General features: G+C 34.4%; 2 protein-coding genes across 2 annotated transcripts; both read right to left on the bottom strand.

The window, feature by feature from the left end:
• Positions 1–39,355: 39,355 nt before the first annotated feature.
• Positions 39,356–53,806, bottom strand: LOC134724847 (jmjC domain-containing protein 8-like). The gene is made up of 8 exons (XM_063588140.1): positions 53,672–53,806; positions 49,760–49,855; positions 47,229–47,374; positions 46,180–46,248; positions 44,457–44,576; positions 42,341–42,408; positions 41,421–41,555; positions 39,356–40,242 (listed from the first exon to the last, which is right to left on the bottom strand). Exons 1-8 carry the CDS (start codon positions 53,758–53,760, stop codon positions 40,162–40,164), a joined length of 804 nt encoding a protein of 267 aa, XP_063444210.1. The 5' UTR covers positions 53,761–53,806; the 3' UTR covers positions 39,356–40,161.
• A 6,235-nt stretch (positions 53,807–60,041) lies between these two features.
• On the bottom strand, positions 60,042–117,115 carry LOC134724845 (polycystin-1-like protein 2). The gene is made up of 22 exons (XM_063588139.1): positions 117,052–117,115; positions 110,395–110,595; positions 102,936–103,166; positions 97,818–97,964; positions 95,506–95,745; positions 88,974–89,120; positions 88,374–88,511; positions 84,605–84,745; positions 83,788–83,903; positions 81,262–81,390; positions 80,584–80,681; positions 78,664–78,967; positions 77,143–77,418; positions 74,984–75,137; positions 73,476–73,891; positions 70,457–70,687; positions 68,695–68,981; positions 67,602–68,165; positions 66,131–66,396; positions 64,109–64,371; positions 63,270–63,423; positions 60,042–62,584 (listed from the first exon to the last, which is right to left on the bottom strand). Exons 1-22 carry the CDS (start codon positions 117,107–117,109, stop codon positions 61,395–61,397), a joined length of 5,751 nt encoding a protein of 1,916 aa, XP_063444209.1. The 5' UTR covers positions 117,110–117,115; the 3' UTR covers positions 60,042–61,394.
• Positions 117,116–123,798: the final 6,683 nt, after the last annotated feature.

Raw genomic sequence — 123,798 nt, 5'->3', positions numbered from 1 at the left:
AAATCATTGACTTTGTATATATAAAGGTTGTATTAGATGGATTTACCAGAATAACGTCATCTTCCATATCTACGGAGGGCTAGGATTGTCACTTTTCATTCGAAAAATGTCAAAATTTTAGGACAAAGGGCACAGGGTCATGGTGAGAGCCCCCTGATTTCTCAATCTTTCTAATATTTGACAGACATTTAGTCAATAGGTAGATACAAACGTGACTAAAAGGAATTTGGGTACACTTCCTGTCTTCTATGTTTACGGAGCGCCCAAAGTGCCAGTTGGATATTCAAAATATATAGCGAAAACCTACCCGAGACCGCTTAAATGAGGTTTAGACCCCCCGGGTATTTCAATGTCCATACAATTCAATCAAATCATTGACTTTGTATATATAAAGGTTGTATTAGATGGATTTACCAGAATAACGTCATCTTCCATATCTACGGAGGGCTAGGATTGTCACTTTTCATTCGAAAAATGTCAAAATTTTAGGACAAAGGGCACAGGGTAATGGTGAGAGCCCCCTGATTTCTCAATCTTTCTAATATTTGACAGACATTTAGTCAATAGGTAGATACAAACGTGACTAAAAGGAATTTGGGTACACTTCCTGTCTTCTATGTTTACGGAGCGCCCAAAGTGCCAGTTGGATATTCAAAATATATAGCGAAAACCTACCCGAGACCGCTTAAATGAGGTTTAGACCCCCCGGGTATTTCAATGTCCATACAATTCAATCAAATCATTGACTTTGTATATATAAAGGTTGTATTAGATGGATTTACCAGAATAACGTCATCTTCCATATCTACGGAGGGCTAGGATTGTCACTTTTCATTCGAAAAATGTCAAAATTTTAGGACAAAGGGCACAGGGTCATGGTGAGAGCCCCCTGATTTCTCAATCTTTCTAATATTTGACAGACATTTAGTCAATAGGTAGATACAAACGTGACTAAAAGGAATTTGGGTACACTTCCTGTCTTCTATGTTTACGGAGCGCCCAAAGTGCCAGTTGGATATTCAAAATATATAGCGAAAACCTACCCGAGACCGCTTAAATGAGGTTTAGACCCCCCGGGTATTTCAATGTCCATACAATTCAATCAAATCATTGACTTTGTATATATAAAGGTTGTATTAGATGGATTTACCAGAATAACGTCATCTTCCATATCTACGGAGGGCTAGGATTGTCACTTTTCATTCGAAAAATGTCAAAATTTTAGGACAAAGGGCACAGGGTAATGGTGAGAGCCCCCTGATTTCTCAATCTTTCTAATATTTGACAGACATTTAGTCAATAGGTAGATACAAACGTGACTAAAAGGAATTTGGGTACACTTCCTGTCTTCTATGTTTACGGAGCGCCCAAAGTGCCAGTTGGATATTCAAAATATATAGCGAAAACCTACCCGAGACCGCTTAAATGAGGTTTAGACCCCCCGGGTATTTCAATGTCCATACAATTCAATCAAATCATTGACTTTGTATATATAAAGGTTGTATTAGATGGATTTACCAGAATAACGTCATCTTCCATATCTACGGAGGGCTAGGATTGTCACTTTTCATTCGAAAAATGTCAAAATTTTAGGACAAAGGGCACAGGGTCATGGTGAGAGCCCCCTGATTTCTCAATCTTTCTAATATTTGACAGACATTTAGTCAATAGGTAGATACAAACGTGACTAAAAGGAATTTGGGTACACTTCCTGTCTTCTATGTTTACGGAGCGCCCAAAGTGCCAGTTGGATATTCAAAATATATAGCGAAAACCTACCCGAGACCGCTTAAATGAGGTTTAGACCCCCCGGGTATTTCAATGTCCATACAATTCAATCAAATCATTGACTTTGTATATATAAAGGTTGTATTAGATGGATTTACCAGAATAACGTCATCTTCCATATCTACGGAGGGCTAGGATTGTCACTTTTCATTCGAAAAATGTCAAAATTTTAGGACAAAGGGCACAGGGTAATGGTGAGAGCCCCCTGATTTCTCAATCTTTCTAATATTTGACAGACATTTAGTCAATAGGTAGATACAAACGTGACTAAAAGGAATTTGGGTACACTTCCTGTCTTCTATGTTTACGGAGCGCCCAAAGTGCCAGTTGGATATTCAAAATATATAGCGAAAACCTACCCGAGACCGCTTAAATGAGGTTTAGACCCCCCGGGTATTTCAATGTCCATACAATTCAATCAAATCATTGACTTTGTATATATAAAGGTTGTATTAGATGGATTTACCAGAATAACGTCATCTTCCATATCTACGGAGGGCTAGGATTGTCACTTTTCATTCGAAAAATGTCAAAATTTTAGGACAAAGGGCACAGGGTCATGGTGAGAGCCCCCTGATTTCTCAATCTTTCTAATATTTGACAGACATTTAGTCAATAGGTAGATACAAACGTGACTAAAAGGAATTTGGGTACACTTCCTGTCTTCTATGTTTACGGAGCGCCCAAAGTGCCAGTTGGATATTCAAAATATATAGCGAAAACCTACCCGAGACCGCTTAAATGAGGTTTAGACCCCCCGGGTATTTCAATGTCCATACAATTCAATCAAATCATTGACTTTGTATATATAAAGGTTGTATTAGATGGATTTACCAGAATAACGTCATCTTCCATATCTACGGAGGGCTAGGATTGTCACTTTTCATTCGAAAAATGTCAAAATTTTAGGACAAAGGGCACAGGGTAATGGTGAGAGCCCCCTGATTTCTCAATCTTTCTAATATTTGACAGACATTTAGTCAATAGGTAGATACAAACGTGACTAAAAGGAATTTGGGTACACTTCCTGTCTTCTATGTTTACGGAGCGCCCAAAGTGCCAGTTGGATATTCAAAATATATAGCGAAAACCTACCCGAGACCGCTTAAATGAGGTTTAGACCCCCCGGGTATTTCAATGTCCATACAATTCAATCAAATCATTGACTTTGTATATATAAAGGTTGTATTAGATGGATTTACCAGAATAACGTCATCTTCCATATCTACGGAGGGCTAGGATTGTCACTTTTCATTCGAAAAATGTCAAAATTTTAGGACAAAGGGCACAGGGTCATGGTGAGAGCCCCCTGATTTCTCAATCTTTCTAATATTTGACAGACATTTAGTCAATAGGTAGATACAAACGTGACTAAAAGGAATTTGGGTACACTTCCTGTCTTCTATGTTTACGGAGCGCCCAAAGTGCCAGTTGGATATTCAAAATATATAGCGAAAACCTACCCGAGACCGCTTAAATGAGGTTTAGACCCCCCGGGTATTTCAATGTCCATACAATTCAATCAAATCATTGACTTTGTATATATAAAGGTTGTATTAGATGGATTTACCAGAATAACGTCATCTTCCATATCTACGGAGGGCTAGGATTGTCACTTTTCATTCGAAAAATGTCAAAATTTTAGGACAAAGGGCACAGGGTAATGGTGAGAGCCCCCTGATTTCTCAATCTTTCTAATATTTGACAGACATTTAGTCAATAGGTAGATACAAACGTGACTAAAAGGAATTTGGGTACACTTCCTGTCTTCTATGTTTACGGAGCGCCCAAAGTGCCAGTTGGATATTCAAAATATATAGCGAAAACCTACCCGAGACCGCTTAAATGAGGTTTAGACCCCCCGGGTATTTCAATGTCCATACAATTCAATCAAATCATTGACTTTGTATATATAAAGGTTGTATTAGATGGATTTACCAGAATAACGTCATCTTCCATATCTACGGAGGGCTAGGATTGTCACTTTTCATTCGAAAAATGTCAAAATTTTAGGACAAAGGGCACAGGGTCATGGTGAGAGCCCCCTGATTTCTCAATCTTTCTAATATTTGACAGACATTTAGTCAATAGGTAGATACAAACGTGACTAAAAGGAATTTGGGTACACTTCCTGTCTTCTATGTTTACGGAGCGCCCAAAGTGCCAGTTGGATATTCAAAATATATAGCGAAAACCTACCCGAGACCGCTTAAATGAGGTTTAGACCCCCCGGGTATTTCAATGTCCATACAATTCAATCAAATCATTGACTTTGTATATATAAAGGTTGTATTAGATGGATTTACCAGAATAACGTCATCTTCCATATCTACGGAGGGCTAGGATTGTCACTTTTCATTCGAAAAATGTCAAAATTTTAGGACAAAGGGCACAGGGTAATGGTGAGAGCCCCCTGATTTCTCAATCTTTCTAATATTTGACAGACATTTAGTCAATAGGTAGATACAAACGTGACTAAAAGGAATTTGGGTACACTTCCTGTCTTCTATGTTTACGGAGCGCCCAAAGTGCCAGTTGGATATTCAAAATATATAGCGAAAACCTACCCGAGACCGCTTAAATGAGGTTTAGACCCCCCGGGTATTTCAATGTCCATACAATTCAATCAAATCATTGACTTTGTATATATAAAGGTTGTATTAGATGGATTTACCAGAATAACGTCATCTTCCATATCTACGGAGGGCTAGGATTGTCACTTTTCATTCGAAAAATGTCAAAATTTTAGGACAAAGGGCACAGGGTCATGGTGAGAGCCCCCTGATTTCTCAATCTTTCTAATATTTGACAGACATTTAGTCAATAGGTAGATACAAACGTGACTAAAAGGAATTTGGGTACACTTCCTGTCTTCTATGTTTACGGAGCGCCCAAAGTGCCAGTTGGATATTCAAAATATATAGCGAAAACCTACCCGAGACCGCTTAAATGAGGTTTAGACCCCCCGGGTATTTCAATGTCCATACAATTCAATCAAATCATTGACTTTGTATATATAAAGGTTGTATTAGATGGATTTACCAGAATAACGTCATCTTCCATATCTACGGAGGGCTAGGATTGTCACTTTTCATTCGAAAAATGTCAAAATTTTAGGACAAAGGGCACAGGGTAATGGTGAGAGCCCCCTGATTTCTCAATCTTTCTAATATTTGACAGACATTTAGTCAATAGGTAGATACAAACGTGACTAAAAGGAATTTGGGTACACTTCCTGTCTTCTATGTTTACGGAGCGCCCAAAGTGCCAGTTGGATATTCAAAATATATAGCGAAAACCTACCCGAGACCGCTTAAATGAGGTTTAGACCCCCCGGGTATTTCAATGTCCATACAATTCAATCAAATCATTGACTTTGTATATATAAAGGTTGTATTAGATGGATTTACCAGAATAACGTCATCTTCCATATCTACGGAGGGCTAGGATTGTCACTTTTCATTCGAAAAATGTCAAAATTTTAGGACAAAGGGCACAGGGTCATGGTGAGAGCCCCCTGATTTCTCAATCTTTCTAATATTTGACAGACATTTAGTCAATAGGTAGATACAAACGTGACTAAAAGGAATTTGGGTACACTTCCTGTCTTCTATGTTTACGGAGCGCCCAAAGTGCCAGTTGGATATTCAAAATATATAGCGAAAACCTACCCGAGACCGCTTAAATGAGGTTTAGACCCCCCGGGTATTTCAATGTCCATACAATTCAATCAAATCATTGACTTTGTATATATAAAGGTTGTATTAGATGGATTTACCAGAATAACGTCATCTTCCATATCTACGGAGGGCTAGGATTGTCACTTTTCATTCGAAAAATGTCAAAATTTTAGGACAAAGGGCACAGGGTAATGGTGAGAGCCCCCTGATTTCTCAATCTTTCTAATATTTGACAGACATTTAGTCAATAGGTAGATACAAACGTGACTAAAAGGAATTTGGGTACACTTCCTGTCTTCTATGTTTACGGAGCGCCCAAAGTGCCAGTTGGATATTCAAAATATATAGCGAAAACCTACCCGAGACCGCTTAAATGAGGTTTAGACCCCCCGGGTATTTCAATGTCCATACAATTCAATCAAATCATTGACTTTGTATATATAAAGGTTGTATTAGATGGATTTACCAGAATAACGTCATCTTCCATATCTACGGAGGGCTAGGATTGTCACTTTTCATTCGAAAAATGTCAAAATTTTAGGACAAAGGGCACAGGGTCATGGTGAGAGCCCCCTGATTTCTCAATCTTTCTAATATTTGACAGACATTTAGTCAATAGGTAGATACAAACGTGACTAAAAGGAATTTGGGTACACTTCCTGTCTTCTATGTTTACGGAGCGCCCAAAGTGCCAGTTGGATATTCAAAATATATAGCGAAAACCTACCCGAGACCGCTTAAATGAGGTTTAGACCCCCCGGGTATTTCAATGTCCATACAATTCAATCAAATCATTGACTTTGTATATATAAAGGTTGTATTAGATGGATTTACCAGAATAACGTCATCTTCCATATCTACGGAGGGCTAGGATTGTCACTTTTCATTCGAAAAATGTCAAAATTTTAGGACAAAGGGCACAGGGTAATGGTGAGAGCCCCCTGATTTCTCAATCTTTCTAATATTTGACAGACATTTAGTCAATAGGTAGATACAAACGTGACTAAAAGGAATTTGGGTACACTTCCTGTCTTCTATGTTTACGGAGCGCCCAAAGTGCCAGTTGGATATTCAAAATATATAGCGAAAACCTACCCGAGACCGCTTAAATGAGGTTTAGACCCCCCGGGTATTTCAATGTCCATACAATTCAATCAAATCATTGACTTTGTATATATAAAGGTTGTATTAGATGGATTTACCAGAATAACGTCATCTTCCATATCTACGGAGGGCTAGGATTGTCACTTTTCATTCGAAAAATGTCAAAATTTTAGGACAAAGGGCACAGGGTCATGGTGAGAGCCCCCTGATTTCTCAATCTTTCTAATATTTGACAGACATTTAGTCAATAGGTAGATACAAACGTGACTAAAAGGAATTTGGGTACACTTCCTGTCTTCTATGTTTACGGAGCGCCCAAAGTGCCAGTTGGATATTCAAAATATATAGCGAAAACCTACCCGAGACCGCTTAAATGAGGTTTAGACCCCCCGGGTATTTCAATGTCCATACAATTCAATCAAATCATTGACTTTGTATATATAAAGGTTGTATTAGATGGATTTACCAGAATAACGTCATCTTCCATATCTACGGAGGGCTAGGATTGTCACTTTTCATTCGAAAAATGTCAAAATTTTAGGACAAAGGGCACAGGGTAATGGTGAGAGCCCCCTGATTTCTCAATCTTTCTAATATTTGACAGACATTTAGTCAATAGGTAGATACAAACGTGACTAAAAGGAATTTGGGTACACTTCCTGTCTTCTATGTTTACGGAGCGCCCAAAGTGCCAGTTGGATATTCAAAATATATAGCGAAAACCTACCCGAGACCGCTTAAATGAGGTTTAGACCCCCCGGGTATTTCAATGTCCATACAATTCAATCAAATCATTGACTTTGTATATATAAAGGTTGTATTAGATGGATTTACCAGAATAACGTCATCTTCCATATCTACGGAGGGCTAGGATTGTCACTTTTCATTCGAAAAATGTCAAAATTTTAGGACAAAGGGCACAGGGTAATGGTGAGAGCCCCCTGATTTCTCAATCTTTCTAATATTTGACAGACATTTAGTCAATAGGTAGATACAAACGTGACTAAAAGGAATTTGGGTACACTTCCTGTCTTCTATGTTTACGGAGCGCCCAAAGTGCCAGTTGGATATTCAAAATATATAGCGAAAACCTACCCGAGACCGCTTAAATGAGGTTTAGACCCCCCGGGTATTTCAATGTCCATACAATTCAATCAAATCATTGACTTTGTATATATAAAGGTTGTATTAGATGGATTTACCAGAATAACGTCATCTTCCATATCTACGGAGGGCTAGGATTGTCACTTTTCATTCGAAAAATGTCAAAATTTTAGGACAAAGGGCACAGGGTAATGGTGAGAGCCCCCTGATTTCTCAATCTTTCTAATATTTGACAGACATTTAGTCAATAGGTAGATACAAACGTGACTAAAAGGAATTTGGGTACACTTCCTGTCTTCTATGTTTACGGAGCGCCCAAAGTGCCAGTTGGATATTCAAAATATATAGCGAAAACCTACCCGAGACCGCTTAAATGAGGTTTAGACCCCCCGGGTATTTCAATGTCCATACAATTCAATCAAATCATTGACTTTGTATATATAAAGGTTGTATTAGATGGATTTACCAGAATAACGTCATCTTCCATATCTACGGAGGGCTAGGATTGTCACTTTTCATTCGAAAAATGTCAAAATTTTAGGACAAAGGGCACAGGGTCATGGTGAGAGCCCCCTGATTTCTCAATCTTTCTAATATTTGACAGACATTTAGTCAATAGGTAGATACAAACGTGACTAAAAGGAATTTGGGTACACTTCCTGTCTTCTATGTTTACGGAGCGCCCAAAGTGCCAGTTGGATATTCAAAATATATAGCGAAAACCTACCCGAGACCGCTTAAATGAGGTTTAGACCCCCCGGGTATTTCAATGTCCATACAATTCAATCAAATCATTGACTTTGTATATATAAAGGTTGTATTAGATGGATTTACCAGAATAACGTCATCTTCCATATCTACGGAGGGCTAGGATTGTCACTTTTCATTCGAAAAATGTCAAAATTTTAGGACAAAGGGCACAGGGTAATGGTGAGAGCCCCCTGATTTCTCAATCTTTCTAATATTTGACAGACATTTAGTCAATAGGTAGATACAAACGTGACTAAAAGGAATTTGGGTACACTTCCTGTCTTCTATGTTTACGGAGCGCCCAAAGTGCCAGTTGGATATTCAAAATATATAGCGAAAACCTACCCGAGACCGCTTAAATGAGGTTTAGACCCCCCGGGTATTTCAATGTCCATACAATTCAATCAAATCATTGACTTTGTATATATAAAGGTTGTATTAGATGGATTTACCAGAATAACGTCATCTTCCATATCTACGGAGGGCTAGGATTGTCACTTTTCATTCGAAAAATGTCAAAATTTTAGGACAAAGGGCACAGGGTCATGGTGAGAGCCCCCTGATTTCTCAATCTTTCTAATATTTGACAGACATTTAGTCAATAGGTAGATACAAACGTGACTAAAAGGAATTTGGGTACACTTCCTGTCTTCTATGTTTACGGAGCGCCCAAAGTGCCAGTTGGATATTCAAAATATATAGCGAAAACCTACCCGAGACCGCTTAAATGAGGTTTAGACCCCCCGGGTATTTCAATGTCCATACAATTCAATCAAATCATTGACTTTGTATATATAAAGGTTGTATTAGATGGATTTACCAGAATAACGTCATCTTCCATATCTACGGAGGGCTAGGATTGTCACTTTTCATTCGAAAAATGTCAAAATTTTAGGACAAAGGGCACAGGGTAATGGTGAGAGCCCCCTGATTTCTCAATCTTTCTAATATTTGACAGACATTTAGTCAATAGGTAGATACAAACGTGACTAAAAGGAATTTGGGTACACTTCCTGTCTTCTATGTTTACGGAGCGCCCAAAGTGCCAGTTGGATATTCAAAATATATAGCGAAAACCTACCCGAGACCGCTTAAATGAGGTTTAGACCCCCCGGGTATTTCAATGTCCATACAATTCAATCAAATCATTGACTTTGTATATATAAAGGTTGTATTAGATGGATTTACCAGAATAACGTCATCTTCCATATCTACGGAGGGCTAGGATTGTCACTTTTCATTCGAAAAATGTCAAAATTTTAGGACAAAGGGCACAGGGTCATGGTGAGAGCCCCCTGATTTCTCAATCTTTCTAATATTTGACAGACATTTAGTCAATAGGTAGATACAAACGTGACTAAAAGGAATTTGGGTACACTTCCTGTCTTCTATGTTTACGGAGCGCCCAAAGTGCCAGTTGGATATTCAAAATATATAGCGAAAACCTACCCGAGACCGCTTAAATGAGGTTTAGACCCCCCGGGTATTTCAATGTCCATACAATTCAATCAAATCATTGACTTTGTATATATAAAGGTTGTATTAGATGGATTTACCAGAATAACGTCATCTTCCATATCTACGGAGGGCTAGGATTGTCACTTTTCATTCGAAAAATGTCAAAATTTTAGGACAAAGGGCACAGGGTAATGGTGAGAGCCCCCTGATTTCTCAATCTTTCTAATATTTGACAGACATTTAGTCAATAGGTAGATACAAACGTGACTAAAAGGAATTTGGGTACACTTCCTGTCTTCTATGTTTACGGAGCGCCCAAAGTGCCAGTTGGATATTCAAAATATATAGCGAAAACCTACCCGAGACCGCTTAAATGAGGTTTAGACCCCCCGGGTATTTCAATGTCCATACAATTCAATCAAATCATTGACTTTGTATATATAAAGGTTGTATTAGATGGATTTACCAGAATAACGTCATCTTCCATATCTACGGAGGGCTAGGATTGTCACTTTTCATTCGAAAAATGTCAAAATTTTAGGACAAAGGGCACAGGGTAATGGTGAGAGCCCCCTGATTTCTCAATCTTTCTAATATTTGACAGACATTTAGTCAATAGGTAGATACAAACGTGACTAAAAGGAATTTGGGTACACTTCCTGTCTTCTATGTTTACGGAGCGCCCAAAGTGCCAGTTGGATATTCAAAATATATAGCGAAAACCTACCCGAGACCGCTTAAATGAGGTTTAGACCCCCCGGGTATTTCAATGTCCATACAATTCAATCAAATCATTGACTTTGTATATATAAAGGTTGTATTAGATGGATTTACCAGAATAACGTCATCTTCCATATCTACGGAGGGCTAGGATTGTCACTTTTCATTCGAAAAATGTCAAAATTTTAGGACAAAGGGCACAGGGTAATGGTGAGAGCCCCCTGATTTCTCAATCTTTCTAATATTTGACAGACATTTAGTCAATAGGTAGATACAAACGTGACTAAAAGGAATTTGGGTACACTTCCTGTCTTCTATGTTTACGGAGCGCCCAAAGTGCCAGTTGGATATTCAAAATATATAGCGAAAACCTACCCGAGACCGCTTAAATGAGGTTTAGACCCCCCGGGTATTTCAATGTCCATACAATTCAATCAAATCATTGACTTTGTATATATAAAGGTTGTATTAGATGGATTTACCAGAATAACGTCATCTTCCATATCTACGGAGGGCTAGGATTGTCACTTTTCATTCGAAAAATGTCAAAATTTTAGGACAAAGGGCACAGGGTAATGGTGAGAGCCCCCTGATTTCTCAATCTTTCTAATATTTGACAGACATTTAGTCAATAGATAGATACAAACGTGACTAAAAGGAATTTGGGTACACTTCCTGTCTTCTATGTTTACGGAGCGCCCAAAGTGCCAGTTGGATATTCAAAATATATAGCGAAAACCTACCCGAGACCGCTTAAATGAGGTTTAGACCCCCCGGGTATTTCAATGTCCATACAATTCAATCAAATCATTGACTTTGTATATATAAAGGTTGTATTAGATGGATTTACCAGAATAACGTCATCTTCCATATCTACGGAGGGCTAGGATTGTCACTTTTCATTCGAAAAATGTCAAAATTTTAGGACAAAGGGCACAGGGTAATGGTGAGAGCCCCCTGATTTCTCAATCTTTCTAATATTTGACAGACATTTAGTCAATAGGTAGATACAAACGTGACTAAAAGGAATTTGGGTACACTTCCTGTCTTCTATGTTTACGGAGCGCCCAAAGTGCCAGTTGGATATTCAAAATATATAGCGAAAACCTACCCGAGACCGCTTAAATGAGGTTTAGACCCCCCGGGTATTTCAATGTCCATACAATTCAATCAAATCATTGACTTTGTATATATAAAGGTTGTATTAGATGGATTTACCAGAATAACGTCATCTTCCATATCTACGGAGGGCTAGGATTGTCACTTTTCATTCGAAAAATGTCAAAATTTTAGGACAAAGGGCACAGGGTAATGGTGAGAGCCCCCTGATTTCTCAATCTTTCTAATATTTGACAGACATTTAGTCAATAGGTAGATACAAACGTGACTAAAAGGAATTTGGGTACACTTCCTGTCTTCTATGTTTACGGAGCGCCCAAAGTGCCAGTTGGATATTCAAAATATATAGCGAAAACCTACCCGAGACCGCTTAAATGAGGTTTAGACCCCCCGGGTATTTCAATGTCCATACAATTCAATCAAATCATTGACTTTGTATATATAAAGGTTGTATTAGATGGATTTACCAGAATAACGTCATCTTCCATATCTACGGAGGGCTAGGATTGTCACTTTTCATTCGAAAAATGTCAAAATTTTAGGACAAAGGGCACAGGGTAATGGTGAGAGCCCCCTGATTTCTCAATCTTTCTAATATTTGACAGACATTTAGTCAATAGGTAGATACAAACGTGACTAAAAGGAATTTGGGTACACTTCCTGTCTTCTATGTTTACGGAGCGCCCAAAGTGCCAGTTGGATATTCAAAATATATAGCGAAAACCTACCCGAGACCGCTTAAATGAGGTTTAGACCCCCCGGGTATTTCAATGTCCATACAATTCAATCAAATCATTGACTTTGTATATATAAAGGTTGTATTAGATGGATTTACCAGAATAACGTCATCTTCCATATCTACGGAGGGCTAGGATTGTCACTTTTCATTCGAAAAATGTCAAAATTTTAGGACAAAGGGCACAGGGTAATGGTGAGAGCCCCCTGATTTCTCAATCTTTCTAATATTTGACAGACATTTAGTCAATAGGTAGATACAAACGTGACTAAAAGGAATTTGGGTACACTTCCTGTCTTCTATGTTTACGGAGCGCCCAAAGTGCCAGTTGGATATTCAAAATATATAGCGAAAACCTACCCGAGACCGCTTAAATGAGGTTTAGACCCCCCGGGTATTTCAATGTCCATACAATTCAATCAAATCATTGACTTTGTATATATAAAGGTTGTATTAGATGGATTTACCAGAATAACGTCATCTTCCATATCTACGGAGGGCTAGGATTGTCACTTTTCATTCGAAAAATGTCAAAATTTTAGGACAAAGGGCACAGGGTAATGGTGAGAGCCCCCTGATTTCTCAATCTTTCTAATATTTGACAGACATTTAGTCAATAGGTAGATACAAACGTGACTAAAAGGAATTTGGGTACACTTCCTGTCTTCTATGTTTACGGAGCGCCCAAAGTGCCAGTTGGATATTCAAAATATATAGCGAAAACCTACCCGAGACCGCTTAAATGAGGTTTAGACCCCCCGGGTATTTCAATGTCCATACAATTCAATCAAATCATTGACTTTGTATATATAAAGGTTGTATTAGATGGATTTACCAGAATAACGTCATCTTCCATATCTACGGAGGGCTAGGATTGTCACTTTTCATTCGAAAAATGTCAAAATTTTAGGACAAAGGGCACAGGGTAATGGTGAGAGCCCCCTGATTTCTCAATCTTTCTAATATTTGACAGACATTTAGTCAATAGGTAGATACAAACGTGACTAAAAGGAATTTGGGTACACTTCCTGTCTTCTATGTTTACGGAGCGCCCAAAGTGCCAGTTGGATATTCAAAATATATAGCGAAAACCTACCCGAGACCGCTTAAATGAGGTTTAGACCCCCCGGGTATTTCAATGTCCATACAATTCAATCAAATCATAGATTCTATATATATAAAGGTTGTATTAGATGGATTTACCAGAATAACGTCATCTTCCATATCTACGGAGGGCTAGGATTGTCACTTTTCATTCGAAAAATGTCAAAATTTTAGGACAAAGGGCACAGGGTAATGGTGAGAGCCCCCTGATTTCTCAATCTTTCTAATATTTGACAGACATTTAGTCAATAGGTAGATACAAACGTGACTAAAAGGAATTTGGGTACACTTCCTGTCTTCTATGTTTACGGAGCGCCCAAAGTGCCAGTTGGATATTCAAAATATATAGCGAAAACCTACCCGAGACCGCTTAAATGAGGTTTAGACCCCCCGGGTATTTCAATGTCCATACAATTCAATCAAATCATTGACTTTGTATATATAAAGGTTGTATTAGATGGATTTACCAGAATAACGTCATCTTCCATATCTACGGAGGGCTAGGATTGTCACTTTTCATTCGAAAAATGTCAAAATTTTAGGACAAAGGGCACAGGGTAATGGTGAGAGCCCCCTGATTTCTCAATCTTTCTAATATTTGACAGACATTTAGTCAATAGGTAGATACAAACGTGACTAAAAGGAATTTGGGTACACTTCCTGTCTTCTATGTTTACGGAGCGCCCAAAGTGCCAGTTGGATATTCAAAATATATAGCGAAAACCTACCCGAGACCGCTTAAATGAGGTTTAGACCCCCCGGGTATTTCAATGTCCATACAATTCAATCAAATCATTGACTTTGTATATATAAAGGTTGTATTAGATGGATTTACCAGAATAACGTCATCTTCCATATCTACGGAGGGCTAGGATTGTCACTTTTCATTCGAAAAATGTCAAAATTTTAGGACAAAGGGCACAGGGTAATGGTGAGAGCCCCCTGATTTCTCAATCTTTCTAATATTTGACAGACATTTAGTCAATAGGTAGATACAAACGTGACTAAAAGGAATTTGGGTACACTTCCTGTCTTCTATGTTTACGGAGCGCCCAAAGTGCCAGTTGGATATTCAAAATATATAGCGAAAACCTACCCGAGACCGCTTAAATGAGGTTTAGACCCCCCGGGTATTTCAATGTCCATACAATTCAATCAAATCATTGACTTTGTATATATAAAGGTTGTATTAGATGGATTTACCAGAATAACGTCATCTTCCATATCTACGGAGGGCTAGGATTGTCACTTTTCATTCGAAAAATGTCAAAATTTTAGGACAAAGGGCACAGGGTAATGGTGAGAGCCCCCTGATTTCTCAATCTTTCTAATATTTGACAGACATTTAGTCAATAGGTAGATACAAACGTGACTAAAAGGAATTTGGGTACACTTCCTGTCTTCTATGTTTACGGAGCGCCCAAAGTGCCAGTTGGATATTCAAAATATATAGCGAAAACCTACCCGAGACCGCTTAAATGAGGTTTAGACCCCCCGGGTATTTCAATGTCCATACAATTCAATCAAATCATAGATTCTATATATATAAAGATTGTATTAAAAGGGGGATGTTCTTGAACGGACTGTTTGATCCAGCTCAGATCAAACCAGAACCCTAGTAGAATCGAGTTGTTTCAAGTACAAACCGTCACCATAGGTTGAAGTTACCTTGGCGGGGGAAGATATACAGACCTATACCACGCACCTTCACACAGCTTACACAATCACCCCGTTTGATGTAAAATGCAGGTCCAAATGCGTTATTGACGGCTATATTTCACACAGGCAACTTATAAGGTCTCCAACACTTCATGCTGGCAGAATTGTGTTCTCCAACATAGGAAGGGCTCGCATAGCCATTTCCGCTAACTTGGGTAGGAATCCCCTTTCTTTTTGAATGTTTTTCTTCAATTGGGTAGTGCTTATTTTCAGAGTCATACCACTAGAACCTTTTCTAGGAGCTTTTTCAATCTGTCGCAGGGTAAGCAACATTTTGTGTGCACCTTGCAGGTTTTTGTGGGATAAACGAATGGTGACCGGGCAACCTTTTTTGGCTGCTTTCTGTAATTTATTAGCTTGACCTCTTATCAAGTTCAAACCGCATTTTGATAGACTATTTATGCATACTTCGCGAAAATGGAAGCGGATGGTGAGATGTTCACTATGGAGATTGATATGATCGCCGTTTTGATCGGTGATGTATGTCTGCATGCGATTGATGGTTCTCAAGGTCACGGGTAAGTACACCATGCTTTTCGGCTTTTGAAGGATCTTTATCCCGGGGTCGATTGCGGGGGAAAAGCTGTAGATAGTGGACTGTTGGGTGACGTGTACGTAGCTTCCATTGATGATGCTACTGTTCACCAGGATGCTGTTGATGCTTCTGATGCTAACAATGTATTCACCCTCTTTGTAACCGTTTGTTGCCCGATCAAATGTGTAGAGATGTCGCTTAAATCCCAATATGGTGTTCGATTCCTTAAATTGTAGTTAGGTAAGGGGGTCAAACCAGGTAAGTATGCAACTATCGTTTCCAGAGACAAGAATGGAAAACCCTTGTTTTGGGTCTGTGCTGTTGACGATTTGTTGCAACAGTATGGTGTCCATTTATTTATTAAAACATGACGTTCAACTTCTGACCGTTCGATTGGAACTGAAGGACATTGTAAGTGCAAATTCTTCGGTGTTGGCGGGAACATAACGCTCGAATTCCGCTCGAATCTGGATGTCCACTCGGACTGATGACTTACATCGATGACAAACAGCGGCTATAAGTCAATGAAACCAGAGGGGTTGACGCCACCATTACTGAGGAGGGTGTCAATGTTATATAATTTCTTTCTGAAGTCTACAGCCTTCTTTAACACTATGGCAACCTTGTTTTGTGAGAAACCGGCATTAAAGTGGACGACTGAGCAGTGATCGAACACGGAAGCATTATGGATTTTGTCATTATCTCTGTCGGTTTGGAAGGCAATGGTGATATATCTAGGCTTTTGGCGACCACTATTGGCAGCTAGGCAGCACTTAAACTGTGAGGCTTGGGGAACGGCTATGAAATCGCAATGTCTCATGCAAAATCCACAGTGGATCTTTGATTTATTCTGGATGGTTTTGTACAGTTGCATCTTGTTTTCGTCTGCAGGAGTGACGTGAGGGAGGAACCAAGAGATTTAAATCAGGATTATTTTTGCCACGTTATTGACGGCGGCTGCCCTAAGAATGACATTTGCATCTGAATTGCGAACGAGTGGGAGTTTGTGCCTGTACAATATTTTGTTGTAATCATCCCAAAATATGTTTCAGGGGGATGGCAAACGAGTATGATCCTTTGTTGGTGGTCTTGGTGATAATGAATCCATGGCAGGCTGCAAATCCAGTGTTCTCAGCCTCGGCATCGGTGGAAGAATCCTTATGCCACAGTTGGGACCCTGCGATTTTGAGAAGTCGTCGGGGTAGGTTAACATTCCCAGCATAGTGGTGGCGATGCCGGGGTCGTTAATGTGTTCAATTTGCTGGCTGATACCATTGTGAATGAGATCAACGTCTGCATATGGAGTGCCGTCGTGCTTTTGAAGTCGCCCTCCTACCAAGAGATAACGCTCGGTTTGGTGGAGGAACAGGTCCTACGTTTCAATGTTGATTCGGGTCTCCGCTCCAGAGTTGGTTAGTTGGGCGCCGGCTAAAGGTTCGAATACGTGAACATGGTATTTATTTTTTTGAAGACTTTCATCGAAGGTCAACACTTCTGTGATTGTAAGGATGTCAGACATTATGTATTTATTTATAGCGTTGGAGGAAGTTGTGGATGATAGCGATGCCACGACAAGAGATGAGATTGCTTTACTGGGTTTGGTTGTGGGGCTTACTGCGTTTAACAATTAGCTGTTGATTGGGTTTGCTGCGTTGGACACTGGGTTTTCGAGGGCTGGTCACTTTGTCAACGACATGGTTGACGACTTTGGCTACTACCTTTTTAACTCCTATCATTGCTGCATTGGTGACAGCGCTCATAGCCTTACTTTCCAAGGTCTTGGCAGCAAAGGAGGTGAACATGCGACCAGCGATAGATAACGCAGATAGTGTCAAACAAACTTCTACCACCGTATGCATAATTTCGAGCAAAACCTTTCTTAACTCATGATATTACGATGGAGTTGCTTATATTCCTTGATACTGATGTGTTCACCTTTCTTCATGGCATCGAGAATCGGTACAATTGCGTTGCGCACACCATTGTTTTCAGCACTGTTGGCAGCGTTGCACAGATCCAAGCGATAGAGGAGCTGGTCAAAGTCGGAGGGTAGACATAAGGTTTGAAGTCTGCTACATTGCTCATCTTGCTTTAGACACAATCTTCTTTATTGCCTTTGAGTTCTCGAGAGGTTAAACTGCCTTGATACATGGCACCGGAACTGTTCAGGGTCTCTGCATAGTCGACAAGGTCTTAAAAACTTCGGGCTCGAACGATTCTGGTTTCTTTTTCACCATGAGTTCCCAGAGGTCAAGGGTTCCTTTGTACCTTACACCATCCACGAAAATATCATCGCCGTCAGAAGTAACTGCATGCTGGTTAGCTTCCGATGAAGATACCATCGGTTTCAGGTGTGGTCGGCGGAAGGATTGTTACTGATCTGCAAATACTGCTGTGCTCGAGGTCCGAGGATGATGTCTGTAGGTGGTGCTATGGGTAGTGGGTAGTCAAACTTGGGCGGTGTAGGAGGGATGGCTGTCACTGCTGCAGGAAGGTATACGATCGTTTTGGTGATCGGTGAAGCTGCCTCTCGCAGAGCCTCAACCACATGCTTAACACCTTGGAAAGGTCCCGGTTGAGTTCAATCTTCTCGAGGCGATGCTGCATGTTACTGGCTTAAATCTTTCGCTTGATCTCTTGCAACTCCCTGGCGAGCGCCTCACACTGTTTAGGGTCTGTAATCTTTATAAACGTTATTTATTTACAGCGTTGACGTGAACTCCCCTAGGCGATGGTTTGAACACCTCTAAGCGTTTGTTTTTAACGTCCCAAAGCGTTGGTTTGAATAGTGATACCTGTCCTGAAACCATAGGCAAAAATCTATCGGAAGGTAAAAAAAATATAAAAAAACATGCATTTCTGCTCGTTTTTTCATAAAATTGAATTGAAAAGATCGAGCGATAAATCTTTGTTGATAAACACTACAATAATTTATGGAACTATGGGTGGTAGGAATAGGAAAATACGGACTGTCAAACAGGTAAATGCCATATAAAACATGCTAAAAACAATCTAAATGTTCATATAACCCCACTATGAAGGCTATATTATTCTTCAATTATCTAAAAATCTATTTTATTGTACAAAAACTTTCATATTAAAAAATTCACCATGTCCATAATGCGTAACTAAACTTCTAACTGTGTATTGCTACCTTATCGTTTTTGGTTTCAACCTTAGCGGTAAATTAAAGCACTCAAAGCCCGCGTACACCACGAAAGAGACTCTCATCGAATGGGTGGTGTTGACAAAGGTCAGCTGGTATTTCCCTTTTTAGGCAGCTCGATCTTGACTGCCTTACGGTTGACGCAACACTCTTTGTTGGTCTCCAGGACTTTCTTGCTATAAAAGTGTTTCGATCACCTGTAGCCTTCGATCAGCAATAAGTTAAGTTCTCTCTCCCGCTGTTTACCAACGTTTGAAATGTGCAGCGGGTATACTTCACTATCATCTATTCTAGATACAGTAACCGCAAGGGTGGAATTGGCCTTCTCAAATTCATTAATATCCTTAAGGCTAACAAGATTGAGCTCTGTGTTACCTTGTCCGTTTGTTTTGGGTCTACCTTTTTTTCTGCCTATTTTTCACATTGATTACAGTCTTTTTGGCTTTGATCCACACCGGCTAATCAATGTACTAGGACTCACCCAGCGGTCGGTGTTTGTTAATATTGACTTGAAGTTTTACAATTGCCTTCGATGTCAAGCCCTTTTTTCAGAGGTCCACTGTGCAATCTTTTCTCCGATCTTTTCATCCATCTCCTCAAGGCCTAGGTTTCAAGCAAGTCCGTGGTTAAGGTGAAAATCTGGTTTCCCGAGTGAAAGTATCCCTCGTTCTCATCATCCATCTTACCTGTTTTGTTAATTTTCACTGTCCAGCATTACATTGACTTTTTGATCCTTTTTATCCTTTCAATGCACAATCGTCTATAAGTTCCAACCTTGACATCCGAGAGACCTCAAGGTAGGTCGTCACATCCATGTCAATAATGGGGTCATTTTTCAAGTAGTTTTAAAAATACCTTCTTCAGTGGACAAATGGTGGATGTACCTCAATTTTATCCCCAATGGCTTTCCTATCTTCCTGTAACTTCTCCAGTAGTTGATCTTTTGACATCCTGCTTACCCCTATCAACTCATCCTTTTTGGCCTGGGTGATAATATCCTTCCTCGTAAAGGGTTGGGACAAAGCTCAAATATTGTTGATCTTCGTTTCGATCAACTGAACCAATTGATCCTTCCTCATCCTGGAGTACCATCGGAGGTGGTTCATTTTGGCAATACCTCTCAGGGCATTAACGTTTTCAACAACTAATTCCAGCTATTTTAAGCTATTGGATCCATGTCTTTATCCTAACAATCCAAAATGAAATCATTTTAGGTCACCCAAAACAACTACTAGTATCCCCAATTCAATGGGTTCTCAAAAAGTATAAAATTCGTGGTAATCATAGCCGGTGCACCTGGTTTTTTCATCCCAAAGCTCACAATTTGCAGAGCTCAATTGGTCTCTCTCTTTGCCAAGACGGTGGTCAGCTGCTTGTTTAATCTCTCACAATCCCAATTGGGGACAGTTGCCCCCTTCCAACATAAGGTTATAATTGTTGCCTACCTATTAACTATATGTCTGCTTAATATTAGGCAGATTGAGAGATCAGGGGGCTATCGCCATAGCCCTATGCCCTTTGTCCTAAAATTTTGAGAATTTTTAGCTGAAAAGTGACAACATAAGCCCTCCATAGATTTCAAATATGACAATATTCGGGGAAATCCTTCTAATACAACCTTTATATATACAGAGTCTATGATTTTATTCACTTTTATGGACATTGAAAGACCAGGGGAGTTTTACCCTCATTTAAACGGTCTTAGGTAGGTTTTCACTATATATTTTGAATATCCAACTGGCACTTTGGGCGCTCCGTAAACATAGAAGATAGGAAGTGTACCCAAATCCCTTTAGTCACGTTTGTATCTACCTATTGACTAAATGTCTGTCAAATAATAGAAAGATTGAGGGATCAGGGGGCTCTCACCATTACCCTGTGCCCTTTATCCTAAAATTTTGACATTTTTCGACTGAAAAGTGACAATCTTAGCCCTCCGTAGATATGGAAGATGACGTTATTCTGGTAAATCCATCTAATACACACCTTTATATATACAGAGTCTATGTGATTTTATTCAATTTTATGGACATTGAAAGACCAGGGGAGTCTCACCCTCATTTAAACGGTCTTAGATAGGTTTTCACTATATATTTTGAATATAAAACTGGCACTTTGGGCGCTCCGTAAACATGAAAGACAGGAAGTGTACCGAAATTCCTTTTAGTCACGTTTGTATCTACCTATTGACTAGATGTTTGCCTAATATAAGGCAGATTGAAAGATCAGGGGGCTATCACCATTGCCCTGTGCCCTTGTCCTAAAATTTTGATAATTTTTAACTGAAAAGTGACAATATAAGCCCTCCATAGATATCGAATATAACAATATGCTGGGAAATCCTTCGAATACAATCTTAATATATACAGAGTCTATAATTTAGTTAAATTTGATGGACATTGAATGACCAGGGGGTCTCACACTCATTTAAGCGGTCTCAGGTAGGTTTTCACTGTATCTTTTGAATATCCAACTGGCACTTTGGGCGCTCCGTAAACATGAAAGACATGAAGTGTACCCAAATTCCTTTTAGTCACGTTTGTATCTACCTATTGACTAGATGTCTGCTTAATATTAGGCAGATTAAAAGATCTGGGGGCTATTATCATTGCCCTGTGCCCTTTGTCCTAAAATTTTGATAATTTTTAACTGAAAAGTGACAATATAAGCCCTCCATAGATATCGAATATAACAAATTCTGGGAAATCCTTCTAATACAACATTTATATATACAGAGTCTATAATTTAAATAAATTTTATGGACATTGAATGACCAGGGGGGTCTCACACTCATTTAAGCGGTCTCAGGTAGGTTTTCACTGTATATTTTGAATATCCAACTGGCACTTTGGGCGCTCCGTAAACATGAAAGACAGGAAGTGTACCAAAATTCCTTTTAGTCACGTTTGTATCTACCTATTGACTAGATGTCTGCTTAATATTAGGCAGATTAAAAGATCAGGGGCTATCATCATTGCCCTGTGCCCTTTGTCCTAAAATTTTGATAATTTTTAACTGAAAAGTGACAATATAAGCCCTCCATAGATATCGAATATAACAATATTCTGGAAAATCCTTCTAATACAACAATTATATATACAGTGTCTATAATTTGATTAAATTTTATGGACATTGAATGACCAGGGGGGGTCTCACACTCATTTAAGCGGTCTCAGGTAGGTTTTCACTGTATATTTTGAATATCCAACTGGCACTTTGGGCGCTCCGTAAACATGAAAGACAGGAAGTGTACCCAAATTCCTTTTAGTCACGTTTGTATCTACCTATTGACTAGATGTCTGCTTAATATTAGGCAGATTGAAAGATCAGGGGGCTATCACCATTGCCCTGTGCCCTTTGTCCTAAAATTTTGATAATTTTTAACTGAAAAGTGACAATATAAGCCCTCCATAGATATCGAATATAACAATATGCTGGGAAATCCTTCAAATACAATCTTTATATATACAGAGTCTATAATTTAGTTAAATTTGATGGACATTGAATGATCAGGGGGGTCTCACACTCATTTAAGCAGTCTCAGGTAGGTTTTCACTGTATATTTTGAATATCCAACTGGCACTTTGGGCGCTCCGTAAACAAGAAAGACATGAAGTGTACCCAAATTCCGTTTAGTCACGTTTGTATCTACCTATTGACTAGATGTCTGCTAAATATTAGGCAGATTGAACGATCAGGGGGCTATCACTATTGCCCTGTGCACTTTGTCCTAAAACTTTGATAATTTTTAACTGAAAAGTGACAATATAAGCCCTCCATTGATATCGAATATAACAATATTCTGGGAAATCCTTCTAATACAACCTTTAGATACACAGAGTCTATAATTTAAATAAATTTTATGGACATTGAATGACCAGGGGGTCTCACACTCATTTAAGCGGTCTCAGGTAGGTTTTCACTGTATATTTTGAATATCCAACTGTCACTTTGGGCGCTCCGTAAACATGAACGACATGAAGTGTACCCAAATTCCTTTAAGTCACGTTTGTATCTACCAATTGACTAGATGTCTGCTTAATATTAGGCAGATTAAAAGATCAGGGGGCTATCATCATTGCCCTGTGCCCTTTGTCCTAAAATTTTGATAATTTTTAACTGAAAAGTGACAATATAAGCCCTCCATTTATATCGAATATAACAATATTCTGGGAATTCCTTCTAATACAACCTTTTTATATACAGAGTCTATAATTTAATTAAATTTTATGGACATTGAATGACCAGGGGGGTCTCACACTCATTTAAGCGGTCTCAGGTAGGTTTTCACTGTATATTTTGAATATCCAACTGGCACTTTGGGCGCTCCGTAAACATGAAAGACAGGAAGTGTACCAAAATTCCTTTTAGTCACGTTTGTATCTACCTATTGACTAGATGTCTGCCTAATATTAGGCAGATTGAAAGATCAGGGGGCTATCACCATTGCCCTGTGCCCTTTGTCCTAAAATTTTGATAATTTTTAACTGAAAAGTGACAATATAAGCCCTCCATAGATATCGAATATAACAATATTCTGTGAAATCCTTCTAATACAACCTTTATATATACAGAGTCTATAATGTAATTAAATTTTATGGACATTGAATGACCAGGGGGGTCTCACACTCATTTAAGCGGTCTCAGGTAGGTTTTCACTGTATATTTTGAATATCCAACTGGCACTTTGGGCGCTCCGTAAACATGAAAGACAGGAAGTGTACCCAAATTCCTTTTAGTCACGTTTGTATCTACCTATTGACTAGATGTCTACTTAATATTAGGCAGATTGAACGATCAGGGAGCTATCATCATTGCCCTGTGCCCTTTGTCCTAAAATTTTGATAATTTTTAACTGAAAAGTGACAATATAAGCCCTCCATATATATCGAATATAACAATATTCTGGGAAATCCTTCTAATACAACCTTTATATATACAGAGTCTATAATTTAAATAAATTTTATGGACATTGAATGACCAGGGGGGTCTCACACTCATTTAAGCGGTCTCAGGTAGGTTTTCACTGTATATTTTGAATATCCAAATGACACTTTGGGCGCTCCGTAAACATGAAAGACAGGAAGTGTACCAAAATTCCTTTTAGTCACGTTTGTATCTACCTATTGACTAGATGTCTGCCTAATATAAGGCAGATTGAAAGATCAGGGGGCTATCACCATTGCCCTGTTCCCTTTGTCCTAAAATTTTGATAATTTTTAACTGAAAAATGACAATATAAGCCCTCCATAGATATCTAATATAACAATATTCTGTGAAATCCTTCTAATACAACCTTTATATATACAGAGTCTATAATGTAATTAAATTTTATGGACATTTAATGACCAGGGGGGTCTCACACTCATTTAAGCGGTCTCAGGTAGGTTTTCACTGTATATTTTGAATATCCAACTGGCACTTTGGGCGCTCCGTAAACATGAAAGACAGGAAGTGTACCCAAATTCCTTTTAGTCACGTTTGTATCTACCTATTGACTAGATGTCTGCTTAATATTAGGCAGATTGAACGATCAGGGAGCTATCATCATTGCCCTGTGCCCTTTGTCCTAAAATTTTGATAATTTTTAACTGAAAAGTGACAATATAAGCCCTCCATATATATCGAATATAACAATATTCTGGGAAATCCTTCTAATACAACCTTTATATATACAGAGTCTATAATTTAAATAAATTTTAAGGACATTGAATGACCAGGGGGGTCTCCCACTCATTTAAGCGGTCTCAGGTAGGTTTTCACTGTATATTTTGAATATCCAACTGGCACTTTGGGCGCTCCGTAAACATGAAAGACAGGAAGTGTACCAAAATTCCTTTTAGTCACTTTTGTATCTACCTATTGACTAGATGTCTGCCTAATATAAGGCAGATTGAAAGATCAGGGGGCTATCACCATTGCCCTGTGCCCTTTGTCCTAAAATTTTGATAATTTTTAACTGAAAAGTGACAATATAAGCCCTCCATAGATATCTAATATAACACTATTCTGTGAAATCCTTCTAATACAACCTTTATATATACAGAGTCTATAATTTAATTAAATTTTATGGACATTGAATGACCAGGGGGGTCTCACACTCATTTAAGCGGTCTCAGGTAGGTTTTCACTGTATATTTTGAATATCCAACTGGCACTTTGGGCGCTCCGTAAACATGAAAGACAGGAAGTGTACCCAAATTCCTTTTAGTCACGTTTGTATCTACCTATTGACTAGATGTCTGCTTAATATTAGGCAGATTGAACGATCAGGGAGCTATCATCATTGCCCTGTGCCCTTTGTCCTAAAATTTTGATAATTTTTAACTGAAAAGTGACAATATAAGCCCTCCATAGATATCTAATATAACAATATTCTGTGAAATCCTTCTAATACAACCTTTATATATACAGAGTCTATAATGTAATTAAATTTTATGGACATTTAATGACCAGGGGGGTCTCACACTCATTTAAGCGGTCTCAGGTAGGTTTTCACTGTATATTTTGAATATCCAACTGGCACTTTGGGCGCTCCGTAAACATGAAAGACAGGAAGTGTACCCAAATTCCTTTTAGTCACGTTTGTATCTACCTATTGACTAGATGTCTGCTTAATATTAGGCAGATTGAACGATCAGGGAGCTATCATCATTGCCCTGTGCCCTTTGTCCTAAAATTTTGATAATTTTTAACTGAAAAGTGACAATATAAGCCCTCCATATATATCGAATATAACAATATTCTGGGAAATCCTTCTAATACAACCTTTATATATACAGAGTCTATAATTTAAATAAATTTTATGGACATTGAATGACCAGGGGGGTCTCACACTCATTTAAGCGGTCTCAGGTAGGTTTTCACTGTATATTTTGAATATCCAACTGGCACTTTGGGCGCTCCGTAAACATGAAAGACAGGAAGTGTACCAAAATTCCTTTTAGTCACGTTTGTATCTACCTATTGACTAGATGTCTGCCTAATATAAGGCAGATTGAAAGATCAGGGGGCTATCACCATTGCCCTGTTCCCTTTGTCCTAAAATTTTGATAATTTTTAACTGAAAAGTGACAATATAAGCCCTCCATAGATATCTAATATAACAATATTCTGTGAAATCCTTCTAATACAACCTTTATATATACAGAGTCTATAATGTAATTAAATTTTATGGACATTTAATGACCAGGGGGGTCTCACACTCATTTAAGCGGTCTCAGATAGGTTTTCACTGTATATTTTGAATATCCAACTGGCACTTTGGGCGCTCCGTAAACATGAAAGACAGGAAGTGTACCCAAATTCCGTTTAGTCACGTTTGTATCTACCTATTGACTAGATGTCTGCTAAATATTAGGCAGATTGAACGATCAGGGGGCTATCACTATTGCCCTGTGCACTTTGTCCTAAAACTTTGATAATTTTTAACTGAAAAGTGACAATATAAGCCCTCCATTGATATCGAATATAACAATATTCTGGGAAATCCTTCTAATACAACCTTTATATACACAGAGTCTATAATTTAAATAAATTTTATGGACATTGAATGACCAGGGGGTCTCACACTCATTTAAGCGGTCTCAGGTAGGTTTTCACTGTATATTTTTGAATATCCAACTGGCACTTTGGGCGCTCCGTAAACATGAAAGACATGAAGTGTACCCAAATTCCTTTAAGTCACGTTTGTATCTACCTATTGACTAGATGTCTGCTTAATATTAGGCAGATTAAAAGATCAGGGGGCTATCATCATTGCCCTGTGCCCTTTGTCCTAAAATTTTGATAATTTTTAACTGAAAAGTGACAATATAAGCCCTCCATTTATATCGAATATAACAATATTCTGGGAAATCCTTCTAATAAAACCTTTATATATACAGAGTCTATAATTTAAATAAATTTTATGGACATTGAATGACCAGGGGGGTCTCACACTCATTTAAGCGGTCTCAGGTAGGTTTTCACTGTATATTTTGAATATCCAACTGGCACTTTGGGCGCTCCGTAAACATGAAAGACAGGAAGTGTACCCAAATTCCTTTTAGTCACGTTTGTATCTACCTATTGACTAGATGTCTGCTTAATATTAGGCAGATTGAACGATCAGGGAGCTATCATCATTGCCCTGTGCCCTTTGTCCTAAAATTTTGATAATTTTTAACTGAAAAGTGACAATATAAGCCCTCCATATATATCGAATATAACAATATTCTGGGAAATCCTTCTAATACAACCTTTATATATACAGAGTCTATAATTTTAAATAAATTTTATGGACATTGAATGACCAGGGGGGTCTCACACTCATTTAAGCGGTCTCAGGTAGGTTTTCACTGTATATTTTGAATATCCAACTGGCACTTTGGGCGCTCCGTAAACATGAAAGACAGGAAGTATACCCAAATTCCTTTTAATCACGTTTGTATCTACCTATTGACTAGATGTCTGCTTAATATTAGGCAGATTGAACGATCAGGGAGCTATCATCATTGCCCTGTGCCCTTTGTCCTAAAATTTTGATAATTTTTAACTGAAAAGTGACAATATAAGCCCTCCATATATATCGAATATAACAATATTCTGGGAAATCCTTCTAATACAACCTTTATATATACAGAGTCTATAATTTAAATAAATTTTATGGACATTGAATGACCAGGGGGGTCTCCCACTCATTTAAGCGGTCTCAGGTAGGTTTTCACTGTATATTTTGAATATCCAACTGGCACTTTGGGCGCTCCGTAAACATGAAAGACAGGAAGTGTACCAAAATTCCTTTTAGTCACGTTTGTATCTACCTATTGACTAGATGTCTGCCTAATATAAGGCAGATTGAAAGATCAGGGGGCTATCACCATTGCCCTGTGCCCTTTGTCCTAAAATTTTGATAATTTTTAACTGAAAAGTGACAATATAAGCCCTCCATAGATATCGAATATAACAATATTCTATGAAATCCTTCTAATACAACCTTTATATATACAGAGTCTATAATTTAATTAAATTTTATGGACATTGAATGACCAGGGGGTCTCACACTCATTTAAGCGGTCTCAGGTAGGTTTTCACTGTATATTTTGAATATCCAACTGGCACTTTGGGCGCTCCGTAAACATGAAAGACAGGAAGTGTACCCAAATTCCTTTTAGTCACGTTTGTATCTACCTATTGACTAGATGTCTGCTTAATATTAGGCAGATTGAAAGATCAGGGGGCTATCACCATTGCCCTGTGCCCTTTGTCCTAAAATTTTGATAATTTTTAACTGAAAAGTGACAATATAAGCCCTCCATAGATATCGAATATAACAATATGCTGGGAAATCCTTCAAATACAATCTTTATATATACAGAGTCTATAATTTAGTTAAATTTGATGGACATTGAATGATCAGGGGGTCTCACACTCATTTAAGCAGTCTCAGGTAGGTTTTCACTGTATATTTTGAATATCCAACTGGCACTTTGGGCGCTCCGTAAACAAGAAAGACATGAAGTGTATCCAAATTCCGTTTAGTCACGTTTGTATCTACCTATTGACTAGATGTCTGCTAAATATTAGGCAGATTGAACGATCAGGGGGCTATCACTATTGCCCTGTGCACTTTGTCCTAAAACTTTGATAATTTTTAACTGAAAAGTGACAATATAAGCCCTCCATTGATATCGAATATAACAATATTCTGGGAAATCCTTCTAATACAACCTTTATATACACAGAGTCTAAATTTAAATAAATTTTATGGACATTGAATGACCAGGGGGTCTCACACTCATTTAAGCGGTCTCAGGTAGGTTTTCACTGTATATTTTGAATATCCAACTGGCACTTTGGGCGCTCCGTAAACATGAAAGACAGGAAGTGTACCCAAATTCCTTTTAGTCACGTTTGTATCTACCTATTGACTAGATGTCTGCTTAATATTAGGCAGATTGAACGATCAGGGAGCTATCATCATTGCCCTGTGCCCTTTGTCCTAAAATTTTGATAATTTTTAACTGAAAAGTGACAATATAAGCCCTCCATATATATCGAATATAACAATATTCTGGGAAATCCTTCTAATACAACCTTTATATATACAGAGTCTATAATTTAAATAAATTTTATGGACATTGAATGACCAGGGGGGGTCTCACACTCATTTAAGCGGTCTCAGGTAGGTTTTCACTGTATATTTTGAATATCCAACTGGCACTTTGGGCGCTCCGTAAACATGAAAGACAGGAAGTGTACCAAAATTCCTTTTAATCACGTTTGTATCTACCTATTGACTAGATGTCTGCCTAATATAAGGCAGATTGAAAGATCAGGGGGCTATCACCATTGCCCTGTGCCCTTTGTCCTAAAATTTTGATAATTTTTAACTGAAAAGTGACAATATAAGCCCTCCATAGATATCGAATATAACAATATTCTGTGAAATCCTTCTAATACAACCTTTATATATACAGAGTCTATAATTTAATTAAATTTTATGGACATTGAATGACCAGGGGGGTCTCACACGCATTTAAGCGGTCTTAGGTAGGTTTTCACTGTATATTTTGAATATCCAACTGGCACTTTGGGCGCTCCGTAAACATGAAAGACAGGAAGTGTACCCAAATTCCTTTTAGTCACGTTTGTGTACCTATTGACTAGATGTCTGCTTAATATTAGGCAGATTGAACGATCAGGGAGCTATCACCATTGCCCTGTGCACTTTGTCCTAAAATTTTGATAATTTTTAACTGAAAAGTGACAATATAAGCCCTCCATAGATATCGAATATAACAATATTCTGGTAAATGTTTCTAATACAACCTTTATATATACAGAGTCTATAATTGAATTAAATGTTATGAACATTGAATGACCAGGGGGGTCTCACACTCATTTAAGCGGTCTCAGATAGGTTTTCACTTGTCTATATATTTCTTTTTTGGGCATTCCATAAATATTTCTATTTATAATTCATAATGTTTTCTAGAGTTAGTGGTTTTTCTTTTTGTTTAAAGAAATATCATGTATAAAAGTAAATCTTTGAAGTTGTTTTATTGACAACAATCTATATTATACAAAGACAAATATGCAACATAGAAAAGGGTTTATATTCGAGGACAACGAGAACTTACAACAGCTTGGAGAGGTCGTTTTACGATTTCCTACGTATCTTATCAGTCATTATAACTATGAAAATCATGTTTTTAATGTTATCAAGTATTTCTTTTTTTTCAGGATTTTCAACAAATTTTTGAATATCCAACCGACTGCTAGCAGCCGGTTGGATATTGAATATCGAATATCGAATAACGAACCGGCTGCTAACTTCACATACATATTTAAATTATACATGTATGTTTAAACCGTATACTAGTAATGAATACGGAACGCGGGTATCGCACAAAGTCATCCAGACTAGCCGAATTATAAATACTAGCATCCGTACTTCGATGATCACTTGATCCAAAATTAAGCCTGTCAGATGGAGAAGAAAACGCTTTTGGTTAAGGACTACAGTTGAAAAGGTAACATTTAATACCAATCCATGCAAAATAGTAAGATGTATGTTCGGAACTTCCTGAGTGTATAATGAACAAAGAAAGGGTTGTTATCTACTGTTGAACTAAGTAAGGTAGTATAGTTACCATACGCCTTCATGTTACAGATACGATCGACGTGCACTACAGCAGAATTACGGTTTCAGTTTCACACATATTAATTGGGCTAATTTGAAATCTCCTGCATGATTTTTTTATATTCGTATTTTCGACGAAGCAAAGCAAGTTCGATCTATAGGTCATATACATGTATGCATTTAACAATATTCAATCGTTGTACCAAATTGTAGAACATGTAGAAAAATCCGTCCGTTCCGATCAAATCTTAACTGAAGTACCATTGTGCACATATATACGGGCGCTGGATTTAAATCAGATCGTATACTGATCTGGCAGTTTTTGTCTTTTTTTTTGTGCAAAATAAATACTTTAAATGTGACTATCTTTAGTTCCGAATCTTTCTATCTTTCCATACCAACGATCGACAAGTGCGTTCATTTTTGTGAATCAATATTTAAATGTTTTGAAATATCCATTATTATTGACAAGTAGTTTTAAAAAAAAAAATACACAGTTACATTTTTCAAATTTTACCGATGGAAAAATATATCTCAATAAATTGCTTATTCCTCAAATCTTTGGTTGGAATTAAATATCATTCTTTGCACGAAAAATATATTTCATAAACAATTGGTAGTATATAAAATTGACTAAACGTATGAGTTTAGTAATTAAATATAGTATATCAATGTACACATGATGTATATTATAAACGATATTTTTTTTAAAAATAAAGTCCCAAATTACCGTCCGCGCGTACACTGCTCAGCAGGCGGTGCGTCGGCGTTTTACGTTTCCGCAAATTGGCATTACTTTTCCGCGAAAAAAAGATGACGTTTCCGGAAAAAAAGTTTACGTTTCCGCAAATAAATATTTTACTTTTCCGGAAAAAAAATAACTATTCCGGAAAAATTAAATTATTACTTTTCCGCAAATAATTAAGGAATACCTATTGATCGAAAGCAAAGCTATAATAAAAAAAATAATATGCATTAAGTTAAAAGTCATCGTAAGTAAAAAACAACATTAAAATGTATATATGAAAACGTATGTTCAAAAATATCTTGATATGAGTTCATAAGTCAGTTCTGGCAAATATTTGTAGCCAACACGTCGTGCAAAGTCCATAGCAGCACATTCACCGTTTACAAGTTCTCTTTTTTGTTCAGGAAGGAGTCCATCTTCTCCTTTTCATACTTCCGAACGAGTGATTTTACAGTTAGACTTCTCATCTTTATGTAAGATGTTGTCTTCAGTTTCAATAGCACATCGACAAAGACAATATGGTATGATGGCTAGCTTGAAACTGCTCGTTCAGGTAGGCACTAAAAGACTCGACACCATTCGTTGTTCTCTTTTCCTCGGGGTCAGGGGTGATGCCCAAATGCTTGGTGAAAATCTCAATTGCCATCCAAATGAAATTCCAATATATTATCGGCAGACCTCATGCATTTATCGTCAGATCATGGAAATGTTATATTGACAATATCGTCAATATAACACTTCCATGGTCAGATGGAGCATCGGCAATTAATTCAACAAATCTTTCTTTAATCATGTCAGTTGGCAAGTAAGCCAAACCAAAGATTTCTCAATGAAGTGTAACTCATCCTTACCCGAGTCAACTAGTTATATCTAGTAAATTGTAGCTATACTGAGATCAGAACATTTGTTTGATTAAAAAGACAAGTTGCTTTCTTTAAAAAAAGAAATGCAATCGTAAACCCAAATGCTTGTTTGGCATTATATATATATATATTAGATAATTGTTTAATAAAGATGTATTGTCTTATATTACTTTTGTTGTGCATAAGAATTAGAAACTGACATTGCCTGTTCACTTGATGTAATACCGGCTTCACACATCAACGTATAGATCCGACGTACGTCGGCCGTGGTAAAAAAAAAAATCATGCATGCTACCAATATGCTAGTAATTTTAATGCTTTCAACCTGTCAATCATATCTGTATCGTGTGTACAACGAGCTTAAAGCGTGTATTGGGTGTGCGTAAAGCGTACCTAAGCGTTTCTCTTAGTCTTTCTACATTCCCAACTGCAGGTCTGTCTATATGCGAATGTTTGTCAATAAGTCTGTCACATTCGCCCGTCTGTTTACATGTTTACCAGTCCGTCTATGTCCACTGTTTCGTCTACATGTTCACTAGCTTTGAAATAGCTTTCAGTAAGTGCGATTATTTCAGTGATTTAATTGTGTCTATTGTTTTTATGTAAGTGATTATTGTGCACCGTACCCATATTTTTAGGGACGCGAATTGCAACTGATATATTACAGTTTTTTCTTGCGATGTGTTGTCCTTAAGATTTGGTTCATTCGGAGGGTTGGGTTTATGGCCACCACATTGTTTATGTGCCAATGTCCATTCTAAAGCCAGGGACATGTATTACAGTGGTTGTTGTTCATAATTCATGTCGGTCAAGTTTTTTTCGTAAATTATTTTGTTAATCAATAAGGCTGTTTAGTTTTGTTTGATTTTTGTTTTAAAATCTTAATGGTCGGGGCATTTAAAAGCCGACTAAATAGTGTTTTTTTTCATTTTTGGAGGCCGCTCGGTGGCCTTTAAAGACTTACTACCACGTCATTGTAACTCTGGTTGGTACTTGTATCATTAGTGCTGGACCATGGTCGATCCTATGTACCTTTGAGGCAGGCGGGATATTTTTGTTGATCTTGTACAGCTCAAACTAATGGGAGTAGTTCATGTACTTCTATGTCTAGTCCCATGTTGCATGGTTGGAGAGGGTGTTATATCTTCTGTACCGGTAGGTTTTATGAAGTTTCACCAGTATCGGACTTCTACTGAATGAAAGCTTTAAGGAAACGAGTATTTTTGTATGCAATGTGCCCTTAACGTGTCTCAAACTTATCTATCGTGTAGCGTGTATATTATGTGCGTGCAGTTTACGCTTGACAAACGCTTGAGCTGAATGTATTTTTTTAAGTTCCATTAAAATTTTCCTGAAGTAAAAGTGTTCACCAAGCGTATACCTTTGCATTTCGACGTACTTCAAACTTATGGAACGCATACGATGATACGGACTTTGTTAGTTTTCTTTTTTGACTGATTGTGTTACATTGTCATTTCGGGGCCTTTTATAGCCGACTATGCGGTACGTGCTTTGTCTGTTGTTGAAGGACGTACGGTGACCCATAGTTTGTATTTCTGTGTTATTTTGGTTTCTTGTAGATAGTTGTCTCATTGACACCAAACCGTATCTTCTTTTTTATATTCGATATCTTATCGCCGACCTGGTTAAGTCTGCTAAAAATGCATTTTTTTTTTATTTGGTCGGGTGTTGTCTCTTTGACACATTCCCCATTTCCATTCTCAATTTTATGATTCATTTTTAGGTTGTCAGTCGTAATTAAAGTGGCACATTTAATTCGTTGTTTCATTGCTTGAAGTATCATTTATTACATCGGCATGGTCAAATGTCTATTTTTTTAAAATAAATTTTAGATTTAGATTTCAGTCACGGTTATTTCCCGCCCCTTCATATTGAATATCTATACTTATCAGTCGCCTTTTAATGACGAAAAGGATTCAGAGGTTATTATGTGACCTCCGTGTTTAAAAAAAATAATGTTGCAATATTTAAGCAAAGAAAATAACTTTATATTTGCAATATTGATGAAAATAAATACGGACATAACTTTCATAATTAATTTTAACGTTATTTTCAATAAACGATTTTTTTTTAGAAAAATCCTCGTTTTTACACCTATTTGAGGCACGTTTTTATGATTATATTTCCATGTCCTTGGTCTAGGATCCAAGGATTTATACAAATCCTTGCCTAGACGTAAAATTTCAAAAAGTGCTAATACTTTTTTTAAAGATTTTATTTTTAATTGTTCTCGTTCAAAATATTTTATTTCTTCATATTCAATATCTATTTAATTCTATTTTTAATAACCATTTTTTTTTTTATTATTAAAGTTGTAATTTTTAACAAAAAAATATTAACTGTATTTTAATCATATGCAAGAAAGACTTCCCTTTAATTTCAGTATAAAAAAATAAATAGCTTGCTTTTTACAACATGTACATCTTCACTAAACGTAAAATCAAAAATAAAATGCTACTAAAACTCTTTCTAAAGATTTTATTTTAAATTATTCTCGTTCAGAATATAAAGCGCATTGTTTACATGAAATCTTATCTCATATCTAAACACAGCTGCTTACATCGTTTGACTAATTAAAATACTACGCATGTAGGTTAATATTATCAGCTTGTAATCGTGTGCAAGAAAATATTATATCATAATAAATTTCAGATCATACGTTAAATATCTCTATAGCAAATTAAGATGCTAATGCATATTCAACAATTAGTAAGCTATTGCGCATGCAGTTGAAAGGTGGTCATAGCTATTGCGCATGTATTTGAAAGGTGGTCATAGAAAGACCAGAAGTGTTTTATATAGAAATAACGTTGTGTCCACTTGTGTCCGCCTGTAACCCCCCATATCAAGAAGTTTTATATAGGAATAGTACTGTGTCCAGCTGTGTCCACCTGTAGCCAGCATATTTTATAAGTTTTATATAGAAATTGCGTTGTGTCCACTTGTGTCCGCCTGTATCCCCTCATTTCTAGAAGTTTTATATTGAAAAAGTACTGTGTCCAGCTGTGTCCACCTGTAGCCAGCAAATTTTATAAGTTTTATATAGAAATTGCGTTGTGTCCACTTGTGTCCGCCTGTGTCCCCTCATTTCTAGAAGTTTTATATTGAAAAAGTACTGTGTCCAGCTGTGTCCACCTGTAGCCAGCAAATATTATAAGTTTTATATAGAAATTGCGTTGTGTCCACTTGTGTCCGCCTGTGTCCCCTCATTTCTAGAAGTTTTATATAGAAATTGCGTTGTGTCCACTTGTGTCCGCCTGTGTCCCCTCATTTCTAGAAGTTTTATATAGAAATTGCGTTGTGTCCACTTGTGTCCGCCTGTAACCCCCCATATCAAGAAGTTTTATATAGGAATAGTACTGTGTCAAGCTGTGTCCACCTGTAGCCAGCATATTTTATAAGTTTTATATAGAAATTGCGTTGTGTCCACTTGTGTCCGCCTGTATCCCCTCATTTCTAGAAGTTTTATATTGAAAAAGTACTGTGTCCAGCTGTGTCCACCTGTAGCCAGCAAATTTTATAAGTTTTATATAGAAATTGCGTTGTGTCCACTTGTGTCCGCCTGTGTCCCCTCATTTCTGGAAGTTTTATATAGAAATTGCGTTGTGTCCACTTGTGTCCGCCTGTGTCCCCTCATTTCTAGAAGTTTTATATTGAAATATCACTGTGTCCAGTTGTGTCCACCTGTAACCAGCAGATTTTATAAGTTTTATATAGAAATTACGTTGTGTCCACTTGTGTCCGCCTGTAACCCCCCATATCAAGAAGTTTTATATAGGAATAGTACTGTGTCCAGCTGTGTCCACCTGTAGCCAGCATATTTTATAAGTTTTATATAGAAATTGCGTTGTGTCCACTTGAGTCCGCCTGTGTCCCCTCATTTCTAGAAGTTTTATATTGAAAAAGTACTGTGTCCAGCTGTGTCCACCTGTAGCCAGCAAATTTTATAAGTTTTATATAGAAATTGCGTTGTGTCCACTTGTGTCCGCCTGTGTCCCCTCATTTCTAGAAGTTTTATATAGAAATTGCGTTGTGTCCACTTGTGTCCGCCTGTGTCCCCTCATTTCTAGAAGTTTTATATTGAAATAGCACTGTGTCCAGTTGTGTCCACCTGTAGCCAGCAGATTTTATAAGTTTTATATAGAAATAACGTTGTGTCCACTTGTGTCCGCCTGTAACCCCCCATATCAAGAAGTTTTATATAGGAATAGTACTGTGTCCAGCTGTGTCCACCTGTAGCCAGCATATTTTATAAGTTTTATATAGAAATTGCGTTGTGTCCACTTGTGTCCGCCTGTATCCCCTCATTTCTAGAAGTTTTATATTGAAAAAGTACTGTGTCCAGCTGTGTCCACCTGTAGCCAGCAAATTTTATAAGTTTTATATAGAAATTGCGTTGTGTCCACTTGTGTCCGCCTGTGTCCCCTCATTTCTAGAAGTTTTATATAGAAATTGCGTTGTGTCCACGTGTGTCCGCCTGTGTCCCCTCATTTCTAGAAGTTTTATATTGAAATAACACTGTGTCCAGTTGTGTCCACCTGTAGCCAGCAGATTTTATAAGTTTTATATAGAAATAACGTTGTGTCCACTTGTGTCCGCCTGTAACCCCCCATATCAAGAAGTTTTATATAGGAATAGTACTGTGTCCAGCTGTGTCCCCCTGTAGCCAGCATATTTTATAAGTTTTATATAGAAATTGAGTTGTGTCCACTTGTGTCCGCCTGTATCCCCGCATTTCTAGAAGTTTTATATTGAAAAAGTACTGTGTCCAGCTGTGTCCACCTGTAGCCAGCAAATTTTATAAGTTTTATATAGAAACTGCGTTGTGTCCACTTATGTCCGCCTGTGTCCCCTCATTTCTAGAAGTTTTATATAGAAATTGCGTTGTGTCCACGTGTGTCCGCCTGTGTCCCCTCATTTCTAGAAGTTTTATATTGAAATAACACTGTGTCCAGTTGTGTCCACCTGTAGCCAGCAGATTTTATAAGTTTTATATAGAAATAACGTTGTGTCCACTTGTGTCCGCCTGTAACCCCCCATATCAAGAAGTTTTATATAGGAATAGTACTGTGTCCAGCTGTGTCCACCTGTAGCCAGCATATTTTATAAGTTTTATATAGAAATTGCGTTGTGTCCACTTGTGTCCGCCTGTATCCCCTCATTTCTAGAAGTTTTATATTGAAAAAGTACTGTGTCCAGCTGTGTCCACCTGTAGCCAGCAAATTTTATAAGTTTTATATAGAAATTGCGTTGTGTCCACTTGTGTCCGCCTGTATCCCCTCATTTCTAGAAGTTTTATATTGAAATAGCACTGTGTCCACCTGTAGCCAGCAGATTTTATAAGTCTTATATAGAAATTGCGTTGTGTCCACTTGTGTCCGCCTGTATCCCCTCATTTCTAGAAGTTTTATATTGAAATAGCACTGTGTCCACCTGTAGCCAGCAGATTTTATAAGTTTTATATAGAAATAGTACTGTGTCCAGCTGTGTCCGCTTGTATCCCCTTATTTCATAAAGTTTTATAGAAAAATACGTTGTGTCCACTTGTGTCCGACTGTATACGCTCATTTCTAGAAGTTTTATATTGAAATAGCACGGTGTCCAGCTGTGTCCACCTGTAGCCAGCAGATTTTTAAAGTTTTATATAGAAATTGCGTTGTGTCCGCCTGCAGTCAGTAGTTTTTTTTTATGTTTTATATAGAAGTAACCGTGTGTCCAGCTGTGTCCGCCTAAATCACAAGTTTTATATAACACTTGGGCTTCTGTAGTAACCTTGTGTCCAGCTGTGTCCGTCTAAATCACACGTTTTATATAACACTGGGCTTCTGTAACCACTTTAATAGACATTGATTGTTTATCTGTTTATATAGTTACATACATACGTGTCCATGTATCCCCGGACACAAAATGCATGCTAACTATATTTTGCACCGAAAATAGGACATATCTGGTTTTATTGATGGAGAAAGCTGCAGTGCCAAGAGAAATCCACTGACCTTACGATAGGAATATTTCCTTCTGTTTTTATGGTTAATTGTTTCATTGATAATCATACCACATCTCCTTATTTCTGTATCAATCAGTCAAGTTCTTTGCTTTATGTTGATATAAACACTACTAAATTGTATGTGCCCTGGTCTTCATGAATAAATAAGTAGACAGATAGCATAAAGCATTTCAAATTTCAAAATGGCTAATGAAGGTGAAGAAGTCAATATTCAATGATTTGAGTCTTTCAGAAAGAGAAAAAAAACATTTGTAGTGGAATACATTACAAACAAGTGAAACTGCGAGCTACTGCTCACTGACGATACCCCGGCCGCAAGTGGATGATTTTAATAGTGTAAAAATATGCAAGTGATCGGTAAACAGGAAGTTGTTGAGTGATGAATCTGAAAACGCATCCCACAGTAAAGCAGACTTATATAAAACTTGAAACAAAATTTCAGAAATCCTTGTATTGTAGTTCCTGAGAAAAATGTGACAAAAAATTTTCATCTTGGTTATCATGTGTAAAAAAGTGAAACTGCGAGCTACTGCTCACTGATGATACCCCCGCCGCAAGTGGATAATATTAATAGTGTAAAAATATGCAAGTGTTCGGTAAACAGGAAGTTGTCGAGTGATGAATCTGAAAACGCATCACATGGTAAAGCTGACATATATAAATCCTGAAACCAAATTTCAGAAATCCTTGTATTGTAGTTCCTGAGAAAAATGTGACGAAAATTTTCAACTTGGCTATCATGTGTAAAATCATACAAGTGTTCAGTAAACAGGAAGTTGTCAAGTGATCAATCTGAAAACGCATCACACGGTATGGCTGACATATATAAATGTTGATACCAAATTACAGAAAAGGGTGGATGTGTAGTTCCTGAGAAAAATGTGACGAAAGTTTCATGGGACGGACTGACTGACTGACGGACGGACGGACGGACTGACAGACGGACTGATGGACTGACAGACTGACGGACTGATGGATGGACTGACTGAAGGACAGACAAAGGTAAAACAGTATACCCCCCTTTTTTTCAAAGCGGGGTATAATTAAGAATGATAAAAGTGCTGCTATCTTACTGTAATAAATAAATATGTCTTCAAATTCTATAGTCAAGTTCAAAGAATTGTGAAAATATATAAGAAATTTATTTCACATAAAAATTGCCACATTAAATTACTTGATCTTAAATCACATCAACCAGTGGGAGAAGTGCTTCTCCTTCCTTTGCAGCTTACATCACCAAATAGTTTTATGGAGTTCTTGTTTTCAGTCTTAAGGCTTAGATTTCCATTAAGTATTTTGTAACATTTTTTGTCTTTTCGTTGTCTTTTGTTTTTTGCTGTGGTGTTGCCACTCTCTCTCAACTTATGAATTTGAATGTCCCTGTGCATGTTCTCCCTTTTTTTCTCATTTCCTTTTAATACATAATAAATGGTGATAAAAAGAATGATGGCAAGACTGCAGTTAAAAGTTACTACCAAAATGACCAATGAAGAACTTATAAAAATAGCAAAGTATCATAAGATGAGAATGATGATTGTTTGAATTATGAATATAACACCATTTTAGCACTAGTATTTGCTATATCCTGGCTGTCAATGGACAATTGTGGTGAAGGAAGTTGGAATGTAGGAGAGAACTAGCAATGGAGAAGTTCTCAGAACTCATAAAAATATCAAAGTATCAAGATGATGATGAAAACTGTTTCGAATTATGAATATAATGCCATTTTATCACTATTGGCTATATCCTGGCTGTCAATCATGGTGAAGGAAGCTAGAATGCAGGAGAGAACAACGCAAAGGAAGCTGGAATGAAGGAGAGAACAACCAACCTTCTAAAAACTGACAATCCTTGTCAATTAAGAAAGTTTTATAATAACTCATAGAATAAAAAAATAAATCTTGTTTGCTTCTTCATCCTAAGAACGTTGAAATAAAAACACTGGCGTCTATATTGAGTGTTGCATGCCACCATCTGTCTGGGAAATATATTATCTACAACAGGAAGTAAAACATTATCAGCAGCAATGTCAAAGGTCACTTATCATTTCAATTTTGGTGGAAATAATACATTACATTGTATTAATATCATATAGCCTATAACAAAACATGCATCCACTATTATTTTTTTGTCTATCTGATGAGTTAAGCCTTTTTCAAATGATTTTTATAGTTCGTTCTTATATTGTACTATTATACCACTGTCCCAGGTTATACATATACATAATAATTAATCAAATTTAATCATGTCTACATATTTTTTAGGGGGCCAGCTGAAGGAAACCTACGGGTGCATGAGTTTCTCTCTACATTGACGACCCATTGGTGGCCTTCGGCTGTTGTCTGCTCTATGGTCGGGTTGTTGTTGCTTTGACACTTTCCCCATTTCCTTTCTCAATTTTATTTTTACTGTTTAAATTAATAATTTAGTGAGTGTGCAATGTGAGCTACAACAGTGAAAGTTTTAATTTGGAGTAAAATAAACATCAGCAAGCTCCATACTTTTTCTTGGGGGAGTAGCACTTTTTTCCTCCATTTACAAACTAGGATAAAATTGAGAATGGAAATGGGGAATGGGTCAAAGAGACAACAACCCTACCATAGAAAAAAACCCAGCAGAAGGTCACCAACAGGTCTTCAATGTAGCAAGAAATTCCCACATCCGGAGGCGTCCCTCAGCTGACCCCTAAACAAATATATACTAGTTCGGTGATAAAGAACGCCATAGTAATTTCCAAATTGTACACAAGAAACTAAAATTAAAATAATACAAGACAAACAAAGGCCAGATGCTCCTGACTTGGGATAGGCGCAAAAATGCAGCGGGGTTAAACATGTTTGTGAGATCTCAACCCTCCCCTATACCTCTAGCCAATGTAGAAAAGTAAAAGCATAACAATACGCAAGGAACATCCTAACCTTTATAATACTTGGTGAGCCTGAAAGAGAGTTCGTCAATACTATGGATATAGTATTATTTGTTGGGTTCCAACTTTTGTGGATTTAATTGGTAAAGGTAATTAGTGAATTTGAATGTTCAACAAAACTCATATTTTTTATAAGATAAAAATATGCACAAAATTATTTTTTTACTCAATCAACAAAAATGGGTATCCATAAAAAATATATGAATTCACAGTAACTAAAAGCTTGATTGAAATAAATATCCTTACCTCTCCTTGATTTATTGTGCATTCTACTGGTTTATCATCTGGATGTAGATTAGGATAATCTTCAAACAACCATTGCAGGGTAGTTCTGTTGGGATGAAAAGATGGAGTTTTCTCTGGTGGATATAAAAACCAACGCTGAAAACAAATAATTGATACTATTTTACACAAGATTTAGATTTATATTCAACCCTTTGTTAAAAAAAAACCCCATTTCTGTGCATATTTGAAAGGCATTAGTCCTTTCACAATACCAACTGCCTAATCTGTTCTACAAGTTGCAATTTGAAGCCACATGTATCACTGCAAACTAATATTTTTCACAAACCCTTAGCTCATTGGTACAGAAAGGTGAAACGTTGTTCATGTGAAGCTAGCGCAGTAAAAAAAAATAATAATTTATTCTTACAATCCAAAACAAGTAATTTTCAGACTGTACCAAGTCAGAAATATGACAGTTCTTGTCCATTCATTTTTGATGCACTTTGTTATTTGATTTTGCCATGTGATGATGGACTTTCCAAATTGATTTTCCTCTAAGTTCAGTATTTTTGTGATTTAATTTTTTTTACTATTTTGATGACAATTGATAGTGCTTGGGGTTTATCTAGGAATTATGTAAGTTTTTTAAATATGGGCAGTCAAAGTCAGCATGGTCATCTCAAGGTCAGTGTTAAGATTAATTCTTAATTCAGTATTTGTAGCAAATTCAGTATCAAATTTAATTAGTTTCATCATGTTCATGCAAACAACATAACTCCTCCCCTATGTTTTGTTAAAGAATACAACGTTATGTTATACCATATTACACACTGTATAGTTATAGTACACAATGTCAAGTTTAAAAGTACACAATGTATACTTATAATACAAAATGTTTAGTTATCTTTAATGGTGCAGTATATTTTTTTTTTATAAAATACCTTTCTTCCATAAATTACTTCACCAAAACCTGGACCATGAAAATGAAATGGTACACCAGTTCCTGCATCTAAAAAATGTATCAACAAATTTTCATATTTCACTAATATTTTGCAAAAATTTCAAATAAAGTGAAATTTTCAGTTTCTTTTTGTAGTTCCTTATTATATTTAAGCTTTCATAAATTACCTATTAGTTGAAGGAAGAATAAGATAAAACTATTGTGAAATCATGCAATTATTGGGCGACAAAAAGTGGCAGACATTCTTTGTTGCCATCATAATTGCAATGTTTCCCTCGCAATTATGAATAAACAACAATTGCAATGTTTCCCTCGCAATTATGAATACACAACAATTGCAAAAAATGGGGACCATACAACTTTCTTTCATCTTTTTTTTGCATCAAGCAGTCTATTTTTATTTAAAGCTAAAGAAAGTATTTGTGTTTTTTGACACAAAATAATATTGCGGTGTACTGTTAATGGAACATCTTTGTGTAAACATTCTCACTGTCATGCCTGTACACCAAAAGGTTGTACAAATCTTTAAATAATCCCTGCAGTAGATTTTCCTCGCTTTCATAAACAGAATTTTGATTTGGTTGAGGCTTATTTTTAATTCATGCAACAGATTTGATCCTTTTTTTATGCATATTATGAGTAACACGGATGACTTTTTCTTTGCTCTTTCTACTGACTTTGTATGATTCCAACACTTTTCAAAAAAATTCAACTATATATTTGGTAAGTTTTATGTATTTCTGTAAATTTGAACAGGCTACAAAAAGCCACAAATGTACATTCTTACAGTGTTCTCCCCAGGATTTTTGGATAGCACCAGGGTAACGCGTGACGAAATTAATTTTGTAATATTTTGTGTCGCGTTGCGTCGCTTTTTTTTTCTTGTTAGTTTTTGTCATTACCTTTTTGTCTTTGTTTTGTTTACTGTGGTACTGTGTTGTATGGACTTTGGGTCAGAAAATTATTGGTAGAAAAAGTAAATCAATAAACAGTTTGTATACTTTGATATCTTTGAAGAATAAATAAAAGAAAGCACAATTAGTCTTTAAACTAAAGTCACTTCTTATATTTTGATCAAGCCATTTTGTCCTGATACTTGAAGATACACTACACATTCCCCATGTTAGATTTCACCATAACAATTAACTTTGAACAAGATTAAACTTTGATATACAGAAGTAACAGAACCTTCAGTAAATTAAAAACTTTTTTTCATAGTTTTAGACCTCATTCTTTAACTTTAACTTTAACAACATTATTATTTCATGTTAATACTTTGATACTGACATGAATGGAATTTTATTTGTATACTAGTTCTTTCCCTGCTAAGAACTATTTTTTTTATCTTTATTCTATGTTACATTGCTATTGATGTTTCACCATAACTTTAAAAAAAAATACCAACATAAAATAATATGTCTGTGCATTAATAAAGGTATGATTCTGAAAAATAATTTGCAAAACATTTTTGTTGGTATGTTCTAAGAAAGTATTTATCCTTAATGTAACATTTTAATATTATTCTGTATTCAATTTGAACTTTATTTTTATTTTCAAAGAGAAATTCTATTTGAGGAGCATTTATTTGTAATAAGCAAATTCAGGGGAAGTAACTCCACAATTAATTTCAAACCGGCAAATTATTTTGACAAAGACTGGCGTAAAAGAGTTCATTAACAAATGTCTGCTTGTCCCTCACAAGTCTGTTATTAATATTATGATCTCTTAATTAATTAATTAAAACACAAAAGAATCATGTATATCGATTAATCCAATCATCATGGTTAACCTCAAAAGGTAAATGGATCACGTGGTGTAAACAATCTTCTTGTCAGAACTGGATTAAACTGGTAAGAACTGGTCAATTTTCACAGACAGTTGAACAAGTGGTCTGAAACTACCAATTTACGGTTGAAAACTTTAGCACCACGGAGAAAAATTATACATCGCGGCAAGAACGATACCACCGCGGTAAAATATTATACATCGCGGGCCCGTGGTCCTTTAAGGGCCTGGGGAGAACACTGTTCTTATTTCTATAAATATGACCTTGTACTTTAGAAGAATAATCCAAATATCATTTAGATCATAAATACCTGCAACACCAAAGCTGTAAGCCCCCGTCATAAATGGTAGCTTATAAGGTGGTGGTTTATATCTGTTAAAAACATCTTCCCATTCTGTATAATTATTGTCACCAAACCAGTAAAATGTTTCTAAATAAAAATATATAATATTTAAGGTGGTACCTAACACTACATGGAGATAACTCTGTAAAGTCAGCTAAACGTTTTAATTACATTGTGTTGTAAAGGGAATGTTTAAAGCTTCTCAATGATAAAAATTAATGTTTTTCAAACTGCTATATAACCAGTGTAATTTTTCTGAAAAAACGCTTCGTTCAAAATTTTTGAAATATTTATATTTTTGTTAAAGGGTCAAAGTCAAAATTTTATGAAAATTAAACGTGACAAACTAATTTTAGTGAAAGTGTTGGGTACCACCTTAACTTGTATATGTATGTAGAGAAATAACTGATCAGCTTGATTAGTATTTTTTTCCATGGAGAAAAACTACATGGCTATTTCACAAAATTTTGTAAGATCTTATAATTTGCATACAATTTGGACATAAAAGTTGAAAAAAATGCTTTTTCTTCTGACATTATTTAATAAATGCACATCAGGTGTTCATATGGAATATATGTAAATGAGCTAACAAATTTTTAAAAATTATTTTAAATTATCAAGACAATCCCTTGAAATATGCCTATATTTATGCCATATAAATTTTCATATTAATATCTTTATTATTAGTAAAAAAAATAGAAGTTTGATTTAAGGTGGTACCTGAACTAAAATTAATTTGGCTTGTTTAATTTTCTTAAAATTTTGACAAAGTATTTACTTTGACCCTTTGATAAAAATATGAAAATTTCAAATAATTTGAACCAACTGTTTAATCAGAAAAATTACACTGGTTATATAGCAGATTGACAAAAACTTATTTTGATCATTGAGAAGCTTAATAATCCCTTAACAACATAACATCATTTTAAGGTTCTGCTGATTTTACAGAGTTATCTCCCTGTAGTGTTAGGTACCACTTTAATGACCTTGTATGTTATTTGGAGTTCTAGGTGATAAGATAAAAAATATAACAGAAGAGAGCAACCTAAATTGTCTTGCCTTATTTGCTGATCAAGATTGAATTTTTAGTCAGAAGTTCTATAGATAAAGGTTTTACTACAAAGGTCACATAATCTTAATATAATTATCAATGATGCATAAAAATGAGGTTGAGGTCAGAAAGCCCAGAAAGACAGTTTCAGCTTACAACCATTTCATACACCAACTATATTGTGGATCATGTTGATATATGAGAGGGGGTAGGAGGGGTCCTGATCCCGAAATCCCGAGATAAAAAATACCTGATCCCGAAATCCTGGGCTTAAAAACACGAAACCCAGAGGTCCTGAAATTCAATAAAAAAAATTTCCTGATCCCGAAAGAGTCAATCCCGAAATCCCGAGCTTTAAAACACCCCATCTCGGAGTCCCCATAAAGGTCCTATCCCCCCTCATATATTGCTAAAAGTATCTGAAAAACCGACCTTAGCACGAAAACTTAGTATTGATTAATAATAATCATGAAAATTATCTTACGGTCAGAAAATTCAGCTAGATGTGCATGTTCACCTTTACTACAAGCAATACAGTGTACAAAAAAATACTTATTTGTTTCCCATAAGCTGGGAGAAAAAAAGATGATATTATACAAATAACAATCAGCCCTTATAAATGGTTTATAAAATACTTACCATTTCCAAGCATGGTTAAGGTCTGAGGTTTCATAACATTTTCTATATAATACTTTAATGATACATCTCCTGAAATTAAAACATTATTATTTATTCAACCTAATGCATCACCAATACATTTGCACAAAAAAAAACATCCCATTTACATGCAGCTTTTTATTACAGCCCCACAACTTTTTTTCTAGTAATAAATACAAGCATGACAAGCAGCATTAATAATAAGAACAATGCAGGAAAACTGGTATTTATACAATTCCAGAAGCACATCGGTATAAAATATAAATGCAAAGAAAAAATCAATGTTGTTTAGAGTCTGTTGGAAGGTTGTTTTAATGGCAATCTTATCTCCTTATTTTATATTAGTATGTTATAATTTTAAGTCAGCTTTTACTGCTGCCAAATTAACAAGGTGGTATCAGTTTAGAAGACTTTTGATGCTGTAAAATTGATTGATTACCCTTATTTATTTACTATCAGGACTATAAGGAGCCCGATGGAAATAAGCTGACCCAAAATGTTTAACCCCGCCGCATTTTTGCGCCTGTCCCAAGTCAGGAGCCTCTGGTCTTTGTTAGTCTTGTATTATTCTTAATTTTAGTTTATTCTGCTCCATTTGAAGTTTAGTATGGGGTTCATTATCACTGAACTAGTATATATATTTTTGTTTGGGGGCTAGCTGAAGGATGCCTCCAAATGCGGGAATTTCTCGCGGCATTGAAGACCTGTTGGTGACCTTCTGCTGTTGTTTGTTCTAAGGTTAGGTTGTTGTCTCTTTGACACATTCCCCATTTCTGTTGTCTCTTTGACACATTCCCCATTTCTATTCTGAATTTAATTGTTTGCTTTAATGGTTCATCTTTGGGTTAAGGCATTAGTGCACTAGTACCTATGTAACAGCCATTGCTATATTTTGAGGTTGTATTTTGCATTTGTATATAAATGTATTGCCTCTACCTGAATAAATATTATTATTATATTAATCATTATAACAATTCATTTGGACAAAAAACTTGGGTTGATAAATATAATGTGTTTGAATCATTACTTACTTTTTTCATATGAGTATGTGTTAGCTGAGCTTAGCCTTATCTTTTTAGTCCCATGATTTCGTATCAATTCATCCTTACTACAAATTTGGTGAAATTTTCTGTTATCTGTGGCACCTTTTATAACTACAGGACTTTGGTGAGCATATCTGTAGAGAAAAACAAGATTTTGTGAGCATATCTGTAAAGTAAAACAGGACTTTGGTGAGCATATCTGTAAAGTGAAACAAGACTTTGGTGAGCATATCTGTAAAGTAAAACAAGATAAAAGTAAGAATATCTGTCAAGTAAAACAAGACTTTGGTGAGCATATCTGTAAAGTGAAACAAGATAAAAGTAAGCATATCTGTCAGGTAAAACAAGACTTTGGTGAGCATATCTGTAAAGTAAAACAAGATAAAAGTAAGCATATCTGTAAAGTAAAACAAGACTTTGGTGAGCATATCTGTAAAGTAAAACAAGATATTGGTAAGCATATCTGTAAAGTAAAACAAGACTTTGGTGAGCATATCTGTAAAGTGAAACAAGATAAAAGTAAGCATATCTGTCAAGTAAAACAAGACTTTGGTGAGCATATCTGTAAAGTAAAACAAGATAAAAGTAAGCAAATCTGTAAAGTGAAACAAGATAAAAGTAAGCAAATCTGTAAAGTGAAACAAGATAAAAGTAAGCATATCTGTAAAGTAAAACAAGACTTTGGTGAGCATATCTGTAAAGTAAAACAAGATAAAAGTAAGCATATCTGTAAAGTAAAACAAGACTTTGGTGAGCATATCTGTAAAGTGAAACAAGATAAAAGTAAGCATATCTGTCAAGTAAAACAAGACTTTGGTGAGCATATCTGTAAAGTAAAACAAGATATAAGTAAGCATATCTGTAAAGTAAAACAAGACTTTGGTGAGCATATCTGTAAAGTAAAACAAGATAAAAGTAAGCATATCTGTAAAGTAAAACAAGACTTTGGTGAGCATATCTGTAAAGTAAAACAAGACTTTGGTGAGCATATCTGTAAAGTAAAACAAGATAAAAGTAAGGATATCTGTAAAGTAAAACAAGACTTTGGTGAGCATATCTGTAAAATGAAACAAGATAAAAGTAAGCATATCTGTCAAGTAAAACAAGACTTTGGTGAGCATATCTGTAAAGTAAAACAAGATAAAAGTAAGCATATCTGTCAAGTAAAACAAGACTTTGGTGAGCATATCTGTAAAGTAAAACAAGATAAAAGTAAGCAAATCTGTAAAGTAAAACAAGATAAAAGTAAGCATATCTGTAAAGTAAAACAAGACTTTGGTGAGCATATCTGTAAAGTGAAACAAGATAAAAGTAAGCATATCTGTAAAGTAAAACAAGACTTTGGTGAGCATATCTGTTAAGTGAAACAAGATTTTGGTGAGCATATCTGTAAAGTAAAACAAGATAAAAGTAAGCATATCAGTAAAGTGAAACAAGACTTTGGTGAGCATATCTGTAAAGTGAAACAAGATTTTGGTGAGCAAATCTGTAATTTGAAACACGATTTTGGTGAGTATATCTGTAAAGTAAAACAAGACATTGGTGAGCATATCTGTAAAGTGAAGCAAGATTTTGGTGAGCATATCTGTAAAGTAAAACAAGATTTTGGTGAGCCTATCAGTAAAGTAAAACAAGACTTTGGTGAGCATATCTGTAAAGTGAAGCAAGATTTTGGTGAGCAAATCTGTAAAACGAAACAATATTTTGGTGAGCAAATCTGTAAGTGAAACAAGATTTTGGTGAGCAAATCTGTAAAGTAAAACAACACTTGTATGAGCATTGCTAGCATGTTAAAAAAGACATTAAATCAACAGCTACAATGTATATTGTAAAATAAGATTAACTTTAGCACTTTTGTAAGGTATAATTAGGTTTAAAAAAGTCTAAATGGCTCATCTTGAGAAAATTAGTGATATTGACCTAAAAATTGGTACAAAGTTCCTCTTACATCATGTACATGTTAGGAGTGATGATAAGTGAAATTTTTGTTTAAAGTTGCTTTCTAACCATTATTGATTTCACTATTAAAGATATCCCAAAAAGTCAACAGTTCATTAAAATATTATTTAAAGGCAATAAATCTATTCTTGCCATAAAGGAATGGTTTGACATGCAGTTATGATGGGTTTACAAAATTTATAACTAACAAAACCATTTTTTGCTCTAATCATATTTTCCTATACTATCTACATTTTACAATGTTGTACTACATTTTTAAAGACATTAGACAAATATTTTAACACAAAGCATGGTATATACCCATATTGGTCATGTTGATTGATAAATCATATTATACATTGTAGATCTGTTTGTTGATAAAAAAAAACTTAAGTGTAACAAAATTAACAAATCTTAGTAGAAAACATTAATCAATCTTTTGGGGTAAAACAAGCCTCTATCGTCAGTGATTGAACATGTTGCAATGTCTCATGTTTCAATAATAGGGACAGTACAGCATCTACATGATACCTTGTGATTTTATATCTTTTTTTTTATCATATTAGATTAACAAAACTAACCTTTTAATAAATTCTTCTTGTGATAATTGACTTGCATCTCTTATGTCTATATTACAAGGTCCTTCAAAAGCTAGTATTGATGATTCATCAGTAGCCCTGAAAATGTATATTCACATTATTAAGAATGTCAAGGTTAAAACCAGGTCCATCAAAAGCTGAGGTATAATTTTGATGATTCATCAGTAGCCCTGAAAATGTATATTCACATTATTAAGAATGTCAAGGTTAAAACCAGGTCCATCAAAAGCTGAGGTATTGATGATTCATCAGTAGCCATGAAAATGTATATTTACATTAATAAGAGTAAAAACAAGGTCCTTCAAAAGCTAGCTAAATGTATGTTCATTTCATAACATTGAAAGCAAACTTAAATTAGAGAATGTGGAGAAGTGAAACTAAAAATTCAGCAATTTATCCATAATTTTGTAATGGCGAAAGGGGAACAGTAATAATGACAACACTAAAATTCAAACTCAATCTGTTTTTTTTGGTAATAAGTATTGTGTAGTCATGGTAGTTTAAGTTTCATAACATTTGGTTGATGCAAAAAAAAGTAAGACAATGGAAACGAAAAATTCAGCAATTTTCCATGTGTTAAAGGGAATAACTCTATGATGGGATGGGGAGTTGTCTCATTGGCACTCACATTATATCTCCTTATATCTATATACATACACTCATGACAGTGTCGCTACCAAAAATGGAACTTGACTTGTGTTTTGTGGTAATCATATAAAAAAGAAGATGTGGTATGATTGCCAATGAGACAACTTTCCACAAGAGACCAAAATGACACAGACATTAACAATTATAGGTCACTGTACATGTACGGCCTTCAACAATGAGCAAAGCCCATACCGCATAGTCAGCTATAAAAGGCCCTGATAAGACAATGTAAAACAATTCAAACAAGAAAACTAACAGCCTTATTTATACATGTTATATATATATAAAAATGAATGAAAAACAAATATGTAACACATAAACAAATGACAACCACATGCACTGAATTACAGGCTCCTGACTTGGGACAGACACATACTTAAATAATGTGACGGGGTTAAACATGTTAGTGGGATCCCAACACTTCCCTAACCTGGGACAGTGGCATAACAGTACAACATAAGAACGAACTATAAAAATCAGTTGAAAAAGGCTTTTAACTCATCAGATGGACAAAAATACAAGTGGACATGGCCGGGTACTTGTACATACCGACAAAAAAGACACTAGGAACAGATCTAAGAGTACTCACAGTTATCTCACTGCTAGTTCAAAGCCACTAACAACTATAATTAAACAAATCATGCATCTAAGACTAAACTAGTCTATCAATCTGTATACATACAACTGGCAACATCCAATGGATTTAGTGTAAAAATGTCATACACAGCCAGAGAAAAATTAAACATGACCTTGTGCAATGCCAAGTTACAGGTATCAACAGATTGTATATCCATGAATGTGTATTTATATATATGTATACATGGTATATAACATATTAGTTATATTTAGTTCACTTTTAATTTACTGATAACAAAATCAATATTTATACCAATAAAACAATATTTAATGATCTTATTAGTGTTGAATTTGTAACCTTTTAGAATAAGCATTGTTTCATTACATTTGGTTGAGGCAAACTAAAGTTAGAAAACAGAAACCAAAGGAGTAGGGCCGGTAAGGGCTAGTTTTTTACCTCAAATTTCAGGTTCATCTGACGAAAGACACTTTTTAAACACTGTAGTGTCTATTTCAGTTGATTCAAATAGTTTGTGTGGAAGATTTGAACTGATTTGTCATTAAAAATGCCTTGATTCAAGCTTAAATATGAAAAAAACCCTATCAAATATGCCAAAAAATGTCACTTCTCAGATTGCTTTTGTCAAAAATGGAAATGGCAGCATCCATGTTCATCCTCAACCTTCATATATTTTATGTATTATCATCAAATACAACTTGCATTTCAATATCAAGAATGAACACAAATGTGGCCACTTTCATTTAAGACAGATACTGTCTTAAATTTAACTAAAATTGTGAAGATTTCAGTTATTTAGCATGACTTAATGATGCTATAAATACCCGATATGTGTGCATTGTATTGTAAAAAAACAGCCCACATTTATGTAGCAGAAGCATTTCCAATGAACTTAGAACTAAAAGTTTCGATTTTAACAAATTTTGTAAAACTGCTTAATTGAGGTCTGGAGCTGGCATGTCAGTTAACTGCTAGTAGTCTGATGTTATTTATGTATTATTGTTATTTTATTTATTTTCTTTTGTTACATCTTTTGACATCGGACTCGGACTTCTCTTGAACTGAATTTTAATGTGCGTATTGTTATTCTTTTACTTTTCTACATTGGCTAGAGGTATAGGGGGAGGGTTGAGATCTCATTTATAAAATGTTTAACCCCGCCGCAATTTTGCGCCTGTCCCAAGTCAGGAGCCTCTGGCCTTTGTTAGTCTTGTATTATTTTAAATTTTAGTTTCTTGTGTATAATTCGAAGTTAAGTATAACGTCCATTATCACTGTACTATTATGCTTATTTTAGGGGCCAGCTGAAGGACACCTATGGGTGCGGGAATTCTCGCTACATTGAAGACCCATTGGTTGCCTTCAGCTGCTGTTTGCTCTATGGTCAGGTGGTTGTCGCTTTGACATATTCACCATTTCCTTTCTCAATTTTATGCTATATTTTGGGGACTACTCCTTCGGGACGTAAAGACAGGGGGACCAAAATAATCTATTTATGAAATATCTGATGTAAAATGGTAAAGAAAATATATAATTATTAAGAGAAAAAGTCAAAAAATTATCATCCAACAAAGGCAACAGTCATCAGTCAGAGATATAACTCTATAGGGTTATTACAGAAAATAACTTGTGTGTGTTATTACAGATAATTTTCCTTAAATTTTCTAAATCTGTTATAACATATGTTTGTTATTTGTAAAATTATTTAATCTATAGTGGACTCTAGGGAACTGTTGAGACTTTGCGCAGAAACTAAATGCATAGCCTTGATAATTAATTTTTAAATTGAGTTAATACATTTTTGATTTACCATGGTTAATCAATGAGACAAGGCTATTAAGGAATTAACTTAGCTGTGATAACAAGGCTTAGTTATTAAAGGAATGTAACTTATCATATAAGCATACCTGCCAACTTTTGAAATGGCCATGGGGGTTTTAGCGCGCGACAACAATTTCAAAGTTTAAAATTCTTTGCGGCAACTATTTTGCGCGTGCTGTTTTGTAGTCTAGAAAAAGTGTCATATTTGCATGATTTGTAAGATGAACTTACATCCCTTTTTTTTAAGTTTATTTGCATGATTATATAATAATTAGACACTTTGGAATTACTGAGAAACTTGCGCAGAACCTCATTACATGCTCCAGTCATTATTTCTTACAATAAATTAAAATACATTGTAATTAAGCATGATTTATGTCTGAGCAAATGCTTTGAAGCGATATAGAGAAGCTGTGATAACACCCTTTAGTTATTACAGGCATACTTTTTTCTGTAATAACATATAGGTGTACTATTCAAAATTGGAATAATATGAACTGTGAACATCTTTCAATAGTTAAGTATACATAAAGACAATAGTAATATCAATAGAACTTGTTGTATACATTTTAACTAAACGCATGATGTAAATTGTCCCTTTAAAACATGTAACATACGTATGTTATCACAGTTGTTTGATTTTTTAGTCCACAATAACAAATGTATGTTATTTTCCTGTAATAACCCTATAGAGTTATATCCCTGACTGGTCATATTCATGATAGTCATATTCATGATATAATTTTGAGGAAACTTTTTTAAAATAAGAAACGTGATTTGTTTATCAAAAACCTCAAATTGGGGGAATTGAACAATAACTTTTCACCTACCATCCACCGTTGTCTAATGACACACAAATTGAACAAACAATAAGTGTAAATATTAGATGAACAAGAAGTAGGTACCACACGTCACACATAACGAAGTAAACAAGCTGGTAATTAGTCAAACCTCAATACTGGATTATAAACTCGGATCAACTTCCAAAGCAAGACAGTCGGATATCCGTGTTTTTTCCCAGTTGGCGTACGCCGGTTTGGGAAACTTGACCCGAAGATGATAATCGACGTATCTTGCATAGATATCGTTTTAATGAATTTCTTATCACTTCTTATTTCTTATGTAGCCTTCTATAAAACACTAAAATGAAAAACTATACAATATAAGAGAATGGAAATTGGGAATATGTCAATTTAGACAACAACCCGACGAAAGAACAGACGTCTTCAATGCAACGAAAAGCTTTGTAAGCAGTCTTATAATTTAGTAAGCTTTGGTCATAACAAGTTTTATTAAGATTGTTTTGTCTTTTCCTATCTTAGATTTCTCATGTATGTTACAGTTGTGATGTTACACTATTGTTTCAGGAAAGGGTGAAGGTTGGTACTGTTTAAACCTGCTGCCTTTGATTGCACCTATCATAAGTCAGGAACCTCGTGTTATATATATATATATATATATATAAGACCGTTGGTTTTCCTGTTTGAATGGTTTAACACTAGTCATTTTTGGGCCTTATATAGCTTGCTGTTCGGTGTGAGCCAAGGATTCGTGTTGAAGACCGTACTTTGGTCTATAATAGTTTACTTCTAAAAATTGTGACTTGGATGGAGATTTGGCTCATTGGCACTCACACCACATCTTCTGATATCAACATATATGTTTAAATCGTTTTTAATAACAACAAAACCCTCAAGAAGTCAACTGACAATTTCGGCTTGACAAGATATTTTTTTCATGTTTAGTTTTTGTTTTGCCGGTTGCAAAATTTTGAGCGCCTCTAGCTTTTTATATTCCCAAATGTATTAAATTGGTCGATTTGCAGATTTCGCTAGTTGTCTAAGCAGTTTACGTATCAGTTGAACTTTAATTGTCTTGGTTTTTTTTGTGGTTTTGGTAGTTGTCATGTGATTTTCTAAATATACTGGTATAAAAATATTTTAATTTATTAAATTTTCATGGGATTTGATAAACTGATTTCATTTGAATTAACTGCTTCTGATCCAGCGGCACACCTGTCACATCACATTCCGGATAAGATATCGTTATCTAAAATCGGAAAACGCTATTAGTTGAAGGTTAGAGTAGCTGTGTGTTGAACGTCAGCAAACGTTATCTCTAAATGCAACCCTTAGTTTTCAAGATTACAGCTTTTAAAATACGAACATTGATTTTGTATTTACATTGTTTCATAGATGAACATGTATACGTTCAGTGTATTGTTCCCTCGTTTCTGTTAAGTTCTTTTGATTGAGTTAAAACATTTTAATTGATATTTTATAGTGTGTCTTTCTACAGTTGTGAAGTTACACAATAATTGGTTCAGGAAAGGGTGAAGGTTGGTACATATTAAAAACGTTTATACCTGCTGCATTTTCTTGCACCTATCATAAGTCAAGAACCTCGTTTTTTTTTATAAATATAGATTAGACCGTTGATTTTCCTGTTTGAATGGTTTTACTCTAGTCATTTTAAGGCCCTTTTATAGCTTGCTGTTCGATGTGAGCCAAGGCTCCGTGTTGAAGACCGTACTTTGACCTATAACAGTTTACCTCTACAAATTGTAACTTAAATCAAAGATACGCTAGTAACACGGTCGTGTTTTCTCTGACAGTTCATGACGTCTTTATACTAAATCCATTTGATGTTGGATGTGTAGTGATTACTATGTTTTATTCAATGCATGTTTTTATCAGTTGTTATTGGTTTTGAACAAGCTATCATTAACTGCGAGTACTCTCAGATCTGCAATTAGTGTCTTTTTGTTTTTAGGATGTACAAGTACCCGGCCACGTTCACTCTGTGTTTTTATTAGAGGGCATTAGAGGTATTTCTATTTGTATTCATCTGAATCGTTTAGCCTTTTTAACTGATTTTGATAGTTCGTTCTTATGTTGTACCATAACACCACTGTCTAAGGTTAGGGGGATGGTTATGAGGAAAGAAAGATTGATTTATTGAAATTGATTATAATTGGCCAAAAAGGCCATATCTCGGTGATGAAAGAAAATATATCGAATGCTAAATATCAATGGCGCAAAACAATTTCTTTAAGTTTTGCCAACTCTGTGTCCACTTTATGCGAAAAAATATGCCTACACGTACCATAGATTATTAGTTACATAGAGTGTTAATGTCCTAATACGGTATATATGAGGTTAGTAAATTCCATATGGGGTGAGAGCGAAACCCCATATGGAATTTATACTGACCCCATATCTACCGTATTAGGTTACTAGCACAGTATGTAACGAATTTATCTTACCGACTATCTTAACGTGTAAAACATGTAAAATTTAGACTAATATCAAAATGAACAAGTCTTCAATACTGTTAGCATTAAGAAACTACTTCCATTGATCCTACAAAAACAGATACCAACTTGTTAGGTTTAAATGTGTTTTATGAATTCATTTCAATCTTAATCATCACTTTCTTCGTCAGTTGAAACCTTAACGATTTTTTCTCAGTACCGTTTTGTTTTTATAAAGGGACGTAACAACACCATTGACCACTACTAACCGTGTATGAAATAAGCCCCGCCTCCTTGCTACCTTATAAGGAATATAAAGGGACGTAACAACAATACTAACCGTGTATGAGATAAGCCCCGCCTCCCTACTAACCGCCTAATATGAAATATACACGGTCTCCACGAGGGCGCTTTTAACCAATCACATTCCTAGAAATGTCTAAGATCGAGGTAAGATAATGTCGGATATCACTAAAATCAAAGTATCTTGTGAAAAAGACTGTGTCATCAATGCTCTTCAACTTTGTACTTGTTTGGTGAAGACGAAACGCGTGTCTGGCGTATTAAATTGTAATCCTGGAACCTTTGATAACTATTTGTTTATCAGCATAAACTTGATTTGAGCCAAATCATATGCTCCTAGTCAATCGTTATTAAGCTAGCCAGGATCTAGGTTATATGGCATCTATACACATAAACACTTCGAGATATATAAATGTAATTGTTACGCTGTCAGATTTAATTACGGATTTCATGTATTTTTCTCTATATAAATTTTCTTCTTAAGGTAGCACAATACAAAGAGTTTTTTACTTCCAATCAATAACCTTTAAAATGGTGTAACTTTCTTATGAATGCTTAAAACATAATAAAAGAGGTATATATAGATAGATAAAAGATTGATCTTTTAAATGGATGCAATTAATATGTAATCAATTATTACGTAATTAGTGGCAAAATCTCGGTCAGTTTACTTAAATGAATTTAGCTCTATCATCTTTATAACAGTTACTATACAGAAAATTTTAACGAAATCTTAATCAACACATCATGGGCTTCAAAAGGGTGTCTCAAATTGTCCCTATGGTATCTCATAAATCTCTAATTAGTGTAAACATCCTTACCACATAAAATAAGACAATGTTCAATTAGGTGTAAAATTTGTTCTATACATTCTATCTGAAATCTGAGACACCCTTTTGTAGATAATGGCCATAGGAACAACATATAATAAAATCAAGCCTCTAGGCATAGGAATACCTATGCAGAAGCTAATTTCAGTTGAAAGTTGAAATTTGGTGAAAAATATTTTAGACACAGTTAACATTGTAATTGGTTACAAAATTGTGGAATAATACTAACAATGCATTAATTTGAAAGAGTAATCTGTTAGCTATCCATAACTACCACTTTTATAAATTTCCAAGCATTATTAAGAAAGTAACAGCATTTTAAAACTTGACTGTTGGAGTTATAAAATCTTTGTATTGTGCTACCTTAATTCTATTGCAGGGGTCAGCATGTAATGACTGCCTAGTGGTCAACTGCTGTGGTGTCTGTGCTATCTGTCAGATGTCAAGAGAAATAGATAACATGGGAAATCCCTAATTATATACGATTTTGAACTAGTTTCGTCCACATGGACTGCAGTATCTTTATCTGTGATATTATAGTAGAATATTAGATAATTGTGATTCGACGTCAAATAAAGACCTATCTCTTTCTTTATAAAGATCACGAATTCCAAATGTATTGCCAGGTATGACGAATTGTCACTTTACTTCATTTAAAAGCACAAATAACTGTTACATGTGTAACCAAGGCCAACTGCCTTGTTTTGACACGATTTGGGGTCTCAATATACGTAAACTTTTGTAGCTGGGTGTTAAGTTTCATATATTGAACCCATCAATATATACCGTTGCAAAATTATAACCCATTCCTTTATTACAGAATTCTCTATTGGACATTATTCTGTAAATACTGTGCACCAGCTCCTTCTATCTTATGCATGTTATGAGTATAAAATGACATAACGCACGTCTGGCGTAAATACAAAATTTCAATCCTGGTATCTATTATAGTGAGTTTATTTATTAGACAACTAATATAGATTAAACAAGAATGTGTCCTAAGTACACGGATGCCCACTATCATTTTCCATGTTCAATGGACCGTGAAATAGGGTAAAAAATCTAATTTGGAATTAAAATTAGAAAGATCATACCCTATAGGGAACATGTGTACTATGTTTCAAGTTGTTTGGTCTTCAACTTCATCAAAAGTTACCTTGACCCAAAACTTTAACCTGAAACTCTCACTTTCATTTTCTATGTTCGGTGGACCGTGAAATTTGGGTCAAAAGTCTAGTTTGGCTTTACAATTAGAAAGATCATATCATAAGCAGCAAATGTACTAAGTTTCAAGTTGATTGGACTTCAGCTTTATCAAAAACTACCTTGACCAAAAACTTTAACCTGAAACTCACACTTTCATTTCCTATGTTCAGTGGAGCGTAAAATTGGGGCCAAAAGTCTAATTTGGCCTTAAAATTAAAAAGATCATATCATAAGCAACAAGTGTACTAAGTTTCAAGTTGATTGGACTTCAGCTTCATCATAAACTACCTTGACCAAAAACTTCAACCTGACCCTCCCACTTTCATTTTCTATGTTCAGTGGAGCGTGAAATCGGGGCCATAATTTGACTTTAAAATTAGAAAGATCATAGCATAAGCAACAAGAGTACTAAGTTTCAAGTTGATGATTGGACTTCAGCTTCATCAAAAACTACCTTGACCAAAAACTTTAACCTGAAGACTTGCGAATGGACGGACGAACTAAAGGACGAACGAAGGCACAGACCAGAAAACATAATGCCACTCTACTATTGTAGGTGGGGCAAAAAATTACGGGGAGATGCGATTACATGAAACTAGTTAACGAACCTGCAAACTATTCTATTGCACGCATTTAACACAAAAAAAACATTAAAAACACAGGTTTGACACTAAAACAAAGTAATAGACTTATTATTAATGAAAGCAAAATACATGAAATAGCTGTGAAGATAGTACACTTGAATTAATTCCGCTTGCACTTAAAGTGCAGTAGTCCCAGGGAACAACTAAACTACGTACTTAAACATGATATGGATACGGCGAATAGCAGTCAAAACAATCAATTATTTAAGATTTTTTGGAGTGATCATTTCATGAAATATTAGCGGTTAGAAACTCAAATGTATGAAGTCACAATTAAGATTTGGATTAAACTACTAGTAATCGTTTATTAAACTTATAGAGTACACAGTTTTGGTTGAAATATCAAATCTTTAAATAAAATCAATGTATATAGATTTATTGAGTATAATTCCAACAACTAATTTAAAAAGTAATTAAAAGAAATGTTTAACACAATCAACTATTTACAAACAGACAAATGATATGTGCACTGCAAAAATATGCTTACGCAATAACAATTAAATCCGGTTCAACTGAAGTCAACAGTAGTATACCGCTGATGATCGAAATTCATAAATTGATAGAGAAAAAATAACAAATCCGGGTTACGAACTAAAACTGAGGGAAACGCATCAAATATAACAGGAGAGCTACAACAAAACAGAAAAACAACATAAAATGTACACACAGAAACGAACTATGATTTAACAATGGCCAGTTTCCTGACTTGGTAGAGGACATTTTCAGAAAAAAAATGTGGGTTGAACCTGGGTTTGCGGCATGTCAAACCTCTCGCTTTTTTTTAACATCAGAATAACAAAGCCAGGCTATTTGGACTATATATGCGTTAAGTGGACCATCGTCTCCTACCAGACCGCAATTCATCCACAATTTTTGGTGAGATTCATGTTAGTTGTCTTCTATTTAGGTTTGGGCAGACTGTTTTCCTTTATTTTCATCTTTTTGTCCTTTGTCATTTTCCATTGTTTTTCTCTGAGAGTACATTTCTGATTGTCTTTTTGGTGTCTTCTGTCAATTTTTTTTGTAGCAATACTTTAATGTGGTTTATGAATATTGCATTGCAATTCTGTATATATTTTAATGAGTTTTGCACAGTATCGAGGATTCCTTTACCATACCTAATGTCAGTATATAAAATATACTATGAAGTACAGACGCCGGCACTGCGATGACTAGAGACCAAATACTTAGAAGTTAGCAACTATAGATCACCGTACTGCCTCACCAATAAGCAAAAACCATATCAAACTTTTGAATTTTTGAAATACTAAGGCTTTTCTACCTCGGGAATAAATTACCTTAGCTGTATTTGGCAAAACTTTTAGGAATTTTGGTCCTCAATGCTCTTCAACTTCGTACATTATTTGGTATTTTAAACTTTTTAGGATTTGAGCATCACTGATAAGTCTTTTGTAGACGAAACGCGCGTCTGGTGTAAATACAAAATTTAATCCTGGTAATTATGAGTTTAATGACAAAGTCAGCTATAAAAGTTCCTTTAAGTGACAGCATAACAATATAAAACAAATGGCCTGATGTATTGTCAAAACTATAAACAAAAAGCAAATAATTTGATAAACAGCAACAATTGACAACTACTGAATAACAGGTTCCTAACTTGGGACATGCATATATATATATATATAGAATGCCGTGGGGTTATACATCTTTGGGGGCGCCTAACTATTACTTTGCCTGGAAGACCAGTGTTACAAACATTACATCAGTGTGTGACGTACAAACTATAAGCCTTGTATGTTTGATAAGTTTTTATTCTAATATGTAAAGCACTTGTAACAAATTGGCAACTTGCCACTAATATTGGTTAATAAAATTTAACCAGAATCGGCCATTATAAACGAACATTGATTAAATTAAAATATATTGTTGTAACATTCATTTGCATTTTTTTTTCATTTTCCTCCTGATTTAGTGAAATTGTTGAGCAAACATTGCTACATATATCTTCCATTTTCATTATTATGATATCATTATTCACACACATTTTATCATTTGACTATACTAATTGTAATACAAGTCTGATTTCCAATACTTTCTTAATAATAAAATATACACCAACCATTGATTCCTATGTTCAAAATGCTTAAGAAGCAAATACAAACAAATAATCATCCTTAAATTGGTTATTTACTCTGAACAAATACTTTAGGATGCAAAAGACATTCTGACATACTGACAACAACATCATCAAATAATATTGAAGTGTGTTCACATGCAGAACATATCATTAAAATATTCGTTTTTTACTCTTAATATAGTCAAACGTTTTTGAAATTATTTTAACATGCAGAACATGTCATCGTAACATTCGTTTTACATTATCAATAACATAGTTCATCAACATTGCTGTGTCTTCATCATGTTTTACCCCTTTCTGTTTCAATATTTTCATAGCATTTAACACAATAGCAGTGAACATTTTCATAAAACAAAAGAAAAACACAAATATATACAGAAGTATAAATACTGGACCTATGACAGGCTGAAGGTCAATATATTGATTATAATTATTTATTTTACATGTACATTCTACCAGAGTCATAAAACTATCTCCAAATGACTTGTAACCGGACATTACTGTCCCTAACAACAGATTTCCAAAACTTGCAAATGCAATCAATGATATTGTGAACATAAACGCAAAATACTTTAAAGGCACTTTTGCATATTCAACCATTGAATACAAATAATGTAATTTCCTGTTCATCATTAAAAGTTTAACGAATTTTAAAAAAGCAAATACTGTTAACAAAGCCATGATGTATATAAAAATATTATCCCATAAAATAGCCAGATTAAAATTGACAAAAGTTTTTCCATGACCTTCTCTGTATTGATGCATGATTTGTGAAATTATCAAATACCGCTCAATAAATATTGATATGCCAATAATGCAAAGGAATACAACAATCATTGAAACTTGATTCCAAAATCCTTTTACATACAGTTTAAAACCCATTTGTCTAATCCTTTTGACTTCAATATAAGACAGAAAAAATGTAAATAGAAAAAATATTATCTCAAATAAAAGTTTTATAATTTCTTTGTCTGATGAATAATCTGACAATGGTGTTGTAAATGTTAGAAATGATGTTGTTATTCCACCTGGACTGCTAAATTCAAACACAATCGTTACTGAACTGTACAAGTTAAGATTTGGATTGTACAATGTAAATTCAACAAACAAAGCTCTTGTTCTTTCGTCAATCCATAACTTCGATATCAGCTCTGATATCTTCGAATCAGCAGAAGGATTTGGTTTCATCTCGACCACATAACCACCGCCTCCGTATACTGCCCGTGTGCCTATATATGGTACAGATGTCAAGTCCCAGGCACTATGGTATGCCCATTCGTCATGTGAGGTGTGTATCGGTGTCTGCCAGGATTTATTGTAACTAGCTGTATCATCATTTATGTAACCTAATGGAGAAGTGCATTCCAGGGTGTAGACATTTTTTATAATATCGGGAAACTCGCAGCTACCTGAAAAAATAATAAATAAAAAAAATTAATTGTGAAAATTTGTTATTCAGCCACCAATTCTCTGTCTTATTTATATTGCAAAACTTGAAATATTTGTATGGAAATTGTTCGGACTCGAAAAGCTTGATATTTTCGACTAAACAAATTATTGTCATACAATTATCATTGACAAATCCACGTGACCTGTTTAATGATGTTAGCGACCTTTCTGGCAGATATGTTCACAAGTTATACAAATTACATACCCCTTGTGGGGGCTTTAATGAAATACAATGTCTTTTGTCGTGAATGTGAATTTTGTATGCTCATCAAAAGCAAAGTTGTAAAAACAGCACATTAAATGTTGATTCGTTACCAAATGCCGTTGATTCTGCATCGTTTACCCTAAAATCCTATCAATGATAGCCCAAAAACATAAATTAAAAGTTTCATTTAAGACATTTCTGCTTTACTTTCTGTGGGGTTATCAATGCTCTTCAACTTCGTACCTTATTTTGGCCTTTTAATTTGTATGATTCGAATGTAACTTTTGATTCTTTTATGAACAAATTGCCTGTCTAAGGAGTACTATATATGTATCCTGGTTTTATGTTGATTTCATTAGGCAAATTCATTTGTCCAATAATGTTTTTAGTTAAATCCATTCTTTATGAATCTGGTAGTCCTTTTTATTGTTATTTCATACTTTTTTCAACTCTTATCTGGCGTAGACGCAATGTTCCTAACAGTAGGAAATCATTTTCTGGATTCTTCTTTGACTTGTCAAATGGTAAAGTTTTGTTTAATGGCGTGACTACACTTTTAGTGATAAAGTTCCACATGTCACTGTGCGTTTTAACCTGTAAAATAATGTAATCAAAGGCATCATAATAATAAAACAGCAGCTTGATAACAAACCATAGAAAAATTCTTAAAAGGATTCAAGCAACACGTTCATTGTAAGATCACGAAAACAGATTTTTTTAATTTCAAAAAGAACTGCAATTTATCCTTTCATAAAGAGATTTGATGGTGAAAACATAAAATGTACTTTGCATTTGTTTGCACCTGTCCTAAGCCAGGAATCTGATGTTAAGTAGTTGTCGTTTGTTGACGTGGTTCGTAACTGTTACTCGTTTCTCTTTTTTATATAGATTAGATTGATTTTGCTGTTTGAATTGGTTAAATACTAGTCCATTATGGGACTTTTATAGCTTGCTATTCGTTGTGAACCAAGGCTCGGTGATTAAGATTGTACCATGACCTACAATGGTTTACTTTAACAAATTGTGTCTTGGATAGAGAGTTGTCTCATTGACACGCAAATCAAATCTTCTTATATCTATACGCGCTTGTTAGCAATGTGAAGATAACATTGATTGTCAAAATAAATAAATATTATTAACTATCAACAACTGTTCTGACTATCAAGAAATAGAATGTTTTTGTCAAAAACATGTTTTTAGCTTTATTCCAAGAATATTTATTATTATAGACCACTTTTAGAGGAATAGTAGTAGTAATACCATTTAAACTTGTACTTACAAAGTCAAATTTCTTCTTGATGAACATATTGTTGACAGTTTGTGACTGCTGAAAACATTGCTCGACAGGTCGATGATTGTGGACAACCAATAACATAACAGTAATGAATATGAGAAATAGAACGATGTCCTGGGTTTTTGTTTGCAGTGTCGCTGTCAATTCACTTTCCTGTTTCCTTTGCTGAAGATACTTTTTAGGAACGTGATCGGGTATGCTGTTCTGTTTCTGTGTTCTTTTTGATGTGTACTGATCGTCTATAGAGTCTAAAAAAGCATAATTAAATTTGTTTTATTCAAATTTTGAAATGTAGTTGAACCTTTTTCAAATAGAATTAATTTTCGTTCATAGACTTATAAAATCAAAATACAGCAATGACCATTACATCGAACTTTACCTGAAGCAAAAGTTCGGAATCAGTGTCGATGCAAATTTGGCATGCATTAACGATTTCATTCATATTTTATTTTTATTCTTCTAAAAAATATGTAGTTTGCTCTAAATTGTGAACTTGAAATGGTGTATTAAATTTTCAACCTGGCACCTTTTGTTAGCTATTATTCGTGTGTTTCTCTGTCCTATATGTTCTCCCATTTATTTGTATTGTATTCCTATCATATAACATGTGTAATGTTGTAGTTTTAATGTTATATTTAACATTGCCATAAAAGCGGGAGGTTTGGCATTCCACAAAACCAGGTTCAACACCCCCCTTTTTTTTTTATCAAAATGTCCTGTACTCAGTCAGGGAAATGGTTATTGTTATATTATAGTTCGTTTCTGTGTGTATTACATTTTAAAAGTGTTGTGTTTCTGTTGTGTCGTAGTTCTCTTTATATTTGATGTGTTTCCCTCAGTTTTAGTAAGTAACCCGGATTTGGTTTTTTCTCAACCAATTTATGAATTTTGAACAGCAGTAAACTACTGTTGCCTTTATTTGCTAATAGTACATAATCACATCCGTCTAGATGGATGAATGAATGCTTAACGTCCTGGGCAAATTAATATACATATTCAGGACGAGAACATGTTAATCAATATTTAACTGATTTGTACTAGACGGACAGACTGAAACAGGTTCACAAGGTAAAAGTCTGAGGGAATAAAGTTATGTCCTCCTTTTTTGTTACTGGGATACGTATTTCAATTTTCTTTATAATCTCTTACAGTTATTAGTTGGCGGCATTCTGTTCAATGATATGGTTGACTTTCTGAAATTGTTTATAATGTCACCTTTTATTTTATTAATTTTGTGTCATAGATCAAATGTATTCTTTCAGTGTATATGCACTTGTTTATTTTCATATATCTTTTGATTGAGTAAAGTTATTCCAATTGATATCTTATAGTGTGTCTTTCTATGTTGTGATGTTACACTATTAATGTTGGTACCTATTAAAACGTTTGAACACTCTGCATTTGTTTGCACATTTCCTGAGTCAGGAACCTGATGTTAAGTGGTTGTCGTTTGTTGATGTGGTTCATAAATGATTATCGTTTCTCATTTTTATATATATAAGACCGTTGGTTTTCCCGTTTGAATGGTTTTACACTAGTAATTTTGGGGCTCTTTATAGCTTGCTGTTCGGTGTGAGCCAAGGCTCTGTGTTGGAGACCGCACTTTGACCTATAATGGTTTACTTTTACAAATTATGACTTGGATGGAAGGTTGTCTTTATGGCACTCATACCGCATCTTCTTATATCTATTACATGCGAAGTAATTTTAGTTTAGTTTAAACATATTTTATTAACTTAAAGTAAAATAGATTGGACACAAGTAATTAATCCATGCTTAGTCTTATAAAGTTCGATCCGAAAAACAATAAATTACAATACAATATTGTATGTATGAGCATGTAATAATTCGAAATAAACAATACTGTACGAGTCTATCAATTGAAAAAGATGAAACAGAAATAACATAAAAATTGGTAATGATGATGATAATGATGACGTGGATGTACCACAAATACACTTTTTTACATTACAAGAAATCTCTCAGACCTTTTAACTTTACTGATACCTTCACTTCCTTGCACAATCTGTGGTGGAGCATCCCCAATCCTCACTGGTCTCTTCAGTATAAAAGTAATAATTACGGCAAAAATTACAATGGTCAATGGTTCTAAAATTACTACATCATCTACAAATGCTGTGATAAACGATACAAGCCATTCCAAGCTCTCGTAATAACCATATTTCAAACCATACAGCATAACAAAAAAGGATGTAGTAAGGGATGTTAACGACACTGTTGTCCAAGCTATGTATATCACCCACCATGGCAACCTACAAGTACGATACAAGTAAACACTATAATTAACATTAGAAATATGGTATCTTTACAAAAAATGTGTTCGTATATTAATGTTGTTTCCGTGTATCCTTGTTAGAACTGTGGTTTTAATTAAGTAGTGATTCCCTGAGTCCATGTATCCTAGTTTGAACTGTGGTTTTAATCAAGTGGTGATCCCGTGGGTCCGTGTATCCTTGTTAGAACTGTGGTTTTTATCAAGACAGTGGTGATCCCATGTTTCCGTTTTTCATTGATGAAACTGTGGCTTTAATCAAGTGGTGAGCCCCTGTGCTCCTGGATCATTGTTATAACTTTGGTTCTAATCTTAAAAATGTGTAATCATTTACATTATGAGTAACATTATCGAATGTTATAGAAATAGACATTATAAGCTGAATAAAATTACATAGTACCTGTATTTTCAATGTTGTCTTTGAGCGTTGATTTTTTAATGTGTTATCATGATAAAACTTGGAAATGTCTGAAATTTTCATTGAAGAATAATTTTTTCAACGAAACGATCGTAACTGTTCAATATAAAATTGATCCTTCACAAATTTGGCACCTCCGACGCTTTTTTGAATTATCATTTATAAAAATGGTAATTGTTATATTAAAGTTCGTTTCTGTGTGTGTTACATTTTAATGTTTCTGTTGTGTCGTAGTTCTCCTCTTGTATTTGATGTATTTCCTCAATTGCAGTGTTGTAACCCGGATTTTTTTTTCTCTCAATTGATTTATGAACTTCAAACTAAAGTGGCAAACATCCAAGGATGTATAAGAACGTAGCAATTTTATTATCTATTCGGACAAAAAGGGAATATTCATCTTAGATCAATTTTATCAGAGCGATTAGAAACCTTAGTTTCTTTGTGAAACTAGACAAATCGAATAGAAACGTAAATACGATCTTCATACACTAATGTACCCAAATGTAAATCAGATTTACAAAAATTGATGATAAAATTTGATGATTTTCATTGAGCGATAACGTGTAACACACCATAACTCGATATAAAAGTCACCATTAAATAGGAATATACCAACTACAAGATCAATTTCTCAGAACGAATAATGTCTTGGCGACCGTTTGATTTGAGGAGAGAATGACGGACATAAGTAAGAGGGTCAAGTAACCCAATAGCTGCGGCCACCTTGTAATTGGGGTCATAGAAAAAAAATTATACGCTGTACTTACATATTTCTGTTAACAGCAATAGTTTCGGTCTTTGTATTCTCTAGCAAGTTGTCATTACCACTACTGCCATCTCTTTGAACTGCTGCATAGCGATCACTTTTAGAAGTTCTTGGCTTAGTTCGCATAAAAAGCTCAATAATAATAAAGTTAATAGGAAACATGAATATACTACTTTCAATACCAATTACTATGTCTTTCAAAGAAATTGAAAACTGAAAACCAACAACCTCGGACTTGACCGAGTCTTCAGTAGGTATTCCATGAAACATCAAACAAGTCAACATTGTACATAACAGTAAAGATAAGGCACAGGATAACCTTTGGACCCTCGTAAAATCACTGTTTGGCGGTTTAGATAATATGCTTAACCATAAATGGCCTCTGCGTAACTCTTGGCCCGTTTTCAAAACAAACTGGTGTCTTAAATTTGTTTTTAGCTCTTCAGTAGATTTGTTTGTCAAACGAAATTTGGTAGATTCACTCTCCACACCAAGCCAATTTTCACAGTAGAAATTATATATCTTCTTCATCTGGATATCTTCTATTATTATTCTCGACAAGAACCTGAAAGGCACAATTAAGTATGTAAACATGGTGTAACATAAATTCGGGTTTACATAGTAATTCGTATTTGCTCTATTATTCATAATTTGTAGGTCCATGGGAAGATATCTTAACCTTAGATTAAAATAAGGATAACGACGAGACACTTCTTCAATATTGTATAACTTTATATCACCAAATTGTTAGGTCAAGATGTATTGAAAACAATACTTAAAGAAGCGATTGCTGCCAGAGTCTTGCCATCTGGATTCACTCAAAGTCTTCAAATCTAGGTTAGGCATAGTATATTAGACAGACATGATACTCAACGTATAATAGAATAACAAGAGCTTCATTTATGAAACAATGACTTATGCAATACTCGTGAGGAGAGTTACCCTGAACTATTTTGATTTATAAACTTTCTCCACAATAAATGTTACATTCTGGTTCTCAAAGAAAAACTAATGTTAAGGTAAAAAAGCATTTACTAATACAATACATGCAGATAATAACGAACTTAGATTATACAGTAAAGGTATGTACAAACCATGACGGTGATGAGCCACTGTTGTCATGCCATATGACTACATTTTCCAGCACGCCGAGATCAAATGAAGAGGTCATTAAAAACCAATCTTCTGCACCAGTTTGAAACAAAACCTGACCAGATGAGGACATTGATAAACAATGCCTCGAGCTTTGTCTCTTGTCGCCTTTGATGTAACATGATATATTTGATGTGGTTCCTGCTTTCATTCGCCATCCTGTCACAACACACATGATATACTTGAAAGGATCCGAAGGGTCACTCGGAAAAGGAGTAACAATCCCTCTCTACAAAAAGAAGAAAACGCTCGTTTGTATTACATTTCCCTTTAAGTCAGTTCAGAGGTTCAAAAGTTGAGGATCTGCTTACCCTTCCGGAGCACATGAGATAGCTCCTAATTTTTTATTGGGATTCGTGTTGCTTATTCTTAGGTTTTCTATGTTGTGTCATGTGTACTATTGTTTGTCTTGGTCATTTTTAGCCATGACGTTGTCAGTGTATTTTCGATTAATGAGTTTGACTGTCCCTCTGGTATCGTTCGCGTATCTTTCACTCTATACGGACTTCAACAACAGAGGTATTGTTCTCACAAAATTGAAATCTACACCACACGAGTCATTATGATGAATGGGCTGACCAATACGATGTATCGGTGTCTCAACTTACTACCGACATGTTTTTACGGTCTTATATCTCTGGACACCAAAATAGACGTCTGGTCTTTAATTCTACAAATTGTGTCCTTTTACTTACTATGTCATTATGTCAATGTAAGTGATGGTTGAATTATGTATAGGAAGAGTTGCTAACCCTGCAAATGAACCCGGTCTTACCCCTTTTGTTCATGAGATTCCCCAAGTTTGTGTTTGTTACCCAGATTTGTACCTATGATAACTATTTACACCACTGCGTCGATGCCACTGCTGGTGGACGTTTCGTCCCCGAGGTTAACACCAGCACAGTAGTCAACATTTCAGTGTTAACATGAATATCAATAATGTGGTCATTTTTATAAAATTCCTGTTACCAAAACTTTGAATTTTCCGAAAAACTGAGGATTTTCTTATCCCAGGCATACATTACCTTAGCCGTATTTGGCACAACGTTTTGGAATTTCTGATCCTCAATGCTCTTCAACTTTGCACTTGTTTGGCTTTATAAATATTTCAATATGAGCGTCACTGATGAGTCGTATGTAGACGAAACGCGCGTCTGGCGTACTAAATTATAATCCTGGTACCTATGATAACTATTGTCGCCTTAAATCAATTCACGCGTCTTGAACATTGGTAAACTGCTGTCGTTCCTATCTTAAAATTGTTCTGATGCATTACTGTTTATACGTAAAAAAAATGTCTATACCAATGGAGGAATATGATAGTTGTTATTATCCATTTGTTTAAGTGTTTGACTGTGCCATTTGCTTTGGGATTTTCCGTTTTCATTTTCCTTCGGAGTTCAGTATTATTTTTTTTTACTCATATTTAAGTATATAAGGAAACCTGAATATATCAAATAGCAATAATGAGAGAATCATGTAAAATAAAACAATTGACGGAGCAATATATATCTTAAAGTCAAGGCAAAAAACAACTTGTCTTGGTAGAAATGCTAGTAATTTCTTGAAAAGTCGACTGTAGCGCAATGAAGATGAAGCCTGCTTAAAATTAAGAAAATACATAATATACAAAGGTGTGTAAATGATTAAAAATTGTTTCTCTTAACTGCTCAATCTTACATCTTAACTATATAATATAAATACCACTGCTGAGTCCCTACGATCTGCTTGTCTCGCCCAATAAAGACCAACAAAATATACCATCCAAATCAAAATCACTGTACAAACAATAACTGGATTGTCGAAAAAGGTAAGAAAAAGCAAAATATCAGCTATCGGGTCAATGAAATTAGGTATAACGAAAATCCCTCCTGCAAAATCAGTTAGATGATCACAACCACACTCTAAACTCTCACCAGATGATAAAGGTGATACCTACAAAGATATAAAAAAAAATTAAGATTTCTCCACACATGTCCTTTTGACAAAACATATGATGAAACAACATTTTTGGAAGATGAACCCTTCGAAAGTTAAACCATGTCTAATTATCATTATTTGACTAAGCCGGAAAAACATTAACATTTGTATCTATGTGAAAATTGGATAAATTATACACAATGAAGTGATAGTTATCGTATTTCTATGATTATAGCGGAAAATGTAATTATTAGCATTGAATGATTCATTTAGAAAATGCGAATGGTTGTAAAAGCGAAGTCCGTGTGCACATTTTTGAAATGTAGCGTTTCATACAAAACGTAATTCTGTCAACGATTTTTCATTCCAATCAATTTACAACAAGAATGTGTCCACAGTACACGGATGCCCCACTCGCACTATCATTTTCTTTGTTTAGTTGACCGTGAAATTGGAATAAATTCTCTAATTTGGCATTAAAATTAGAATGATGTTATCAAAGGGAACATGTACATTAAGTTTCAAGTTGATTGGACTTCTAATTTATCAAAAACTGCCTTGACCAAAAACTTTAACCTGAAATTTGGACTATCATTTTCTATGTTCAGTGAACCGTAAAATTGGGGTCAAAACTCTAATTTGGCATTTAAATTAGAAAGATCATATCATATGGGCACATGTATACTAAGTTTCAAGTTGATTGGACTTCAATTTCATTAAAAACTACCTTTTAACCTGAAGCGGGACATATGGACGGACGCACAGACCAGAAAACATAATGCCCCTCTATTATCGTAGGTGGGGCATAAAAAGAAGCATTCAAATTTTAATAGAAATCCTATTGATATACTAACAACACGACTTATATCCATACCGTACCTGTCTCTGCCTTATAAGTAAATATTTACAGTTAACCTCCCGAATAATTCAGTAAAGTAATTTTACGGTTAAAAGCATGAAAAAAAAAGAAATAAAACTTTAAAAAAAAAAATTAAAAAAAATAATGAACTTGTTTAAAAAAAACTGACTTCATATTCAGGGGTAGCGTTTGTTTCAGTTGGACAATATAAAAGAAGACTCGACTCTCTAATTGTTATGAATTAAAATTGTGATCCTGGTGGAAAGTTGCCTTATTTGAAATCATACCATATCTATTGATTTTGATGTCAGAAAGAATAAGCGACTAGCTGCAAATATTTTTGACGAGTTCAAAACAAGTGATTTCAGAAAGGAGGCGCTGATATATCGGCAATCTCAAGAGTTAAGTTTACCAAGTTGTTTAAAAGCCTTTTTTTGAGTTGTGAAACACAGGAACTGATTATTGAAATTCTATTATTTTTACTATTTTTATTTTTTTTTAAACACAATCAAAATGCGATTCCTTACTGTATACTTACTGAATAATTCTTTAACGTTGGGACGAAACATGCATACCATGACCGTTTGTTTATATTTTCTACACATCATATCAGATATGACTACTATTTATGGAGTACATAGAGAGGTGATTTCTCTTAGATTCAAATGAAAAACTATGCAATAGAAAACCTACCAATCATACAATACAATCACAAAAAAAGAAAATCAAATATAAAAAAGAAGATGTGGTTTGATTGCCAATGAGACAACTATCCACAAAAGACAAAATGACACAGACATTAACAACTTATGATTTATGATAGACAAAAAAGGAATCGGTGTATAGCAAATGGATAAGGTGTAAAGGCGTCATCAACAGATTTGAAAAAAAGGACCGAGTTCAATACCAAAAATATAAGAATCAACAGGTTATGGAACAGCGATTTTAATAGATGTATACGAATACAACTTATTAAGTAATGTTTCAAATGAATGATAACAAAATCAATTTCAAAACAATAAAAACAATTTAAAAGAATTAAATACAGTGTTGAATTGATGATCTCTAAGACCAGTATATTAAACAAAATGTGTATTTTTACTGAAGAACATATATTTAACATAAACTATACTAAAAATGAAATGCATTTTGGTTGTCATTTGTCCTCCGATCTGCACAATATCATTAATTGGTACAGAGCGTCTTTTTAAAACGGAATAAAATCCCTAGCCTTTCTTTTGTATTAAAACGACAAACATTTATATATCATTCTTGCAAAGCTGGTTGCTAGTTATCATTAGAAGGTCAGTTGTAAGTATAATGTGATAACATTCTGCAATTTTAATTTCTCATTCTTTAAAATACTTTTGATTTACAGTTTCATAAGCGTAACAAGTAAATCAGCTTTTTTTATTATTTGTGTATCTTAAGTGACACTTATTGATATTGAAGAACTGATAAAGTAAAATATAAAGCCAAACAAGTGACATATATATAACTAAGAAAACACTTAGAAGAGATAGTATCAGGGTGAAGCGAGGACAGCAATATCAACCTTAACAAAAAACCAAGTAGCTCGTATATTTATAAGATAGTAAGATAAAAAAAAAATATATTATTAAGAAATACGATAGTCATCTGGTGAGTTTATCTTATAATTGTTTTTTGTTATATGAATATGCTAAGAGTAAACTGTACCGAGACTGGAGGAAATTAAAACGGATTGCCAAATATCAACACACCTTTATCATTTATGCCTAAAATACCTAACCCTTAAACATGCTAAAGAGGTTCATAAATTTTGACAAGTACATGAACATATGAAACGCCGGCTTACCATTTCTTTAGGGCTCAATTTATTGTTATGCTTCCAACCCGACAGTAGAAGTGTTTAAACAATAGACAAAACCCAGGCTAATAATTATTTTACTTTGGCAGAATTACCTTACATCCATCAGGAAGCCATTGTCCAACTGTTTTATCCCAGTATCGACAGTTTATAGCAGTTGTAGAAATGTTTACTGATATTTCTGGCGCAGTTGTATTGGTTTCGTTGCCACCGCTATACATGGCAAATATCCCAACACTCCAAGAGACAGTTGTGGGTTTGGGATCTTTGAGAAATGCTGTACGTGAATCAAGCAAGACCATTCCATTTATTGTATCATACATTGAAACTTTCTTTTGGAAATCTATTGCAATTCTGATTGACACATTATATTGTGGTCCATCTGTGATAAGTTTCATCATATAAAATTGGTTTGCCCTCTGTGAGACTTTCAAGCGAAGAAAGTTACTTTCGTCAGCAACATCATCTTTATCTGTGGCATTTATAGTATAATGCTTGTATTTTGCGTGTTCTAAAAACATTCAATTAGGATATTATTGCGTATATAGTTATTGCCACATTTCACTGCGTTTCATTGAGTTATGTGTCATTTTGCATCATTTTTCATTTATCTTACAATATATTTGGTATGGTGGGTCTCACAGCCTCATCACACAAAGACAATAACAATCAAAACCAAGGAGTAAACAAAGACTCACAAAACCAAAGGACATTTACATCAACAGATATAAGTAATGATTAAAAAACAACACGAACTCCACTAAAAACCGGGGGTGAAATCAGGTGGTCCGGAAGGGTAAGCATTTCCTGCACCGTATACGGTACCCGTCGTGTTATTTCTTTGTTAAAAAATTACGAATCTCTGTATCAACAGTTAGTTTTCTGGTTTATGTTTGTAGTTTGCCAATTTGAAAAATGGCGTTCATCTAATTATCTATTTACAATATATCTTAAAAGGAAAAGAAAATGAGAATGCCACCTTTTAATTTAGAGAAGTAGATATGTCATTATTTCTTTTCAAGTTACAAGTTCGCATGGTCCTTTCCAGCTGTCAAAAAGATCAAACTAAATATCATTTTGTCCAAGAACTTGAAGAAGAGAGATAGAATTATTTCCCTAGCAACAAGAACTACAAACGATACTTGGAATTTCTCCCTTTAACCAATTAAAGAGCATTTAATTCCCCAAGATTTTTTTGAGTTTTAAAAAAAAAATATTGGGAGTATTATATTTTCTATATATTTAAGTTGTATTACAGAAATCAATTTTGATTAGAAGTTTAAAGCGGTCTTTGCATTTCTGAATAGCTAGCAGTATCGTAAACTCATATTATATTGTACAGTAATTAAAACTCTTGCTTTTCAAAGATGGTCCACTTAATGACTGCATTCCCAAAGATACCACACTCCTGGTTAAAAGAGCTTGTTCCATTATTTTTATATGAAATGAAAAACCAGACAGAATTCAGCATAAAACGCTTATTGGGGATATTTCACAAGGTTGATTTAATATGGTTGTTACATTCCTTTAATATCTATATAAAATTAGTTGAATGAATAGAACGATGTCAAACAATAGTAGTAAGTATAATACTTATACTTACTTCCAGTGGGAATTTTAATGATAACAGGCTTTGGTAATTCCTTTACAGTAAGTTGAACCTGGTTAATATCCCTTAAAGTTAAAGATATCATTGGTGTGTTTATAAATCTAGATGTTTTGTCGTAGATTCTCGGATTTCTGTCTGAAAATAACATCTGTAAAAAAAACATATTAAAACTAAAATCAATAAGGTTTCGGAATCATGCAACTGATCTTAAATATCCCCTTAAGACCTTTACAATTACCATCAGCTAAGCAGTACTAGCAATCAATGCCACTATTGTAGGATTTTAACTGCTGATCAATTTATAATCAAAAATATATGTGTTTGCACATTTATCGACATTAAAAGAACCCATGCTGTATAGTAAGCGATAGAACACCCCTAACTTCAAAGCTTTAAAACAAAATACAAAAAAAAATGTCTGGATTCAAGCAAATAACATAAAACGTAGCTTAGACAAACGGCCAACAAACCCCCTTTTGAAAAAGGACAGTCGTATATAAACATTACAGCGTTAGAAGAAATAAAAAGTTAAAGATTAATTACTTGAAACGATAATTCAAAGGTTGATAAATCATCTTTTTTTACATCAAAGGCAACAAAAGTATACCACTGACTATTCAAATTGCAAAGAGAACTCCGGTTATCAACTAAATATATTTTACAACAAAGGTAATCATGCCAGTAAATATCAAGAAATTTATAATTTCTCAGCATTTTAATTTCAATGATCTTGATTGATCAATTCATCAGGTTATTTTCAAATTAGAGATGCGTATACATTTTACCATATGCAAATGCGCAAATAAGCCAACATCACTGGTTGGATCGATGGTTAAGCGCCAACAACAATGGAAATATCAAGAAACTTCTTTCTAGATACAGGAATTTTCTCATGTAGAAACATATCGTGAGTTGATACAATTCTTTGACATTAGATCACAAAGGTGCCATTTATATTACGCATTTTTTGGTTTATGACAATGTTAGTCTTTTTTCTAAACTTCCAAAAGACATTATCTGATGACTGATGTACCCATATTTTGACAATTTTATTTATTGTGTCTGTTTATTTAACGCATTTATGTAAATATAACGGAATTTGAATAGACTATCATTAAGGTATGAGGGTTAGCGCTATAGAACCAGGTTTAATCCACCATTTTCTACAATTAATAATGCCTGTACCAAGTCAGGAATATGATAGTTCTTGTCCATTCGTTTTTGATGCGTTTTGTTATTTAATTTTGCCATGTGATTATGGACTTTCCGAATCGATTTTCCTCTAAGTTCAGTATTTTTGTGATTTTACCTTTCAATCAACAGATATCAAATGCCAGATATAACGCACGTCAACTTTCCTGCATCTGATTATTATAAATGATTAACTTATTAATACACTTGAAAAGTGTGACGTAAATTCAGGTATATTTAAATGCATACAAAAATTGCACACTTGGTATAGTTTAAAAGAGGGACGAAATATAGCACAGGGAGAGTCAAACTCATAAATCGGAAAATAAACTGACAACCCCATGACTAAAATGAAAATGACAAACAGACAAACAATAGTACACATGACACAACATAGAAAAGTAAAGAATAAGCAACACGAACCCCTACAAAAAATTAGGGATGATCTCAGGTACTCAGGAAGGGTAAGTAGATCCTGCTCCACGTCTTTCCTATGTGATAACAAGTCCGGTATTTTAATGTTAGAAAAGTAACGTAATCAATGGCTTATTAATATATTTACCAATCAGTTAGTATATTAGTCATAATTAGTGGATATGACTCATAAAATATGACTAACTAACGAATTTTACAGGAGTAACACGACTGGGGTCACAAGTGATGTGGAACTGCTGACCCTTTGTAGGCATCTCAATTCACATCTTTTGATGGTTAAGTTCAATCTGTAGTTTTCTGAGTAGTGCATTTTGTTGTTATTATATTGGTGTTTAATGATGTTTTTCCTCGACCAATGGTTTTCTAATTCACTTTTCACCAATTTACTTTGTCTTATCACATTTATACTAAGAGTAGTTTGCTTTCATCTTTTTGGTTTGCTTGTTTAAACCTGGCCCTATTTTGACAAACATTATAATACAACCATTAAAATCAAACCAAAGCAACTATCGGTTTTGAAATCTTACCTGGAATTTAAAACCAGTGTTGCTGACATGTTTTAGTTGCTCCTTTATTTCTGTTGGTAGTTCAAACGAACTGGTGACAGTCTTGTTGCCAATTTTACGTGATGTCTGGATATTCGTAGAAGCATTTGATGATGTATTTAATTTTGAAATTCCAACTAATAAATTCATACTTTTTGAGGAGAACTCAATGTTCTTTGGTTCTTCTTCGTTAAGAGTCTGAAGTGCTGTTTCTGCTATGAGATCAAGAGTGTGCATGATTTTCGTAGTTCTTTCTTCCTAAAACAAAACATTCAAGAAATTCTTACAACTATCAATGAAATCACACATCAAAGGGCATTTTAACATTTGCAAAACAGATCCGTCTTTCTTATTTTCTTATGTAAACTTTACATTTTTTGCTTTGTTATGATTATATTATTAAAGAGGGAATAGTCAATCATTCACCATCACTTTGAAATAAAATGTAACCCCCTTGGTGGAAAAATGCAAGAAATCAACTGTTTGAAATGAAATAATTTGAAAACGTTGACCTCCCCCTTTCATTTACTTTAAATATGTGACATTTGTTGTTTATTTATAACAAATTCAAAATCTTTTTCAATCGTAATGTCCTCAGCACTCTCCATCATTCTCCTGTATACTGTTTTCACTCTGTGCATACAATTCCCAAAATACCTTTTTTTTCACCCTATTATCCAAGTTTTTCAAAATTAAACATTTTGCTGTATTATTAAAACACATTTTTCTCGAACTAATATATAAATCTGCGTATAACTTCAAGAACGTTATTCAATTGTTTAACATCAATAATGTTAGTACTATTAGTATTAAAAGAATGCTTTTCTTTACAAAGGTCATGACGTGAAAAAGGGTAAATTTTCTATTGAGCGACACAGTTTTACACTTTGAAACCAAACGTTTCAATTTCCTTTTAACAGCCTTTCTACGGTTGTGGCTCTTCTTTTAGGTTTTTATTTCAACTTAAGTCATGTCAACTTTACTATCTATAATAGCTATGAAAATTTACTTGTATTCATTCCGCAGTTTTATCACTGATATAAAATTTCATCCACTTTGTTCTTTCGTTAAGAAATGGAAGCAAACATTTTCTAATTAAAAGATTCTAAACTAAACACACACAATAGTGTAATATGATAAGCAGAAAAGTCAAGCTATGTGATGATCCCAGGCCGGAGATTAAACTGTCTATAGTTTATATGATATATTAAGCTCAGTTGACTTAATGCATTTATTTGTTGCTAAGATTTAATTATCTCAACCTTCAACAATAACTAAAATAAAAACATGTGCTGCTTCACACTTGCTGAATTAATAATTCTGACTATGTTGATCGACCCCCTATACCCCTCAGTGTATCATAAGTATTATTTTTGACAATCAATGTATAAGAATAACAAAAATTGAATAAACATTCAAGCACCATATCCCGACCCCCTTGCTGGTAAGTAATGACTGTTCCCTGAATTGACCTCTAGAATTTTTGGTTTTTCTAATTATTACTTTTTTCTTTAGTTCCTTAGTTTGTTCTACAGTTTGTACTTGAACGACGTCGTCATATTCGGCTATATAGTCACTTTCTGGATACTCATTGCCTGAATCATCATTGCCTGAATCGTCATTTCCTGAATCATTATTTCCTGATGAATCATTATTTCCTGAATCATTATTTCCTGAATCATCTTTTCCTGTATCAACATTTCCATTATCTGTTTGGTCGTTGTTTGAAGGTTGTTTATCAGTGTCTTTGTCTGGTTCAGTAACAACCTGTGCCTCTAAAAGGTTTGCACTTGAATCAAACAACGATCTAAGGAAAACAAGGATATTTTTCAAATTATATAATTTTATTCTCTAAATTCAAAACTAATAGCAAATGTTAATACTTTATAAGCTTCTAAATACACTTATCATATATACCAGGACTAAATTTTATATATACGCCAGACGCGAGTTTCGTCTACAAAAGACTCATCAGTGACGCTTGGATCCAAAAAAGTTTAAAAAAGCCAAATAAAGTACAAAGTTGAAGAGCATTGAGATCCAAAATTCCTTAAAGTGTTGCCAAATACAGCTAAGGTAATCTATGCCTGAGGAAGAAAAGCCTTAGTATTTCAAAAAAATAGACATTGTTTCATTCATTTTTGTTTGATTTTACACTTATTCACTTAGTCTTTAACCAGTTACTCTCATGCCCCTCAAAATAATGGTGAATGCGAGTTATAAAAATACGAGGAAAAAAGAGATATTAGATTATTTTTTTCACCATGTCGATGAAAGCCAATTTATCAGATGTAAAACTTCTGTGATGTGCGTTTCTTCCGCAATTTTAAGTTTTTAATACATCAAAATCTAGATGATGACCTTAAAAAATATGTGCCATATGCCATGACTCTTTTTGGTACTTTTTTGAGATAAAGAGTTTTTTTGTTAAAATGTAGGTGTTCGAAGATTTATTTCATGGTCACTATTGAAGATATTATAGATTTTAATCATACAACTATTAAAACAAAAGTATATCACTTTAACAACGACATGAACGAAGAATGATCTATAATGAATATTCAAATATATGGAAATATATTCAAATATATACATTTAATTTCAATTTTTAATTTTTTTTTACTTCTTGATGATGGTAAATATGAATAATTCCATAAGAGTTGATTCATAATTTTAATGTACAATGAAAATGCATAAATTTCTTATATTTGATGATATTGGTTGTAAACTATAAGAGGAATTATTTAACAAAATGTTAATAAACGTTTGCCTGCACGCCTTACAACAAAATTTCATATGTTTATCACAAGAAAATAAAACAAATTAGACTTACAAATTGTGGAAAAAAGTATTCTTAGAAGATTGTTTTCTCAGAATTATCAGGAACTACCAATTACTATTTGAATAAGTTTAGCAGCTGTGAACGGATTTCTAAGACCAATACATTTCAAACTGCCTCTTCAAGGAAATCCTCACAGCAGCACATTGAATAAAGACTGGATCAACTATTTATTTATTTGTTGGAAAAGAGTAAAACGCTTATAAGTTTTTTTTACCACAAGATTAAGATTATCTTTCCGAATTTGCGGTTATTAAAAACTTCAACTTTGTAATATTTAATTTGACTTGTTTTAATTCGACACACAGATAATTTCTATGTACAATACACAATACGACACGTGAATGTGGCGAACCAACTCATTAACCAGGTTTCTAAGGTGAGCAAAACTATTTTCAAGTAACAAAATAAAGAGTAAAAATTGAATAGAAAGAAACTCTTACAACCTGACAAGACATATTAAAAAATAAAATATATTCCAAGGGAAACTCTCTAAATAAGTTCTTAAAAGATTTGTGTTTAGCGTAATTTAGTGGTCATGCAAAAGAAATTAGAGTTGTCAACGATTACATCTATCAACTTACAAAACCATATGCTGTACCTTTGCTGTCTCATTTTTATTAACAACATCGGTGTGTGCTAATTTTTCACTAGCCTTGTCTAAAACGTCAACCAATGAATCCTTAAAAATAGATTAACCAAAATAGTATTTTTTTTTTTAAAAGCTGGCATTCGTATAACGTTCAAAATACGCCCACTGTTGGTGAGACAAACTTTGAAGTTATCTGATCCGTTACAAACGTATTTACACTTTTGGTATTTAGCTGTATTTTGCCTCGTAATGACCTTAGATTTACTCCAAATCCCATTTTGACGTCTAGCAACAATTATTTTTTTGAGTGTGACGTCAAATGTTTTGAATTGTGATGTCAAAGATTACGGGAAGCTGTGTTATTTTACGTAATGGCGGACAAACTTGCATACAAGTGTAAATACGTCTATTTAGCTAATAGTTTAAAAAGCGGATGAACAAATGCCCTTACATTATACAAAAGCAAGTAATTTGTATAAATTCAAACAGTGATGATTATAAAATATTGTCTGCCTCTCATACATTTTATTCAATTGAAGTTCATTGTTACTTACAGTAATCAAAATATTTATCAACACATGTAAAATATCAATCCTTAAGATTGTTTTTAAGAAATTACTTTTTAAATAGTTCCCTAATTAATATTTGTCAATTGCAGGAGTTGATCTACCTGAGTAGTATCCGATAAGAAATCTTTTTCTTGCTTTGATATTTCAGTGGCTGCCTCTATGACTGATTCAAGTTCCGCTTCGTTTTCTGTCGGTAATATTGTTAATACCGAGACAATGTCCGTAACAATCTGTAAACAATCAAATAATCCTATAAAGATGTTTACTATTTACAGGTATTTATTATGAAGAAATGCGTTGTTTACTATACTAATGAAACTTGTTTAATTATTACTAATTTTTATTATTTGTTCATTTTTTTTCTTCATTTTTTTTTCTGTTTTGTTCCTTTTTTATATTATGTATACAACTCGTCTAAACATCAACCCAACAATGTAATATCTGTAAATTTGCATTCGCAAATAATTTGTTCTTCCCAGAGTCGGCGGTATTCGAACCCATGCTACTGAGAAATCGTGACACCAAATTGCCTGCACTGTAACCGGCGCGCTAGACCACACGGCCACCTGGTCTTCATAAAATGAAGCTTTCGGTGGCCTTTCCACATCAATTTTAATCTAGCGTCGTACTCAATACATGATATATAAGGCATGAAATGTTATTTATATAGATCAGCTAAACTATCTATAGTAAGGGATCCTACAAATTAATGTAAGATACAGTCACAGAAAACATATTATTGACATATTGACAAAGATCAAAATTAGGGAAGTTTAAGAGGTATAAAAATATAAAATCCTTTAATTGCATATACAACTGTAATCCTCATCAGTGGTCTTCCTCTGTTTATGTAAACTTTTTCCTTTAATTTAGAACATTTCGTGTTGACGGTGAATCATTGAAATATTTTATGTTTAGTGACAACACATTCAGATCGTAGTGAGATTGCGGTATGAGCGGCATTAAATGTAAATTTTCGTTGTTTATCACGATGAAACAGCGTCTTTATTACGCTTCTACAACGATCCCATTACTATAATACCACATTCGCATCCCACTGTGTATGCAACCTCACTGCCATTATCATAATCTTACTACGCTTATCACGTTCTTACAACTACCCCAACACGATTTATCTGATTGCAACACGATCGTATCACAATTCTACTGCAATTATAACACGCTCTTCCCACGATCATACCACGCACGTACATACCGGGATCTTTCTACACTATCACCAATAGCGTCATTATCGTGTTCCATATACATAATGTGCCATTCCTTCTATTTCTCAATAAAACGTTATTTCTCAGAAACAGCAGTCATGCCACAAAAATCTACCCCAGGTAAGGGTAGATGTAGAAACGGGCCTCTGATACGAATCCTGATCCAGATGAGATATCCGACCGATCAATCCAACCTGTTTCATTACCTTTTGATGATCCATCAAGATTAAATGTCAATGTTTTTTTTTTAAATCCTACTTTTCTTCGCTCTCTCAATAACAAATGGGCTTTAAGATTTTGTAACTGTGTTAGTGATTGTAGAGGCATTACAAATTGTACATCTTCTTGTTTTTCCATGGTTCAATTAAAATTTGTGTTTCAAACGAAACCTGGAGAGCTTTAATATATTTTTTATGACAATGACAATGAACATTACTTAAACTCGAAGTATGAATGTAGTTGGGTCGTAAGTTAAGTCAAGTTCATCTCATTAAAATCCAATGTTTTGATACGGGGAGAGTAGCGTATCAGAACATCGGATTTTAATGAGATTGTAAGAAAAGCGTGAAGACGACATGAGTGTGCTAGATTCGTACTATGGTATTAACAGCGTGGTATGATCGTAGTAAACGCATGGTTGGGTCACGATGAGAACGTAGCTTTGTCTGTTTGACTTAAATCGGGCTACTCTACACTCTAGCTATATTGTACAACGACATTTGCGATCTAACAACGACAATACTGCGATCTAACAACGACAATACTGCGCTCTTACTCCGCTTTTACTTCGAGTTAATTTTGCCACGACCACACCACGATTATTTTGAACATGTTCAAAGTTGCTCCACGCTCATCACTATCATGATGATTGCAATACGACCGTATCACGACGTTACTGCGTTCTCCACGATCTCACTACGATCCTCAAAATTTGCATTTTGTTTTCAGAGATCGAAGTGCGATCGAGGCCTACTGTGATGGGGTATCAATCAATATGAAACAATTATAAATGACAAAAAAGAAAAACAAAATCAGATAAAGACTCAGAACGTCATCTTAAATGAATATCATTAATACAAAACAATGGTCATAGCACAACAATACTGACAGGATACATAAGTACATAGGCGTGAAATAGGGATATAACCAAAAATATACTTTTTGGTTGCATTTATTTAAAGAAGACTATAAAAGTTGATCACTTATCATACACAGATGTATTTAGGGACCATGTATCTATGATTAACACTGTTTCAGCTTTCAAAAGATTAACTTTGGCTCGATGTTCTCAATTACGTTTTGCTTAATCTTTGGCTCATGCATATTCAAAATCATAAATTCACTGTATTGTATATGTATTCAGGTGGTTAATACGTGTCATATTTTAAGATTCTAAATTACATGCTCTTTTTCTTCTTTTTTAAGATTTGTGTGGTTAAATGATTCCATTGTAGCACCTACAACAAGACCAAATCCTTTGGTCATATTCACATACTGTTCAACATCATTAAGTTCAACTGAAACGATACAAAAATATGATTCATGTTATCAGTTACACCACTTTTCTATGAAGAAATAAAATATACAATGTTATTAAGCACAATCACTGAAGTAAGTTTTGAAATAGATACTCAAATAAGATATTTAGGTATTACACAAGTAAATAAAGCATCGATAAACAAATCATTACCCAATTTATTAATAAAACAATCTTTTTGATGATCCATGGCACAATATTAATGCAAGTTATAAAGACAATATCAGACAAGCATAACACAAAGCCGACATGAATGGATTCATAGAGACTATATAACGATATAAAAATGTGATATTTATTTCGTAGCTAATGCCCCTTAAAATAAAATATATGTACTAGTTAAGGAAGATTGACACGTTTTTAAAGTAGCAATATAAAAGTTTAAATTCGTTGGCGGCCAGTTTTCAAAGTTTCTTTCTTTCAGATTAATTGGCATCAACATTGTCAATTACTCAAGTAACCGATTTAAAAGATTCTAAACGTAAAGCTAATCAATAATAAGACTAGTCTATAGCTGTTTATCAATAATATCTATATGTTGTTTCTGTTCATCAATTTAAATTATAAAATATGGAATAACTTTCGAAAAGCACCAAGTTAATATATTCACTGAGAATCAATGTACGAGTTCACTATCAACACATCTTCTAAATATATACAGCATTACAAGGAAATACCTACTTGATGTACAGGTGTTATTAACTCTGTCATAAGATTGTAATGCCGGCACTTCGCAAAAACATGCACTACCTGCACAAAGCAGAGGTGGATAACAACTTATATTTGAAGCTGTTAACGAACAGGGATCCATATATCTTCCAACTAAAAATAAAATAAAGAAACACAAGCGTATTAAAAAGAGAATGATAAAGATAAAACAAATATCTCAAGCACATGATCATTCCCCACTGCTGGTGGAAGTTTCGTCCCCGAGGGTATCACCAGCCCAGTAGTCAACATTTCGGTGTTGACATGAATATCAATAATGTGGTCATTTTTATAAAATTCCTGTTTACAAAACTTAAATATTTCGAAAAACTAAGGATTTTCTTTTTCCAGGCATAGATTACCTTAGCCGTATTTGGCACAACTTTTTGGAATTTTAGATCCTCAATGCTCTTCAACTTTGTACATGTTTGGCTTTATCAATATTTCGATTTGAGCGTCACTGATGAGTCTTATTTAGACAAAACGCGCATCTGGCGTACTAAATTATAATCCTGGTACTTTTGATAACTACTTCATGAACCTTGCAAGAAGCTGCCATTTGTTTTACAATAAGGCTTTTCTATCCCATCAATTGAGTACCTTACTTGTATTCGGCAAAACCTTATGGAATTCTGAAACAGGAATGCTATGTTTTATTTAACTTATATTTTTTCTTATTTTATTCGAGTGTCACGGTAGGGTCTTTTGTAGACAAAATATGTGTATGGCATACACAAATATATTCCTGGTTTACTTTCAGAGTTCATTTGTCTCCAGAAAAGTGACTGTTTTCAATATGTTTCTGTTCATAATATTAAAAAAAATCAAAACTGAAATTGTAGGGTTTGCATTATTCATATCTAATCAATGTAGAGTGTTCACAATGTAGTTGCAATAACATAATTTTGCTAGAGACTTGAGAAATCTTGGATCAAAACATAGATTTTTTTTAACTTCTTCATAGCTGAAAAAAGACTTATAAGTGTTACTCAAACAATTCAATTGAAATGGATACAGAAAATCAACATTTAAGAAAATTGGAAAAGTTTGACTCTACCAAGAATTCTATTGAGGAATTACATCTTTATTTAAGGAACTAAAATAAGAAGAGGAAAGGGATGAATTTGACATTTTAACATATATTAGCACAATGATACATGTACAGTGATGTACAGGTAGCTCCAAATGGGGAGGGGGATGCATTGTATTCATTGTTACTGATTCTGATGATAGGTTGAACTTATAGTCTAAGGACAATTGCATCAACTTGATTTCTGTTTGATGTAAATGTCATGATTATAATGTTGTGAATAGTTGTTGCTCTCTTTACTCATCTCATGAATGTAATTTTTTATTTTTTTTATTTAATTAATCATTTGTAAAACAGTGTTAATGTAATTACGTACCTAAGATAATTGTAGCGTGTGGAATAATGCTGATTTTCCTTATATACTTGACTAATTATGGCACCCTCAACGGAGTTGGGGTGACGTATTGTTATTCATCGATTCTTTTTATGTCACCCCTTTGAAAAAGGGGGGATATATTGTTATTCTACGAATTTTTTCTTCCACACTTTTTGTCCAGCCGATTTCTCGGAGATGACTTGACATGTATTTATAAAATTGCACCATAATGACAATCCCCATGTGCAAAGTTGCAGGAAGCATGGAATGGTTCAAGATGGCCGCCGTTACCATGGAAACGGCAAAAATGTAAAAAAACGAAAAATGGTCCAAATTACATAAAACTTTCAGAACTAATAACTCATCGATAGAAGGCGTGACATCCATCTTGAGAACTTTCAAAATGGCTACCGTTGTCATGGAAACCGTCCAAACGTGAAAAAAACGAAAATAAATCCTTAATTAATTCATAAAAAATAAACCGCTACAGATACGACCAAAAAAACCGTAAGTAGAAAACAGTAGTATAAACTGTAGAATTCATTGCCGTTGGAATTTTTAAGATAGCTGCTGTTACCATGGAGATAACGCTTAAAGTGCAGATTGGACCCATATGGTAAAAAACGTCAAAGTAACATTTTTGTACAGATTTTAACCTCATTCCCGTTAAAATTATATTGTATTGTCATCTGTCTTTGAAATTTTCAAAATGGCCGCCGTTGCCATGGAATCAGCTAAAAAAAATCAAAAAAAAAAAAAAAAAATCGAAAATTTGAGACAAAATTCTGTGATTAAGACTATGTGCCAAACGTCTTCTAGAATATGCTAGAAGAAAACTAATACATAATTCAAAGTGCTTCTATTCTATACGAAAATCGTGCTTAAGAGAGAAAATCGCCACTGAGAGAGAGAGAAACACGAAGAGTACACATAATTGACATTTCTGCACTTGCATTAAAGTACACATCCGTTAATTGAACACCTGCAAAAATATACCCATTAGCTGAAATCAATCGATAAGCGTGTAATTAAATTGTACAAGATAAAATACATGTATCGTGTGATACGCGAGATATTGAAGAATAAAATGAACAGTTAGTATGCCGCTCCGTCAATATATACACATGTTGTCTGTCCAAGGTCCCCTCTAAAAAGAATAGTAATGTACTAACTCCACGATAATATACTTCAGTATCACGTGACACCACCTTTCTTCTTCGCGCGTGTGTCTAATTTAAGATTTTAAAGAGTTCCCCAACTATATATAGACATCACTCTTAGTCTACGAGAAGAGAAAAGGGGGGGGGGGGGTGTCAAAGGCATGTATACTATACGTGCCATGTGACTTTGGTACACTCAAACTGGTTGCTGCTACTGTGACAAAGTCTAGAACGGGGTGACATCCTCCGCTATTGCTTGCAATGGCAAATCTAGTTTTCCTTATTCTTCTTCCACACATTTTGTCCACGCAGTTTCTGGGAATTGAGTTGACCAATGTTGATGGAACTATACCACAATGTGGACCAGCATGTGAAGTTGTGCACCTGACTTTGGAATGGTCAAAATGGCTGCCGTTTCCATGGAAACAGCAAAAATCCGAAAATATTCAAAGTGTTCCAAACTGGCAGAAACTTCACTAAAATAGTAACAGGCATGGCCTGAGCTGCATTTTGATCTTGGAATTTTCAAAATGGCCGCCGTTACCATGGAAACAGCAAGAAATCCCAAAATTTTCAAATACTCCAAATTGTCTAAATCTTTACTGTAATGATATCTGGCATGTTTTAATGTGATTTTCGACTTTGAAATGTTCAAAATGGCTGCCGCTCACCTGGTAATGGGGGAAGGGTGCCATCCGCTATTGCTTGCAATGGCAAATCTAGTTATTATTGGGATCCATTATCAGTTGTTCCCATATAAATAAATACTTTCTTCTTTTTGATGTCTGCATGGCAAAAAAATACGAAGATGTTGTACGGTCACTATTCATTTCTTCTTGGTATACATTAAAACCATTAATCCCTCCTTTGTATACTAACAGTCGTTGATATCCCTACTGTGAACGTGTGCAAATACGCACAATGATAATGTATGTGCCGACTAGTGTTTTCAACCAATACTATATCTATGCAATATACCCTAAAAATGCCTCATCAAATTTCAACAAAACTGACTGGAAGATGATTCAAATATCACTGTTCTGTTTATGGTGTAAACAGAAGAAAATTAAACGAGAGAAAATATTGGGGTTCCCAACCAAGACTACAGCCATTATAACTCATTTTTGTCCGACAAAGTCTATTATAAAAACCTAGCTTTTTTCTATTTTAACCTACCTTTTTTACATTGATAATCCCCTGGATCAAAATATTGTGTTTCTGGTGATGGGCACCTGCAAACGTTTGAAGTACAGATCAGAGCAGGTAAACAGGGTGGTAGCCGATCAGGGATACAGCTTTCTTCGAGTCTTCTCACTAAAAACACACAAGTCAGTTTAACTACATTTTCTTTCAATTAAGACCTGTAAAAGTCATGTTTACTGCTAAATGATAAATAATTGATATTAAATACTCTAGACTGAATTCACTTTAGTGTATAACACGGACTTTTAAGATTTCTGAAGGCCCTAATAATCACTATTTCTGTTCTTATATAAACTTAATAGTAACAGTAAAAACTATAAAGTTTTAAGTAATGTATAACAAAGTTGTTTTCTTTTCTTTCTCAGCTAACATAACATGCTATTTGATTGGGTCCTCTTTTTTTTCAAAATTTATATGTACTCGCAACCTAACATAAATAAGAAGGGTGTATTCAAGTATCTGTTAAACATATCAATTTCTGTATTTGTTAAATTTACAATCATTTTTTTATTTTTATTTCAACTAATATGTTGCACAAAGTATTCCATATTCCATTAAATTACATATTCTTACTTGCTAAACATGTCTTGTTTTCTGGTTCCATGACAGCATATTCTGAACACTGACAATTATCATACCATCCTGGTAAACAATTCATATTTGGACCACAACTCGAGTCTCCATTTAATAATGAGCATCTGTCTGATACTGCTTTTCCAACTTTAAATAATTAGAAAGACAACATTATATTCGTCATAATATAAGGCAGGCGTTACCTGTGAAAGGGAACGAGGTCCATATCAATGATTTTATTCTAATTCTAACATATTTAATGTTCAAAAAGCAACGGAAATACCTTCACGTTTACCATGATGGTCCTGTTATTAAGGATATTTAAAGTTTAATGACAAACAAAACCGGAAGAAAGAAAGCGATTTTTACGCAAATGCAGGAAAATAAAAAAGTTAGAAAAAAATATTTATCAATTTTTAGTTCATTCGCACATTGGAAATTACATATATTTTTTTTTAATTTATTTTTTGTTCATTCATTTTTCTACTGTTATAGGGGACTGCATTCCCTTATTACACCATTCCTAGTCGACAGCCTTTTACATCTCTTATAAGTATAGCTTTTGATTATATTTGGTGTTCTTAATCTATTCATTTCATTGTGTATTAAAGGGGATGGTTCAGTTATTTGGGTTTCAGCGTTCCTGGGGAAGGTTTCTATAGTGATTACTTTGAATGTATGGGGTTTTTGCGTTCCTGGTAAATGTTTATAAAGTTTATAAAGTGATTTCTTTGAATGTTTGGGTTTTAGAGTTCCTGGTAAAGGTTTATATAGTGATTAATTAAATGCTTGGGTTTTAGCGTTCCTTTTAAAGGTTTATAAAGTGATTACTTTAAATGTTTGGGTTTTAGCGTTCCTTGTAAAGGTTTATAAAGTGATTACTTTTAATGTTTGGGTTTTAGCGTTCCTGGTAAAGGTTTTTATAGTGATTACTTTAAATGTTTGGGTTTTAGCGTTCCTTGTAAAGGTTTATAAAGTGATTACTTTAAATGTTTGGGTTTTAGAGTTCCTGGTAAAGGTTTATATAGTGAATACTTTAAATGTTTGGGTTTTAGCGTTCCTTGTAAAGGTTTATAAAGTGATTACTTTAAATGTTTGGGTTTAAGAGTTCCTGGTAAAGGTTTATATAGTGATTACTTTAAATGTTTGGGTTTAAGCGTTCCTTGTAAAGGTTTATAAAGTGATTACTTTTAATGTTTGGGTTTTAGCGTTCCTGGTGAAGGTTTTTATAGTGATTACTTTAAATGTTTGGGTTTTAGCGTTCCTTGTAAAGGTTTATAAAGTGATTACTTTAAATGTTTGGGTTTTAGGGTTCCTTGTAAAGGTTTATAAAGTAATTTCTTTAAATGTTTGGGTTTTAGCGTTCTTTGTAAAGGTTTATAAAGTGATCACTTTAAATGTTTGGGTTTTAGCGTTCCTGGTAAAGGTTTTTATAGTGATTACTTTAAATGTTTGGGTTTTAGCGTTCCTTGTAAAGGTTTATAAAGTAATTTCTTTAAATGTTTGGGTTTTAAAGTTCCTGGTAAATGTTCATATAGTGATTACTTTAAATATTTGGGTTTAAAGAGTTCCTGACAAAGGTTTATAAAGTGATCACTTTAAATGTATGGGTTTTTTGCGTTTATGGTAAAGGTTTATATAGTAATTACTTAAGACGTTTGGACTTTAGCGTTCCTTGTAAAGGTTTATAAAGTGATTACTTTAAATGTTTTGGTTTTAGAGTTCCTGGTAGAGGTTTATAAAGTGATTGCTTTAAATGTTTGGATTTTAGAGTTTCTGGTATTAGTTTATAGAGTGATTAATTTAATGTTTGCGTTTTTAGTGTTCGTGGTAAAGGTTTATATAGTGATTACTTTACATGTTTGGGTTTTAGGAGTTCCTGGTAAAGGTTTATAGAGTGATTACTTTAAATGTTTGGGTGTAAGCGTTCCTTGTGAAGGATTATATAGTGATTAGTTTTAATGTTTGGGTTTTAGCGTTCCTTGTAAAGGTTTATAAAGTGATTACTTTAAATGATTGGGTTTTAGCGTTCCTGGAAAAGGTTTATATAGTGATTACTTTAAATGTTTGGGTTTTAGCGTTCCTTGTAAAGGTTTATAAAGTGATTACTTTAAATGTTTGGGTTTATAGTTCCTGGTAAAGGTTTATATAGTGATTACTTTAAATGTTTGGGTTTTAGCGTTCCTTGTAAAGGTTTATAAAGTGATTACTTTAAATGTTTGGGTTTTAGCGTTCCTGGTGAAGGTTTTTATAGTGATTACTTTAAATGTTTGGGTTTCAGCGTTTCTTGTAAAGGTTTATAAAGTGATTACTTTAAATGTTTGGGTTTTAGCGTTCCTTGTAAAGGTTTATAAAGTAATTTCTTTAAATGTTTGGGTTTTAGCGTTCCTTGTAAAGGTTTATAAAGTGATTACTTTAAATGTTTGGGTTTTAGCATTCCTGGTAAAGGTTTTTATAGTGATTACTTTAAATGTTTGGGTTTTAGCGTTCCTTGTAAAGGTTTATAAAGTAATTTCTTTAAATGTTTGGGTTTTAAAGTTCCTGGTAAATGTTCATATAGTGATTACTTTAAATATTTGGGTTTAAAGAGTTCCTGATAAAGGTTTATAAAGTGATCACTTTAAATGTATGGGTTTTTGCGTTTATGGTAAGGGTTTATATAGTAATTACTTAAGACGTTTGGACTTTAGCGTTCCTTGTAAAGGTTTAAAAAGTGATTACTTTAAATGTTTGGGTTTTAGAGTTCCTGGTAGAGGTTTATAAAGTGATTACTTTAAATGTTTGGATTTTAGAGTTTCTGGTATTAGTTTATAGAGTGATTAATTTAATGTTTGCGTTTTTAGTGTTCGTGGTAAAGGTTTATATAGTGATTACTTTACATGTTTGGGTTTTAGGAGTTCCTGGTAAAGGTTTATATAGTGATTACTTTAAATGTTTGGGTGTAAGCGTTCCTTGTGAAGGTTTATATAGTGATTAGTTTTAATGTTTGGGTTGTAGCGCACCTGGTAAAAGTTTATATAGTAATTACTTTAAATGTTTGGGTTTTTAGCGTTCCTGGTAAAAGTGTATATAGTAATTACTTTAAATGTTTGGGTTTTTAGCGTACCTGGTACCTGGTTAAGGTTTAGAAAGTGATTAATTCAATTGTTTGGGTTTTTAGCGTTTGGTAAAGGTTTATATTGTGATTGCTTATATATATCGTTATTCTCATAAACCAAATTACAAAGGTATAGAGATAATACCAGAAGACAATTACAATATTGGATCCGATTCCTGAAGCGAATAAGGTAATTCCGGGTTTTGGAGAGAAAAAAATCATACAGGTGAAATATACATCTATGCATGGAGAATAAATACAAACACTAGAATTGAAAACCAAAAGATATATGTAAAAGAAAGAAAAAGCAAAAATATATGGAACAAAAACTCGAAACTACTTTTTGACAAATTTTAATATCAAAACCCAATACAATGTGACAGTTAGTACAGTATATCTAACAATATATATGTTCCGGGTGACAGTATAAATTGCTTTAGCAGTGATAAATGTTGATGATGCTTTTAAAGGGTAAGCATATTACTGCAATTTTAATGGGTATTTTTTCTCAATTTTGATGGGTCAGTTAAAAAAGCTGGAAGTTTCTTACTTTATTTTCACAAATATAGTGCAACTAGATTATATGATACCTGAATGTAAGCCAATCATATGATATATAGGTGGAGTCCTTTGGGCCACTCTACCCCCTCCTGTTTAAAACTGATAACTATGAAAGGGATGATATCCCTACCCCTAAAAACATATACATTCATGTATGGGTCTATATAACTAACCAATTGAAATATAGGGAATGTCCCTAGGGTCACCCCACCCCCTCATGTTTTAGAACTTGGAAACAGTCAAGATCCCCACCGCTAAACCATATTTATTCATGTATGGGACAATATAACTAATTAAATGAAATACATGGGGAGTCCCTGTGGTCACCCCACCCCTCCTATTTGGGAACTTGGAAGCGGTCGAGATCCCAACCCCTAAACCATATATACTCATGTATAGAACAATATAACAAATCATATGAAATATGTGTGTAGTTCGTACTAAAGTCAACTTGAACTAGTATCAGTCAACTAAAACCAACGTTAACTATCAACTAGAAGAACTGCAATACATTGCGAACTTGTACACTGCATGACCATGAAAAAATATACTTGATTTATAGAAATATATATGCGTTGCTTTTGAAATCCTTGAAAAAATATGAGTTGCCTTAATGATTAATTCATTGAATGAACATAAATGTACAATATATGAATGTTTAATGTTTGTTCTTTTAAATCTTTCAAAAAAAAAATTGAAGCAACATTGCCACAGTTTTCATAATTATGTTTAACTTGGTTTTTGGTTTACTGCCTACATCGCTTACAGTGCTTCGATTTAAACTACATATCCCAATAATGAGTGTGGGCAAGTTAGGTTTAATTTGGCCCAGTAGTTTCAGAGGAGAAGATTATTGTATAAGTTAACGACGACGACCGACGACGGATGCCAAGTGATGAGAAAAGCTCAAAAGTATAATCACAAAAATACTGAACTCCAAGGAAAATTCAAAACGGAAAGTCCCTTATAATGGCAAAATCAATTTACAAATAATAAAATTGACCTGGTGTGAATTCTATAATATCACATTAGATCTACCTGTTTTTTGTATTGCACGGAATAACCAAAATGAATTAATTTGAATGGCCAATTTGGTTTATTCTCGATAATATTTTGTTTCCTATAGAGTATATGATCTATTTTAAGATATTGTCTTGATATAAATCACATGAACAATATTGGTGAAAGTATGATATTTTATGGAACTCATAACACAAATGAATATGCCATAGCAAAAAAAATATACATATAAAAAATCAAATTTGACAACTGTCATATCCTTGACTTGGTACAGACATTGTCTTGTGTAGAAAACGGTCGATTAAACCTGTTAAGAGCTAGCTATACCTCTCACTTGTAGGACAGTCGCATAAAATTCCATTATGTTGACAACGATTTGAGAACAAAACAAACGACATCATAGGGAAAAATATAAAAAAATAGTCTCACAATGGAAACTTGTTATAGAACTTTTTGAAATTTTCGCAAATATCTAATGTTTTCTACTGAAATGTCATTGTTAAGGTAGCACAATACAAAGATTTTATACCTCCAGTTCCCCAGTTTTAAAATGCTTTAACTTTTGTTATAATGCTTGAAAATTTATAATAGTGGTATCTATAAATAGCTAACAGATTACTCTTTCAAATTAATGAAATGTTAGTATTATACAACAATTATGTAATCAATCATAATGATAATTGTGTCTACAAAATTTTACAACAAATTTCCACATTCAATTGTAATTAGCTTCTTCATGGATCCCCCAAGAGGGTTGATTTTACTATATGTTGTTCCTTGAGTCATTATCTACAAAAGGGTGTCTCAGATTTTGAATAGAACGTATAGATCAAATTTTACACCTAATCATACATTATCTACTTGTATGTGGTAAGTACGTTTACTCTAATTACAAATTTATGAGAGAATGGAATACGATAGCGATAATTTGAGACACCCTTTTGAAGCTCCTGCTGTGTTGCTTAAGATAACATTACAATTTCTCGTGTAGCTATAGAGATGAAAGAGCTAAATTCATTCAAGTGAACTGACCAATATTTTGCCATTAATTGCATAATAATTGATAACATAATGATTGCATAACAAAACTATTGCATTCATTTAAGAGATTATTCTTTTTACCTTTCTTTATATACCTCTTTTATTAATTTATATGCAGTTTTAAGAAAGTTACAGCATTTTAAAGGTTGGGGATTTGGAATAAAAAAATCTTTGTATTGTGCTACCTTAAAGGAATACGTTTTTATCAGTAATTGAAAATAACATTTTGGTAGGATTCCTGTGTGCAAAAAAATTTGGAAACCTGTTGTAGTAGTTTCTTTTTTTAAACAGTTTTGTTTTGCCATTTCTATATTTTAATCTGTCGTGTACCCTTTATTGGGCCTATCAGCTAACCCCATTTGTTTCCATAGAATTATTGTCCCAAAAAATCTCCTTCATCGAACCTTTCTTGTGTTTTGAATAAACTTGCAATACAGACTCACAATCTTTTTTATTTCATTGCACCTCTCTGTAAAAAAAAAAATATTTAACGTGCTCGTCATAAATCCGTTGCATACATATGATGTTTTAGTAACTTTGTTATTAGTTTTAATCCATTGAGACCTTTTAAAAGAGAGACGAAACATAGCAAGGGACATCAAAACTCCTAATTTTAAAATAAACTAAAAACGACACGGCTAAACAAAAGGAGACATACAATAGTAAACAAAACACAACATACATGTAGAAACCTTAAAGACCATGATTTGTATATTTTAAGTAAAATGTGTCTTGTAAGTTGTATATTAATCAGCATATCGACATACATTATAATAATTGTTTGGACATACCTTATAAAGTGATGATACATACCACAAAATGACACATTACAATATTCCCACTCTATATTTGGATCTGTAGTAAAACACCATGGACCTAATTTTCTGCCAACTGCATCTGGATTACGACAATAATTTTGTTCACGTCGCAAATACGTCCATTGGTGTGGGTGTGGTGTACTTTCACTCCATTTTTGACATGGTCTTCCAGAAATAGTTTCGTTGAGAAAAGACCCGTACTCTTTACCACTTTGGGATGATTTACATTCTAAGCCTAAAAATATTTCCATAAGTGTGATAATTAAACGTCTTTAACTTTAAAGTCTCGAAAGAGATAGCATGCATCTATACTTATTTCTTTAAACTAAACTATACTTTGGACATAACATAAGATAGTATTGATTTGTACTATTTGTGGAATGATGCATGAATAAGGTTATCAATAAACAAATACATTGGAAATACAACCCCCATAAACCAAGACTCAACTCCTCTGGCAAAATATATGTTTTGAAAGCTGTTCTGATGTACAGTACCGATCTTAAAGTGTATGGTGACATGTTGTAATGAATACTGTTACATGTATCTACAAGTGTATACTTATACAATTTTGTGCACAAATAACGATGAAACAAATTGCAAACATTTCACTTGGATATTTCTTTATGAAAATGTAAATCATATTTTTTTTTTAACTTTTCAAGATATCATATTTTTTATTATATCATCGTTTTATTTTTGTTTATTATAGTGTATTCCCAATAATATGTAAACGGACAAAGAAATAAAATATTGCGCACAACCCTCTGGTTTATTCTCTTGCCACCGAGTTAAGAAGTTAAAGTTTAATAAAATTAGATTACTGTTTTCGTCAACTTAGATTCAATTTGGTTAATTCGGACCATGACGACATTATTTACGGGTTTGACAATATGTTATGGATTTTCTCGCTGTATTGAAGACCCATTTGCAGATTTGTGTCATGTTTTGCTCTATGGTCGGGTTGTTGTCTCTTTGACATATTCCACGATTACACTCTCAATTCTATTATGGTGGTCATTCAAGGTACACTTTTGCTGACAGTTAACATAATTCTAAAATGAAGCGGTAAGTCTCGTTTCCGGCATACATACCTTTATTCCCGTTCACTTTCTACTAATTATTCATATTGTTTGTAAAAATCAGTAGTGACAAAAGTTTAATGAATGATTGAATAAAACGATTAACAATCAATAATATTTGGCCTTACTTATTACAAAGAATTTTTGCTTAAAGGAGCGCTACATGTCAAATTTGTGTTTACCAATTCGACTTCAATTCTCAATTCTCAGTCCCTATAGCATCAATTGCCTTGAAGACAGTACCTCAGTACTGGCATAAACATAATTAATCATTTATTTATCTCCCACGTCGAACGCTCTTATTCCTTGTCCGGCGTAAGCTAAATTTTTAGTATGTTTAATAGGTATACTCGTATATACCTGTATAAGAATGAGTTTTTGTAGATCGTATCAGTCAATAAAATTGTTTACTATTGTTCACTTTCAATGGTTTCCCAAAAAATACTAGCTGTCACGACTAGTTCGTGCGTGACCAATCTCTTACTAGTTAAGAGGTTCAATTGAAGGGCACATGAATACGGATTAATGAGGTCAAACTATTCATGATTAAATTATTAGTGTACATTTGAACTCAATAAAAATTATTTCCCTTTAATGCCAGCAGATCTGTTATTTGTATAGAAAATGTTATTCGAATCACAATTGCACAATAACTTTCTCTTAGAAGACAAAGCTATAAAATATACACCTACAAAACAATGTTTGGAACTATTCATTTATAATGTTTATTTATGATAGAAGTTTCCATATCAAAATTAGACCTTTTTATTCAGTTACTCATACTATAGTAAGATATTATTTTTGTTAAAAATAATTGACAAAGGTTCTGGATGGTAAGTATTACATTTCTATTTTACAGCACTCACTTCATACTAACAACATTTCACTTGAGCAATCTGCTAAAATATTTTACCTATTGATTATTTAGTTGGAGTAGAAATCTAACTGCAATTTGGTAAACTGTTTTAGTTTTTGCTTATGTGATACCCCAAAGGTCACTGGATAAGCACAGTAATCTTACTTACAATTCACAAATCATTATGTTTCTCTTTTTTTTCATAGAGAATCTGTTCAAAATATACCAGTGAAAATACGAAAAGCATTAAATATAATGATAAAAAAATACGGCTTTTTAAAAGTTAAAGTAAAATAAATACACAAGAAAACCGGAAGATAACTACTTAAATTACAAAAATACATTTATAGTGAAGTAATATGTTTATACCTTGTTTATGGCAATAGTGTTTTGTGTCACTCATTGAGTAGGCTACTCCACAATAACAGTCCTCTCTAGCACCACGGCACATTCCAATCTCGCAGTTAGGTGAACAAGTATGCTCACAATTATCACCATATTTTCCCGGCTCACAACCTAAAGTAAGATGTTATTTAGCGTGAAATAAAATTAGTAGGTTTTAGGCTGGTTTGATGAAAAATATAGTTAATCTAAAAAAACGGAAATTAACATGTCCAAATATATATATATCAGTATAGTTTATCTAAAGGTTTACTCTATAGTATTATTATAGTACATGTAGATTTCTAGCTGCGTTGACGATCCATTGGTGGTCTTCGGCTGCTATATCATATATGCTGTTTGGTCGGGTTGTTAATTTTCACTTTCACATATTCTCCATTTCCATTCTAAATTTTATGTGCAGCATATCTACTTTCGCGCTAGTGTACGATAATCGACAGCCACCAGTTAATCAAGAAACCTAAGCGAAGGTTCACCAAAATATGGCTAAAGTTCTAGAGTATATTAGTAAGTGCCTGACTTAATGCAGTTCCATGCATATAACTCAAAGACATTGATATCGTCTACACGAATGTATCACTGACAGACTAGTATATCGTCTACACGAGTGTTTCACTGACAGACTATTCTATCGTCTACACGAGTGTATCACTCACAGGAAAGTCTATCGTCTACACGAGTGTATCACTGACAGAATAGTCCATCGTCTACAGTAGGGTGTCACTGACAGACTTATCTATTGTCTACACCAGTGTATCACTGACAGAATAGTCTAACGTCTACACGAGTGTATCACTGACAGACTAGTCTATCGTCTACACAAGTGTATCACTGACAGACTAGTATATCGTCTACACGAGTGTATCACTGACAGAATAGTCTATCGTCTACACAAGTGTATCACTGACAGAATAGTCTAACGTCTACACGAGTGTATCACTGACAGAATAGTCTATCGTCTACAAGAGTGTATCACTGACAGACTAGTCTATCGTTTACACGAGTGTATGACTGACATACTAGTCTATCGTCTACACGAGTGTATCACTGACAGAATAGTTTATCGTCTTCCCGAGTGTACCACTGACAGACTATTACATCGACTACACGAGGGTTACACTGACAGACTATTATATCGTCAACACGAGTGTATCATCGACAGACTAGTATATTGTCTACACGAGGGTTTCACTGACAGACTAGTCTATCGTCTACACGAGTGTATTACTGACGGACCAGACTATCGTCTACAAGAGTGTATCACTGACAGACTAGTATATCGTCTACACGAGGGTATCACTGACAGACTAGTATATCGTCTACACGAGGGTATCACTGACAGACTAGTCTATCGTCTACACTGAAACATCTAAGACTGGCTTCTTTAGATAGTAATTTAATAATGGCTGTCTCAAAACAATATACAAATAATGCTGTAGCAACGTAACGTAATAATAAGAGTTGCGGATGTGTATGATGTGAGTTCCCGGGTTAATCTGGATACTACATTCCTCCTTAACTTATAAAAAAATAGAAGTTTGAATTTAAATGAATAAAAAGTATTTCACTTTGTTTGTGTTGTCTTTGATTAGCAGTCTGTATAAATTCACTTGTATTTTCATATCATAGTCAGTTTATCTCCGTGACATAAAAATATTCTGGTACCCTACGTTCGCGTTGGGGTCTCTGATTTGACAATTGATTTAACTTTGTTCATTGTTAATATTATTATTTTGTTCTGTATTCCTTAGCAGTTCCTCTATCAAATTTGCCCCCTCCCGCGCCTGTCTTGCGGGGGGCCCATATTCTGTATCCTCTGCCCCCTCCCGCGCCTGTCTTGCGGGGGGGGGGGGGGCATATTCTTCTTCTTTTACCAGTTTGTTAGCTATTTTAAATTTACTAGCATTCCTACGAATCTCTCTTCCATCTGTTACTCTTCTTGCACCTATGGTTGAGCCATTTACTACAAAAACTACATAGAATGCCGGTTCATATGCTGTTGTCCATTTGTCTCTCTTGTTTTGTTCCAATAACACATAATCGCATATCTTTAAATTGTGTTTTCTGGTATTTCTGTTCTCAGCTTGATGTTTTATTTTGTCTTTGTAAGCATCACGTTTGTCATCATCATCGTCATCATCAGCATCATGTTTGTCATCATCATCATCATCATCATCATCATCATCATTGTCGTCATCATCAGCATCACGTTTGTCATCCTCATCATCATCGTCATCATCAGCATCATGTTTAAACTCAAAATCATCATCGTCATCATCAGCAACATGCTTGTCATCATCATCATCGTCGTCATCATCAGCATCACATTTGTCATCCTCATCATCATCGTCATCATCAGCATCACGTTTAAACTCAACATCATCATTGTCGAAAGCTTCACGTTTGTCGTCATCATCATCATCATCATCATCATTATCATCGTCATCATCTTCATCATCATCATCATCATCAGCATCACGTTTGTCATCATCGTCATCATCATCCTCATCATTGTCGTCTCTCTTTACACGTTTATCATCATCATCATCATCATCATCATCAACTGGGCTCTGGATTATCCTGTTCCTTTCCATGAATTTGTTTGGTATCCTCATGTCGACACATGCTCTTATCATATGCGGTTCTAATTTGTTAGTTTTCTCGTTTGTTACTTTAAGATCATTCGGTTCTGCAAATGACCCATCTGGTCTTATTTCCATCATTCCTAATTTCTTAAGTGTTGCTCTACTAAGCAATGGTGGTGAATTTATTCTTCTTTGAATAACGATAAACTTTGTTTCCATTCCACATGTCTCGTTCCGTACGATAGTTTTAAATTCTCCTTTGACGGGAAGTAAATTTTGAAGTGTACTAAGTACTGTTTTACTTTTCTCCAATTTTAGTTTATGTGTAGATAACTTCCTTAATTTTGAAAAATGATGTTCATCCATAACATTCACATCTGCACCGCTATCTGGTTCAACCTTCATCTCTACATCTCCTAAATGAATCTTCACAGTTTTCTCATTGTGACCTTTTCTACAAATTGACTTCACTTTTCCTATCCTTGCAACATATTTTACATATTCATCAAAATAATCATCTTCCTCATACTGATCGGAATCCTCACTGAAATTGTCTTCAACAGTTTTTTTCACATTTTTTCTGTTTATATTCTGCATCATTCTTCCTTTACTTTGATTATAGTTACTATCCTGTTTGTTCCTAAATCTACACATTGATTCAAAATGGTTCTTTTTCCCACAAGACCTGCAATCTTTTCCATATGCTGGACATCTTCTGCTTTCATGACGAAATCCACAATAGTTACACAAATCTTGTGAAAGTTGATTATCTGTTTCCATTGTTCTTCTTGGTCTGTTACTGTCTTGTCTCCTTTCAAATGTGTTCTGCACTTTATATACAACATTAGGTTCTTCTTTCCTCATTTCTTTCAGATGAAGATTTGTGTCTTCTACATGTGCTGCTTCCTCAATAAATTTATCCAAGTCCCAACCTTTACTAATGGCTTTTCTAATCAATTCTTTATTTTCAATATTTTGTATACAGTGTTCAAGTATTCTTTCTTCTGTTGTGTTTCCAAATTCACAATTATTTGCTTTTTCTCTAAGTCTAGATACATAACAACCTATCATTTCTCCTTTCTCTGGCTTAATTTTTGAAAATATATATCTTGAATGATGTTTATTCTTCTTTGGCAAAAAATATTTATTTATCTTATTTTTCAATACATCATACTCATCTGTCCCAGCTGTTATATCATTCTTTAAACTTTTTTCCAATCTCACTAATTCCTTTCCTCCATAAATCAAAAGTGCATCCTTTTTATCCTCAGGCTGTGTTATCTTGAAGTATCTAAATTCTCTTTCAATTCCTTCTAACCAGTCTTCCCATTGTTTTCCAGTAGATAATGGATCATCACTTTGAAGAAATGGAATTGTTCTTAAATTTCTCGTCTCCGTTACAACTGTGATCCGTTGCGTGTCTCCGCCGTCCATTTTCGTCTTTTGGTATTTAGGTAAATTCGTTCCTGATTTGATTTCGGCTTTTAACGTATTCTTCTTTATTTCCTTTCTTCAAAATCGTCAGTTTTTGTTCATCCTCGTCGCCAATGAAACATCTAAGACTAGCTTCTTTAGATAGTAATTTAATAATGGCTGTCTCAAAACAATATACAAATAATGCCGTAGCAACGTAACGTAATAATAAGAGTTGCGGATGTGTATGATGTGAGTTCCCGGGTTAATCTGGATACTACATACACTAGTGTATAACTGACATACTAGTCTATCGTCTACAATAGTGTATAACTGACGGACTAGTCTATCGTCTACAATAGTGTATCACTGACAGACTAGTCTATCGTCTACACGAGTGTATCACAGACAGACTATTCTATCGTCTTCACGAGTGTATCACTGACAGACTAGTCGATCGTCTACACGAGTGTATCACTGACAGAATAGTCTATCGTCTACAATAGTGTATCACTGACAGAATAGTCTATCGTCTACAATAGTGTATAACTGACAGACTAGTCTATCGTCTTCACGAGTGTATCACTGACAGAATAGTATATCGTCTACAATAGTGTATCACTGACAGATTAGTCTATCGTTAATACGTTTGCAAATTGGTGAAAGACTAATCTTTCATTTACACGTTGGTATATCGTCTACACGAGTGTTTCACTGACATACTAGTCTATCGTCTACACGAGTGTATCACTGACAGACTAGTCTATCGTCTACACGAGTGTATCACTGACAGACTAGTCTATCGTCTACACGAGTGTATCACTGACAGAATACTATAGTCTTTTGTCTATACGAGTGCATCACTGGTAAACTGGTTTATCGTCTACACTTTTTGAACACTGACAGACATTTTTATATCGCCTACACAAGTGACCAATAAGTCTGCATCACTGCAAGATTATAGTCCATCTTCTACACATGCGTAAATTTGACAGACTAGTCAATCTATCGTCGTCATGGACTACCCGTTCAAATCACTGAAAGAGTATTATATTTTATATATGATTACATTGATAACTGAACTTACCGCGGATTTCAAATTCACATGGAAGATAAATTCTCATCCAGAAAAGGTGTTGAAAATACCACACGACGTATGTCCCAAGCTTATTGCATTCATATGCGTTATATTTTGGATCGTTCTCGCCCTTTCCGTTGTCCCTGTAACATATTGGACCACTTCCTACTGCACTAGGGGAGAAAGAATTCTTGATGAAAATTGTAAATGGTGACGTTACCGTATTTATGTAGTTATCATCTAAAACATAAAAAAAATATTTGGTAAAATATGGTCCTCAATAGTTCAGCTAATAGAAAGCAGATAGTATATACTTAAAAGAATATGCAGTATGGTTGCTAATAAGACAACTCTTCAAAAGAGACCAAACACATAAATTAACTAGACGCTCTAAAGAGCCTGTGTCGCTCATCTTGGTATATGTGAATTACACAAAGGAAGCAGACAGTTCATGACAAAATTGTGTTTAGGTGATTGTGATGTGTTTGTACATCTTACTTTACTGAACATTATTGCTGCTTACAATTATCCCTATCTATAATGAACTTGTCCGTGTGGAAAATGTTAGTAAAAATTTACAAATTTTATGAAAATTGTTAAAAATTGATTATAAAGGACAATAACTTCTAAGGGGGTCAATTGACCAGTTTGGTCATTTTGACTTATTTTCTAATCTTAAATTGCTGTACATTATTTCTGTTTACAGTTTATCTCTATCTATAATAATATTCAAGATAATAACCCAAAACAGCAAAATTTCCTTAAAATTACCAATTTAGGAGCAGCAACCTAACAACGAGTTGTCTGATTCATCTGAAAATTTCAGGGCAGATAGATCTTGACCAAATAAACAATTTTACCCCCTGTCAGATTTGCTCTAAATGCTTTAGTTTTAAAGTTATAAGCCAAAAACTGCATTTTACCCCTATGTTCTATTTTTAACCGTAGCGGCCATCTTGTTTGGTTTGCCCGGTCACAAAAAACACAAATTTTAAACTAGATACATCAATGATAATTGTGGCCAAATTTGGTTTAATTTGGCCTAGTAGTTTCAGAGGAGAAGATTTTTGTAAAAGTTCATGGAGATTTACGAAAAATGGTTTAAAATTGACTATAAAGGGCAATAACTCCTAAAGGGGTCAACTGACCATTTTGGTCATGTTGACTCATTTGTTAATCTTATTTTGCTGAACATTATTGCCGTTTATAGTTTATCTCCATCCATAATAATATTCAAGATAATAACCAAAAACAGTAAAATTTCCTTGAAATTACCAATTTAGGGGCAGCAACCCAACAATGGGTTGTCTGATTCATCTGAAAATTTCAGGCCAAATAGATCTTGACCTGATAAACAATTTTATTCCTGTCAGATTTACTCTTTATGCTTTGGTTTTTGAGTTATAAGCCCAAAAACTGCATTTAACCCCTATGTTCTATTTTTAGCCATGGCGGCCATCTTGGTTGGTTGGCCGGGTAAAAAGAATTTTTTTTAAACAAGATACATCAATGATGATTGTGGCAAAGTTTGGTTTAATTTGGCCCAGTAGTTTCAGAGGAGAAGATTTTTGTAAAAGTTAACGACGACGGACGACGGACGCCGGACGCCAAGTGATGGGAAAAGCTCACTTGGCCTTTTAGGCCAGGTGAGCTAAAAATGAGCAAAGCCAATGTGTGACAAAGATCTATTTCCCATTAGTAACCTTTTATTATTGTACAAAGCTCAGAAAGTTGGCAGTATAGGACTACACTTTAGTCCTCGGTCAAAAAAACTTAAAGACTCTACTTTCTGTGCCCATGGTGGTACTCTAATTTATCATGTTTATCATTATATTCTTGTTCATCTACATTTATTATTTTTGATACATATATCCTAATCATTTCAGGAAGCAGCAGAACCTTTGGACTGAAACATATCTCCAAATCACCTCAGGCAGCAGTAGACCCTTAGGCTTAGGTCTGACTCATATATCATAATGAATACATGGAGCAGCAGACACTTTGGACTGATATATATTATATCCAAATCACTACAGGCAGCAGTAGACCCTCAGGGCTGACACATATATCCTTAATCACTACCTGGAGCAGACACTTTGGATTGACATATATATCCTAATCACTCCATGGTGCAGCAGACCCTTTAGACTGACACATATATCCTAATCACTACAGGCAGCAGTAGACCCTTTGGACTGACACATATATCCTAATCACTACAGGCAGCAGACACTTTGGACTAACACATATATCCTAATCTTTACAGTCAGCAGTAGACCCTTTGGACTTACACATATTTCCAAATCACTACATGGAGCAGCAGACACTTTGGACTAACACATATATCCTAATCACCTCAGGCAGCTGAGCAGTAGTCCCTGTGGACTAACACATATATCCTAATCACCTCAGGCAGCTGAGCAGTAGACCCTTTGGACTAACACATATATCCTTATCACCTCAGGCAGCTGAGCAGTAGACTCTTTGGACTAACACATATATCCTAATCAACTCAGGCAGCTGAGCAGTAGACTCTTTGGACTGACACATATATCCTAATCACCTCAGGCAGCAGTAGACTCTTAGGGCTGACACATATATCATTATAATTACATGAAGCAGTAGACCCTTAGGGCCGACACATATATCATAATAACTACATGAAGCAGTATACCCTTTGGACTAACACATATATCCTAATCATTACAGTCAGCAGTAGAACCTTAGGACTGACACATATATCCCAATCATTACATGCAGCAGTAGACCCTTTGGACTGACACATATATTCTAATCATTACAGGCAGCAGTAGACCCTTTGGACTGACACATATATCCTAATCTTTACAGTCAGCAGTAGACCCTTTGGACTTACACATATTTCCAAATCACCTCAGGCAGCAGTAGACCCTTTGACTGACACATTTATCCTAATCACTACAGGCAGCAGGCACTTTGGAATGGACTGACACATATATCATAATCACTACATGGAGCAGCAGACACTTTGGTCTAACACATATATCCTAGTCACTACAGGCAGCATGTAAGATTTGAAATATTCAAATTTTAAATACAAATTTATTTTTTATTAAATATTTAACTAATATATTCATTTATTCTTGTAAGAATACGAAACACAGTTTTTACTATTTATTCATGAAAGCGCTAATGTAACGTTGCGCTCTTTTGAACAACACATTTTCCCCGTTTCTGTTTTATGACGTTACGCCTTTGACGTGCGCTTCGTCGTCTAGACCTTATTATGATAACATACGGATGCACATCGTTTTATTAAACAGATTAAAGTTGGTAAGAAACTTTTTATGTATACTATCTTTTTATTATATCAAAACTTATTTAAAGAGAGAAAACATTGTATACTATTTATTAGAAATATGCATAACTTTTAATTATTATTTTAAACGTAATTTAACTTACGAGAGAACTTAATTATAATACATGAATGAAATGGGTTTTATTGTTTGTTTAGTTTAATATAAATACTTAAACATGTACATCTTATTATAATTTATGTATTTTTACTTATGTGAAACTATTCTTTATTTGTAGAGAATCGATTGTTAGCGATTGTTAGCGACCATATGATTTTTATAAAAGAATAAAAGATAGATACATGGATAACTCGCATACTCATCTCTTCACCCTAAGTTAAACTTTATGTGATTCGTACAAAGCAGTAGACCCTTAGGGCTGACACATATCTCCAAATCACCTCAGGCAGCAGTAGACCCTATGGACTCACACATATCTCCAAATCACCTCAGGCAGCAGTAGACCCTTTGGAGTGACACATATTTCCTAATCACCTCAGGCAGCAGTAGACCCTTTAGACAGACACATATATCCTAATCACCTCAGGCAGCACAAGACCCATTGGACTGACACATATATCCTAATCAACACAGGTAGCAGTAGACCCATTAGACTGACACATATATCCTAATCAACACAGGTAGCAGTAGAGCCTTAGGACTGACACATATATCCTAATCACCTCAGACAGCAGTAGACTCTTTGAACTGACACATATATCCTTATCACATCAGGCAGCAGTAGACCCTTTGGACTGACATATATATCCTTATCACCTCAGGCTGCAGTAGACCCTTTGTTCTGACACATATATCCTCATCAATACAGGCAGCAGTAGAACCTTAGGGCTGACACATATATCCTAATCACCTCAGGCAGCAGTAGACCCTTTGGACTGACACATATATCCTTATCACCTCAGGCAGCAGTAGACCCTTTGGACTGACACATATATCCTAGTCACTACAGGCAGCAATAGACCCTAAAGGCTGGCACATATCTCTAAATCACTACAGGCAGCAGTAGACCCTTATGACTGACACATATATCCTAATCACTACGGGCAGCAGTAGACTCTTTGGACTGACACATATATCCTAGTCACTACAGGCAGCAGTAGACCCTTAGGACTGACACATTTATCCTAATCACTACAGACAGCAGTGGAACCTTAGGACTGACAAATAAATCATAATAACTACATGAAACAGTAGACTCTTTGGACTGACACATATATCCTAATCACTACAGGCAGCAGTAGACCCTTAGACTGACACATTTATCTTAATCACCTCAGGCAGCAGTAGACCCTTAGGATTGACACATATATCCTAATCACCACAGGCAGCAGGAGACCCTTTGGACTGACACATATATCATAATCACTACATAGAGCAGTAGACCCTTTGGACTGACACATATATCCTAATCACTACAGGCAGCAGTAGACCCTTTGGACTGACACATATATCCTAATCACTACAGGCAGCAGTAGAACCTTTGGACTGACACATATATCTTAATCATTACTTCGAGTAGTAGAACCTTATGACTGACACATATATCCTAATCATTACAGGCAGCAGTAGACCCTTTGGACTGAGACATATATCATAATAACTACATGAAGCAGTAGTCTCTTTGGACTAACACATATATCCTAATCACCACAGGCAGCAGTATACCCTTTGGACTGAGACATATATCCTTATCATGTCAGGCAGCAGTAGACCCTTAGACTGACACATTTATCCTTAATCACTACTTTGAGCAGCAGACACTTTGATCTAACACATATATCCTAATCACCTAAGGCAGTAGTAGACCCTTTGGACTGAGACATATATCCTAATCACTACAGGCAGCAGTGGAACCTTAGGACTGACATATATATGACTCAGACGTACTTATATATATATATATATATATACATAAGTACGTCTGCGTCAGTGACAACCCTACAACAGATGTATCCATCGGATCGCCATCAATGATGGTGATACATGGCTGTGTACATAATGTATATACAACTCGTCTAAACATTGCGAAAGCAAATTTACAGATCTAACATGTTTAGACGAGTTGTATATATATATATATATATATCCTAATCACTACATGGAGCAGTAGAACCTTAGGACTGAAACATATCTCCAAATCACCTCAGGCAGCAGTAGACCTTAAGGACTGACACAGATATCCTAATCACTTCCGGCAGCAGTAGATAATTTGGACTGAAACAGATCTCCAAATCACCTCAGGCAGCAGAAGACCCTTAGGGCTGACACATATATCCTTAATCACTACTTTGAGCAGCAGACACTTTGATCTAACACATATATGCTTAATCACTACATGGAGCATCAGACACTTTGGACTGACACATATATCCTTATCACTACATGGAGCAGCAGACACTTTGGACTGACACATATATCCTGATCATTACATGGAGCAGCAGACACTTTGGACTAGTATCACATATATCCTTATCACTACATGAAGCAGCAGACACTTTGGACTGACACATATATCCTTATCACTACATGGAGCAGCAGGCACTTTGGACTGACACATATATCCTAATCAATACATGGAGCAGCAGACACTTTGGACTAACACATATATCCTTATCACTACATGAAGCAGTAGACACTTTGGACTGATACATATATCCTTATCACTACATGGAGCAGCAGACACTTTTGGACTGACACATATATCCTTATCACTACATGAAGCAGCAGACACTTTGGACTGACACATATAATTATCCTTATCACTTCATGGAGAAGCAGACACTTTGGACTGACACATATATCCTTATCACTACATGGAGCAGCAGACACTTTGATCTAACACATATATCCTTAATCACTACATGGAGCAGCAGACACTTTGGACTGATACATATATCCTTATCACTAAATGAAGCAGCAGACACTTTGGGCTGACACATATATCCTTAATCACTACATGGAGCAGCAGACACTTTGGACTGACACATATATCCTTATCACTACATGGAGCAGCAGACACTTTGGACTGACACATATATCCTTCTCACTACATGAAGCAGCAGACACTTTGGACTGACACATATATCCTTAATCACTACATGGAGCAGCAGACACTTTGGACTGACACATATATCCTTAACACTACATGGAGCAGCAGACACTTTGGACTGACACATATATCCTTCTCACTACATGAAGCAGCAGACACTTTGGACTGACATATATATCCTTAATCACTCCATGGAGCAGCAGACACTTTGGACTGACACATATATCCTTATCACTACATGAAGCAGCAGACACTTTGGACTGACACATATATCCTTAATCACTACATGAAGCAGTAGACACTTTTGAACTGACCTTGTTATCATTATAATGATGACTCACAAATGTTTGTTAAGTTTGTAAAACAAAATATTACCATGAGTAACAAATTTTACTGCAGGATATTATTATAATGAAAATCTGAATTCAAACCAAAATCTTGTAAATAGACATTTATTATTTAAGTTATAAATAATAATGTAAGGATGTCAATACTATATGAAGATTATCCCGATCAAGCACTCAAGCTATTGAATTTAAATTATTTAAATTAAATCTTAAATTTGTTTAATTATTAAATGCTGTAAAGGTTGTGTTCAAAGTTTGAAATCCACAACCCTAAATCCTAAGTTTGAAAACCCAAATTGTAACCCTTAGTTTGAAAGCCACAACCCTATCCCTAAGTTTGAAACCCCAACCCTTAACTCTAACCCTTAGTTTGAAAGCCACAACCCTATCCCTAAATTTGAACCCCCAACCCTTAACCCTAAGTTTTAAAACCCCAACTTTTAACCCTAGGTTTGAAAACCCAAACACTAATCCCAAAGGTTGTAATCCCAACCCTTATTTTAAGTTTTAAAGATTCCATCCTTAACCTTAAGTTTGAAACCACAATCCTAACTCTAAGTTTGAAAACCCCTACCCTCACTCTAAGTTTAAAAGCACCAACCCTAACCCTATGTTTAAAAACCCACACCCTACCTCTAAGTATGAAATCTCAAACCCTAACCCTAAGTTTGAAAAACCCCGACCTCCAACCCTAAGTTTGAAAAAATGGTACTTACCGGCTAGTCCTTGTGCATATCTTAAAACCACTTTTTCTATCATATATTGTTTATCTAGCTGGATTGTAAACCAGTGCCAATATCTGGCTTTATCCATATAAGTACAACTTGTCTCCACTCTCCCATCAATTGAATGCTTCAATGTAGACCTAATAGTACCGACATTTGCACTTGGAATTCCGACAGTTCTTGATAAATTTGCTACAACATAAAATATGAATAATTTTACATAACATATAATATAAGTCTAATGCACCTTGTCACAATCGAAAGCGGGGTTCGAAATCAAATCTCCTTTTTTGACAAGGAATTCGGTGACCAAGAGGTCTAACTCTACGTAGTCTGTTGACAGGGAATTCGGTGACCAAGAGGTCTAACTCTAAGTATTCTGGTGACAAGGGATTCGTTGACCAAGAGGTCTAACTCTAAGTAGTCTGTTCACAAGGGATTCGTTGACCAAGAGGTCTAACTCTAAGTAGTCTGTTCACAAGGGATTCGGTGACCAAGAGGTCTAACTCTAAGTAGTCTGTTCACAAGGGATTCGGTGACCAACAGGTCTAACTCTAAGTAGTCTGTTGACAAGGGATTCGGTAACCAAGAGGTCTAACTCTAAGTAGTCTGTTGACACGGGATTCGGTAATCAAGAGGCCTAACTCTAAGTAGTCTATCTACAGTCATTCATAATCTGAGATTCAAGAGTTCTTATACCTTTATCCATTTTAAACTAATACTCTTTGTACATGCAGTTTTGTAGTCAAAAGATTCACTTCCAGAGGATGATGATTAATTTGGACTAAATGGTACATAATGTATTGCATCTCATCGAATTATTTTGAATTACTCATCTCGTGCTAGAATTTCCAATACAATCAATCAATAAATCATCTATTAAAGATGTGTCGCCATATTGTCTTCATTGATTCGAGCTTAGAAATAGAAAAGACCAGCGGATTAGTAATACATACTCAAGCAATTTTACTTCTAAATGTTTATTTTATCACACAGACATGAAATATGAATTATTTCCTAAGTTGTAAACGAGTGTAACTTGCATGGGCGAGAATTATCCATTCACAATTCAGGCTTTTCTATGAACAAGTTTTTGATGAATTGGACCAAATCAACGTTGATAGTGACAATCGGGATTTAGTTGAAATAGGAAAACATTGGATTTTTCAGTGTTAAATATTGGTAACGTTGATATTTTTATACGAATAGACAGAAAATACGAAAAATTTAAAAAAAATTAATGTCAATCGTTCTTTTACAATTATTGAGCGGTCTTTTTTTTATTTTCGTCATGTAAAATATGTTAAAACAGGTGTACTATAATTCATTGATAAGCTATAAAACACCTAAAACCCTAAAAAATATGGCCAAAAAATCTGCTAATAGGAACACGACCTTGACCTTTGACATTTGTCAACGTCATTGGTATACGATCTCTTTGCAAAAGAACCATTGGGTACAGACCTTATATTCAAGAGTTGACGCTTATTTTTTCTTTCCAGAAACCGTTAATGGGGGTTATGTCCCTTACGTATCTAGTTCAAAACTCGTAAGGCAAAATATAACAAACTACAAAGTTGTGTCTTAATCTCACAAACATTATTCACTATTTAAAAGATTTCTGTAAGTATAATAGTTTTTGATATCCCTTGAAAAGTTGTAAAAAAGCTTTAAAACACCCCTTAGATGAAATTGAGAATTCAATGAAATGGGGTCAATGTGTCAAAGAGACAACAACCCGACAAAAGAGCAGATAACAGCCGAAAGCCACCAATGGGTCTTCAATACAGCGAGAAAATCCCGCACCTGGAGGCGTGTTTCAGCTGGTCCTTAAATAAAAATGTGTACGTCTAGTTCAGTGAAAATGGACGTCATACTAAACTCCTAAATATATATAAATGAAATAAAATTGAATTCATACAAGACTAACAATGGCCAAAGGCTCCTGACATTGGACTAAGGCGCAAATATACGGCGGGGTTTAACATGTTGTTTTGAAATCTCAACCCTCCCCTTATACCTCTAGCCAATGTAGAAAAAAAAAACATGCAGTAAAACTCATTTCAAAAGAAGTCTGAGTCCGAAGTCAGAATAGGGCCGTGTTCACACCATACGCCGTGTAGAGTAAACATATTTACAATTAGTTTAGTGTAGTGTACACTAGTTTCACATGACATTTGTTCACATCTATACACCTTGTTTAGCTACCTGTACATAAGATTTGTTCCCACTTGTAAACTATATGTCATTTAAATGTTCATTACGTAGAACTGAATTCAAAATTTTTGGAAAATTTTCTAGCAGTAAGGGAACAACCATTTGACTTCAAAAGGGGGTGGGGGGTTGGAATGGAAATATTCCGATCCCCAATTTGATAAAAAAAAAAATGGTCATACAGATGATAAAAAAATTTATTCTGAATCAAGAGTTTCCCCATACATTATAGTGTTAAATATTACAAAAAAAGTATTTGATCACCAGCATCGAAAAAAAATGGAATAAAAACGTACGCGCGAAAAAATCTGACTTAGATAAAAAAAATAATAACCCTCCCCCTTTTTTTAAATTAAGTGGTTGCTACTTTATGAAAGCCATTTTTATAATTTACAGTTGTTTGAATATACTAGATATGTCTCGATAACGCATTAGAAAACGTTAGCTGCAACAGCGTGCTTACAGCCGAAAAAAAAAGGATTGCGATATTAGGGATCACTACATTTTTATCTTTTCTGTTCGTTTCAAATGGTATTTCTTTTCCAAGGGGTATTTGGGAAAGGAATAGAGTATCGTTTTTTTATCTATTTTACGTGTTATTTAACGGAACTGAGATACTAGACAAACATATTATTTACCTCACACTTTTTTTAGTCATGCATTTATGCGTGAATCGTTTTTTTTTAGTAAAGACCTGTGGCAAATATTTCTGTGTACGTCAAGTCGATTCGGGAAGACCTTTTCAAATGAATTAGGCAGCAACTATTTACTTCATTTTTTGTGGAGGGGGAGGGAGCGTGAGCTATTGATTTTTTTCAGGACAAATTTTGGTGAAAAGTCGAAATCAATTTTAGCATTATATATAGTGGCAGCTGAGGGTGAAGCAAACAAAATTTTTTTCAGGGCCAAAAACTGGAAACATTTTTGGTTTCCAAAACAAAATCCATAGCTCACCACCCCCACCCCCTTGCCTTTATGTTTTATACTCGACTATAATTGCCCCCCCCCCCCCCCCCCGAAAATCAATTGGTTGCTGCCTTATGGGTTCGGCAATGATGCTGCTTTGAGTCTTGATTAGGGGTTAATAAAGTACGTTAATTTTTTTTAACAAAAAAAAAATCTGTAAAATTTAGACTACTAATAATTATCAAAAATATCAATTTTACTCAAAAACAGTTCCCTCCTTAAATATATATATACACGATAAAACTAATGTCCTAAATGCCTAGTTTTGTGTACACTTAACCTACACAAGGCCTACAATGACTATCGACTGTGTAGGTAAAACATGATTTAAACTACATGTAACCGGTGTCTTCTTCCTCGAATGCCAACATTCCATATGTGACCTATTCCTTGAATGCCAACAATTTTTTTTTAATAGATGTTTATATAATAACAATAGGTGATTTTAGAACTATCTAAATGTTTTTAAAAGTATAAAATATGACAATTAGTGAACTTGATAAAATTGCAACATTTTTTTACTTTTTGATAAGAAAAATGGTAGATTTTAAGGTTAAAATTATTACATGTAGAAAAATTTTAAATAAATAAATAAAATTAAAACGTTTTTACAATTCCTTGCTTTCTATTAAAAAAAGATAATTTGAGAATGGAGGTGTTTATTTACATAATACTTATTAGTTTTGAATATTTTATAAGTTAATATAAACTATACGAAGATTTCAATTGAACAATTTGTTTAACTTTGAAAATCATCAGAATTAATTGATTTAAAAGTAAATTTGATAACTTCCAAGCTGTAAATGTTACATGGTTTAAAGAAAATCAATAAAATAGGGTAACAAGAATTCTGATGATTTGTGACCTTAACGAATCACCTTCACAATGTTATTCTATGAAACCCTACTATAGACAATTCTAAAAGGTTCTACGGAACTAGATACTAGCTTTTGATCATAAACAAGGTTCTATCAAAGTTTGGCAGAAATCAATGACAGTTTGAGAAAGTTATTATCATTTTTAAACCTTTAACCACAGAATGAATATTTGTAGAGGCCACTGTCAACTACGACGGAATGTAGGATGGCTATGTATCACTTTTGCGACAAAAGTTGCAGGCTCTACAAAAAGGGAGAAATATTAAAAACAAGAAAAAAATCTGAAAAAACTGAAGAAAATAAAACATAGTCAACTAAAATTTCAAGAAATTTCATTAAGTAATATGGGAGAATATTACAGCACACACAACTATATAAATGTTGAAAAATAAACTTTGAAGTCCAAAGAGAATTTGAGCAAACTGGATTTCATGACAATATGCGCATGTTGACTTTGTTTCATTTTAAGATAACAAATCCATATTTATTTAAGTACAAATGCAATAACAGCAACACATGATTTTCAAAAACTTGAAAAAGATGAACTTGTTTTAGCTACCTGTATTTACCTATCTGTTTTAATTAGGCCGTGTTCACACCAAACGCCGTGTAGAGTAAACATGTTTACAATTAGTTTAGTGTAGTGTACACTGGTTTCACATTACATTTGTTCACATCTATACACCTTGTTTAACTACCTGTACATAAGATTTGTTCCCACTTGTAAACTATATGTCATTTAAATGTCCATTACTGAATTTGGAATTTGGATTTTTTTTTCTAGCGGTAAGGGAACAACTATTTGACTTCAAAAGGGGGTGGGGGATGGGAATGGAAATATTCCGATCCCCAATTTGATAAGATAAAAAATTGTCATACAGATGATAATTTTTTTTTATTCTGAATCAAGAGTCTCCCCATACATTATAGTGTTAAATATTGAAAAAAAGTATTTGATCACCAGCATCGAAAAAAAGGAATAAAAATGTACGCAGACTCAGATAAAAAAATAACCCTCCCCCTTTTTTTAAGTTAAGTGGTTGCTACTTTATGAAAGCCATTTTTATAATTTGCAGTAGTTTGAATATACTAGAGATGTCTCAATAACGCATTATAAAACGTTAGATGCAACAGCGTGCTTACAGCCTAAAAAAAAAAGGATTGAGATATTAGGAATCACTACATTTTTATCTTTTCTGTTCGTTTCAAATGGTATTTCTTCCCCCAAGGAGTATTTGGTAAAGGAAAAGAGTAACGTTTTTTTTAATTTATTTTACGTGTTATTTAACGGATCTGAGATACTAGACAAACATAGCATTTACCTCACCCTTTTTTTAGTCGTGCATTTATTTATAATTGAATCATTTTTTGAGTAAAGACCAGTGGCGAATATTTCTGTGTACGTCAAGTCGATTCGGGAAGACCTTTTCAAATGAATTAGGCAGCAACTATTTACATTTTTTGTTGAGGGAGAGGGGGCGTGAGCTATTGATTTTTTTTTCAGGACAAATTTTGGTGAAAAGTCGAAATCAATTTTAGCATTATATGTAGTGGCAGCTGAGGGTGAAACAAACAATATTTTTTTCAGGGCCAAAAACTGAGAACATTTTTTGTTTCCAAAACAAAATCCATAGCTCACCACCCCACCCCCTTGCCTTTATGTTTTATACTCAACTATAATAGCCTCCCCCCCTCGAAAATCAATTGGTTGCTGCCTTAAGGGTTCGGCAATGATGCTGCTTTGATTCTTAATTAGGGGTCAATAAAGTACGTTAACTTTTTTAACAAATAAAATCTGTAAAATAAAATTATGAAAAAAATATCAATTTTACCCAAAAATAGTTTCCTCCTTAAATATATACACGATAAAACTACTGTCCTAAATGCCTAGTTTTGTGTACACTTAACCTACACAAGACCTACATTGACTATCGACTGTGTGTAGGTAAAACATGATTTAAACTACATGTAAACATTGAGTTTTATCAATGGGAACGCAATTGTGTTTAGTTTACGTGTGAGTTACACTAACACAACACCGAATTTAGGTCAATGCGAACACAGCCTTAGTATGATTGTTTTTATACATGTAAGCTTTCATTTTTGTTGTAATAACTACTTGCACCTATTCCTTGAACGCCAACATAATTTTACAGGCAAATTGTCGAATGATCAAAGGATGTTGGCATTCAAGGAATAAACCATGTAAACATTGAGTTTTATCAATTGGAACGCAATTGTGTTTAGTTTACGTGTGAGTTACACTAACACAACACCGAATTTAGGTCAATGTGAACACGGTCCTAGGTAACAAAAGTAACTAAACAAAATGATACATAAAACAAAAGACTACTAGTAGTAGTAGTAGTACTGACATACCAGCCTTAGGCCTCAATTTAACTGATTGAAAGAGTAGTCAAAATCAAACAACTATCACCTTTTTTTAAATGTGTTTTTATATGAAATATATATTTAGCGAAAAATGTAGGAAACGAATAAATTCGGCCAGGTACTGTATGCCAATCCTCTTTGCATATATTTGTTACTAATCCGTGTCAGAGTTTTCTACATTAAATCATGATAAACTTACGTGTGGCTTTGGATCCGTCCAGAAGAAAAGTCAATAAAAAAATTATCTTTTGCAACATATGCTTATGCATGTCATGAACCTGGAAAAAAAAGAAAGAATAGAGAGAAAGGGACAAATTTTGCATTAAATGGCCTATATTGGGTATATTTTATATATATATAATACATATTCTAGACCTAGTCCTACAACATGCCTTCGCATTCTTATTCAATTTTTAACGTTTTATACTGATATTTTCATTTTTTATTTTTTTTCATCGTCTTGGTGAATAGTTGTCTTTATGCCTTTTTGAAATATTTGGTCTTCGATGCTCTTCATCTTTGTACTTAATTTGGCTCTGTTGGCGTTTTTTATTCTGGTGGCACATTGATAGTAAAAAGAAAATATCAGAACAGCAAATAGAAATAGCGAATAATGCCCCCGAGGTCATATGTTATAGGACAAATTCTAGACCGTGTTTGTCTGGAAGAGGATAGGTATATGTTTATGATGATATCTATATATTATTTTCGTTTCCCGTCTTTCAAAACAAACTTTCAACGCGATGGCAAGAACGAAAAACTTCTAAAGGACAGACAATGTACTAAACACCACAACACTGAGAACTAAAATGAACCAAACCAAAAAAACAGGGGGGGTGATTGTATCATGCAGGTGCTCCCTGAAGGGTTGGCAGATCCTGCTCTTCATGTGAACTTTTGATTAAAGTTTTTACACATTCTTCTGCTTTTTATTACTCAATAGGTATATACTTTGTGGCCATTTTACGAGTGGTTTTAGACACTATATCAAAAGAACGTTTCAGATTCCGCTCTGTTCGATCTAATCTGAATCGATTCAAATAAAACCAGTTACCGTTTACATAATATTTAATCCTAACCTAATCTTGGGAGGGGGAAATCCAGTGTCACAAAAGACAGAAAAATTATGAACAGATGTATCAGGTTATAGAGGAGTGTTTGCAAAAAATACCAGTCAAGAGATTGAAATTTCCCATGCCTATTTTCCTAATATCAATCTCAAGCGAATCTGTGTAGAAAATTTCACCTGAAGTAACAAAATACCCCAAGGGGTGAAAGAAGAAGACTTTAATTTTTAAAGCTATAAAAAAAGTAGAATGTAGGCCACGGGTACCTGAATGTGCCCGGTTTTATCTTTTTTTTTTAAATTGTATTCACTATTGAATGCATGGTTTTAGTCGTTTTAATTTGAATAAACTTACTACGCATGAACTATACATACTAAGATACTTTCCGTGAAGAAGATACACAATTCCATATCTGAACTTGTCTTTTCGCATTCACGTTCTTAGATGTTTTTGTCGAGGTTCGAGTGTACAGGTGAAAATTGCCAAACTGAAGTCGACTCAACTAAGTCAGATGTATAATAGTATTAACACGAAAATAAGTAGATTCAGTTTGAAGGAAAACGGAAGTCAGGGGCGGGAACCGGAGGAAAAGGGGATAAAATACTTGAATAGCACAGGCACTTGTTTGAAAATAAATTTCCTTTTGGTTTGACCAGGCCAGGACACTTTTTTTTTATATATAATCCTTTAAACATATCTTTTATCAGAAATACATGCAAAAGCGGGCACATTATCATAGGGATATTATGGCATTTTTTTCAACCGTTTTTTGTCTGGGATAGTGATAGTCAAAATGACAATGTAAAATATTTTGCCTCATAACACCCATTTATTTTTTCATATAAGACTTAATAGCCCATGTAAGGTCAATTACCAAAATTAAAGAAGATGCTTAATTTTCGTTCTTTTGTTTTGAGACCTTACAATACCAATGCAGACATAAGGTAAAAGTCCGAGTCAGCCTTTTCCCGCCATATTTTAAATCTCGAAAAGGAGGTCCATGACCTATCAATATTTTTAGCTTATTTTTATCCTTAATGAATTCTCTACCGGCTTATGGTATCAATTTTAATCTTAATTTATTAATTTTCACCTAACCTCACCTAAGTACATCCTTAAAAGGCTATTTACGGAAGTCGGTTAGTGTGAGGGTGGAGTTTTATTCTAAGTCGGTATAACGACTTACCGTAGCTAACTTGTTATAACGACTTAGCATATTTATCTTGTTATAACAACTTAGGTAACTTGTTTTAACTACTTAGCTTACTTGTTTACACAACTTTTAGTTAACTCGTTCAAACAACTTAGCTTACTCGTTAAAACGATCTAGGGACTATTTTAAAATTTTCATATGTAAATAGAGGGGGGGATCATTTTTTAAAAATGTTTTTACTGGGGGATCAAATAAAAATAGTGAAATATTATGGGCAGAGGCGGATTAAGGGGAGCAGGGGATCCACACCCCCCCCCCCCCCCCATTTTGGGAAAAAATTTGGTTGATTATATAGGGGATCACTGAAACGTGACTGGAGCGGGACCCCTCTTTGGTCAGTTAGTGGGCCCTCACTTATGAAAATTTCTGGATCCGTCAATGATGGGGGGGTCAAGAAATTTTATATGTTTGATTTCAAAATGACCAGCCAAAAACTTAGATATCTTGTTACAACAAGTTTGATAGCCAAGTCGTTATTAATCAAACACCATCCTGATATATATGGTTTGCCATCACACAAGTTCCCGTCAAATTTTGATCAGATTTTTCAAGGGGTACCAATCTGCTCTATCACCCTCTCAGCTATGTGTTATTTAATTTATTATACTGAACGTACGTCCTACCATTTTTGTCTTTTACAGATAAATGTAATTTTATTTCAAAATGATTTCATATGACGTCACGTACATAACAACGTTACGAGTATTAGAAAAAAACAACAAAATTAAGCCAGCTGTTGTTTTTGTATTTTGACAGTTAAATAATAAAATTTGAGCCAAAACGTAAAACTTAAAAGCAGTGTACTCAACTACTTGATGTAAATTCAATCCATTGTCCTTTAAATTGTCGATTTTTGATTAGTTTAGACGAGAGGGTAACATTCAAAAAAATTGTCACCCTCTCAGCCATGTGATAAGAGTAAATTGACACCCTCATATTAGCCAATCAAAATATGGCATTTTAACGTGAAGTATAATAAAGGAGTATGTTCGATAAGGTCCTAAAATGGCCCCCTTTTTAGCGTAAATTTCAAACTCGGATTTATCGACCAATATCACGATAAATTATAGCTAATACATTGACACTATAGCTAGAATATAAACCATTTTGTTGAACATTTTACGTTTCTGCGTTTCATTATGACGTCACAAGTTGTACTCCTGTTGATTTTAGAGATCATTTTACATAAAAATATCAAAGAAAATGGGTAAATTTCCATAGATTATTGGACAGGAAACATAGAGCGCATACGTCGACAACAAAGATCTTTTAAAATAATGTTTGTAAAGACATTTCACATGTCTTATTTGAATCTTAAGCTTGTCGACGCCTGCGCTCTATGTTTCCTGGTCCTTTGATAACTATGAACTTTATAATTGGGGCCAAATATGGCCCTTTATACCGAACTTACTCCTTTAAAATACAAAATATCTGACAACCACATGCTGACACTACAATGGAAAAGTGATTGTTGTATGACGTCAATAGTTTAAGCGGCACAGATTCGGAATTTATAGCAATATCAAAAGTGCATTTTGAATTTTTATTGTGACGTCAGCATTTTACGGGAACCTTTGTGTTCTAAACAAGTGCCTGAATATTTTGTGACATCACCATAGGTCTAGGTTAGAGAAAGCTTTTATTTGTGACTAAATATGCGTCTAACAAACGACAAACTTCTATCATCTTACCTATCTCAACTGCTTATAACTGTAATGCCAGTTGTATGCACGCTTTATTTAGCACTGCAGTGACGTCATGCAAAATTAGGAAAAGAACCGTAATATTCCGGACATTTTCCGTACCGTTTACATCACGAAAAAGATCAACAATGTGGATGGGGTAATTTGTTAAATAGACAAAACTGCTGATAATTTTTTACAAGTTCTGTGTCAATGGGCCTTTGTAACTTCCCAAAACTGACACGGGGTCAAAATTTTGGCCCATTATGATCATTATATAAGTAAAACGTGAAGACTACTAATTTATGAGTTTGACTGTCCCTCTGGTATCTTTCCAATCTAATTGAAATTAAATCTCTCACTCGCTATTTTTTTTATTCTTGGTCGCTCCCACGCAGCGACCAAGAATAAAAAAAATAGCGAGTGAGAGATTTAATTTCAATTAGATTGGTATCTTTCGTCCCTCTTTTACTTTGAAGGGCAGAATCTTGAATCGTAGTGTTGTATATTGACATGTATATGATACGTACATAATAGCTGTGGTGACAAAATCAATATTTAGTATAACGGTTTTATTTCGATAGACGGCAGTAGTGACCACCAGCAGTCTGTTTCATCATTTTTAAATTCACGACAGGTTCCCGATCCTACGTGTAAATACAAGGAGTTAATACTTGGTCCACTTTTATCAAAGATTCAACACAAGAATGTCCACTATTATATATATTGATAACAGAAATGATTTTTTTTACTGAAATATCTCTAAATTGTAATAATTTTCAATCGTTAGACAATTTTTCAAAGTTTTTATGGCTATTTACACAAGAAAATTTAAATATGTATAAATGTTTAGGAAAGTATTTATCTTAAAATCTAGAGATAAGGAGAAGTTCAAAAATAATGAATACAAATTAGCCACAAATATACATATTTTGAGTGGTATATGATTTTAAATGGTATATTTTAAAGATCTAAATTGTATGGTCTGGGTCTGTTCTGGCTTTTGATACCATTTTTTATAGTACTAAACAATGTTGTTTTCTTATATTATATGTCTCTAATTTATGTCTAATCATATGTACTTGTATGTAATGTCATGAAAGCTCTTCATCGGGCCCTGGAAATAAAATATTCGTATTCTTCTTATTCTTATTCTGTACGTCATGCTAATTAAATTAACGTCAACTGAAGGTATGTGTGTTCACAATTTCATAAGTTTAGAAAATAATTTACACGCAGTGAAATAATAAAGATCCGTTTCATTTGTGCGGGTTTTTGATGCCCCACCTACGATAGTAGAGGGGCATTATGTTTTCTGGTCTGTGCCTCCGTTCGTTCGTCCGTTCGTTCGTCCCGCTCCAGGTTAAAGTTTTAAACTAGAAATTTGACCCCAATTTCACGGTCCACTGAACATAGAAAATGAAAGTGCGAGTTTCAGGTTAAAGTTTTTGGTCAAGGTAGTTTTTGATGAAGCTGATGTCCAATCAACTTGAAACTAAGTACACTTGTTGCTTATGATATATGATCGTTCTAATTTTAAAGCCAAATTAGATTTTCTACCCAATTTCACGGTCCATTGAACATGGAAAATGATAGTGCGAGTGGGGCATCCGTGTACTTAGGACACATTCTTGTTTTCTAATCATTTAGAACATATGTTTGATACATTAAGTAAACACCTTGATTCACAAGGAGTTAAAACTTGATCCACTTTTATCAAAGATTCAACACAAGAAATGAATATTGATATACAAAAAATAATGTCCTGTCAAAATATGGAACAAGTTAACAAACTAAAAACTAAGATTATTACAAGCAAATTTTATTCAGAACTACTGAAAAATAAAATAAACATATAAACAGTTTGAACGAAAATAACAAACTTTTTCTTTACAAAAAAATATTAAAGTCAAACAAAATTACACCTTATATAAGAATGCCAGCTTTTGATTGGCTGATAGCCAGTGTATTTTTCGCATATTCTAACATTTTTTCCTCATTTCAAACGAATCCGGCTGTGTTTCACCACTGCCGGTGAATATGCCTCAAATACCATGGTATTTTCCATTTTATTCTGTATTCTGGATATTCCTTTTTTACCCTCGCGAGCATCTTCCCGTACGCGTATACGTACATGTATAGTTCCCGCGGTATATTTTATGATAGTCCTCAAATAAATATTTCCTTTTCCTACTACAGGGAGTTTAAATCAAAATTTATTCGGTGTAATTAAACAGATATATCATGTTATGGAGGGGTATTTGCAAAAAATACAAGTCTTGGGACAAAATTTCCCTTGCCTAGTGGCTCGAGAAATTTAAGTCCCTCGACATGTATTTTTTGCAAATACCCCTCCATAACATGATATATCTGTTCAAATTATCCAAATTTTGAAACTAGACGTTTATTTGCAAAAAATATAAAATTAGTGACCATAATTTGCTCGTTGAAGGGCCAGATATCTAAAAATACCTCGAGACAATAGAACATGTCCAACTTGTAAAATCTTAGAAGATGAAAATCACTTTCTCCTCTACTGTCAAATTAATAATGTTTTACGTATAAAACTTTTTGATGACATGGCTTCCTTTATAAAACAGTCTTTAGTGCTGAGGACAGGGGACTCTTAGTTAGATTTACTTGTGTATATAGATGTGTGTGTTCAACTCAGTTATTTTATTGTTGTTACTTTTGTTTATGTCACAAGTATAATGTTACTTATATATGACAAATAAAGATTATCATTAAGTTTAAATGTATCTATCATGCACCTGCTATATAAAAAAAAAAGTGGGGTATACTATTTTAAATCTGTCCGTCCGTCCATGCATGGATGTTTTTCGTCGCATCTTTCTCAGGAACCACATCATGAGGATTTCTAAAATTTGGTTGCAGGATTAATATAAGTCAGCTACACCGTGTGGTGCGTTTTCTGATTCATCGCTACACCACTTCCTAATTACTTAACAGTTGCACCATTTTAC

This window comes from Mytilus trossulus, chromosome 7 (assembly GCF_036588685.1).
Source record: "Mytilus trossulus isolate FHL-02 chromosome 7, PNRI_Mtr1.1.1.hap1, whole genome shotgun sequence".
NCBI classification, from domain to species: domain Eukaryota; kingdom Metazoa; phylum Mollusca; class Bivalvia; order Mytilida; family Mytilidae; genus Mytilus; species Mytilus trossulus.
Note: the sequence above shows the minus strand (reverse complement) of the source record. Positions and strands in the feature narration are given on the sequence as shown.

Coding starts and splice junctions, on each gene's coding strand:
- LOC134724847 (XM_063588140.1), bottom strand. CDS start 53,760: ATGTGTGACGTGTGGTACCTACTTCTTGTTCATCTAATATTTACACTT. Junction 47,375..49,759: donor CAAGAAGAATTTATTAAAAG/GTTAGTTTTGTT, acceptor TTTTCTCTACAG/ATATGCTCACCAAAGTCCTG. Junction 40,243..41,420: donor GCACAATAAATCAAGGAGAG/GTAAGGATATTT, acceptor TTCCTGTTGTAG/ATAATATATTTCCCAGACAG.
- LOC134724845 (XM_063588139.1), bottom strand. CDS start 117,109: ATGTTGCAAAAGATAATTTTTTTATTGACTTTTCTTCTGGACGGATCC. Junction 110,596..117,051: donor GGACGGATCCAAAGCCACAC/GTAAGTTTATCA, acceptor TTTATGTTGTAG/CAAATTTATCAAGAACTGTC. Junction 83,904..84,604: donor TAATAACACCTGTACATCAA/GTAGGTATTTCC, acceptor GTATCGTTTCAG/TTGAACTTAATGATGTTGAA.